Source organism: Colletotrichum siamense (assembly GCF_013390195.1).
Source record: "Colletotrichum siamense strain Cg363 chromosome Unknown KSG_Cg363_contig03, whole genome shotgun sequence".
In the NCBI taxonomy this organism is placed as follows: domain Eukaryota; kingdom Fungi; phylum Ascomycota; class Sordariomycetes; order Glomerellales; family Glomerellaceae; genus Colletotrichum; species Colletotrichum siamense.
The window spans coordinates 2,647,726-2,781,845 of NW_023501016.1; the positions used below are offsets into that span (position 1 = coordinate 2,647,726).

A 134,120-nucleotide genomic window follows, 5' to 3' on the forward strand; every position below is an offset into this window, starting at 1 on the left:
TACGGAATGCATCCATCCGTGGAAAAGGGGATGCGCCCTGCATACACCCGGGCAACTTTCTTTGAAAAAAAGTCACCAAAGTCTCGAACCAGCGCCGTCAAAATCACGGTTGCCGCGGCCCCCAAATATCCACTTGAGCCCCAAAGTTGCTCTGATTCGGTCATATCTATGAAAAACTTACAGGGTATTTTTGTTGCGCGCGATTCGGATGACTGCCCCAAAAAAATGTCTTAGCAAGGGGCTGTTGCATCCACATCGGGAGTATATCCTTGGTTCAAGCTGTTCAACAAAGACGGAATTCAACCAAATGAAATCTTCCTACGACCTGGCAGGCAGCTCTGAAGCCTTCAAGTCTTCGCCTTTGGTCTAGCAGGACCATGAACAGCCGCCCGGCCTGGTTCATTCGGGTCAGCGCGCTACACAGTCTCGGCCTTTCGGTGACGGCCACGGGTGGAACGCCTTGCCGTTCGACGCGGTCGGCAAAAATGCCTTTGCTCTCTCAGAAAGCTAACGCTAATCGGATGAACTGCCTCTGAGAGGTTGGTGGTACCACGAGGCGCCGAGGCATTCGAGTTTGGTGGCAGAGCGGGATCATTTCGCAAATTAAAACAATAATGTGGCTTGATATAGCTCTCCCGGCTCAACATCTCCTGGCAAGCAGGCAAAGCGCCGATGGCAGGCGGCTATTGATACCTTGCTCATAAAACGGCAACCCCAAAGACGGAAGCTGATCGATGGGCCATGTTGTCGGAACCACAATCAATCCCGGACCGAAGCGGGTTGACGAGGAGAACATTGGAAGCTTAACAAGTCATTTCTGAGTTGCAATCTACAAAGATTCACAGGCAACTGCGCTCAATTACCGTGCGTCAGGGGGAAAAGTTACCTACACAAATCCTCTATTTAATTCAGGTGGGATGGGGGTGTCTAGCCCAACTACACTGCCAGCTCACCATCACTTTGCTTCAGAGTAACCCTTGAAGCACTCCCACAAACACGGCCTCAGCCAGACAACCGCAGGAGGTCATTAGTATGAATTGTATGCAGCCACTCTTCAGACTGCGGTCGTAGTGCGTCAGGGATTCTAGTGCAGTGGTCGTGAGAAGGCCCAGCATTCTTGGCGATTTTGTAGCGTCTGCATAGCCAGGGCCCAGAAGGCGTCCAGATATGGGCTTCGCCCGTGGCCCTCCATCCCTACCGCCGCGGGGTGTCATCAACTGCCTCTAAGCACTCAGCTAGGACAGTTGCCCTTGAGCCGGTCTAGCTAGGTGCTAGACCCTACCGTTGTGGCTGGCACTAATCCAACGTTGGCGATTGCCCCGGACGCTCGACCATGATGGATCAACCGACTCGTCGGCAAGCTTCAGACATCCAGGACAAATTCAACCGGTTGTTGAATCTCGACACGTTTTGATAACTTGGGAACCGGATCGCGATCAACCTCGGCGTCAAGATCACATTTCTAGCGCTTAGGCCTCTATCAACCAGTGAATACCCCTCGGTAACTTTGACGATTTAGACGAAATCAGGCTAGGGGCTTTGGGACTACGAGCACATGGACTCGATTCTTCAAGTTCAGATTCAACGTCTTACGTGTGCCCTAGACTGTGGTTCACTATGCACTGCGAGCTCCTTTACCGGCAGAGCAATTGGGTTGACCAGGTTGATGCGCAAAGGCCTCTTGGAACGAATTCATCTGTTCCGTATTCAGGGGTTCCGGACAAGGGGTTTCGCGTTACCAGCATAGCCGTCATGTTCGTTCGAGACAACCCTCGGTCAGATGCAGTATCTGACCTGTCACACAGCTCAGGACCACTGACACCTTTGGTGTGTAACGCCTCATCTTCTCCTTTCCCAAGGAGGATGATCAAATTTCCAGATACGCCATTTCATGCAAATTGTCGTTCATTTCCATTATAGAGAAGCTCCGGCGGGGAGATCCTAGGAAGACACCTCTGCCCTGGCCTGGAGCTCTTTGTCCCCACGCATGCGACAACTCTAAGCACAAGCCAAGGTCAAGATACTAGTGAAAGCATTATCGACTTCATGCTAGTTGTCGCCATCTCATACTGGGCGGGGAGGTAATCAGGACAAGAAATGTCCTAATATGCGTGCTGCGCTACCGGCATGGAGTGCAATCCTGTCATACGTTCGCAGGGTCGGAATAGCCCCTCTATACTGACGATAATTCCATTAAGTTGCACATATAATACCGTTGACTAGCTTACACTTGAGCTCTACACCCACGGACCGCCGTCGTCTATCAAAAGGAGGAAGGTAGTGATAAACATAGCACAGCCGCGCTCAATGATCGTCACCTCAGTCGGCAGGTAGCAGTACCACTTCAGGCAAATATCAACAGGTATTATCGGCTCGTTCTGTCCCGAGTGGGTGAGTATTTCTGTGCCAACGTACGGCTTCTACGGGGTGCTGGCTACCCTCAATACGGCGTACTGAATGTGGAAGCCGCATGTGGGAGTTGAACCGGCCCGACGAGTCCATCCCGCTCTCCCGACGCACCGTGGTCACACATGACAATAATCAAGCGTCGCTCAACTCCCGCGGATCTTGAACTGGCGTGGCATCTCGTGGGTAGCTGCACATTATTCAGAAATGAAGCGTCCAAACGATCGCTCGAATCGCGCAAGAATACCACCCTGTAGCAACACTATATGCGAACATCCAATCGCAACGGTCGTCGACGACATCATGTTGTCTCTATGTCGTTTCAATGCTACCACTGGGTTGTCGTTCGGGGAATATATGGCAGAACCCTTTTCGATACGACCTGGGAACAGACTACGTTCGCAAGCTGGCTACGACAATGCGATCAGACTTAGTGACAATATTGCACAACAATCGAGATGGACCATAGCTCCCACCGGCGTGACGGTGCGCGGAGGAGACAACGGGCGCAGCGCGTTGGTACTGGAACTGTTCCATGTACACGCTCACACGATAGGTTGCAGTCACGTCTTCGTCGTACAACGTCGGCTGCGGCATCTCAGCTCGAAGGCGGTTGATACGATCGGTACTTGAGTCCTCCTCGTTGACAGGAACGGCCGTCTGATGAAAGCCGGGCTCCGGCTCGAGCTAAGAGGCTAGACTCTGAGCATCAACAGCAACTGTCAGGGGTCCGATTGATGGCTTCTCGACGCAAACCCATCACATCCCGGCTTGGTGCTGGATCAGCAGGACCTGGAAGAGCACTACGCAACGGGAGGTTGGCTAGACCTGCAAGGCACGAGCCAACTGGGGCCACAGGAGAGCCGGAGATTTCGCCGCTGTAGATGTAACCGTAAATCCCTCTGTCTTACGGACGTAACAGCCGATGACGGTGACGAGTTGATGTTGTCGTAGTCGCCAAGTCCACCTCGACGGGCGGCGGTTGGCAACGTGAGCCACCTTACTGACTGCACAGGCTCTCAAGGGACACGGCCCGTGGATTGAAAGTCAGCGACAATCGTTACGAAAAGCAGAATGGGGGCTGGGGAGTGGTTTGCTCCTTTCTCCTTGCTGGTTTCGAGTATACGATGACCAACAACGGTGCTCCGCCGGCAGCCGTTGCTCGCCAGCCCACACCCACGACCACGGTTCTGCAAATTGGTTTTGCGGGATTGAGACCGACGGTCCTCAACCAAGGTTTTGTTTCAAGCACGGGCCGACGGACTGTTCCTGGTCCCCCATTTGGGTCGGAGGAGACGATCCCCTGACTAAGGAAGACAGTCTGGGTCACATGCCACGACACGTGATCTAAACTTCAAACGCGCATGGTAGCGTAGGGGACTCTGGACCCTGAAAGGGATGGCGAGGAGGTCAAAGTTTCAGCCTCTGGGACCGGAGACGTGGTTGTTCGAGAAATGAGGTGAGATGATGCTTCACATCGTAACATGAAGAAATAAGCACCGGATCGACACCAAAAGAACTGCAGTCGGCTGTGGTTGTGAAAAAGTGGTGACTAAACCACAATTAAGCTCGCATTCAACCTCTTCAACTGTCTTACAAGGGAGAGACAGCGAGCGACGTCAATCGACAGGGAGAGAGAGAGAGAAGGACAGAGAGAGAGCCACCTCAAACTCTAAACAAAACATCAAAACAATCAACCTATTGCATCAACAAAAAAGCCAACAATAATTATAATGGAGGCAGCCGCAGCAGCAGCGGGCGCCAACATCTCGGCCACGGCAGCCCTGCATCAAGTTCCAACAGGTCTGGGCTTCGGCTTCTTCTTCCTCCCCTTCGCAACCGTCGTCTGCTTCCTCATCCCCGTCCTTTACCTCTTCCCGCCGATCCCGGCAACAACCAGCGACGCCCTGCGCGCAACGCACTCCAAGATTGGCATCGCCCCGCCAAAGAGCAATCTCCGCGACCAGTTCTCCGCCCAGCACCGCGAGCCTCCGGCCGGCGGCGCCGTCGCCCGGCTGCAGGCACTATGCGTGTACCCCATCAAGTCATGCCGCGGCATTGAGATGGCCAAGAGCAAGCTGCTCCCCACGGGCCTGGAGTTTGACCGGCTGTACACCTTTGCGCAGCTCAAGTCGGCCTTTCCCGTCGCCGTCGACGACTCGGAGGAGTCCAAGGACCGGCACAGCTGGGAGTTTGTCACGCAGAGGCAGTTCCCGCTGCTGGCGACGGTCAAGGTGGACGTCTTCGTGCCGGACCCGACGAAGCGCACCGTCTTCATGGAGAGCACCAGCGACGCGTGGATCGTCTTCCGCTTCCCCTGGCAGGACCGCGGCTTCGCGGGCTTCGTGCAGTGGGTGTCCGCCAAGATCCGCGACGGGTGGCGTGCCGTGCCCGAGAGGGAGGTCCTACTGCCTGTCGAATTCCCCACGGAGAAGGAGATCCAGGAGCGCGGATACACGTACGAGGACGTGCGGGTGTGGAAGGAGATGGTGCCCGCTCTCAACATGGAGAAGGAGATCCCGAAGGAGCTGAGCCAGTATCTCGGTGTGAGCAACAAGCTCGCCATCTTCAGGGTCGACCCGAGCAAGCTGAGGGAGGTGTATCGGTGTGCGCCGACGAAGGAGGAGGCTGGGTTCCAGACCATTGTTGGCTTCCAGGATGCGGTGAGTGACATTTTCTGAAGAGATTGTAAGATAAACGTTGAGCGCTGACGAGTGAGACAGTACCCCATTCACCTGATGAACCTCAGCAGTCTTCAAGAGTTCGACTCCGAGGTGCCGAAGGACGAGGAGCTCACGCAGCTTGACGTCAGGAGGTTCCGCTCCAACATCATCGGTTTGTGGCCCTTGCAATTTCACCACACAGTGTAACGTCTCTAATTGAAGCCTCAGTCGCCGGTGCGCCCGCCTACGATGAAGAGTCGTGGAAACACGTCACCTTCACCCAGGGCACCTCAAAGATCACCGCCCCAGCAAAGTTCCAAGTCTCCTGCCGAACGGTCCGGTAAGTCCCGTCTCTGACTCTCTCTCATCTAACGGCCGGAAGCTGACTTGAGGGAAAAGCTGCAAACTCCCCAACGTGGACCCAGCAACCGGCATCCGTCACAAGGTCGAGCCCGACAGGTCCCTCCGCAAGCTGCGCGAGGTCGACGAGGGCGCGCCCAAGATGGGCTGCCTCGGCATGCAGCTCTGCCCGCTCTTTGACGGCACCACCGACCGTGTCGAGTTCATGCAGGCCTGGCTCGAGGTCGGTATGGACGTGAGCGTGGAGCAGCGCGGGGAGCATGTGTACATCAAGCAGTGATGATGGCGTTTGTTTCGTAAACCACAGTCACGGGATGGTTGTAAGATTACGCAAAGAATAGAGAAGTAATAGAAGGTAGAGGGCCGGGGGCGTCATCGTTGTTCAAAATGCGGAACAGAGAATAAATCAAATCATCATTATCAACAGCACTTGAGCCTCCATAGATAGATCATACCGTTACTCCTCCCAAAGGCCTGGGTTCGTTCCCATTACATACAACGTAACCGCCCGAACGAACAAACACGCGAGTGATTTTCATTTCCGCATCCACGGCCCCATTTGCACGCGCTCCTGGTATCCAACCAAAGACCCCTTCGCCCATCATACAAAAAAGTGTGTGAAGAACCGCTTTAATGACAAGAAATTTAGGGCATCTGTGGTATTCCATTTCGTCGTCATCATCATGATATGCCGAACCCCAGCAGCGGCTGTCGAGAGACAACAGCGGCCGGGACATTCGCTCTCACTCGCCAGCCTACTTAAGGTCGGCGGGTGTGAGCGCCTGGACCATACTGGTTCCCTCGCTGAAGCGGGTGCGGAAGATGCGGTTCGCGTTCTGGAACATGCCGTCTTTGAGGGAGACGACGATGAACTGCGAGCCCTTGAAGCGGGTCTTGATCAGCCGGCCAATGTTTTGTGTGTGCGACAGATCGAGAGCGGCGTCGACCTCGTCGAGAATGTACATTGGCGCGGGCTTGAACTGCAGCAAGGCCATAATGAGGGACAGAGCGATGAGTGATCTGCAAGTTGTTAGCATGACTGTCCAAGCAGGAAAGAAAACAAAACTTCGTACCTCTGTCCACCAGAAAGCTCAGTCAAGCTCTGCTTCCACACCTTTCCGAGCGAGACCTTGACTTCGAGACCATCGCTGATGGTCTTACCCTCGGGAGGATCCAGCTTGGCAAAACTGCCTGGCAGAAGCTCGTTGAAGATCTGACCAAAGTCGCCGTTAACCTTCTGCCATGTCTCTTCAAGGGCCTTCTTCTTGTAGTCGTCGAGGCTGATGATGGTCTCCTCAATCTTCTTCTTGTCGCGGATGACCGTCTTCATCATGTGCTTGAGTGAGACTTCCTTCTTCTCAACGCTTTCAATCATGTTCATGACCTTGGGGTTGATCTTCTTCTTCATGCCCTGGAAGCGGTCCGTCAGGTTGCGGAGCGTCGCCCTGCACTCCTTGATGTTCTGGCCCTTGAAGTCATACGGCGTTCCCGTGCGGCCAAAGTTGTCCTTCTCGTCGGCAATCCACTCGTGCTCCTTTTCCAAAGCCGCCACCCTTTGCACGGATGATTCCTGCTCCTTGTGGGACTTGTCAAGCTGGTGACCCAGCTTCTGCATCTCAAGGCTCTCCTCGGCGATTCGAGCGTTTTTGGACCGGGTTGCCTCCTCCAGAGCGTGCAATTCGTCGTCGAAACCGTGAAGCTTAGCGCGCTCGTCATCCAGCTCGGCCTGGACGCCGTCGAGCGTCTCTTGCAGGCTCGCCGTTTGCTTGACAAGATCCTCAATATCTTGCTGCTGAGCCTTGATGGCGAGTTCGACTTCCTGGAGCTGCTCTTGGGCGGCTGACAGATCGCCGGCAACTTGTTCAGAGTCAAGCTGAGCACCCTGCAGGTCCTTCTGGTGCGCCTTGACCGAAGCGGTGTTCTTCGTGAGGTTTGCTCGGAGTTTGTCGAGAGACTTTTGCAACTCGACGAGCTTCGCGTCTTTGTTGTTGTCAAAGTCTTTCATATCCTTTTCGATTCGCTTGGCATCAGCAGTCGCTTCTGAGTGCTTCTTCTTGGCTTCCGCTGTGTCGGTCTTGAGCTGGGCAATCGTCTCCTTCATGTTCTCGACCTCCTGAATGATGGACGAGGACGAGTTGCCGCTGATTTGCTCCTCGGCAAGCTTGATCTCGTGGCTCTTGAGGTCAAGCTCCTGCTTAATCTTGCGGGCGTGGTCGAGCTTGGACTTTTCGCTGGCAATCGTAAGCTGGAGTTGGTGCAGAGAGCCTTCGGCTTCCTTGAGCTGACGAGTAATGTCGTTCAGCTTCTGCAGGGTGACAAGCACACCGCTAGAGTTGGGCGAGCTACCACCAGATAGCGTGCCGGAGGGATCGTAAGAATCTCCCTCGAGGGTGATACTCCTCATGCGGACGTTGGGGTCAAAAGTGACCTTCTTGGCCGTGTCTGCATCCGCGCAGATGAGAGTGTTGCCAAAGACGTACTCCATGGCAGCAGACACCTCGTTGTCGTACCCGACGAGCGTCAGGGCCAAGTCGACCTTGCCTGGCGCGATTCTCTGGGCCGTGGCGATGGCCTGGGCAGAGGCTTTGAAAGTGTTGATCTTGTTCAGGGGAATGATGGTGACACGCTTGCGAAGCTTTCCTCCTTGAAGCAGCTGAGTACCAGTGACTTCAGTGTCGACCACGACGTTGTAGAGACGCCCACCTGCACAGATCTCAAGAGCTGTGCCGGCTTGGATATTCTGCTTGTCGAGAGTGAAGAGCTGAGCAACCAGACCCTTCACCTTGGACCGGTCAAAGTTGGGAACCGGGTCGGCGTAGTTGAAGTCAATGTTGGCAACTTTGCGCCTCAGGCCGTCAGCCTCCTGTCGAAGACCGCGGATCTGCTGTTGGAGGGAAGATTGCTGCTTGTAGAGCTCTTCTTCTTGGCCGGGTTGGAAACCCAGCTTGCCAAGCTCCTTCTCCAATTTTTGGGCTTGTGCCCTCAGACCTTCGAGGTCCTTGAGGAGATCGGCGTTCTGCTCCTTTGCCTTCTTTGCGCGCGGCTCCTCCTCCTTGATGCGTTTCTCCAAGTGCGCAATCTTCATCTTCGCTTGCTCTTGCTCGGTGAGGGCAGCAGTAACGCGATTCCTGGCGTCTTGAAGCTGGCCTTGGTAACCGCTCTCCTGTCCATCCTTGGATGCAACACCGGTCTGCAGTGTCTGCAGCAGCTCCTCCTTGGATTCGACTTCTTGGCTCTGCTTCTCGAGGTCATCTTTGGCAGCGTCGTACTTCGCCTTGGTCGCCTCATATGCCTCGGTCTTGCTTTGCAAGGTCGCTTCCAGCTCGGCCACTGTCTTTTCCACGGCGGTCTTCTTTTCTTTCTCTTCAGCCATGCTGGACTTCTTCAGGTCCATGACTGTCGCCAGTCTCACAATCTCGTTGGAATGCTTCTTGACGGCGTCCTCCAGACCTTGTGCCTTTCCTCCCTTCTTGAGCTCCTTGTCACGCTGCGCTCGCACTCTCCTCACATCCTCCTCAAGATGGGAAATTTCGCTCTTCAACCGTGTCGCAGACTCCTCGAGGGCCTTTTGTCGTTGCTTCTTGCCGTCGAGATCTGATGCGAAATGCTCCAGCCTTTCTTGGTTTTGTACGTAGTCGTGCGCGACAACCACTCTTGTCAGACGCTCGAGGTCGTTTTGAGTTTGTTGGAAGTCGAGGAATGCGCGCTTCTCTGTCCGCAGCTTCTCGAGCTTGGGCTCGATTTCTTCTGTCAGCAGACCTGTGATTTCTTGTAGCTTCATCTCTTTCTTGGCCATCGTCTTCAGTGCCTTGTCCCTCCTATCTTCGAACATCCTGGTTCCCGCGGCTTCCTCAATCATGGCCAGGATCTCTACAGCCTTCATGTTGAGGACTTTGGTGATCCGACCTTGCATAATGAGGAAGTTGGGGTTGTTGATGTTCAGCTGCACAGACTGGAAGAGGTTCTGCACTGTCTGCTGTTGCGCACGATGTCCGTTAATGAGGTATTTGGACGTGCCGCCGAGGACGATCTGCCTGGTGACGCTGATTGTCGCATACTCTTCGAAACCGATTGGTGACTTCTTCTTATCCCTATTATCGAAGACAATCGTAACGCTCGCTTTCGTGACACCGGCCTGACCGCGCTTGTAGATAAGGTCCTATGGCAAATCGCATCAGCATGCAGTCAACCGGGAACGGTCATCCACTATGTCTTTCTTACCTGGAGATTTTGCGCTCGGACTGTGGTCATGTTCGTAATACCCAGAACGAAGCAGATGGCATCCAGAATGTTGGACTTGCCAGAGCCGTTGAGGCCAGTGATTGAGTTGAAACTCTCGTCCCTGTTCTGTGTAAGCCCTCATCCCCTCTCGACCCATCGGATGGAAGCAATGTTTGTTTACCATCCTGAAATCACCGTCCGCACGGCGTACGACTTAAAGCCCTGAAAAATGTCAGCGCAAGAAAGCAAATGTAGGTGGGATCGAGTCGCATACGTCTATAATAACTTCTATGACCCTCATGCTGCACTGGTTAGTCGTTGTCGGTGTTGTTGCTGAGGAGGACTTTGTCGGTGTCGAGACTTTTTGTTTACTTTCGCTCGGTCGCGTTTCCACTTCACCCTCCCTGAGTCCCCCCCTCGCATGGAACCCTCGCCCGCTTGTCCCGCCCGATAAGGCCCTTATCGGTTGCAGCAACCGCGAACTTGCCGCAAGCGCGACTTGTCATTGCCCCAGGCCAGGGAGCCCCACGACCTTCAGCCGCGCTAAGCCAAATGCGGACTCGACCAAAACATTCGGTTCGCAACGCAATTGATGAAGGCCCATCAACACCACCGCACACACATCTGTACAGCTTTGCTTCCCACTTTTGCTATCCTCTTTTTCCCCTACCAAGCTCCTTTACTAACCTCGACTCCCACTCGACCTCCATGACCAGCTAGCATTTCACCTTCTCTTCATAGCGACACTATTGCGCCTGTCGCGCCCTACCCCTCACAATGGCTACGATGCGAGGCACGCGTGTGCCCGTCGGCTCCGCGTCATGGATCTCTGAAGAACGAACGACCGCCCTCAGCATCGTCCAGGCGGAAGCCGAGGAATTTTCTTTTGCCGCGAGAAACGAGCTGGACTGGCTTAACGAACACATGGCCGGGATCTTCAACGAGAACGAAGTGCACGTACATCCTTGTCACCAGCAGGCATCAGTTACTAAGACTGTGATCAGGAACGTGGCCGAGATTTTTAAGACTCCAGGAAAGCTTCGTGGCAAGACGCCACGCACGGCGCGTAAAATCGACAATGGCGAGCCTCGAGTGGTGAGTCTTCTGTAGCCCAGGCGCGACAATCATGGCTAACAATGTGCAGCCACTATCAGACGTCTTCTCCGCAACTCCTCAAGGCGCGCCGACCGCCTTCACACAACAGCTTGCTCGGAACTCAACACCGAAGCTCAACGTGGCGAAATCAACATCATCACCCCTACTTAGCAGAACTGTCTCCCCGCATAAAGCGGCCGCATCCCCCAAACCCGCCGTCACAAAACAGCATGTCGCCCTTGCTGATTCTGGCTACTACGGCAGCCAGGACATGGACAACATTGACGACGATGAAGACGACATGGACGTCGATCTTATCGAAGACGATACCCAAATTGCCGATGTTCGATCCAGCCCTCCCAAGACCGCCGGAAAGAGCGGTCACGTCGCCTTCGAGACCAACGATGAGGAGAACGCGCCACCGAGTCCGACCGTAACGAGGACAATGCGCTCACCTGAAGTCACATTCCAGACTGCAAAGGAGGAGCAGACGACCCGAGTGATGAGGGATATCACAGTGGAAGCCTCAGAGGAAACTTCCGAGTCACCAGCTCCTGACAGTCCGGCCAAGGAAACCGAGGTCGCTACATCTCCCATCAGATCCCCCAAGCCTCGAGCTGCGAAGAGCGTCTCACCAGTCAAGACATCTCCAGTCAAGACCTCACCTGTCAAGCGCTCCCCAGCCAAGGAAGCCTCTCCTGCGCCATCCCCGGAAGCAGCGCCATCGCCCTCTCCTGCTCCTACACCAGCTGCCGAGACTCAGGAGGACGTGGACGTCCACCTGGACGAAGACATCCGATCACCGTCCGTTGATTCGAGCCCGATTCGCCCTGTTAGGAAGAGCAGTCTCAACTTCGCTTCGCTACCCGCCAGAGAGCCTTTGAAGAACAAGAGCCTCGGACCTCGAGTGTCAAGGACAAGCCATCTGGATAACCACCGCACAAGTTATTATGGTCGACACACTGGTGGAAAGAGCCTGGGCAACAACATAGACGTTCCCAGTGCTTCAGAGGATGAAGAAGACGAAGATGCTGATGATATGGACATCGATCCTGTGACGGATGCGGCAAAGGAGGAAGACAGCTACGCGTCTACCCACAACAAGGCGTACACTCAGCGTTTGCAAGACCAAATCAACATGCTGGGTAAATCTCAGCCCAATGCCACCCGGCCTTCCAAATCGATCCCGAGCTCCGCAGTTGCCCAGCAGCTTGCTCAAGCAACTGCACAGGCAGCTCCAGAGACTAGACCAGCGTCACCAAAGAAGTCTTCAGCAGCACCACCAACACCTGGCGCGTTCCCAGAAGACGACGAGGAAGACGACGATGACTGGATTGCACCTCCTGTTCCTGCGAAGGACGCCCCAGCTTCCCCTCCCCGACCGCGTCTGCCTAAGAGTCACACCGCCGATGTCATGGAGGGCATTGATGGCGCAGACACTGTCAGCGGGTCGGAGTTTGCTTTCCCCAAGCAGAAAGAAACACTTGGCCGGCCTGGTTCTCCGAAACGGGCCCCTGTCGTGCCTGATCGTACCACTAGCTCGCATGGCCATGGCAAGTCTGCTTCAGTTTCCGTCTTGCCCGATCTTTCCAAGGACAAGATGACCGAAGACTTGGTTCCTTCCCAGAAGCACATTTCCGTCTCCAACCCTCTGTCTGTCGTGCCCGAGGATGGACGGCCTGAGTCTCCCAAGTCGCCGACCAGAAGCTTCCGAGACAGCCCGCTGAAGCAAGTCAAGAACAAGCTGTCTTCCATTCTGAAGACTTCGAAGGGTCTTCTTGCTAGCAGTGCGGCCATCAGCGCCGAGGGCAAGTCCTCCATGATGTCACCCTCCACAGTACGACTCGGGTTTCATTCCGAGTCGTCTACGGAATCTATCGTTCCTCAGTCCATCTCAACGGAGCCGCTGTACCCCGACTTATCAAAACATAGGACAGTTGACTCTCAGGCGACAGCCACTACTGGAAGCCCCGAGCGCCCTGTGGCCCGGAGAACAAGGGCATCTGTCGAAAAGGAGAAGGAGGACAAGCGCAAGGAGAAGGAAGCACGGCTGTTCGCTGACCAGATGAGCAAGCTTGATAAAGCCAGGGCTGAAGAGCGAGAGAAGGCCCGGGTCTTCAGTGAGGAGCAAGAGAAGATTGCGGCGATGGAGAAGAAGATCGCCGCCCAGAAAGAAAAGGAGAAGGAGAAGGAGAGAGAGAAGGAGCGAGAGAAGGCCGTCCGGACGCCGGCACCTAAGGAAGCGCCAAAGCCTACGAGGACCAGCCCACGCAAGGCCAAGAACCAAGTCGAAAGCGATGCCTCTGCTCCTGCTCCACAGCCAGAGAAGCCAGATGTGGAGATGGCCGAGGCGCCAGCCCCTGTGCCGCCCCCTTCAGCCTCTCGATCCGCCGGCCCGGGCCAGGCGACGAGGAACAGAGAGCTCCGCCGCCCTACGAAGCCGACGAAGGAGACTGCCAGCAGGGCGAAGCAGCAACCGACCGTCATTCGTGTTAACACTACTTCTCAGCACTCTCAGTATCACCCAAGCAATAGCCAGCTGTCTTCAAACTTGGAGGGAACCCTTGGTTCATCTACCAAGCCCAAGTCACAACCCAGCTCGCATAGCAAGCAGGCGTCGGTGAACAGCTTCAAGAGTTCCGCTGGGTCAACCGGGCGACCAAAGGCCCTTGAGCTTGCTGCCAAGCGCAAGGAGCAAGAAGAACGAGATCTCCAGAAGAGAAAGGATGCCAAGCTCGAGCTCGAACGCAAGCGCGCTGCCATGCAAGAAGAGGAGCGCAAGCAGGAGATGCAACGGCGACAGGATGCCGAGAGGCAGAGAGAACAGACCGAGGCAAAGAAGAGGCAGGCTGCCATTGAGCGTGCCAAGCAGACACGAGCTCCGCCTCCTGCCGTCCGAGCTCAGCCCAACGGTCCTGTTGATTATTCCGCAAGCCAGCGGAGCGATGGACCTCCCACGCGTCCGCCCTCGCGTCTGCAATCGACTATTCCTCGATCTCAGGAGGATCGACCGGTCAATACGATTCTTTCCAACGCGTCCAAGGCCGGGTCCAAGCGACCACTCCCGCAAGACGAGGACAGCCGCAAGCCTGCCCGCAATGGGCCTTCGTACCAGGCCAAGGAAGCCAAGCGGAGGCGTACTAGTGACGACTTCGCTGATGAGCTTGACATGGACATCCAGCCCCCGAACATCAAGGGACCTCCCGTTCGGCCCCCGTCAGTTGGCTTCAAGAAGGTTTGTCCTTCTCATCATCCGACACAGATTCTAGCGTCAGCTAACAGACACAACCAGGAGATGCCCAAGCCAATGTACTCTACTGGATACAGCAACGGCCCACAGAGCGCATCGAGAGATCTGTTCAAGGGCGTTGTCACGGCCCAGCACAACAGCACGGTCAAGGCAACCAAGCAACTGGATATCAACCAGTTCGCCAAGGGAGAGATTCCGTTCAATCCCAACCCCAACCCTGCTGGCCCGGCGCACAAGACCCCGGCTCGGCCTATGGCTGCCGCAAGCACCAAGACAGCAACGATTAAGAAGTCTGCTACGCGGTCGTCGCCCCGATTCCAAGACGGCGAAAAGATTGAGTTGCCTGAAATCGACACTGATCCTGAGGATGAAGATGAGAACGACGACTTCGTGGCGCCTTGGGCTGATTCACCCGATCTGCGCCGAGCTCTCATGCGACAAGAGACTTTGGATCCTCAAGGCATCTTTGGTCCTCCTCGAGCCTTGAACATGGAAGAAGTATTTAATAACAGCAAGGAGAGATGGCACAAGTTCCGCGCCCGCACATCTAGTGCAAACTGGAGCGGATCAGACCGCTTGACGGAGGATGAGATCAGGAAAGATATTGCGGCTCGCAATAGGCTGCGCAAAGACGGCGGCTGGTCCTACGAGATGAGCAAGGATTTGAGCTAAGCCCCATGTGTGGTTTTTAGGCGTTGTTATCGTGTATCAGGGATACAGCTGTGTTGGAGACACATGCGAACGCGCTCATGAGGACATTAATCTGCGGGCAGGATCGGATGGGTGCCAGGGGAGGCCACAGGGCTATAGCATTGCGTGTGCGTATCATTCATTGCCGTAAAGGCAATACTGTGTTAAAGGACTTTATTTTTGATTGCGGGCGTTTGGAAGGCAGCATAAAGCATTGGTTTTCGAAGGCAATATTTTTCGCAGAATGAAAAGACACTATGCGTTTCTGAGCGAGACTGATTTTACTTGCTTGAACAACATACCACAGCATTGTCATATGGAAGCTGACGCCATTTGCCGAGCCAATGATGACGCTCGGGATGCATAGAGGGCTGTTCTATGACCGGGATGTCCGCTCCGTTGGCGGAGCAACCACGGCGCGTAGACACGCGTTTTGGTCTGTGAGGTCGGCGGGGGCGGGGCAGAACCGACGTCGTCCCAAGTTTCATGGTCATCTGTTTTGGCGAACCTTGACTGGCAACTCCTTGTGTTGGTTTTGCTAAGCTGGCATTGAAAACTGCTATTGCTGACATGGTCGAGGCCTATCCGCCTCGCGTTTTCGCCATGGCTATTATTCTGTTGTACCCTACCTTCTCTTGAACGTTTTAATGCGATATCGTCCTTGCTTTCTCGGACAGCGTTTCTGACCGTTCATCATCTGCTATTACTTTACTGACAGACAGGCCTGTTTTCCCGACTCAACTCTGGCTGTTTACCCTTGAAGCCTGACTCCAGAAGGACAAACGGCCGCGCAACCTGGGCTATGCCTCTGTATCCTTGTCTCTGGCTGTCGAAAAGGAAGAGGCACGGACAAAAGCTCCGTTGCGAACTACGAAGCGACACTCTTCGTCCTCATCCTGTAGTTCTTTGCTGAGTTCAAGGACTTGGTCGTCTGTTTTCAGTTTGGACCTAGATAGAATGCTCGATATCTCGGCGCTCTCGGACATCTGAGCAATCGTGTGCCAGGCGTCGTTGGGTATGCTGAAATCTGTCGTCCTGAAGAGGATGCAAACACTGGTGGAGATAACAGCGAACACAGTGATAATTGCCATGACGATCCAGTACCCTCGACGACTGACTGGCACTGTTGCAACTTCGAAGATCGTGATGGTGATGTTCTCGTTTACAGTAGGTGGGAAAAAAACTGATGAAACGATGGTACATCATCCGCGCTTTCGTGAAGTACACAGCCTGTAATGCACGTGCAAGAGATCCCGTGTCATTCATGACAGCATTCAACAAGTTGGCGTAGACTGAGTGAGCTTGTGTCATGTTCTCATGGGGCCCGCAATTCGGGCAGAACGAAAGCGGCTCGTCGAGCTAATGGTCGTAGGGCCAATTACCAGCCAATTCATCCACTTCGCCATATTCTGCTGAATTCATTCTGTTACGAGCATTAATCAGAGAAGCTTTGAGGCTAGCGGGGCTGGTGTGCATAATTCGACGGTCCTCAGGCATTGTTGAGTTCGAAGCGACTCCAAGTTGTACGCGAACATCAAGAGTTGCATCCAAATTCCAGCCAGTGTTTCGAAAGGACTTAGCTCCTTCGAATGCAGGTTTCGTGTATACTGGTCCCGTAAACACGGGCTCCGCTCTCAGTCTCGTTCTTGTGGCGACCAGCTTCAGATTCTTGGTAGAAACGCCACGCGTCATCCTAGATATAATAATGTTCTCAGTTCCTCCGTGTAAGTATCTCTAGGGCGTGTATTTGTATTGACTTACTCGTCAAACCCTTTGCAGATATTCCTTCTGATGTTGCTATAGCGATTCATGCGCCTTTGTTCTTCTTCTGAGAGGAGAAGGTCTCTGGGAGTACCATACACATTCGAGGCTTCTTCCATCACCAACTGGAACAACCTCGTGACATTGAACGTCTGCTTCATCCGGATGTTTTCCTGCTAGATAGAACAGACTGGATTGCGTTGTTGCCAGTGCCATTCACAGCTCGTACCGCCGCAGTGGGGGGGTCACTAGAGTCCTCAAGAATGTGATCAATCTTCGTCCAGTTGGCGCCGATATCCAGCGGACAAACCTGCCAAACCTGTTCTAGGTTAACAAATGGCGGAAGCAAACAGGCAAAGTTATCTGTGCCAGCCGACGAAGGCTCTGCACCAAGAAAGTTCTCCAGCGTAAGCCCGTCTCCTCAGACAGTGCCACATAAGCTGATACTCGGCGGGTTCTTTCTCAAGTGACAAAAGCTGAGGTTCGTCACTTCTAGGCGTACGCAGGTCACTCCCGATTCCACAACTCTTGCCGTGCCGCGAAATTCTTGCAATTTTCCCCTTGCTTGTGCCGAAGATAGAGGAAGAAAATACTCGAATGGTCGAGCCTGTGTCATCGATCCCTTCGTCTGTGACAGGGACTCCAGCGTACTCAGCAAACGTCTCTAATAGATAAGGTGGCTCTTGCCAGTCGTTCTTGGACCGTTCAGATTGACCAAAACGAAACGAGTAAGTCTTGTTGACGACCTTTAGGCTGCGATATGCATCAGAAGGGTGCCGCGGAAGCAGTAGATTTCTAGGTCAGAAGCCCGATTCGTGAGGTTCGGGCTGCGTACGCCCTGTGTTCACTAGATTGACCTGTTGAAAAGACTTGGCTCCGGGAAGTCATCTGTGTCGCTATCATGCAGTACTCCCAATTCCAACTTGTATGAAATGACGAACACTGAGCAGCGCCGGTACTTCAGACTAGACCAACAGAGACAGCATTTCCGGGCTCATGTTAGAGTGGACAGTGTCTTGACACGAGAGTGCCGTTCATATCTTCCGTAGACAGCTTGATCTCAGCTTGAGGGCAAGATCCGAGTGTGTGCTGATCCGTTGCTGATGATGTTCAGATTTGTCTAACTCTTGTTGCATGGGGAGGCAACGGAATCCGCCATCTATCTTGCAGGTCTCTGATGTAGTTGGGTGGCTGGCAGGTGAAGTGGCTTGACTGGTCGAGTCCCGTCGTTAGTTTGAGGCGCGGCTCATCACGCCTCCCGAGATCAGCCCGCTAGAACGGTGGCTTAGCGCACCGGTAGAGTCGCAATTCTTAGGTTCGATTTAGGCCATCGAGGTGGTAGGTATCCACATTCGGAGGTTCAGGTTGAAGCAAGGCGACCCTATCGACCACTACGAGGGCACGAGGGGCAGCTGGAATGAGCGAGCTGAGGCGTCCTTTCAGGGCTGGTGCGGATGGAGGGGCAGCCAAAGGAACAACGGCTGGGGTTTGCCGGGGAGTCCCTGAAGGGACTGCTAAATAAAAATTTGGACCCCTGCCCCATTGACCCTCTGCTGCCCGCGCAACCGAACGGACAGGAAGGACGGACGGGCCGTCAACAAGACCTTACTCTCTGTGGAAGGAAAAAGGTAAAGCAGGCCAGGTCGCAGTCAATATTTGCTTCTTCGCTTTCGCAAATCCGACCTAACCCAGCTGATGAGGCTCTCAACTCTCCTTTTTTGACGACCCGTGAACCTCTTTTCTTCTTGGACGACGTCGACACAGCGTCGTATCACGCCTTCCCCGCCATCAGCCGTCTCGTCTGCTCGCCCGTTGCCAGACCAGACAGCCCCCCTCGGCTTTGCATCTACGGCTTCTTTTTGACGTCATTCGGTGAGTTGCCCTCCCACGACAGGTCGCATGCGCGGCCACCCAATCACTTATGCATCTACCCTGAGAAACCGACGACGAAAGACGGTGAGCAGCCAACCACTGCCGGCGGCTTAGTCTACTGCCGTCCTTGCCTCCGACTGGCTGCTGCCCGCTTGGTTTACCATCGGGTGCCCTTGTCTGCATCGTCGGACCGCTACCTTTTGCTCCCCCGCGGTGCCTGGCTCCGTCATCTAGCATCGACGCCAATCCTTGTTGCTGTCTGCAGTTCTGCGAGACATAATAGACTCCTAGACTCGCGGTGTCGATTGCCCCTCCTTCCCGTTTGTGGCGTCCATTTGGAGACTGCTCGCCCGCTTATTGCACGGCTGCTTACTCGTCTGACACGTCTGATTCGCTTTGCACGCTGCGATACCTCTCACTCGCGGATACCACCACCGTTCTGTCGCAAGCTGCTCGTCTTGTGACATAACTGCTGACACACTTGCTACCATAGATCTCTACTCTCTGCACCTTCCCTCATCTTCCACGACCAGCGATCGCAGTTGACAACCATTCAACGAGGTTGCCTCTTTGACAGTTGCACCGCCTCACCTCGTCCACGCAAACTTGCAGTTGCGCTACTCCGCACTACGAGGCGAAGCCACCTGCAAGCGGCAACGTCACGCCTGCGACTTCGCCTTCCCCAACGCACACTCTGCCAATAGCTTGTCAGCCACGAGCACTCGATCGAACGAGCTGGATCCAACTTTGGGCGACTAGGAAATTTCAACAAAACTCGCTCCTCAGCACGACGTTCACATCGTTTCCATACACGACGACCGACCTTGGGATGCATCTTGCGCAAAATCACGCAGCCTTCACACCTTGCTAGCAGTTGACAACCTCTATCCACCGCCAGGATGGGAGGAGTTGACATGAGCCGCGACTACTACGCGGACCTGGAGCTTCCAGCGAACTCCGACGTGAACGAGATCAAGAAACAGTTCCGGAAACTTGGTACGGCGACGTCTTCCCCGTCCGTGCCTCCTCGTCCGGCATACTGACTTCTGCTAGCTCTCAAGTATCACCCCGATCGAAACCCGGGTAGAGAAGCCGAAGTCAACTCCAAGTTTCAGATGATTCAGTCGGCCCACGAGGTCCTGACCGATCCCGACTCGAGAGCCAAGTACGATGCTGGAAGAACACGATCGAGATACCCAACTGCTTCTGGAGTGAGGGGCAATCCATGGCAGAACGCCGGCTCCAACTTCCCGCCTCCGCCTCGTCGCAATGCCACCTCAACGGCTCGTAACCCGCCGTCGTCGGGAGCGAATAGGTACCGCAACTTTGCCTCGGGTGCGGCTCCCACGGCCAAGGCCCAGCAGCAGAGTGATCCAGAGGCGAAACGGAATGCCTGGCATGCCTTCGAGAACATGAGGGGCAAAGCGAGCCAGTCTCAACCAAAGCCCAAGAACGAACCCCCGGAGCCCCCTAAGCGACCTGTGCCACGAACACCCTCCCAAAAGCAGCGAGCAGAGGCCGCCTTTGGAGCACGCAAGGGAGGTTATGTGCCTCACTCGCCTGTTCCTGGTGACGAGCCTCCGGTCAACGCCTCCAATTACTCCACGACCAACCGTCACTCCAACATCTTCGCCGACAATGCCCGCAGACAAGGTGTCCCAGACCCTCTTGCCCAATTCCGTGAGGGCTACGCAGACAGTCGGCAGAGCACACCTTACTCCTCGCACGGAGGAGAGAAGACAAACCCGTTCGATGGGGTGCCTATTGGACGAGCCAAGAGCACTCGTGAAACTCCTCGGCAGCCCGAGGAAGGGTTCGGGCCTAACCTATCACCTGGAAGCGCTCGTCAACGTGCACAGAGTGTTCCGCGCCAGGCCAGAACTGAGCCTTCAAGTCCTCGAACGTCCTCGACGCCACAAGACGACCGACCGAACACCGCGACCGCTACGGCAGCTAACTCACCCAAGGACCCCTTCAGATCCAGAGCTAGCGCGAGATACACGCCGCCGAATGCGAACCCTGGCTTTGCTCAAGATGGCGGTCACCCCAAGCCAGCAACGGCTACTGATGGTGAGTTTATGACTGTTGGTTTCACGGAGCTCAGCTAATATAGTCCAGAACATGGAAACACCAAGTCTGCAGGAAAGCAACAGGCATCTTCAATGTACGGCACTTCTCATTATTCAACTTCTTCTTTCGCTTCATATGTCAAGCCGAACTTTACATACGGCAAGCAGCCTTCGCCCGTGATTTGGGAGGAGCCGACGAAACAGCATCAGAGCCAGAAAAGCGAAACGTCGTCCTCTGCGTCCTCTTCTCCCAGTGGAGATAGCTTGAGAAGTCACTCCCTTACACCGTTTGAGCGCAAGCAGGGCGAGCTTCTGAGTAGGCTGGTTAAGAGACAAGCTCCGGAACTAACCCCGCTTGGACGCGAGAAGCGCCAGATCACCACTTCAAAACAGAATCTCAGTCCAGTGCATCAAGCTGACAGAAGTGACTCTACTAGCTTCAACTTCTCCATCGACGATGATACCTTCACTCGTACCGAACCCGAGCAACCTTCAATCAGCCGGCGAAGCACAGACGATATTAACACCAGGTTTGTCAACAACGATGGATCTGAGGCCTACCAATTCAGTGCCGGAAGCCCTGTTCATGATGCCAAGGGCCGTTCTCAGTCTGGAAGCCGCGTAGGTCGTCGATCACCGATTAAGCGTCCGACCTTGCGACACCAGAAGGACTTTGCGGGTCAGCCTACAGGATCGCCCTCGTCCGAAGGTAAATTTGATGCTCAGGACTGGACCCAGCAGATTGGCGCCCAAAACTTTGCCCCGTCCGTGTCTACCTCCCCGACACGCACCACTCGATCCAACTCCCGCAAGGCAAAGGTGAAGCCCACGGCTGGTAGCGCCGGCTTGGTGAACGATGAATATGACAGTGATGAGGATGGTGATTGGCGAGGCCGCAAGACTACTGCAGAGCCAGTCGGCGCGAAGAGCCCGAACGCCATGGATATTGATCCCCCACAGGCCGGAGGCGCCCCGAATGCTGCTCAGTCAAACGGCGCGAGGAACATCCCAGTTGAGCCTTCTCGCCCGGAATGGAGGCCCGGTAACGTCAATGGAGTGACGGAAACCGCACCCAAGTCTACAGTGCGGAAGCCTGACTTCAACCCCAACGCCGCAGGCTCTGAGGACAGTGAAGAGTTTAGGGCCAGCTTTGCAGATCTCAAGAACGTGGCGCCGTTTGCGCAAACTGCTTCCGGACTTGGTTCCTTGGGTGACCTCAAGATGAACCTTCCCTTCGAAAGCCAGCCATCTAGCAGCATTCCTATCGAGAAAGAAAAGAAGCCGGCACTTGAATTTCCGGTGGTGCCCGTGGCACCGCGCCCTCCTCCCACCTTTGCGGTCGGTCTGAAGCCAACGGGCGGGGCTTGGCAAAAGTACATCCAAGACTTTCAAAGCTATGTTCTCAGATGGGAAATCTTCAACGCTCAGGTTATCGAGCATTTCAACGCCCGCAAGACAAACATTGCCGATCTTCGAGCCCGCAAGGGCTACGACTTCATAGCCTCTCGTGGCGACGAAGAGCTGATGGAGTACCTCGACTGGATGCAACAGGACAAGGAGGTGCGGAGAAAATGGGCTTTGGCATGCGAGGACCACGAAGCACGCATCCGAGAGTTCATGCTATATAAGAGCAAGATGAAATGAAGAATGACATGGAGAAGCCATGTCTTGAGAGGAGTGGACTGTATCCTTGTTCTCTGCCTAGGAAATGGGCTTTTTTCGACTTTGACGACAGCTTGGACTGATGGGAAACGACACGAAACGATACCCGGCATTTGGGAGGATATTATTCACGCTTCGACTTGTCTCTCACTTCTTGCGACTGAAAAGTCCGCATTGCACATACGTTCGGTCGCCGACGTGCGGCGACAATTCATTACGACATAGACGGGGGGTGTGTTGCCTGTGTACACTTCATATTTGCTTTACATCTCGCAGTCTCCTTTCTTCGCACTCGGTCCTGGGTCCCTCAATTTGATGGAGAACGGTTACGCTACCCTGGAAACTCAGATATGGCGATGATACGCCGAGCCTTGGTTGTTCTCTGCCTCGGCTAGCTTGGAATGGGTTGTGTAATACTTACTAAAAACTTGGTCGTCTTCGAAGGATGTTGGAGGCAGGATTGGTACTCGCGGGCAGCCAGATAGGAAGGAGACAAACATAGAAATTAATGCCATAGAATCAGCCCTACCTTTGCTTCTCATGTTATTTCCAGGCCGCGGCGATCTTGGCGCGTTCCCTACTCCTGGATGGACGGACGTGTCTGGCAGCAGAGCTCTGCTTACTGGGCCCGCTGCTTTCACAGGTCAGAGCCACGGAATGATCTTGCTGTAATTCTTATCTCCTAGTGATAGCGTCCAAGCATGGCAATCCTTTCAAATCCCCGGGCTCCTTCCTCATGCCCTGTCTGTCGTTCTATGAAGCTGACTCCTGACAAGATGCCAATAAGTCAGTCGTTTACTTCTTAAACCTGTCTATTAGAGACTAGAAGTTTCCCGTTCAGTCTTGGTGTTTCTTGCCTTTATCTAACACCCTCTTGACTAGGTTGCTAGAGTGCTCTTTGATGTGAAGGGGACAACTACCTCGAGTTAGGCTACAGAACCACTTCGAAAGAAAGTAAGTCACACGGCCAACCATCTCACCCAAGCAAGTGTTGCCAAAGACAGTCTCTGTGATCCAAGGAGCCTGCGTGTATCATGCCCCTTGCCTGGCAGAGGCAGGTATCAACTTTGATTAGCAGATTATTCGCGTGTAGGAGTATATTGGCCATGAAACCAGTAGCAGTTGTCCTCTACCCTTTCAACTCAGTTCTCGCCTTAAAGGCACCCAAAGTATTGCTGTCTGTCTAGATGTCTGCGTCTTTCTCTCTCGGGGAAGCTACAGTCTCAAGCCCTTCTCGCCTTGTGAACTTCTTGTCACCACGATGTCAGTCAACAACATGCACAGCGAGAGCAGCCTTGGACCATGAGACCCGCCTCCTTCCCTCTAGAAACCTGAAGCAAGCTGCTTTCGTTACTCCTCTTCTATTTAAATCTCTGCCTTCCCCCACGTCTTCTCCAAACTCTTCTCCTCGCAACATCATCATCACTCACCTTTCTCACACAACCTATCCCACCAACACTCTAGCTATCCAGGAAATAACTATAACCTACCATGGCTGACTCAAAGAACGCCAACACTGCCACTGCCGACGGTGGTGAGGGTTCCGGCGCTCGAGCTGGCGCCTGGACTGAGGCTGAGAGAGTAAGTTGGGCCTCTGTTCCTATGTCTCCGTCTCCGTTTTCATGTCTGAATCAAATACTGACAGTCGTCTTCAGAGCCAGCTCCTCTTGCGCGTCCTCGCTAGTGTGCTCCCTGAGGGAAAGGGCGTCGATTGGAAGAACGTCAACATGCCCGGCCGCACGCAGAAGGCCTTGCAACACCAGTGGACCACCGTTCTGGCTCAGATCCGGGACCTCAACATTGGCGGTGACGGCACCGTCACTACCCCGGCCAAGCCCCGTGCGGGTGGGTTTTCTCAGTCCTTCAAAAGTCCTATTGCTCACAGTCTACAGCTCGCAAGAAGACGCCCAAGAAAGCTGCCGGTGCTGCCGATGGCGAGGGCGGCGATGAGGCTAACGAGGGCGACGAGGATGGCACCCCCGTCAAGACCCCTAAGAAGCGCGGCGCTGCTAGCGCTGGTGGTAAGTCTACATCTACCTTTCATGTCAAATTCAAGCAAGCTGACTTGGCAAGCAGAGGGTTCGGCCAAGAAGCGTCGCGCCCCCAAGAAAAGCACCCGCAAGGTCGAGGATGAGGCCGAGGAGGAGGACGGCAAGGCCAAGGCCGAGGAGAACGTCGAGGAGGAGCAGTAGCCGAACATCGTCCTTTCCGGATAGGGTGCCTACGAATGGCCGGAAAGTAGGAAGCCACTGAAGCGTATCAATATGCGATCTTTGGGTTGGAAGGACCTTTTGGTGATGACTGGTCTACATGGTCCTTTTTGAATGAGCTTCATGATGCGGGAAGCGCTATCTTGCGGATGTGGAACCCAGGCCTAGGTTAGACACACTTCGTCAAAGGTTGCGCCCACGAAATCAGAAGAGGAATGAGCACACAAAACGATTGCTGACTTCGTATCTGTGAAAATGTTGATCGCCGGGGTGGGCGTTGATGGAGGCGAGAGAGGTCGCCCAGCCGTGGATGGGACTTGCGTTTGACGAATCAAATGGGCCGAGGCGGTCTCCAGATCAAGGTGTACCCCAGCTGGTCATTCGTGCAAGTAGAATGTGAGACCTGCATATTCATCGAGTCTGGATAGCTGCCCCTGATGGTGTGCAGTTGGAGAGCATGATCCATCACCGTCCCATGTTAGCTGCGGCCAGGCACACACCCGTCGACGTCCTTCTGTCAAGATTGTTAGGCGGGACATTGCCGCAGTGGCAGGCCGGCTTAGCGAAGGCTACAGGCGTGGGGAGGGGCGCTAGTGTCACATTACATCAGCAGCCGGGGCAGGGGGCAGCCAACCCACCCGGGACATGCACCCTCTGCACCCATATAAGCGGGCTCTTATGCATCTAGCCTGGTGATCTGGATTTGGGTGGTGGCCACATCCTGTTTGCTTTCCCGTTTTCTCGCATCCCGAAATTTTTCGACGGCCGACAAGACTGTGTTGGCCTGCTTTTTTTTTTTAATTGTCTCTGGATCAAGGGGATATCACATTGCATCAAAGATTGAGCCTCAGTGGATTGAGACTGTCTCCCTTCCGAGCCAGGAGTTCAATTTCCAAACGCTTCCAGTCACTCGCTGAAGGTCTCCCCCCCTCCAACGGGAACAGGAACTCGCCAGCAGCCTGTGAAAGGCTTGCCTGCCGCCGCCATCCTTCTCAACACTGGATGCGCTCCGTCTTCGTCCGCAGAGGGACTGTGACTTCCTTGAATCTTGCATCCACAACCACCGCAACCACCCCGGTCACACCTTGGACAACCTCCTCCACCCTCGCATTCAACCAGCTGCTCAGACGCCAGCACCACCAGCTCCCGCTCGCCAAACACGGCTGCTCCCGCACTACTCTGGCCCTTCTTCCCAAAACCATCTGCTATAAGACAACGCGACGAACCGTTCTTAGCCAGTTCCACCGTCCCTTCTCTACCACCTCGTCCGCTGCCGGCGCCGTCGCACCTGACCCTCCGTCGACCGCGCAGCAAAACCAACCCTCCAATCCATCAACACCTACCTACCCGATCGCAGAAATGAACGGCACCAACGCGTCTCCGCGCTCCAAGCGCAAGGCGCCCACAAGCCCCGAGGGTCTGCGACCGCACAAGCAGCATCGCGCCGTCAATGGCAAGCTGTCTGCTGGCGACAACACTCCCGAGATCGAGCTTGAACACTCGGCTTTCGTTGAAGAGGACTCTGGCATGGAGGACAGCACCATGATGGGAAGCATGTTCCCCATCTCCCAAGAGCCCGAGGTATGGCAGAAGACCATTGAGAACGTCGTGAGCAACGTCGTCTCTATTCGCTTCTGCCAGACCTGCTCTTTCGACACAGACCCGGCGTTGACCAGCGAGGCGACTGGATTCGTGGTGGACGCACAGAAGGGGTAAGACTACGTCATGACACTACCCAAGATGGATTGAGGCGGTATGCTAATTCTATGGCCCAACAGATACATCCTGACAAATCGACACGTCGTCGGATCCGGTCCCTTTTGGGGATACGTCGTTTTCGACAACCACGAAGAAGTCGATGCGTACCCAGTCTACCGTGACCCCGTCCACGATTTCGGTATCCTGCGATTCGATCCCAAGGCCGTCAAGTACATGAAATTGAACGCGCTGCAGTTGCGACCGGATCTTGCAAAGGGTAGGCAGACACCTTGATGGGCGACGCATTTTTAAAGTGGAGGCACTGACGTATTTTTAGTGGGTGTCGAGATCAGAGTCGTTGGTAACGATGCTGGAGAGAAGCTCAGTATCTTGTCTGGATTCATCAGTCGGTTGGATCGCAACGCGCCCGAGTACGGCGATGGCTACAGCGATTTCAACACGTGCTACTACCAGGCCAACGCCGCCGCGAGTGGTGGCAGTTCCGGCAGTCCGGTGGTCAACATTGATGGTTTTGCCGTTGCGCTGCAAGCTGGTGGACGTTCCGATGGCGCCTCAACAGATTACTTCCTACCCCTGGACCGCCCATTAAGAGCCCTGCAGTGTGTCCAGCAAGGCAAGCCCGTCACGAGAGGTGACATCCAATGCCAATTCCTTCTCAAGCCTTTTGACGAGTGCAGACGTCTCGGTCTTACCGCCGAATGGGAGGCTGCTGCTCGCAAGGCCTTCCCCAAGGAGAACAACATGCTTGTTGCAGAAATTGTGCTTCCAAAGGGCCAGTCCGACAGCAAGATCGAGGAGGGCGACATTCTCATCAAGGTGAACGGAGAGATGGTCACGCAGTTCATTCGTTTGGATGATCTTCTCGACTCCAACGTTGGCAAGTCTATTCGCCTCCAAATCCAACGAGGTGGAGAGGACATTGAGGTTGATATTGACGTCGGCGACCTGCACAAGATCACCCCTGATCGATTTGTTTCCGTTGCTGGCGCCAGCTTCCACAGCTTGTCCTACCAACAAGCTCGTCTCTACGGTGTTGCATGCCAAGGAGTCTTCGTTTGCGAAGCCACTGGATCTTTCAGGTTTGACAGCGCTGACAACGGCTGGTTGATTCAAAGTGTGGACCATAAGAAGACCCCTGACTTGGAGAGCTTCATCGAAGTCATGAAGACCATCCCAGACAAGTCCAGAGTTGTTGTCACATACAAGCATCTGCGTGATCTGCACACTCTCAACACGACAGTCATCTATGTCGATAGGCATTGGTCAGCCAAGATGAAGATGGCGGTCAGAAACGACGAGACAGGTCTGTGGGACTTCACTGACCTCGCCGACCCCCTTCCTCCCGTTCCGCCGGTTGCCCGCTCAGCGTCCTTCATCCAGCTCGAGAACGTGAAGCACCCTGCCATTGCTGACCTGGTACGAAGCTTCGTACACGTCAACTGCACCATGCCTGTCAAGCTTGACGGTTTCCCCAAGAACAGAAAATGGGGCATGGGTCTGGTCATCGACGCTGAGAAGGGTCTCGTCGTCATCTCCAGAGCCATTGTGCCTTACGATCTTTGCGACGTGACTATCACCATTGCTGACTCTATTATTGTCGAGGGCAGGGTGGTTTTCCTGCACCCGCTTCAAAACTACGCCATCGTCCAGTATGACCCCAAGCTGGTCGACGCCCCTGTTCAGAGCGCCAAGTTGAGCACCGAGAACATCTCGCAGGGAGCCTCGACCAACTTCATGGGATACAACAGAATCGGCAAGATTGTCCACGCGTCGACGACTGTCACCGAAGTCACGGCTGTGGCGATCCCGGCCAACTCCGGCGCGCCCAGATACCGTGCCGTCAACGTTGATGCCATTACTGTTGACACCAGCTTGAGCAACCAATGTGGTAGCGGTGTTCTCGTCGCGGACGACGGCACCGTTCAAGCCCTTTGGCTCACTTACCTGGGCGAGCGCTCGCCGTGCTCTAACCGCGACGAAGAGTACCACCTTGGACTGGCCACCCCCACTTTGCTATCTGTTGTTTCCCAGATTCAACAGGGTCTCGTCCCGAAGCTGAGAATGCTGTCGGTTGAATTCAGGGCCATTGGCATGGCTCAGGCCAGAGTCATGGGCGTCTCTGATGAGTGGATGACAAAGGTCACCGAAGCCAACAAGACACACCACCAACTATTCATGGTTAGCAAGCGGACTTTTGAGCGTGATCAACAGTCTGGTGCCCTGTTGGAAGGTGACATTTTGCTCACTCTCAACGGCAAGGTCATCACCAAGGTCTCTGAGCTCGATATCATGTATTCTCACGAGGTCTTGGACGCTGTCATTGTCCGTGACTGCCAAGAGCTTCACATCAAGGCTCACACCGTGGCTGCGGATGACGTTGAGACAGATCATGCTATTTCTTTCTGCGGAGCCATCCTGCACCGCCCTCACCATGCCGTTAGACAACAGATCAGCAAGTTGCACAGCGAGGTCTACGTCTCGGCTCGCACTCGAGGTTCGCCCTCGTACCAGTACGGCCTTGCGCCCACAAACTTCATCACCCACGTCAACGGAAAGTCTACGCCTAACATGGAATCTTTCCTTGCAACCGTCCAGAAGATTCCAGACAACACCTGTGAGTGTCCTATCAGTATGTATGTAAAGTCAAGACTAACACAGCAGCAGATTTCCGCTTGAAGGCCGTCACTTTTGACAGCGTGCCGTGGGTTATCACCATGAAGAAGAACGAGCACTACTTCCCGACCATGGAGTGGATCAAGGACCCTTCAGAGCCCTGCGGCTGGAAGAGAAAGACATACGAGGGAGATGAGGTATTTGAGGGCGAGGGTCCTGACGGGATCGTTGCCAACACCGAAGATGCAGAGATGGTCGAAGATCCCGCTCCTATCTGATATAACATTGGATGGGCCGAATAACTTTGGACAAATTACGACTTCGGAAAGACCCTCGTCAGGCTCAGCGGCGACTCTGCATGTTCTTTAGCTCTGCAACCACGATGCTGAGCACATTTAATGGTCCTTTTTATGTACGATTCGGAAGGGGGGCAAACAACATACCATGGGAAGATTCTGGACAGGGCAAGGCTGAGGGATTCAAGGGCATGGGCGCGCGCACGGCCGTGAGGACAGCATCTAGCTGGTGTCTTGTATGTACATAAGAGAAAGGGGAGTCGCCAGGTCACCTCTTGAAGGCGCGACTCCTGCGTCTGCATCTCCTTTTCTTGTTCTACTTTCTGTTCAATACCCGTTAGACTTCATTGAAAGTCTCATCTTTTCGCTTACATCTATCATACCTGTGCTCATCATCACTGACCAACATATTCCGGCGGGAACGATGGGCAAGGTACGTGTGCCCTAACAATGGGCTACGCGGTGTTATAATAGTAGTTTACAGCTACGCAACCGACTTCTCACAGATTCTTGTGTGCATAACTCCATTTTGTCGAGAATCGGAGTTCTTTCCTCAAATTTCAGTCCGCGTTGTTCTGCCACACTTCGCCACGCACGACATGTTTTAGGGCTGAAGTCAAACCGGAATTGAGCCTCAAATGAGATCTCGGCAATCCCGCTTAGCACTTCATAACGAAACAAATACCCCCACCCTAGACTGCCAGCCCATATTTCCATGATTTGGAGGTTAGGCATGTGCATGGCTGTTGCAGCTGCATCACAAAACAGTGTTTCCGGTTGTTCACGGAATTTAGACCTCAACGTTAGAGACTTCATCCTTGACCATGGCCCGTACGAGGAGGCTATTCGGAAAAATTCGTGTGCTTTGAACAAGTTTGATGCGTCAAAAGCCATAAGAGAACGCGCGTTTTGGGCCGCCACCAGCGCGAGAGATTCTGTGTCTCGTTTGCCGAAGAACGTGTACTTGTTGAAATTCTTTTTCTCCCAGAGTTGAAGTTTTTGCACCGTTCGCGGCAGCATTCTAAACAACGTTTTGATTGCCGAGATCCGGGCGATATCGTCTGCGAAATCAACTCCGCGTGATGGCTCATAAACTATCTCTTCGAGGTAGGGAAGACATCGGAATACATTCATCAGAGCGCCTGATGACAGGTTTCTCTGAAATCTGCAGTTAATCACGAATTTCTTCATCTCTCGAATTTCCGGGATCGTGGCTCAGTTGCCGACGTCAAAATCGAGCAGGTTTCCAAGTCTCCGCCGCTGAGAGCCAACATATCTCCGCTCTTGGGTGAAGTAAGCCTTATGAAAACTAGGGTCTGCCCACGAAAATTGTCCGCCAATCAACGGTCCAAAGCAGTGACTCGTATCACTTGGGGATGCGGCACTCAGCTCAAGCGTAAGATTCTGTTTGATATCCCACGTTGAGAGAATGTCGAGAAGCTGTAAAAGACGTATACTGAAGATTTTGCTGTTGGCTGCCGCTTCGGCGGCGGTGTCTTCCGTTTGACAAATAACGCAATTGTATGTCCACAACTCTACATGAAGCCAAATCGATTGTAGAAGACTTTTTCGCCTTCCAGTCATCATTCGGTCGAACCAACGTATGTCGGAAGATGACTTGAGTTTTACGTTGGTGAATATGATTTTCTCAAAGAACTCTCGCCATTGGACACAGACTGTGGATAGCTTGAGAGGTGATCCGCCATGACTGGCAGTCATCTCCTTCAGGATCATCAACCGGAGTTCCATGGGCAAGTCCATCAATCGGAACTGGTTCTTTTGAGATCCCAGCCCGCGGCGACTGGGGGCTATTCGTAGCTTACGACGTGACGCATCCCTCGTATTTGCAGATCTGCTTTTCTGGGGTACCGTTGCCTTTTTCGTGACTCTTTTGGCTGTCTCACGCGATGATCCAGAAGCATTGTTCGTCGTCGCCGATGCTTTCCTGGGACGGAGGTTCATGTTAGATTTTCTGTTCAAAACGGGAAGAGATGAGTGTGGCGGTTTGAAAGTACAGAACCGGGACGAATGGTAAAAGTGCAGAAAAGTCTGTCTCTTATAACTGGTCATATCTACCATTCAGGTGCGTCCCACAAAATGTTTGGCCAAAACATCATATTAGAGACGACTTGAAGTAACCTTGATTATCAGAAGACCCAAGAGGTAAAAAAAAAAAAAACCCCAAACAGGTAATCACGAGCTGGAGTAATCGATGAGTTCGCCGGGTAGGGGCAAGGGAGTCACACAGGACAATGCACCCGTTGGGGATGACGCCGGTCTATCAAGACACAGACTAGGTACTACTACCAAAACAACATTCATCCCGCCCAGTTTTGTGTCAAACTAGGTATGCATAATGGCTGGTCAGCCTCGGGTGTTAGTCGGTGCCGCCTCCGGCCTACGGCTTACAGCGGGACGCTTACCCAAAGAGGAATACAATGTGGTCGGAGCTGTGTAGTCCTATGTCCGGGACAATGCCGCCGATCCCATAAGACCTGCTCAAAGTCCCCAGCATCGTAATTGTCATGAAATACTTCCTTTGCATGTCCCGAATAACCTGAGACTGGGCAATGATAGTGCTCAGTGCCTTCGTTCAATTTTTACTAAACTTGTTCGGCGCGGCTACCATGTCCAATCAGTTCGCATTTGTCGTTGTCGGCGACTCTGGCAAGACTAGATCCGCCGACCGATCAGTCATTCGCAGTCGATGCATGCAGGGAAAGAACCGACAAGAAGGGTCTCGGAGATCTTTGCAGGCTGCGCGAAAGGCTTTGAAAACTACTAGCTCGTCGCAAACAGTCGAACATGAACGAGGCTCTCGGTACGTCCCATCCAACTCGTCTCGGTCTTCAACAGATAACCCTTCAAGAACGAGGAGAGCTAGGAAATATCGACAAGCCCCAACCATGGAAGATAGCTCAGAGGACGACCTGATCACCTTGAAAGACCCGACGCCTTCTCTGCCTCCCACCGACATATCCCTGGTGCGGTTCGCAGATGACTTGGAGAGGCCTTCCCAGGAGGTTCTCTTTAGACGTAAGCCACCCCAACGTGTCGAAAGGTATCCAGATCTCATTATCTTCAGTATTTTCCTCTGCCACACTAAAGGAGACTTTTTACCCCGTCGAACATATCGTCAATCTGCCCCGCTCCCCGAATTCAGAAGCGTTATCCTTCTCTTGGATTTTGCAGGATCAGATCTTTCTCCACAGCATCTTGTTCTGCTCCTCAGCGATTCAAGACCGTACAAAATACGCGCCTTCAGGAAAGCTCACGCAATTCCACTTGCGACGCACCATTTCTCTGCTCAACAAGTCCCTGTCCCAGAAGAACTCGCACGAGAACGAGGCCATCTTCCATGTCATCTTGACACTGGCAATGATCGCGAGCTTGTGGGGCGACTTTAACTCTGCCGCTGTACACTTGTCAGGGCTGCAACAGATCGTTCGTCTACGCGGGGGACTTGAATACCTTCATAGGTTTCCCAAGTTGCATTTCAAGCTTGATCGGTGAGTCTATAACGAACCGTAAGGGCACTAGAGGGCGAACCTCTGACACTGACCAGGCTTGCTCTCACGTGGGCCCTCGGGAGCGGAGGTATTCCGTCCTTCTTCACAGGCCCTGTATCGTGGAGTCCATACTTTGAAAGATCTCTCGAAACCCGCACAAACACTATCGAGGTAGGTCTGATCGAAGTGTTCGCCGATACCAGACTTGCCGTAGTCTTTCAAGACCTTAGACACCTGGTGTGTTTGGTCAACAACCACTTGGCAAACAACTCGCGGCTCGACGGCCTGCTGTTCCAAGACTGCTTGGGGTCCGTCCAGGCACGCCTCGTACACCTTCAAGGTGATCTTGAAGATGCCTCAGATGAGTGTCTTCGTCTAGGCATGCTCGCCTTCCTTTCAACGACGCTTCAGATTCCGGGCGGAAAGTTTCCGTACGCATACCTTGCTGCGAAGTTCCGCATGGCATGTAAGAACTTCATCATACGTACGCCGGTGCACGAGAAACTGCTGTTCTGGATGCTCATCGTGGGCTCCATATCCGTCTTTGAACCTGACGAGCCATGTTTACGGTCAATCTGGTTCACACTAGCATATCCAAAGTTATCATGGCATGAGGCTCGTTCCACTTTGCAGACCATCATGTGGATAGATAGTATGCACGGGACGATGGGCCAATTCGCTTTCTCGAAGGCACGGGAGCTGGGTAACGGAGCCACCGAGGCAATTCTGGAGCCTTGAGTGGCTGATATGTCGGAATAGTCTTCATAAAAGGGTTAGAACAGATATGAAATAGCATACAGCAGGGTAAGATGGTTGTGAAGCCACAGAGTAAGGGTTTCCTCCGACTTGCGGGGTGAAAGCTGCGGAAAGCAATTCATAGCTATGTCCCACCTGGTGGATCTCTCAACGCGATAGGGGACGGGCCCTTAATAGGTTAGGCCTGTGCCCGGGCGCTGCATACACAGCGCGGAGACGGCAATTACTTTTTCCGGTACCAGCCAGCGGTCCCCAACTTCCATTCACCTCTGAATCTGGGGGCGGGCCCTTGTCACCTAATCAATCCACTGTTGCAGTTGCTCACCTTAACTTCATCTCTGGCACCAAGTTGACCAGCCCGTTCCACTCTGAACACCGACGCGAATCCTTTTTCTCGGTGACATTGCATCAAAATACTCAGACCAAGTACAAATAACAGCATTCTCAAATTTTGGAAATTTGCTGTCTCGATAACGATTCAACCACCTACCAAATCCACATCGTCGAAGCTGTTCTCGAACCTTCAAGATGTCGGACTCAAAGAATGACAAGGCGTATAAATATCGCCAGGAGATTAGTCAGGTAAGCTTAGACATTATGCTGTTTGAGAACCACTCTATCGCTTTGCTGGGCATTCATTTTGCTTTGACTCTCTTGCGCACACCAACAAACATCGACGCCCCAGGCCCCAGGCTTGCTGGCCTAGCCGCGTGATAGCTCGTTCCAGTATGTCAGGCCAAGGATATCAACAGCCGTTTCGAAGAGCTCCTGGCTGCAAGTGCAGCACCGTTAAGGCGACCAGCCAGCCCGGTAAGCTGGACGAGGCTCAGATCCCGACGATGTCTCTAAGGAGACACCTGCCTTGGCTATTCGTACACACGACACCTAGCTGCTTCCTGAAGGGTTCAAACACTTTCTTCCCCTCCTGTTAGAAGCGCGCCCTCCGAAAATCCAACCCATACTCGAATTCACTCAAAACCCCATAAATCACCAACTCGGCGACATGGAACGGCTCAAAAGCTTCGAGTTTCCCTACTACCTTCCGGATGTCGGATGTCACTTGAGAGACCTTGTCAGCGGTCTTGAGATGGCAATTGGCATTTTTGAGCAGCTGACTCCCGAGGATGGCAACAGCGAGGTCGAGGGGCCTGAGGAGAAATCCAAGCCCTTGCGCCCCTCCAGAGCAGCCAAAGCAGTTTCCGAACGCGTTCAACGCGAATCCTATGAGCTGTTTCAGAGCACCTTCGACCAAGCGGTCGGCGTTATACATCCATCTGGTTCCAAATCCATCTTTGATATCCCCGTCACCAATGAAGAGCGAGCCGAGCTTCAGAAGCCCAAGCCCAGACGTCGTCGAGCTCCCAAACATCGTCCTTTGCCCCCGCTCAAGGAGGGCGAGAAGCGACTTTATGGAATTCATGAGCGAATCGCTAACGTTTTCCGAAAGATGATGTACGTCTCTGGCGAGACTGCAGAGCCGTCTGTCGAAACTACTAGTATGATCGAAGATATCGTTCGTCAGCAGGTTATTGAGCTGGTATGTTGATGCTTTTACCTACTTCCGGCGCTACCACCCTGACCCATTGCTAGCTCAGAAACTGCACAGACCTCGCTGCTCGTCGTGGTTCTCGATCAATCACTATCAATGACTTGATTTTCCAGATCCGCCACGACCAAGCCAAGGTCTCCCGCCTCCGGACCTTCCTCTCGTGGAAGGATGTTCGAAAAAATGTTAAGGATTCCGACGACAAGGGAGGTGAGGCGGATCTCGGTGCCGGCGAAGACCCTGCTGGCGGAGTGATGCCTGGTGGTCCCGTCGATGATGCTGCAAAGAAGAACAAGAAGGCCAAGGTCGGCCTTCCCTGGGAGCCGTCCTCATTCTACAGTCAAGAAGTCCCCGAGCGTGACGATGAGGAGGATGAAGAGGAGGAGGAGATGAACTTCATCACCCTTCAGCGCCTTCGAAAGGCTGATGAGCGTACCAAGGCCATGACCAAGGAGGAGTACGTCACCTGGTCCGAATACCGTCAGGCCTCCTTCACCTACCGCAAGGGCAAGCGCTTCCGCGAGTGGGCTGGTTTTGGAATTGTCACCGACAGCAAGCCTTCTGACGATATTGTGGACATTCTCGGTTTCCTGACGTTCGAGATGGTCCAGACCCTCACCGAGCACGCCCTCAAGGTTAAGGAGCAGGAGGACTTGTTCAAGGCACTCAACGGAGGCGACAATGCCGGCTCGAAGAAGCGAAAGGTCGCGACTGGTCTCTTCGATCCCCCTAGTGAGGGTAGATCCCCGATCGAACCGCGCCATGTTCAGGAGGCTTTCAGACGTCTCCAGCAGCGCCCCAAGAAGACCAGAGCTATGCTCAATGGCTCGAGACTGCCCCAGCACACGGCTCTCAACATCGTACGTTTGTCTGCAATTATCGTGACGCACTATGCTGACCTGTCGCCAGTTCTGATTTGTCTTTCTGGACAAACACGAGCAATCACAAGTACACAAACTGGCTTTTCAATTTGCAACCGTCAATTTCGCGGTTGAGCTTTCTTACGACACGATGTAAAGATACCCACGGAAGGGCTGAATGACTTTGGCGTTGGTGGATCATACTCGCATGCATTTCAGCTGGGGTTTGGGACGGACTGGCCAGGCTAGGCAGGTTTACATGGCAATTCAAGAATAAGAAAAAATCATGTCGATCCTCAAAGTGAAATCAACATGGAATTGTCAATGACACGGAAATGCGTGACATACGTAGCAGCCGGGATGAAGGACCCGAGTGGCACCTGTCAGTGGTAATTCCTGGGCATTCCCCTGGGCTGCTAGCCCCTAAGGTAAATCCTGTACGTACCCCCGTCCGCTGCAGACCACCTATCCCTGGTCCATGCCACTTGGGCACAAACGGGACCCCGCAGTGAGGCGCGAGCTCCAGCCATCCCACCTACCTGTCGCGATTAGATAAGGCAGACAGACCCCTTCCGGAGTTCCAAGGTTGTCCTCCACCCTGCTTCAATTTGTCTGCCTTGCGCTGCTTAAGGGTGGCGTCTTTCGCATTCAATCTGTACTGGTCGTCATTCTCTCTCCTCGAACTACACGGACACACGCAACACCATGGCCCCTCCTGTAAACGTCGTTGTGAGTCGTCCCCGCCCATTCCGCATTTACCCCGCCGTTCTGGCGCGATGACGACATGTCCAATGCTAATGATCCCCCTCCGATTAGACGAAGCTCAAGGTCCAGCTGAAGCTGGCAATCGCACGGCTGCGCATGGTCCAGCAGCGCGATGAGCAACTGTCCAAGACGCAACGACGCGCAATGGCGCAGCTCCTCGAGGTGGGCAAGATTGACTCCGCGCGCATCCGAGTCGAGAACATAATCCGCTCCGACATCACGACCGAGCTACACGAGATACTGGAGCTGTACTGCGAACTTCTGATAGCACGCGCAGGGCTTCTCGAAGGTTCGACGTGTGACCCTGGCTTGGAGGAGGCGGTCAAGAGCATCATCTATGCGGCGCCCAAGACGGAGATCAAGGAGCTGCAGGTCGTGCGGACGCTGCTCGCGGAGAAGTATGGCAAGGAGTTCGTAATGACAGCCATGGACAACTCGGATGGCAAGGTGTCAGATAAGGTGGTGAAGAAGCTCAGTGTCGTCCCACCCAAGGAGGAATTAGTGGTCGGGTACCTGGAGGAGATTGCCAAGGCGTACAACGTCGACTGGCCGAAACGGCCACAGGCCGCGGAGCCTCCTGATCTGCTGGACGACGATGACGACGACGACAACCCGAGCGGCGGTATTGGTGTCAAGATACCCGAGGGTCCGTTGGGAAATAGCACAAAGGTAGCCAAGGAACAGGAGGAGCTAAGCAAGGCGACGCCACCGAGGACGATTGGAGGACCTAGCAGCCCGTTGACGGTCACTCCGCCCAGGATGACAACGGACAATGTTCACCCCAAGGTCACGCTCAACTCGCTGGAGCTCAAGCCGAACAAGAAGATGGACGCTGCGGCGCAGAAAAAGCCGGGCGGCAAGGGGCCGGGGGGTAACGTGCCCGATATTACGGAGTTGGAGAGGAGGTTTGCGGCTTTGAAGAGATGACGAGTTTATTGCCTTGCAGGACGAGGAGTTGGCAGTCTGATTTGAGAGAATTATCCTTGGTAAGGGCATGCATATTTGTGTTTAGTATTCTCTAGGCATGGCGTAGAATGGACGCGTATTGCGAGCTTGCATCGTCATGCTTCCTTTTCCTCGCAGTTGGTGAGCTCTTTCCCCGATGAAGAGCCATGGTAATCATTCCATGTCGCTGCGGCTATCTTCGTTGTCCCTATATAGCCTATGCGTGACTTGTTATCCAGAAATCGTCGAAAGTGCTTCAAATACCGTCAGGGAGAGACAATCCGCGACGGTGTTGAAGATGGAGGAGCCACGGAGGACAGTAGAGTCTGGATAGCAGGACTCGGCCTAATGAAGGAAGTGCTGGCCTCGGTAGGCAGCATGATCGCACCTCGGGCTCCTTGCCGTCTGGACCTTTTTTGTCTCGGGAGTATCAAACGCTCCACTGCAGTCTTCCAGTAGTCGGGCTCCTACCTGCACTGACAAAACTTCTGGCATGAGGTCCTACTACGCGCCTTCTTCCCACCCTTCTCTCACTCACTCAACCCTCGACACCAACTTTTTGGGATCGCACTACTTCACATTTGGGGTTGTTTTCTTTCAAATCTCACAAACAACAACACATCTCTTTCTGGAGTACCCTGCCCGCGTTGAGTGCAGTTACCGCGCCGTTCCCTTAACCTAATTTCACGTTTGTCGCACCTTCAGCTTGCCTTCACTACACAGTCCTTGTGAAGCTTCACAAACTGCAATACTAATAATTTTTTTTTTTTTTTCAGAAGCGCCTTCGTGCTCTATCCTATACCCTTTTCAGCTGGTTCAAGCACTTGTATCCTCGCTATGTCCCGGGACAAACTTGCTGCTCTGGACTTGACGCCACGAGAACTCCAGGATGTGAGCCAGAGTCGCTTGGAGAGGAAGTTGCTTCGATCCTCGCGGCACGTCATTGACAAGCCCACGTTCCTCGGCATCTACACCAAATGGATGACATTGCAAATTCCAAGACTTGGTTATCACTCCGCCCTTGACTCCACAGTTATTTACAGAGAAGGTTGTGACTTTTTAGCCCGCGAAGGCTACGACAAGGGACCGGTTCTTGCTTCCTTCTCGAATCACCAGAATGAGTACCTGAAGTGTTTCCCAGATGGTAAGCGGGAGTTCAACTACGCCAGACGCGACATTGAGATCCACTTCAAGAAGCTGGTTGACCAGCCTCGTCGTGCTTCTGCCCATTCTGCTACAGCCACTTCCTCAACCTTCAATGAGCATCTCCTGCAGACCAGAGCTCCTCTATCTTCACCAGCTTCGCAACAGTCAGATTTGCAGAGCAGGCGCTCCAGCTTCGACAAGTCCAAGTACGACGGTGTCAGTAGCGAACGTTTAGAGTGGCTCTCAGCGCAGAACGAAGAAGAGGCTATCTCCGTCATGCCTCCTCCTGCAGCGGCTCCAGCCGTCCCTACCGGCGACTACCTGTGCAAGCGCTGCGAGCGACCGGGTACGGATGAAGACAAAACCATCAAGCCACTGAATAGCCAGCTGACAAAATCTCACCAGGCCATTTCGTTCAGGATTGCGAAACGAACTCCAATCCCTCATTTGACAGTCCTCCTCCCAAGAGTTACGTCTGTCACAACTGTGGTGAAGCCGGAACGCACTACAAAAATGCTTGCTCCATCAAGCCGTCATCAAAGGGACGTTCTCGCAAGAAATCAAAATCCTCGAAGGCAGAACCCGGAAGCGACTCATTTACAAGACGATCCTCTCTGTCCAAGACACTTGGAGGCCCTCAATCGCACCAAACCACTATGGATGCTCAAGAAGATCGCTTGGCTCATCAAGCTGCAGCTCCAATGGGTGGAATCTTGCATACGCAAGGAGGAGCGGTGACCAGTGCAAGAAACAGAAAACCGTCCATCCAGCAAACTTCTCGAGGCAGCGACGGCCACATTAATGAGGACAGGGCCGCTTTCATTCAAAATTGCACTGATAGATACCGCCCGAGTGCCAATGCCGGAGGAAGCACTGTCCGTTCCCGCAGCAGCAGCATTGCTCCCATCGACGGACGTAGTCGTCGCAGTCGGCGCGACTCGAACCGCCGTCTTGATTCATACCGCCCTGAGACGAAGATGAAGCTGGAGACGGCTAGAAAGGACAGCAACAAGACCGTCACAGGCACGAATACCAGTAGAGGTTCCTTGCAACACTCTCAGTCCTCTATCGTGGCCTCAGACGGTAGACTCTCTCCTTGGAGTGATATTCACACGCCACCAACAAAGCGGGTCCGTCGTGATTCTCCTCCTCCCGCAGGTTTGCCTTGGGATGATGCCGAGTCTCTATTTGAGCAGCCCAATGTCGGTCAACTCAACCAGCCGGCCACTACAACCTCTTTCCCCTCCGGTCAGCAGCATGCCACACAGTTCCAGCCGGTTAACCGAGACGCAATGGAGGAGGATTTCATTCCTCTTACTTCCGAAGAGGAGTGGGAGCAGGCTGGTATTGAGGCCGACGCTTTTCTTGAGAATTTCGGAATTGAGTTGGCTTCCTACGGCTACGTTCAGCCCTCGTCGACCCCTTCCAACCGTCCGATGCCTTTCACCAGCCCTGGTAGCAACATCACTGGACACAACAACTCCGCTAACGAGTTCGGCCCTGGTATCTCCCAGTATGCCACCTTCGCTGAAACAGAAGCCGTCATCGCGGAGGAATCGAAAGGCAACGACAACGATGATTCGGCCTGTTCGCTGATGAGCTCTCCTGTTCCGCGCGGAGCAATCTCTCCTGACACCGACGGTGATGTTTGCATGACAAACGCTGCTGAGGGCTCTGTCAAGACCCTAACCGAGGGTCAGGCTATCGTCCCGTACCAGACGGTGAAGCCTCTCCAGAGAAACCCTCCCTATGACCCTCGCGTCAAGGCACTTTTCCAAGGCCGAGAGCATGAGAACGTGTACGTCAACGTCGCTGGCCGCAACACGGCAATGGATATGTACGAAGACGAGGAGACGCGTGCCGCAAGGCGAATGTCGCGCCTGACCGTCAAAGACTCCGCCTCATCCAAGTGTGAAGACTAAGGAGATCTTCCTAACACCCGAAAAGCTGAACTGATCGTCAGTAATTAACACTTGCGTATGTTGCCAGCCATGATTGAGGCTGCATCCACCGCTGCGTGAGCATTTTTTGCTCATAGAGGAACTTTTGCCCTATTCTCTAAACGTTCTGCGACATACCGACCCGGCCGTCTCCCGCCTATGCGCATTCGATCCATCCGACTTCTGAGCTCGTGTGCGGTACAAATCGGATCCCGTATCCGGAGGACGACAGCTTAAACGTGCTTATATCCGTTTGCACAACCACAAGAGGCAGGATATCAGGGTTGGGTTCGAAGGGTTGCGCTATACACCCAGAATTGCTTCTCCTGGGTCTGAAGATAAGGGGAGGCTGGTTTTAAGGTCTGTGCCTAAATACTGCACATTTGGCATCTGGGCGATGGATACGAGGACATACCTCCTAGTTTTGCTCCCAAAAACGGGGACTGACCCCCGAGATACTCGTTCATAGCCTATAGTTTGCCCAAATTCAAAAAGTTTCCATAATTACGAGGAGAACCGACGTCGTGCATGTCGTTCTCGACTGAACTCCAGACTCCAGCATATCCGTACTCCTTTGGCGTCATGGACGAGCCGCAGCGCTGGTCCAAAAGCAGCCCATGAAAAGGTAAGCCTCCCACGTTCCCTTGACTTTCCTCTTTCCCCCGAGAACGCACGCTCATTTGTCCTCCGCGACGGCGCAGCACATTACTCCAGCTTATCCAGATGCTCCAACCGTGTCAACACAACCTGTTTGCTCGTCTCTTCAATCTCGCCCGCCAAGAAGACCTCGTCCAGGATGGCGTAGACCTTGTAGAAGTTGAACACGAGGTCGAGCTCGCAGACGTTGCCGAAAAAGGCGTCGAGGACCTCGACGAAAAAGTGGATGGCCTCGAGGTAGGCGAGCTCGTTGTCGTTGGTGTCGACGCAGGCGCAGAAAAAGAGACCGGCGTACCGGCGGTAGACGATCTTGTTGTTGCGGAACTCGACAAAGTTGGATTGGTACTTTTGGTCTCGGGGGGCGACGAGGCGGTGGACCTGGACGACAGACAGAGGACGTTAGCCTTTCTTACCGCGAAGGGACTGTGACTGAATGGGCTGCTGCCTACCTCGCCCTTGAGCTTAATCTTCTCGTCGTCGCTGTATGGTGCGTACCACTTGGCCAAACGGGTCTTGCCCCTGATCATAGCATGTCAGTCAGCAAGAACCTCTTTGGATCGCGGGAGGAGTGGACTGGGTTGCACAGAAACATACTGGCGATTCTGGATCAGGATGAAGGACAGCATCTTTACGGTTCAGATATTCGCATGTCCCTAGTGGTCTTGAATGTTCTTCCTTTCCACCCCGCGCGTCGCAGAGGTTTGAGATGTGAAGTCGGCGGACACGGAGCTCGGGGCGTGCGGGTGGTACGTACCGGCATGCCTTCCGCCGGTGCTGCTCTGCAGAGCACCTTCCAAAGTTTCTGTTTCCCCTGGGCAAGCGGTACTGGTGGGTCCTACTTTGGCCTCAACCCAGGCAGGTACGCACTAGCACAAATGCAGAAAGGAGGGAGCACCTCAGGGTCGCAATAGGTACGTACCGCGGCTGATTGGGTGCCCCACTCCAGCTGCCAGGGAACGGGTATAAAATTCTCTCGACCCCCCCGCCGTCTTTCGAAATTTCTCTTCTTTTTCTTCTCCATCCGAGTGCAAGGGCTTTACGCGTATCAGTGAGGATTCGTCCGAGATCGTGTTTTTGCTAGTTGAAAACTATAACTATGACCACTCCTAGTTGGCTTCGGCTGGCTAGGGAATTTTTGGAACCCTTTTAATCTTCTGGATGGAGAAGACGAAATTTCTTTTGCTTTCATTGCTTGCGGCACCCGCGTTGGGCCGTAGTGAAGAAGGTTGATCGGAATGCGCACACGAACCGCGGAGGCGTCGAGGAGCTTGGCGTTGGTGGTTACTGTCCTGTTTCTATAGCTGTCTTCTGAGAGTTTCAGCGTGAGGCTGTCGCGTCGTTTGCGACACAGCTGACGCGAGATTTGGCCTCACGAAGGGGAAGCTCCGATGATTGTCTGCGGTTCCGTTGCATAGTGCGTAGTAGCTGAGACAAAAGTGCGAGTTACGATGTCGTTTCTGTTCTACGCTACCTTACCCTGTCCAACGCTTCGTTCCAACACCTTGATGCCTGAAAGAACACCACGATTTAGATAGGTCCGCACATGCCGCATTCCATGCTCATTCAGTGGGCTTTCGCACTTCACCGACATGCTTTAAACCAACACTTGATGGGCTCTGACAAGATGATTAATCCACATCATCGCCAGATTTCGCCAGATTATCTGAGCCCGGGAATCGACGAACGAGGTTGATCTTGCCGCAGCCGCATATCTCACGTACCCTTGTTGATTGCCCCATTCCTGTCTCTTGGAGCAAACTGTGAAGGCATACTTCCAAGCCAAGCAGATCAGAGGACGAACGCCAGGCTCAGAGGGAGCTATGAATGGGGCGCCTGCCAGAGCTTGAAGAGCGGCGATGGAGCGGGTTGAGAAGACGCTGGGCGGTTGGCGCAAATCCTTTCACCTTGCACCCTGCGCTCACACCTGATCCCAAAGCTGGCCTCCAGGACAATTGATGGGAGCTGAAGTAGTTGAACTTATCTTCGATCAGAATGGAACATCCATCGGTGTCTATGCGGAAGGCCCAGTGACAGAGCCTCGCCAGATCAGTCGAATCTCTTCTTTGTTTTTTCTTTTTTCCCAATAGGCTGTCAAATCCTAGGCAATCTAGGTCTGCCTCTGTCAAATAGCCCTCCTGCTTGGTGTTCCCTGTGGGCATCGTCGTGTTGATTCGTTATTGGTTCCTCCAGCGCGGAGCATACGAGATAAGGCAGTCGAATTCTGCCATCTGGTCAACGTGAAGCCCACTGCTACCCCCTGTCCTCCTGCATTCGTCCACATCAGCCGAACGCAACTGGGAGAGACTATACTCTGGACCAGAGTACGCAACATATATAGTCGTCTAAGATCTAGCTTGCACCGGGAACATCGTTGCACCAAGTTTGCAACAAGCTGGCAGAACATATCAAGGTCGATTACAATAATTCTCGGACTTGGTGGTGCGTCCAGCAGATGTCGTGTCTCACGAACAAGCTGCGATTCAAAGCACCTTACCGACTCTCTGTATATTTGCCCGATTTCTTCGGTGTTGTCCAGTTTGATGTGGAATTTTCGAAATTTGAAGTTGGCTGCCGCCTTATCATACATTGTTGATGAGTTGGGTTAGGATAGCAAACCCAAGTCCGGGTGGCCATGGAGTACAGAGCGAGGATGTGAACCCTAGCAACTGTCTACCTGTGTAGTCTATCTCAGAGCAAACGCTTTTCATGGATTGTAAACCAGACCCCAACGTTGGTGCTCTTACAACCTCGGATGGTCTGCATTCGCACGGGAAGCTTCCCATGCCCGCTATCTACTAGAATTGAACAGTTCAAACCCGGATCCCCTCCATCCCCAGGCTACAACATAATGGTCGGCAAGCAGCTTCCACTCCTCCACCTCATCCAGCCCCTCCAGTCGGTCAACTCTTTCCTTCTCGTCTGACGACACCCACCGTTCCCAGATCCGCTCGACTGTTAACGCGTTGGCATGCTCGAAGCCAGTGTCGCGAAGGCGTTGTTCTTGGTCCTGCGGTAACTTGTAGCTCTCCAATGTCGGCATACGAATCCGTCGTGCCGCCAGGTTGGACGTCATCATTTTGCCAAAGGGGTCGTCGGGCCTGATGGGTTCGTAAATGATGATGCCGAGGTCGGGAATCTTCTGCTCGAACCACGAGATGAGGTCCTTCGTTGCGGATGTTTCCAGATAACACAGGCAACACTCAGATATCAAGAGAGTCGGAATGTCCGTTCGAAGTCCCTTGAGGGTTGGTGCGCCGGGCTGGACGAGCTCTCTAAGATCGCGTGCGTGGCAGTAGTAGCTATCGGAAGCTGAAGGCTGACAGCTCCACGAACCATCCTCCTCCGATGAAGGGTTACCGAGGATTTGACGCAGAGGGGGTACGCCCTGAACTATGCGGGCCTTCTTTCGCACCGTCACGGCAAAGTCCAGCTCATGATAGACTAGTCCCGGCCGGTCGGTCCTTGGGAAAAGTCTAAAGGGGCGAGTGTCGGTCCCGGCGCCGATAGAGACGATTTGCTTCTGCTTCGGCCCGTCGCCCGAACCACCGGCTTCCGATAAAAAGCTGTCGACAAGGCTGTCGAGAGCAACGGTTCTCGTGTAAGTGCCTGGGATAGAGGTCAGCCTCCATGCTCGACGGAAGCAGACCCTGGACAACACGGACCTCGGTTGATGATGGGTAGTCTCCTGGGAGGCGGTCCAGCCATGCCGTCGACGAAGAAGCGGGCGTACGGGTCCTCTAGGTATCCCACATTGACGGCGCTAAGACGTGATCCGGCGGCATCGTCGTCGGTGCCCTGGATGGTTTGGTCATGTGTCGGACCCGCGGAGGAAGGTCCGCCGCCTGGGCCGCCTCTTCCGCGCCCGCGACCGGGTCGGCCTCCCCTTGCTCCGCGGAGGGACAGCAGATTTGGGATCGCGTTGCCGGACATGGAATTCAGACGTGATTTGAGTCAGGAGTTGAAGAGATGCGAGCTGCTCCGAGGGGTCGATGCGGGTGACGTATGGTGGGAGTTGCGATGTGGGGCATTGGAGTACAAACAGAGTTGTACCTGGCAGCTCCATGTCACCAGTCTCGGCGCACAGTCCACTTAGTCGCATCAGTGGACTGCAGCTCTTCTGCACCTGGGACTCGCTGGGTGCACTGGACCCTGAATCAGTGGCTTGAATTGCCGTTTCAAGCCCCGCCAGGAAGCAGACGGCTTCAAGTCTCACCTTGAACAGAACTTTGCCTGCCAAGCCGGACATGACTGACAAACCTGATGTCCAGAATGCATCTTCAACATACCAAACGGTTTGGCGACGGCAGTTGTCAAGGAAAGCCCCCGACACGGGAACCGGCTCGGGTGGCCGGCGTGTATCGCGTAACTGCGTTGGGAAGGGAAGCGAGCCGAATCCTACCGGCTGCGTCGGCGTTTGCTGATGAACGGTACTTTTTAGTTCGCCATGCCAGGCGAATCATGGCAGATCGCGGCGCGGATGTGTACTTTTCCCCATTCCAGCTGGCAATAATAGGGCGAGCTGAACGGCGGGCATGATGAACGTCGGGTCAGGCAATGTAGGGCGTCCAATATCTCGGACGAAACAGTGTTTCCGACTTGTTTCTATCAATAATTGATCCCAACAATGCCGGACGAGGAGGGTTGGTCGAGAAGGCCTCCGAGACGGGACTTACTCGAACACAGTAAAAACTCAGAGTGCGAGGTTTCATCCAGATTTCAGACGACGTGAACAGTCCCGCCTTGCTACAAGCACCCGTATTCACGATGCTGTACGTACACAGCAAAACGCCTCCAGGCCAACTGGCCACAGAGCCTCGCCAATAAATCAACTTGAACGGCCGTCCGCGTTCTCGATGTCGCGAGTCCATTTGTCCAGCGGCTAGCTAGACTGATGCCATGGCCGCCTCCAACGCAGGAAACAGACATGGATGGGAGTCATCCCAGCAGCCCTGCCTAAGTCTGCCTAGTCAAATCGACCTGGACACGACATCGGAAGGCCGTCTGCGCGGCTTCGCTGGGCGTTTGGAGGCGAAAGGATCTGTCGGCGGGGGGCACGGCGTGGCTGTGTCAGCCTGCTGCCTGCTAAAACTGCCCGCTACGGCACTAATCGAGGTGAGGTCGTTGTAGGGGGTGAAGGGGGGAACACATACCACACCGGGCACCGACCACTCATAGACTTTCTCTCTGAAGCAGCGCAGTGGCACTGGTCCATGGATTTAATAAACCGAATCCCAGCGCCCCCAACCTGCTTCGACTTTTGACGTCGGACACCCCTCTCGCCTGCCCTGTCGTTTGTTTCTTCTCTCTTTCCTTCATCATCACAATTAGACACCATCGTCAACCCCTTTACCGCAAAACTTGGTTTATTTGATCGTCAGATAAACCGCCAAGATGATGCACCACTTCGCCAGCGCAGTGTACAAACGCGCCACCGAGGGCCAGCAGCCAAACGATCTGCCCCCGTGGTCTGTTGCAGTCTTCCTCGCTGACTTCATTGTCTTCCTTCCCGTCCTTCTCCTTGTAAGCTTCCCTTCGCGAAAAAAGCAAACAGGCTCACAGGACTAACACCTTCGCAGTTGACCTACACCCTCCAGCAGGTCTACCCCATCTTCACCATCGTCGAGGATGAGAACCCCCCGGCTTACGACCCGGTTAACCTCAACGAGGACGAAGCCGCCGATGTTCCCGGCGTCGGCCCCATCCCGTCCAAGGTCACCGGCGGCCGCCCCACCACCGTCACCTCCTCCCTCCGCTCCATCAACCGCCTCCTGATGGCCAACGGCGGCTGGCGCGCAAACTTCCGCGGCTTCTTCTGCATGGTTGCCCAGGCTCTGGCCACTGGCGCCCTCTACGGCATCTTCTCCGCCTTCCTCCCCAACATCCTCGCCTCCGTCGCGACCCTCCTCGCCGCCCTGTCGCTCGTCCAGCTCAGCACCGCTTGGGTCCACATCGTCATCACTCCCCAGTCCCCTCTGCACTTCTGGTCTCGCCTCCCTCCCTTCAAGCGCACCTTCGAAGCCACCGCCCGCCCCGTCGCCGCCTTCTGGCTCGCCTCCCTGGTCGCCACCTGGGTCCCCATCGCCGTCGGCTGGGCTCTCGGCCTCGACCTCCCCAACTTCCGCTTCGGCGCCCCCACGACCACCGTCCCCGGCACCGAGGGCAGCCCCAGCGACGCCTGGAAGAGCGTCGTCATCACGCTCATCAGCCTCGCGTTCCACGTTCTGGTCGTCATCCCCGCCGAGGTCGTCCTCGTCCGTGTCCAGGCTTCGCTGCTCCCTGAGGAGGCCGACACCGTCATCCCCTTCGACCGCTCCTTCGAGGGCAAGGTCGAGCCCCGCGTCGTCGGCGGCAAGGGCTATGCCACCATGGCCGTCGCCTGGGCCACCTACTCGCGCGCTGCCTGGAAGCGCCTTGTCATCCTCTACGTCAAGATCTTCGCCGTCTGCATCGTGACCTTCCTTGTGATGGCGGCCATCGTTGTGCCTGAGGTTATTCTCATGATGAAGGCTTCCAAGCACTAAGCTGCGGCCAGCCGGCGATTTGGTCACCCCGCGGCTCTAGGTTGTCATGACTCGACAACTTGGAACTCAAGCTGCGGATAGACTCAAACAAATTCTTGGCAACTCCGCGCCAGCATTTTCTGTGTACTTGTACTTTTGCTCAGGAAGCAGGACATTCGCACCGGGGAACAGATGGGTTACTACTGCTTGCTTATTGGCATCATCTGGATGCTTGTGCACAGGCACACCACTCCCGCAATACCCTCCCCACTCAGCTGAGTCTGGGGTAGTATTTTTCATAGCACTTCACATAGAAATTGAAATTACAATGATCAGTCAGGGTAAACCAGAGTTGAGTATCTAGTGTCATTAGCCGTCAAATTTCTTTGGGTTCGTAAGTGAGGTCCGTCGTGTCATGGCAACAACTCCCTCATAACTATGCAGCAGCGGCACACACGCCGTTTTGGCCGTCTTCTCGTTATCCATCATCCTCTGCTCATTCCCACCCAGCCTTTGTCTCTTTCTTCCTCTCCACACCCACACACCTCAAGAGCCTTTGTCGTATACTCGTGTATATCCGCTCTTGCCTTAACACCTGCGACTAAAACAAAAAAGACAAAGGCCTCCCAGAACTGCTTGTCTCGAGCAAAATCCAACTGCGTGAACCGATCCGATCCGTGGAAGAAGAACAACACCTCCCTTACTAATCATGTGGCCCATGTCTGTGAAACTTGCCGTCTAATCAACTTCTCTTCCAGTATAATGACCAAAGAAAATTGAATTTGCGAGGCAGAGCAGCAGGAAAAGAGTATGAAAGAACAGCCGCCGCCAGATCAACACAGCGGGGGTATAGCGGTCTAGTCCGCGCCGAGCTGTTGTCTAATCACATACTTTGTCGTTTCTATGGGTGCGCACACCCTTTGACGTTTCGGAAGATGGGCGTCGAGGGTTAGTGAGCTACGAGACGTTCTTAGGACTTCTGGGAGAAGAACCAGCTGCTGCGCTTGCTAGAGCCGCCCTCATTCTGCTGGATGCTGGAGATGACGGGGATGGAAGGTCCCTGGTTGTCACCACCACCACCGCGGAGGGGCTTGGCAATGCGGCTGCCTGCGCCCGAGAAGCTAAATCCTCCGATAGAGGGCGAGTTCAGGCCACGAGTGCTGCCAGCCTTGGCAGCCTCCAACCTTTCCTTGACGGCAGCGAGCTGTACTTCAAATCTACAAGACACCAGTCGTTAGAATTGAGACATGAATTAAGGATGGAAAAGGAAACGTGTGGGATTCTCCCTAGTTTGTTCACGGGAGGTTTGACTGGGGTTGGGATACTAAAAGAAGGGACAGGGGTCGCTGGGGTTTCATACTTGTGGTTGGCCGAAGCCATCTTCTCCTGGCTATCCTGTAGCAGGCTCTCGAGGCTCTGGATGCGCTCGTTGCGGGCAATCAGCTTACGCTCAGCGATGGCGACCTCCTTCTTGAGTGCCGAGTTCTGTTCGACCAGCTGGCGCTGGACCTGGGTGAGCTGCTCCAGGTTCCTCTCGAGGAAGGCCATCTTCTTCTGCTGGGCCCGGTTGTTGGATGACCGGAGCACATTGTTATATTGCTCTCTCGTCTCATCAAGCGAGATCTCAAGCTCGACAACGCGCTCGCAGCGGTTCTGAAGATCGCGCATGAGGCTCTTCTTCATGATGTCGAATTCGGCAATCTGCTGCTGAATGGACTTGCCGTTGGTCGTGGGCGCAGCAGTGCCGGCCTTGACTCTCTGCTGGAGATCCTCAATGAGAGCCTTCATCTTGGAGTTCTCAGCGGCCTTCTGGGCAATCTCGGCCTTGAGCTCGTCGACCAGCTGCATGGAGGTGGTCTGCTTGTCGGCATAGGCGCTCTCCAAGCGGGCCTTGATCTCCTCAACATCGGTATCTCCCAGGTTACGGGTGAGAAGCTCCTCATACTCCTGCTGGAGGGTCTGGAGGCGATCCTCAAGCTCGGCACGACGACGGGCGTCCGCCTCGCTCGAGGAAGCGCTGTACACGGAAAGCTCGGCTTGACGGACGATTCCTTGAATCTCGACGAATCGGGACTTGAGCGCCTTAAGCTCGTCAGGGTTGACGATCTCGCCAGTCGCGCTGACCTCATGCAGGGCGTCCAGCTGAGCGATGGCCTCCGTAATGGCCTTCTCGTTGTCGCTGAACACATCGGCGCCGAGGTCGAAGCCGGCCATCATCTTGGCCATCTTCTCAGCCTTCTTCTTCTCCTTCTCATCGAGGACCGCGCTGGTCTCCTTGGCACTCATCTTCACGTCGAGGAGCTGCTGCTTGACCTCATCGAGCTCCGTAGTCAGCTCGGCGTTCTGCTCCTTCAGAGCGTCCATGGTGATCTGTGCCTCCTTGCCCTCGAAGTGTAGACGCTCGAGCTGCATCTTCACCTCGTTGACTTCGGCGTGGAGCTTCTCGTTCTCCTTACCAGTCTTGGCATCGTGCTCCTTGAGGTAGGTAAGCTCCTCCTTGGTCTCGCGGAGAGCCTTATCGGTCGTCGTAAACTGGGACTCCTTCTCCGCAAGCTGGTCCTGGAGCTCGTTCTCGCGGCGCAGGAACTCGTCTCGCTCGTCCTTGTCGAGGGGAGGCCCTGGTGTTCCGGAGCGCTCAGAGACGGCTGGCGTCTCGGCTCTGCTGTCAGGAAGCAGGCGGGACGGTGTTGATGGACGGGCTGCCTTAGCTTCCGCCTTGGCCCCGGCAACGCCATCTGCGGAAATAGGCGGCACCCACTTGTCTTTCGGCACAGTCTCTCCAGCACGCCACAGCTGAACCTCGCCCTCCAGATTTGTAATGTAGCCCTCGAAGGTAGAAATCTGGCCGCGGGCCTTTCCGAGCAGCGCCTTGAGCTCGGCGGGACTGAGCTCTGCGTTGACCTTGGCCTTGTTCTTGATCGCCTTCGCACGAGTACCGAATCGAAGTGTGCTGAGAGTTTCGGCGTCGTTGTAACTACTGGGAGAGCAGTTGATAATGAGGGTTGTTCGACTGTTACCTCCGAGGGACTCTTGCAGGATACGGGTCAACTTGGAGTCGCGGTAAGGAACGTGAGACGATCGGCCATCGGTCAGGGCGTTGATGACCATTCCCAGAGCACTCAAACTCTTGTTGATCTTCTTGGCTTCCTCCAACGTTTGGCCACTGGCACCCGTCTTTCCGACCTTTTCGCTACCAGCCAAATCAACCAAGAACAGCTGACCGCTCTTCGCCGAGCCGGTCTCGACGTTCTTCTGGGTAATGGTGATGACGAAGATGGAGTGCGAACGGGAAGACTCCTGGTTCATGTTGGTGGCGGCGACGGCACGGGCGTTTCCACCTCTTCTCATGACCTCGAAGACCTCCTGAACACTGGAAACGTAGACCTCCAAGAGACCCTTGACGTAGACACCGCGGTTCTTCTCTTCGTGGACGGGAAGGTTGTCGTTCTGCGGAGCCAGCAAGTCGCGAATCCTCTCCATGTAAATTTCCATGTAGCTGACTCGGACGGTGTACTCGATGGTGCTGGGGCTGGACATGATGCTGGTGAAGATCTGCTCGACGATGCGGGGGATAACACCGCGGCCGTTCTCGTCCTCGATGCTGGAGCCCATCATGGTGTAGGACTTTCCGGCACCGGTCTGGCCATAGGCGAAGACGGTTCCATTGTAACCGTTGAGGATGTCGTCGACAGTAGAGCGTACGGAGAAGTCGAAAATGTCGGCTTGCTTGCAGTTCATGTCGAAGACTCGGTCGAAGGTAAAAGAGCCCTGCGCCTCCTTGGACTGCGAGACATACCGTTAGTCGGGTGCCCGCATGCATGCGCGCCACAGGAAGTCGGGCCCGGAGTGTTGATACTTACGTCGAGGGTACAAGTATCCTCGCCATTGAAGGCGACGATGGGCTGGCCGCCCGACTCCAGTTCAACCTTGTTCTGGGGACGGAATCGGGCCACCACCTTGATGCTGTTTGCGCTAGACATCGTGACGGTATTGCAGACCAAGAGGCGTCGCAGCCAAGGTCATGGATCCCGATCGGCGTGGTGTTGCGGTATAGGGGGGTTAAGGTTGCGGGTTGCGAGGCACGAGGCGGTCGCAGCACGGCAACGGGGGCGTGTGTTGAAAGGCCACACAAACAAGGCGGGGATGAAATGACGGTGTGCAGAATATGGGATAATCTGCTAGAATGACATATCGCAGGTATTTTTTTTTCTGCAAGGCGATAAGCAAAAGAAAAAGGGTATCGGCAGCACAAACCAGCAGCAATTTGCAGCCAGCCAGGCAGTCGGTCGAGGGGCAGAAGGGGAGAAGGGAAGGAGATTGGGATTGTTTGGGAGTTTTTGGGGTTGGGATGCAAATGACGGGACGCGCTAGAATTCGCGTGGAATATTTGATTGCAGCAAGACAGTCAGAGTCACAGTACTGAGAACGGGATGGGTCGCTCGCTGCAGTCCAGTGTGGTCTCACAGAGCGAGGTACGGAGCCTTCGAGGAAAGAGGAGGGGGTAACCTGGGAGAAGGTACCTGCCCGGCAAAAACAACACAAAAGGTACACATTCACAGGCTCAACTCAGCCAGCTCCCTCCTGGTGTCCCCTCTCATTAGCCCCCCACCACAGCCAGTCGCTGGGCATCGGCGCGGTCAAAGAAAAACACACTCGCACTGCAGTATTTCATCCTCACTGGTGGTTTCATCCCCACCTCACCAACGAGCACAGCCGAAGGGTCCGTCCCAGAGCGATCTAATCCCCTATTTCCCTGTCCGTCCGCTGAAAGTACAGCGCACACAACGACATCCCACTGGCCGTGAACACACCCACGGTCGTCCGCGGGATTGTTTCCCAGAATACCACCTACCTAGGTGCTCATCGCACACAACAGACGGCCTGGCGCATTGCGCACTAGGGACCAAAGCCAGGCACGCGACAGGTTCGAGATGAAAGTTGGCGCCTTTTGCACGGTTGACTCCTTGTGTGTTTGGGGTGGGTTGCTCCGCTTTCGTAGTGGTTAATCACAGCCATAATAAACAAACGTCGGGCCGCATCATGGACAATAGATTTGGTATTTCGCTACCCAAATGCGTTTCCTGCGAACTCCCCTGTAAAGCCAGCTGAGGACGAACGTCACCCAAGAGAAGCACGACCGCGAAACGCCAACCGCAACATGGGGCCGCCCCAAAAGCCATTCAGAGAGGACAGCACGAGCCGAAACGCCAAACCCCCCACTCCCACCTCATCGGATGCCCCAGCTGCTTAATGCGAGCAAAACCAAGGAATGTGTCTGGTCAGCTCCGGCCCTCGCCGTGTTAGTGCCACAACACTGTGAGGTCAGAACCTTGACGGCTGTGCTTCTGTTTGTCCTCCAGCGTCCCAGACGCAGCCCTCCTGCTATCCCTCATGGGCGTACCCTGCTCCTGCGAGGCTATGAATGTTGTTCATGACAGTCGTATGTGTTTTGTTGTGGTATCATTGCAATTTAGTCCTCCCAGCTCTTCTCAACCGTCTCCCTCACCCTCTTGGTGTACTCCTTACGGTTGTCCTTGTACAAGTTGGAGGCCTCGACGTTCGCTGGCGATCCGGTGTTTGGGTCATTAAGCAGACTGGCGATGGTTAGCCTACGCAGCTCCTGTCCGATGCAAACGCCGCCTTACCTCTGGATGCTCGTCAACACCGCTGCGACGTCATATGTAGGGCTCCATCTGTTTTGCAAGATATCCAAGCAGAGCTCCCCGGTGGCGTAGACGTTGGGATGGAACATCTGGCTGATAAACTTGACGGCGGGCGGCTTGTTGGGGTATTGCTCCTCGAACTGCATGACGAGTCTGAAGGTTCCGTCCTCGAAGGGCGTATCGGCAGGTCCGATGATAACGGCATTCCTGGAGAGCTTCTGTAAGTCACATGTGGGAAAGCCGGTCGGCCCGTAGATGGTCTGGCGCACCAAGTCATAACGTTATCGGGGACGGGAGAGGCAGAGACACCCGCGGGAGGGTCAGTTTGCATGCGCTGTCATCCATGCTGTCAGTGGTGATGTTTCATCGAAGAAAAATCCAGCGATAGAAATTACCTTGAAGTCACGCATCAAACGACGTCGGGCAGCAGTAGACATGGTGGCGGTCGGTGGCGGTCGGTGACTGATTGCCGGGACTGAGGGGTAGGAGACAAGAGCTATCGCGGAAGCTATGGTTCGGAAATGCACACAAGGCCCAAGAGCTGATGGCCTATTCCGAAATACTCTGGTGATTGTTGGAACGAAGCGATTCCGACGATTCTTGAAAGGGCCGTGGAGGTGGTAAAGGAAGGGCGTGGAACATTGAATTCACAAGTCCGAGAGGATGGCGCGGGAAGCAGTCACCACCGCCTGCCGCTTAGGCGCAATCAGTGGGTCTCTGGATTGTGGCCAATCAGTGCTGGGGAGATTAAACGCGAATCAGACGAGACCAAACCAACGCCGAGTGGACCCCGGGTCCAGGCGCAGCACACGACTCGAGCCATTGGGACACTGAAGCAGTGACACTCTGCAGGTCTCGAGACGCCTCATTTGCTCTTTGGCTTCTGATGATGCGCCCTACACAGGCGAGAGGTGACAAAGCATGGCTGACAAACGGCGTCGATAATTACAATACAGATAATCCAGGCTGATCTATTGGCAATGCGCACGTCTGATTACTGAACCCTACGCCTGCATATTTACGGAGCCGCGGTGTCGGGTTCATGGCCGGTGATTTACACTCGTACACGATGATCGCGACGATATCGGAATCGACAGGCACATGCCGCCATGTTCCGCCGTTCCGGGGAAGCAAGGAAGCTGGAGCACTTGGGATGCAGCCGCGGAACCACTGCAGAAAAAAAGTGACGGCAGCCAGCGAACTGCAAGTGCAACCTCCATATTTTCACGGTCCGGGGTGGGGGACTCGGCTTGCCGACCCTGGGGTTCACACTGAGGGGGGTGAGGTCATGAGAAGCTCGGCCCCGCCCGTGCACTTCCCCCTCCTTAAGCCGAGGAAGCCCGCAGCATACCTGGGGTAAGGCAGGCAGAGGCGGGAGGGAACAGTTCGGGTAAGCTATTGCCGCCCGCGCCTTTCCACATGTTCGCCGTCTTCCATCCCTCTGTAAAATAGCTGCAGCCATCCCATCTATTTCTGTTGCCGTTGGATCGTCTCAAAGCCCGCCGTCCTTGTCAATCCTTCTTTAGCCTGCCTGTCACCGTGTCACCATGTATTCAAGACAATCCTCCAGGCTTCCGAGCCTATTCGCAAAGCAGGCCTCTGCGACTCGCCTGTTCTCAACGAGAGCGGCATTGAGGCAAGAGATTCGCGATGCATACATTCTCAGTGGTTCGAGAACGCCAACGGCAAAGGTAGAAACCCCTGTAAGTGTACAAGTTGAGACCGTCGGCTGATGTATCGACAAGTTCAATGGATCATACACGAGCGTCTCCGCGCCGAAGCTCGGCGCTGTCGCCATTAAGTCTGCCCTCGAAAAGTCAAAGGTCCCTGTCGACAAAATCTCCGACGTATACATGGGAAACGTGCTGCAAGGATCAGTCGGACAGGCGCCGGCTCGCCAGGCTTTGATCTTTGCCGGTCTCCCGTCAAGCGTTGAGGCCATTACCATCAACAAGGTGTGCGCTTCAGGCTTGAAGGCGGTTGTCTTTGCCGCGCAGAACATCCAATTGGGTCTGGCAGAGGCCCAGATTGCCGGAGGCATGGAGAACATGACCAGAGTGCCATACTATGTCCCCCGCTCCTCGAGTTTGCCGCCTTTCGGGCACGTCAAGATGGAGGACGGTTTGATCAAGGATGGTCTTACCGACGTCTACGACCAATTCCACATGGGCAACTGCGCTGAGAACACCGCCAAGAAGTACGAGATCACCCGTGAAATTCAGGACCAGTATGCTATTGAGTCCTACAAGCGCGCCCAGGCCGCGTGGAAGGCGAACGCCTTCGCCGAAGAGATTGCGCCCGTCACCGTTCCCGGAAAGAAGGGCGATACCGTCATCGAGACGGACGAGGGATACCTCGATGTCAAGTTCGACAGGGTCCCCACTCTGAAGCCCGCCTTCGTCCGTGACGGCACAGGAACCGTCACTGCCGCCAACTCGTCCACTCTGAACGACGGTGCCAGCGCGCTGGTTCTGGGAAGCAAAGAAATTGCTCAAAAGTACGGATCAGGCTCCCGGGTTCTGGCCAAGATTTGCGGTTCGGCCGATGCTGCTGTCGACCCCGTTGATTTTCCAATTGCCCCGGCCAAGGCCGTTCCGATTGCGCTGGAGAGAGCCGGAATTACCAAGGACCAGGTGGCTGTCTGGGAATTTAACGAGGCCTTCGCCGCTGTCATCAAGGCCAATGAGAAGGTAAGCTTATTGACTTGCAAGCCACTTGATTTCCGCTGACTGTCGATTAGATCCTCGGCCTTGAGGGTGCGCGTGTGAATCCCCTTGGAGGAGCCATTTCTCTCGGCCACGCTCTCGGAAGCTCCGGGTCGAGAATTCTCGTAACACTGCTGCACCAGCTGAAGCCCGGTGAATACGGTGTGGCTGCCATCTGCAACGGAGGAGGTGCAGCCACTGCGCTGGTGGTGCAGCGTGTCGAGTCTGTGTAAATCAATGTAGATCGGACGTCGTCTTCTAGCTCCGGCTACGTGCAGCTCGGTTTCAAAAGGGAGGCTGCAGGTTTAGCTCAGTTCGTGTGATTCTTAGGTTGCGAGCCGCTCAGACGCGGCGATAAGGACAGATCTAGGCGCAAGATGTTGGGCGGCGTACACTTGTACATGAAAAGCCACATATCAAAAAGCATAAATATTTCCTATCATGAAGGCATTGGTAATCTGTGAGACAATTTGAAAGACTGCATAGAAAGTGATGAGGTGAAGATGCTCTGGATGTAGACGCGGTACCATCCTGGCGGGGCAACGCCAGTCTCTCTCACCGACCGCCACATCCCTGCTCCCGCTCACCGAAGAACCCACCTCACACCTTACCTTGACCACCGACGAGCTCTCATCGCATGCCCCAAGCTCATATTCGCTTCCTCACCGTCCAGCATCTCCCCATTCATCCCACTTCCAGCATCTCAACACGGGCGGCACCACCATGGCGCTTCTAGTACAATTCCTTACTCAGATTCGCACATTTGTGCGCGCCCAAAACAGCGACGAACTCCGCAATTGGCTCCAGGTTGAGCCGAACGCGCATCAACAGTATCACCAACTCGCGGCCGAGCTGCGCAACCAGTTTCGTTCGGGAAGCGGACTCGAAGACACGATTGAAAAATGCCTACCGGAAGAGGACGACGTGCCGGAAGGCCAGGGCTCGCCGTGGCCGGGCTTCATCACGTTCATGAAGGATTATATGCTCTTCTGGCGCGATGTCGACTACGACGATCTGCTCGGCGCTCATACCCTGCTGAGCGGGCTGGTCAAGTGAGTGTGTGTCCAGCTTGCATTGAGGGTAGTCATTGACACGTTCAACCAGCTCCTGCAGCACCGCCTTCGCCCACCCAACCTATGGCGGCATGCTCCTCAAAACGGCAATGTCACTGTGCGAGTCCCTATCGCGCCTCACCATGATGCTCAGCAAGCGTCCCGACCTAACCCGTCAAATCCGCAACGTCGACGCAGACGACCGCAAGTCCATCGCCGAGACGTCGGCTGAGATCATCCAAAAGATCTTCACCACCTGCCTGACAGACCGTTCCAGTACCCGTTACAGCAAGCCCGAGGGGAAGAAGGTTGGCGTGTACATGTTCGCCAACCTCGTGCTCAAACTCCTCTTTGCCGTAAGCCCAGCTTCTACATATCGCCGGTGACCAGATTCTAACGATATACAGTGCCGGAGAACTCACCTTGCAAAGCAAATCTTTACAAACATCTCCACAAACTCGCCCCCTCTGTCCCTCTATCCGGCAGCCCAGCGCGTCACCTTCCTCTACTACCTCGGCCGCTTCAACCTCGCAAACTGCCACTTTGTCCGCGCAGCTCTCTGCCTCGAAGAGGCCTACCTCCAAATCCCGCCCGCGTTGACATCACACCGCTGCCTGGTGCTCAGCTACCTCGTCCCCTGCAACCTCCTCCTCGGTCGCCTGCCCTCCAAGGTTCTCCTCTCACGCCCAGAGTCCGCCACCCTCGCCCCGATCTTCCATCCGCTGTCCCAGGCGATCCGCAGAGGCGACTTCGTCCTCTTCCAAAACGCGCTCGCCATCCACGAGAAGTGGCTGTTCGACAAGGGCCTGCTGCTGGTGCTCACACACCGCCTCCGTCCCCTCCTGTGGCGCTCCCTCGCGCGCAAGACCTTCCTCCTCACATACGCCCCAGGACCCGACGACACGAACCCTAACGCGGCGGCAGCACCCTCCCGCCGGGCGGCAACACTGGACCTCGCGGACCTGCACACCACGGCGACGTACCTTCAGCGCAGGCTAGAAGGCTATATCCCCTCCAAGCACCAGCGCCCCTCCAACGCCACGCCGGCGTTTATGAAGGCCGTCTCCCACGACGCGTCGTCGACTCTCGTCCCGCCGCCCGGGGGACCGAAGAAGCTGCGGCCGAACGAGGGGCTGGTGTGGGGGAACAGCCCCGTTGAAATGGACGACGTCGAGATGAATGTTGCGACTCTGATCCAGTTGGGCTTCATGCATGGGTACATTGCGCATTCGCAGGGACGGTTTGCAGTCATGGGTGCCACGAAGAAGAGTCCGACGCTGGCGGGGTGGCCGGCACCGTGGACCGCGATCAAGGAGAGACAGTACGAGGAGGAAGTTGACCTGGACGACGTTCCAGGTTGGGTCAAGGGTTAGACACAGAAACAGTGTCGAAGGCATAGGATAGCTGCAGAATAATGATACCCAGTTGATATTACCACTTTTACGGACCAATGGTGATATGACATGCCTGGGAGACAGGGAGCAGTCACGGCACCGTTTGAAGCAAGACCGGAAATAGTTGATTCTGAATCTTTCATTTGATTGCCCATCATAAGGCAGGGTCTTGCTACCGGGATCCTCCATCCGACGAAAGAGTCGAAAAAACGGACCAAGGCGGTGTAGATTCCACACACACACACGCGCGCACGCGCGCGCGTCGTCGTGTCCCATCCTCAACATCATCTCACCTCCAACGTCTGGCCCCCCAAGCCAGTCATCTTACAAAAGTCTCCCCCTGAAGAATAAGATTTTCCGGTCCCCCAACCCCGTCATGTCATGACTAATGTTTCCCATATCATATCCTCTTCCTCCACATGTCCTCAAATAATAAATAACAAAAAATAATGCGTACGTAAATGGGTATAGATGAGAAGCAAGCCGATCCAAAAGTGTAAATGCCTCCGTTCGAAGAGAGGCCAGGTGACTGAACCCGGAAGAATGCTTCGCCAGCTCGCGCCATAGACGCGATGTTGCTGAAACAATAAACACTAAACTGCCGCGAAATCATCGCGGGGGATTTGATATAATACGTCCAAAGGATGAAGGCGCCATCTGCTACCGGCGTGTATGTAAAGATTTGCCGCGTGTTCGTGAGCGACGGACGAAGCGAAGAATTGCCAGCAGCGAGAAGGGTACGTGGCAAGCGTGCTTGCCCTTGAGCGTGAAGATATATCCGACCGAGCGGGCTGTGTCCGAGACGTCGAGGTCGGTGAGTAGCAGCATAAGGACGGCGCTGCGTCATATCGGCAAGCAAAAGACTTTGAAGAGAAGAACGAGCTGCTGCTGGCTGGTGCGAAGCGAATAGATGCTACCGAAGTCAAGTGACAATCAGTACAGGAAAGTGGCTGCGACGAACGCAATGATGAGGCCGGCGATGGCCCCACCACCTTGTCTGACGCCTTCGTTCTCCTTGGAGGTGGTCGCGGGGGCCGCCTCTTCAGTCGTGGAAGCGGCGGTGGGCTCAAGGGTGGTCATCTTGGTGTCTTTGGAAGACGTAGTGGTCGTGTCCGTGTCGTTCTCGTGGAACATACCAGGGATAACAGTGGGAGTCGGGGTTGCCGAGGCAGACGACGCAGAGCTGGACTTCTTGGCGCTAGAGCTGCTCGAAGTCGGGGCAGCAGAAGAAGACGGCGTCGGTGTCGGGGTCGGGGTCGGAGTAGGAGTGGGGGTAGGAGTGGGAGTCGGCGAGGGCGTGGACTTGGCGACCTTGATCTCGACCTTGTCGTCCTTCTTGTCATCCTTCTTGTCGTCGGAGGAGGAGTCATCGCCGCCAGAACCATCAAGGGGGAATACAATGATGCGAGCCTTCTGGCCCTTGGGAACGGTGGCAACGCAGTAGTTGGCATTGCCAGCGCCGGTGCCGACCTGGTTGCTGGTAACCGTGCCAATGGCGTTGGAAGAGGGATCAATGGCGCAGGGAACGCCGTTGCAGCCACCATCGGGGCACTCAATCTTGACGCCGTAGGTAGGCTTCGTGTTCTTCAACGAGGAGCCCTCCCAGATGGGGTTGTAGCCGAGAGTAACGAAAGTACGGCCCTGGCTGTCCATGTTGGCACCGGCAACGTAAGCAGCCCAGTTACCAACTGCCTTGGACTCATCACCCCAAATGCAGCCCTCATCGGTGACACCGGGAGGGTTGATGTAGTAGCTATTAAAGTTAGTAAAGAGACTCTTTTCGCGACAATCAAAGGTCACTTACTGAGCAGCGGTACTGCACCAGTAGCTGGGGTCGGGAACAGCCAGAGTGATAGACTTGTCAATGACGCTGGGGATAAGCATGGCCTCGTTACCAGGCAGGACGGTCTGGCAGAAGGACAAGGTCTTGCCGCACTTGTTGTAGACCTCAACACTGCCGGCACCTTCAACGCAGTAAGGAGCGTCCTTGATCGGCTTGGTGGCCTTTCCATCGGAACCGCAGTAAAGACCGCCGTTCTGTGTTGGTCAGCGACTGGAACTTAGTAAGAATACCCGAGACAGTCTCACCATGGAGGAAGGGTAAGTGTAGGACGACTTCGGGTCCCATTGTGCCATGACCATGCCAGGCTTGCAAGCGATAGGGCAGTAGGATCCTTCGGTGCAGACTTGGTCGGGACTCATGGCAAAGCCATTGTTCTGAGCGCCGGGAACCTTGACCAAGCTAGAGTCGCTGGGAAGGCTGCAGATGGCCTTGCCGTCGGAGGTCCTCTTGATGACTTCCCTCTCAACAAGCTGCTCGACGTTTTCAGCAGGGCTAACGGCGGGCCGCGCCTTGTGAAGATGGCGATGGGAAGAGTCGTGGGCGATGGCCGGCTGAGCGGACAGCAACACAATGGCCGAGCCAACGGCGGCCTGAATCGTAGTGAGCTTCATCTCGGAAGCGGGGTCTCGTCGCGAGTGGTCGTGAAGTCCTCCAACAATTCAAAGAGCCAAGTCTCGGTCCAGCAGGGCGTGCGTCGCGTGAAGTTGTGAACAGCGGCGGTTTGTTGAGTAGTTGTCCGGACTCAATGCTATAACATGGAGGCAAGGCGTAGTGAGCAGCGGCGGCGCGCGCGTGTTGATTCGGTAACGAGCGTGAGTCGGAAAAAAAGCGAAAAGGTTCAAGCGAATGTCGGTGAAAAGAGCGGAACGTCTCAAAACGGAGACTGGGCAAGGCGTAAGGATGCGGTGCAAGGACAAGAGAAGGGAAGAGGAGAACTCGCGAGGGTGGAGGTGGCAGGATGGGCCGACGATGAAATGAACGAGCAACAATCATCTGGGGCGGGAATCGTGCTCGAGTGTGCCCGGGGCGATTGGTGCGGTGCAGCAGGCCGTTGACAGGCATTTGCGAAAAGCCAGTCCAAAGATCCTTGCGCGATCTGCCCCCTGTTGGCCGCAAGAGGAGAGAGGGCTGCGAGAGAGCCACTGGTTTGACCAGGGCATTGAGGGGCGCGCCCAAGGATTCCGGCTGGTCATGGCGACATTGGGCGGTGGTGATGGCCGGGGTGAGGCAGAGGCTTGCACTGGCTTGGCCGACGATGGACGAACTGGAGCGGACTAGGCCTTGCGATGTTCAAGGATGCGAGGCCCGGGGGGAAATGAAAATGACGGGGGTGCTGGAGTTTGGGTGCACTCGCCAATCAGACTCGGCCGTCATCTCGGCAAAGCTTGACTTGTTCAGCGCAGGAGCCAATGGGAGGCAGCGCGCGATTAAGACGTCTGGGGCCAAACGAAATGAGAAGCACAGGCCCAGCCCAACGGGGAGGCTGACGGTTGGTCGGTTCTTAGTGTTGACCTCCACCGTTGCTCAGTTCCTGCATAAGTGCTGCATTTCCGCACATTACCTGTGAGGTCATGCATAAATTGACGCAGGTACCGCTTCTCATTGGCCAAGCACCTCCCAATGGTGTCGCGGTTGCCCTTGCCGTTGGAAAATGGCTGAACGCGGCGCCCATTGAGTTTGACCAGCGCGCGACTGACAAGTTACAACTCCAGACCCGACAGCAGGCAAGCGCACACACACGGCCAGGGGGCAGGAGGCGCCGGCTGGTCGACCGGCGAGGGGACGTTTCCACATTGGGCAATCCTCCAGATGAGCCTCTCCGCGCCGTCCTCGATCGAGAGAGAAAGCGTGCAGACGAGTGACAAATTGGCAGTCGCCCATTCAAAGAGTTGATGAGAAGCGCCGGTCGCAATGTCACACGCGAACCTGTCATCCAATCTTATCCATCAAGCTTAATTCCACGTGCGACTTGAGCAAACAATGTCGCAGTCGACTCGGCCGACAGGCTCAGCTTTGCCGCTTTTCGACGAAATTTTCGCTCTCCCCTGAGCACCACGACCCCGACTACAGACTCCCACACTCCGTCCCGTTGTCGCTGCGACCTCCTGAATTGACCACCAAAACACACGATAGTGCGACGAATGGGTCGCCTCCCTCGCAGGGTTGCATGAATCTGGCACTCTTCTCCTGGACCGAATTTCTCGCCGTGCTGGAATGCAAAAGTGCGGAATGCGGAGCAACGCCTTCTTCAACACCGACGCCATGATCCAGCGGTCTTGCCTTCTCCTTCTGGAAGCGCAGCTCACGATATCTGGAACATGCCCCACCATGCCGAGGCCTAAACGACGCCTCCTCCCCTTCCGTGGACCGATTCTCCTATCAAGATTCAAGCCCCCAACAGCCAAAGCCAACGCCTAACTTCCTTACTCCAACGTCGAGTCGGCCCTGCACCGCTCGCCTCCAGGCTTGAACCACAGACCGAAACGCTCTTACCCTTTTCAACTTCGCCTGCGGCTTGCCTCCTTAACTATCCGGGTTCCCCCTCAAAATCCTCGGGCTTGCTTCCCTTTGCGAGAGCCTTGTCGAGCACAACTGCACATCTTCGCAAGGGCGTTCCGACCATCCTGGCAAGTGGACATGTTGCATGAGCCTCATGTCCCAGGACCCTCAACTGGTGAGAACCCACGTGCCGTTTGCCCAGGAAAGCGACCGAGCTTTCTTTCTCTCCGACGATTCTCCAGCCCCGGTCTCGTTGACTCGGGCAAGGTGAACGAGCCAACGCCGGAGCAACTGTCAGCCAGCAAGCGGATGCGATCTATCATCTTTGCTGGCCGTGCGAGAGATCCGGGGTGCCAGATGCCACCATCGCCAGAGCAGGAAATTGCGCTCCAGCGAGCTGTGCCCGAGTCGGCCTAGCCAAACCTCCACGCCAGACCCTTTAGACGCGCCCGCGATTTGAATCTCCCATGCTCGCATACTCAAATCGTGGGCATCGTCTGTGTAGCTGTCCCAGTCTCCAGATTGCGACATGCCAATGGTTGGCGTTCCAGAGTCGACGTCCTCAACGGTCTTCTGTTCGACTGGAAGGATTTTCCAATAGCCCGCACAAGGCTGACAGCGCAATTACTGATGGATGATCATTTGCAGTTTCTGATGACAATTCTTGAGGCGCTAGGTCTTCCGAAGGGCCGCGAACAGGCTAGGTCACGCCATGCCCGCCTTAATCCTCGCTCTCTTAAATGAGACTGGGGCATCGCGTCCCCGCGCCAAGCACCAACTGATCAGTCTTGATTTGACATACTTTGTGACGTAGAGAATATTTCTGAGCTTGCGGTCATCGTACGGCCAACAACGCTTGTCACCTAGATGCTGTAGTTTCGGCTCCGTGTAGATAATGGATAACTTCAGCTTCGCTAAGGGTCCGCTGGATGGAAGGAGGCTCATCTGGCTCCTGAGGCCTTCGATCAAGGTCTGCATCTAGGTGAACTTCTCCAAGCTGCCATATACTGTGGATTCATGAAAGCATCTTCACGGTAATTGTGACAAAAATCTAGGAAACGTTGCGAGGAGACTGTTGAGCATCGGGCTGCCGTCCCTGTCCGCGATATTGGCGCAGAAGACCAAGTGAATACTGCTAGCAACAGACGCCGCTAGGCCACACATTCATTTCCTGCCGCTGGAACGACCTTGGCATGCGTCATTGTGGCTTCGCTACATCCCATTCACGATGAGCGTCCACCCATGCATACACGTTCAGTACTGGCCTTCCATGGCCTTGGTGGCTTGTGTCATTCTGTCAGATTCGAGATGTAAGCAAAAATGCTGTGATGACCAAGTCAGGTTAGTGCTGTTTCCCTCGAGAGAAACCTGGAGAGACCGGGCAAAACACAATTGCACCCATTTGCGCGTGGAGAAGCCGACTATTTCAAGGGATACATAGAGAATTGTTGGGACGGCATCTCTGGCAGAAGGCAGGAACGCTACCGGAGAGATTGGACGTGTGGAGCCTGGTTGAACACAAGCTTTCTGTGTCTTGAGTTGCTAATCTCGTGTTGAGCATGTGCGATTTCTTTTCTTGAGGCTTCATCTCTATTCATCGACTATTCTTCTGGGGGCAAGTTGTGTAATAGCAACTAGGTTTGAGATCCGGGGGCCGCGATGTTTGCTTCTGCTCCATCGACGTTATCGCCCATGACCCAATGAGAGCGTCTTGTTGTTAGATCACGTTGCCTCTCGTTCATCTGGTGGCACGCGTAGACCCATTCTGGGCCAGCCGAGGAATGCGTCTGACTTACATGACGGGAACCACGAAGCTATGAAGACTTTTGGTTCCTCTTCTCCTCCTGGGCTTATCTGAAAGACATTAACTTTTCAAGAAGACCGCAGTTTTCCTTTTGCAATATCAAAGCGAAAGCACTGGTGCTCAGACTTTGATTCATGCACAGTACACAGCAATGAATTTGCCTGCTGCCTTTTGTTACCGGGGCTCCAACTTTGTAAGTCAAGTAAGCTTTAGGATATAGGTCATAAGTAGAGGCCGTCTATTTTCCCTGTGCTAAAGAAACTGTATTTTCTGTGTATCGGGTTCCTCCGACTGAGGATGGTAGGAGTAAAGCGGATAGAATTAACAATAGCGACGGACAATAATAACGGACGATAACGATAGCGACGACGACGACGACGACGACATCAATACTTGCTCTATATAGTACATATGAACCCGGAGGAAAAGTAGTCGCCCCAGCACAGGAAAATTAGGCAGTCTCTATAAGTAACACAAGGCTGGAAAGGGTGTTGGGAACAAGGACAGAGGCCGCAGTGTTAGAGGCGGCAACAGCAATCACAGAAGCCACAGCTGTGGCAGTATTCGCAAAAGAGATGGTATGTTTCTTAAAGATTTCCAAACGTCATGTATGTGATTTTTCAAAGTATTCAAACAAAGAACAGAACCAGTGAAGATGACCCAATGCCAAGAACGCCTGCCCAATGCTCACGACCCAAGCCAAATCAGATGCGCTCCCGCCTAATGCCATCATGAAGTATGCCATGCATGCCCCTCGCTATGCCCTCACAATCCCGATCCCGTTTGTAGCAAGTTATATACATCCCACGTCCCACGTCACCCCCTTAAATCTCACGCTTCTTGATGTTGCACTTCTTCAAGCACGCATCGACACCAAGGGCGATGCTGGCAGGAATAGCAGCGCGGACCATCTCGATATCCTCGCCGTCGATGCTCTGGCCAAAGGTAGCAGCGATGAGATCGTCGCTAAAGGCAAAGGTCTCGTCGGCGATCTGGCCGGTGCCAAAGTCCTCCGAGGTGAAGCTGGCGACGAAGATGGCGTCGGTGCAGTCCGGGTTGAACTGGCTGTGGACGGAGCCCTGGTAGAAGGGGGTCATCATGTAGGGGCTGAGCTCGGTGCGGATGATGCGGCGGGTCTTGCCGTCGGCCGCGAGGACGCCGTTCTCGGGCGCCATCTCGGTGATGAGACGGCCCTCGGTGACGATCTGGAGCTCGACGGATCGGGGGTGGACGTGGAGGGTGTTCATGCCGCAGGGCTTGACCCGTCCGACAGCCTTCAAGAGTCGTCAGCTTTGTTGTTGGAAGATCTGGGAGTATCGGGGGGAACTTACCATGCCGGCTCCGGTGCTGACGAGGGCGGGGAATGTCTTGCGGTTGGCAGCGACGAGCTCACCACCCTTTCCGGGGTTGGCTTGCTTCTGGTTGAAGTCAAAGACGAACTGCTTGTCATCGGGGAGGAGCTTGAAGCGGTCGGCGGCGCTGTTCTCATTAGTTTGATGCTCAGGCTTGATGTTATTGTATTGTAGGACTCACGTATCAGCGAGGAACAGCTGTTGGGTCAAGCTCAGAGCCGGGGTGGTATCGCGAGTGCTGATGGGTCCGGCGAGAGCGGAAGAGGCGAAAGCCAGAATGGCGGCGGCGGCGGTCTGAGTGTAGAGCATCTTGATTATTGCGTGTGTATTGGATGACTTGTATTAGGTTGATGTACAGCTGAGATGGCAGACTCTAGGAAACAAGGAAATAGAGCAGATAGGAAACTGTGAAGATGCGAATGCGAGATGAGATGCAAGAGAAGGTATCATGAGCACGGGATATGGCGCTTTGTTATATACTGTGATGCTCGCCTGCTTGAATCTGTATTCAGGAACAGGCTGCCATGTATTCTTGGTGGATGTACTCTATTTTGGACCCAAATCGTCCATCGTCAACAAGGTCCCGGCCTCCCAAGCATGGCTGGGGGACGGAGTTAGCAACGGCAACGAACGCACCCGACCGCCATCTCACCATACAGCGGGCAGTGAGCAAGACGTGGGAATGTGCCAACATGGCACGCGTCTTTGGCTCGCGGCGTAGCTACCCAGTTCCTCCCGGGATTGGTGTACTCCGACGGGATGGAAGCCTTGCTGGAGCCGGTCTACCAGTCAGCGCTAGGCTGGAGTCATTGGTCTTGCTCTTTACAAAAGTCGAAATCCTGCAGAAAACCATAGGGCCGGCCGGGCTGTCTCTGCGCGGATTGGTCAGTCGAGAGATGAAGTCCCGAGACTACGGGCCTTGACCACTTTGCGTATGGGGGGCTTGGGGGAGGAGGAGTAAACTTTCTTAGAACAGAAGGCGGGCTGGGGTGCGCCCGTTTTCTGATTGGCTCTTTGGTCGCCCGGAGAGCGTCAATCCGGGCATCCAGAGGCTGTGTTGGGCCTCTGCAGGGCCAATGCAAGCCCACGGCACACCACCTCCAGCGCGCTTGTTTTTCCCATTGCCGCCTAAAAATAAAACAAGCGACGGGAGAGCAGCCGTTTGTTCGTCCCAACTTTCATCCTCTTTGACAAACGAAACAAAAAAGCTTGGCATTGTCCGGTCGAGAATAATTCCATCCGCATGGGAGGATCGCCAGACCCTGGCCCGCGACCCGGCCAACATCTATTCATGATCGTCAACGCCTCGCGGATCAGTGACATTCCGGGGTCCCACGTCCACGGCCACGTGGTGGTACATGGAAATTGTTTTCTTCTATATTCTTCATCGCCAATGTCTAGGATCATGGCACAAGAGGCGTGTTCGGCGCCTATCGGGCTCGGCGGCCTCAGATGGGAATGGCAGCTTGGCATGTTGACGTAGACGATTTGTCACATTCGATGCATTTCGAAGACGCGGTCTGGTTGAACTCACCCGATTTTCTTAACACGACAACCGCGTAGTCGCAGTCTCTAGAGCGCTAGCTAAGGTCCATCGGCAAGTAGGTCATTCACCAAGGGGCGTCTTAAGTCCTTGCGAAACTGGCTACTCGTATATCCGGGGATGACGTGAGGTCAAGTCATTGTAGGACAATTTATCAACGACATTCCCCGATGCAGCATGTCCATTTCTTCCTCATTGATACTGACAAACCAGATCGCAGACTAGTCAATAAGGATCACGGCTACTGTCCAGTCCGACGGCGCTAGAATCTGACACTTCGGTGCTGGGTCTTGTTCACCATCACACCGTCACACAACCCGCCTCTCACCGGGCTGCACAAGTTCTTCCGCACAGGCATGAGTACAGGGCAAGATCACCGACTGAAGTCCCGCCTTTCACACATGCAAGCTGATGGATTATTCTGCAGCTAGCGGACTTTTATCCCACGTAACGGGGCCTACTCAAGGCAAAGCCCGGTAGCCCGGGACATAACATTGACGAGAAATTACACGATCGATCCTTCTTGTGTTCTAAGCTGGTATACCAGCAACTCTCGATGCTTCAGACTGACTCTGATTCCATCTTCAGCCACGCGTCATCACCTGTGATCTTGACTTCGATAGGTCACAAGAACCAAACGCAAACAGTCTATCACATGTAGCATCTTCCCCTACAGCTGCCTAGCTCCGCCCGCGTTTTGTTTAGTGGTCTAGCCGTGAAGATGAGATGCGAAATTCTGGCAAGAGCAACTAGCCGATCTAGCTTGGGAAAAAATGACGACGTGAGACAACCAATGACCCAGACTGGCCTCTCACTTATCACACATAGAGGCGGCCATCCTTCGGAGGGCTGGGGCAGTCGAGGACAGTGCCAAAACTGAGATGGCCTACCTCCTCCGGTTCCTGACCGTCTGTCGGGTGTTTGGACCAGTCTTTGGGCATCTTGACCTCGCCCCATTTGAGAGGGTAGTATATCATCTTTTTTTGATTGTCTGACCCATTTGCGGCTTCAACATATTCGCCTGTAAGCTCTGCAAGCTCGGTCTCTTGCATATTGTTCTCTTCATGGGAATCCGGGGGCACTTGAGCCAGCGGAGAGACGCGACAGGCAGCCGCAATCGCCATTGAGTTGGAGCCAACGACTGGCATCTGCCCTGGCAGCTTCTGTCTCGATAGAATCGTTGGGCAGATCATCATCAAGATACCAACGAGGAATAATGCAAGCGTGTGCGCTCTCGAGCTACCGAGATTTATTGCAGCATCTCTCGGAAGACTGTCAGGATCGACTATATAGTCGGAGGGGCCAAGAACATAGTAGGCTGCCATTGACATGTTAGTCCAGATTCGTATAATCAACCTTAGGGGGAGGATGTGCTCACTGCCCTGTGAAACCACCATGAAGAGCGCATTCGAAAGCAACCAATGCATTAAGACGCTGGAGACCATCAGAGGAACGCTAAGCTTATATGGCAATTGAAGGCGGTATGTAGATGTTTGTTGGCCCCTGTGGAAAGTCAGAATCTTAACTATAGGTTCAACTCAGAGACTTACTTGGGTTTCGTGACCCGCAACGGGCGATGCTTGGTTGAGAATTCACTCAACTCCCACTCCATCTCCATTTGGGTGATCAATGAGTTAATCACATAATAGTTAGACGAAAGATACAGTTGCGGGATGTTGGCCACCAAGGTAGTGAGGAAATGAATATTCGCACCCCCGATAGGAGCCATGACTATGGCATTCTCCGCGTTATTCCACTTTCTGAACATAGTCAGCAATTCTTTTCTTTGTTGAAACACTCTCACGGGAGTGCGAACTTTGAAGCGCCGATACTCACGATATGTTTATCTTGAATTGACCCACGACGATGAACAGCAACACGAGAATACTCGGAATGAATTGACAGTAGGCTTTGACCCAGGCGCTCGTGGGAACAGCTGGAGAACGATGGTGTTGTCTTTGAACCCATTTTCGAGGCCCCAGTGGTTGACAGATGGTTCCGTCTCTTGCTCTTTCCTGAAGGATAGAATGCGTCATTAAACCTGACACAAAGTCCGGGCGTGGTTGAATGGAGATAAATGATGCCACAGCATCACCCAGAGTAACGAGAGGTTCTTCGTCATCAAGAACTAACATTACAACCATACAGGTGAGAATCTTCATGAAGATTGAGATGAGGACAATGAGAAGAAGCGGCTTGGCGAGAGCGACGCTGCAGGTTGTGTTTCTTGGCTCCGCCCGGCAGTGATCTAGCTCAAAGCCATGGTAATCTGGAACCGGTTGCGAACGGTACCAGTCTTGAACAAGGATAGAGACTCGGCTTTCATCTTCTTCCCATTTTTTCCATTTGAAGAACTTTTCGCAGTTCGTGAGGCAACTGGCAAAACCGTCACCTGTAAGGGTACCACTCATAGCGCATTGTGCACTGTACCATAGGGTATTGAACTCGTCTCGAGGCAAGATCGGTTGCCACATCTCGTCATTATTCGCCGAGAGGTTCCAAGTTTCAGATCTTTTCCATCCAGAGCCCTTCAAGACTATGACGAGATTGCGAAAGTTGGTCAAGCCGGTACATGTTGATATGTTGAAGAGCCCTCCACAGTCTGCTGGCTCGAGTTTCTCCCATTCCGAACCTATAGCAGCTGCTTGCGACACATTGAGTGCATATTGTGAAACATTGTTGATGACGAGATCTTGAAAGGTTGGCAGGAGGGCCGTGTCGCCAAGATTGCCATTGGTTGTGGTGTTGCTTATGATCATGCTTGCTCCTGGGAGAAAGTAGGAGCCGCCCTCGATGAATGCGTTGGAGGCGACTGTTACATGAAAATCCCCCATCCGTTTGTCGATCTTGAACACAGAACTATTGAACATCATATGAATAGGGACTGACGTCAAAAGTAAGCAAAGACACGCAAAACGTTTGAAGCGGGAAAGATAGAAAGCGTTCCGCCAAGAAGTTACGCCTATATCAAGCCATCTACCCTGAGCGTGAGCAGTATCTGCTTCCGATCTGGTTGGTGCGTTCAGAACTTGCATGAAGAAGTTTGAGGATGCGAGCACCAGAGTCGAAAAAATGTTGATCAGCAGGTGCAGCATCGTGTTGGTAACGGTCGTCCTTCCGCAGTCCGCCGAGAAAAACCGCCAGGATTGCATAAAGTTCTTGGTTTTTGCCAACGCGACCCAATAAATGCCCAGAAGGAACAGCATCGTAACTGTCAGTGTGCCGATATTGAAAAGCGCCATTCTTCGCCACCCAGAGGGGAGCCATGTCGCATTAGTCGAAGCTTGGTTCCGTATGATCAACGATTTAATGGAAGCTTTCCAGGCGAATCTCTCTGGAAAACGAGATCGAAGAGGAACAAATTCTTGTTTGAAAGCAAAAAGACTTCCAGTTATTCTGGCGGCGCGATCGAAAAGCTTCATCTTTGTGTTACCTCAGGCTATTGGTCACCGAACACAGTCACACGAAAAAACACAGAAGCTAAGACAGCTCCTTTTATACACGTTCCCTACTCACAGCCTGATCTGATGCTGTGTCACACACGAGATGCTCAGCCAAGCCTGCTGAACACCAGCCTTGTCTTACACTAGACTGAGGAGAGCCAGCCTGATTCTACTTCCACCCAAATAGGAAGCTGTAAGGCGAGGGACACGGAAAGTCGACTGCATGTAAGCACCGTCGGCCAATCATGCATTTCTCTAATATAGTAGTTTATACGAGGTGTGCAATCTGCAAGACTGCGGCATTGCTGCTGGAAAACACTGTGTACATAGCATATTCTCAGTCACCCCTATCTTTCAGAAAGTCTAGCTATGTGACTAGAACACTCCCATATTACTGACTTGGTGTGTGATAACAAACAGGGAGATGTTGAATAGACAGCTACGACGAAAAATCATCAGCACACGAGTACAAGAAACGAGAAAGCCTCACAAAAGCTCACAATATCTAATATTGTGATTTGAATTAGGCCAAGGACTACTTTAGTATTATGCTTTTCTGTTGAGTAACGTTCGAGTTGCATTAGAGACGCTGTCGAAGAGAATTCACTTGTACGTCCGAGTCACACCTAGCCCCCACCAGGCCTACATATCTCGTGAGGCAAGAAGTTTTCCAACACAGTGCAAGCACGGTAGCTCAGGGGTAGAGCGCTGGGCTCATAACCCAGAGGTCCCTGGATCGAAACCAGGTCGTGCTACATTTGTTTTTGTTTTTTTTGGCCCAGGTTGTTGTTTTTGCTCTCTTCACTGCGTTGGAACGATATTCGGCTTCCGGAGATTCAAAGCCTCTCACAACCTGGCTTAGTCATTTTTCCGTGATTTAAGATGCCCGCTGGCCACTGTTTCCTTGTGAATATCCACATCATATGTGCAGTGTCCATTCGATTAATGAGTTGGATGTGTTTGAAAATTTCTCTTCACAATTGCCGTATATCGGCACCTCCCTTTTGGATTATATAGTACATCACGTGTCTTATCTTTACAATGCCTTCTCCCTGGAGCCCACGACGCGGTCAAAGCTGTCAAACGCCATAGTCATCGAGTGCCGTCCGCCAGTCTTGCCTCTCAAATGCTCATCAAAGTTGAGGACCTCCTTGAAGGGCACCTTAGCCACGATCTCCACCGTCCTGGCCATGGACTTCTTGCCCCTCAGGGATGCGACACTGTCGTAAGGGTCCGGGGGAGCATATATTCTGCTGACATCAATCGTTGAACTCGACTCGGCAGACTTGTCATTGATCTCCAACACATGGCCTCCCGCGCCAGAGCTGATGTCGTGCTGCACCATGCCCGCCGCGGCCTCGGGACAGCTGATGTGCACCAGCATGACAGGCTCCATAACACCAACCGCCTGGCGCGTGGTGTGGGCTTCGCGGAGGGCTTCGCGGACAGCACGGCTTGCGGCGCCTGTGAAGTGTCCTCCTGATGGGTTCTCAACCTCGGTGGCAACGACTTTAATTGTGATGTGGCAGCCCTGTACAGGTGAACCGCGGCGCGGACCACGTGCGAGTGCGGCGACTACTCCGTTGATTAGCTGTTGACGGGCTTCTTCAGGGTCAAAGCTGGGGAAATAGCCCTCTTCGGGTAAGTCGATGATGACATGGATCATATTGCCATCGCGCTCGACAGTTGGTTCAAGGGCGGCCTGCCGGTGGTGCTCTTCAAGCGGCTCAAGGGTCGCGCTGCATGACACCCTGCCAGACTTGCTCGCGACCACTCTGTCATACGTGACGTGGTGAGGTCCGATCGGGGCAGTGATGCACTCCTTGTAGTCGACCTCAATGGGGCCGAAATCGGCTTGGACCTTGGGGTTTTGCTTGAGGTTGTGGACCGCGATATCAAGGTGGAGCTTGCCCATGCCCTGGAGGATGAACTGCTCAGTCTTCTCGTCGCGCGTCCATCTGAGACTGGGGTCTTCTCGGGATGCGTTGTCTAGGGCAATCTCAAGCTCCTTGGCGGCAGTCATGCCCTGAGGATCGATGGCAAGGAATGCAACCGCTGGGGGGATCTCGGGCGGTCTTATGTGAACATGCTTCAGACTATCTGGAACTTGCTTGTTGCCGACAGATGCGAGAAGAGTGTCGCCCGTGCGAGCCTTCTTCAGCCCCTTGATGGCACCAATTTGGCCCGTTGCCAGATGCTGCACGTCTTCGGTCTTCTCCGCAGATATTTGTACCAGACCGAAAGGCTTCTCCGACTGCTGGATGTGGGTGTTCCAGGTAGACGAGTTCCGGTGAAGATCGCCGTGGTAAACGCGGACGAAGCTCAGAGTTCCTTCCTTGGGATGGTGGAAGACCTTGAAGACAGACGCTACAGCAGCAACCTGGCCGTGGCTGGCCTTCTTGTTATGCTTGTTAGTGTTATCCAGAAGCTTCTGGAGCTCTTGTTTGTTGGCTCCCACGCGAACCTCGAGCTCTGGACGTTCGTCTGGACTAGGCAGGTAGTCGACGATGGCGTCCATCAGAGGCTCGACGCCAATGTGTCGGAAACTGGCGCCCGCCAGGACGGGGATGGCATTTCCGTCGCCGCTGCGAATGACGTTGCGGACAGCCTCTTTGAGCATTTCACTGGTGATCTTGGTGGGATCGTCAACGAAGAGATCCATAATGGCCTCATCCCACTCGGCGACTCCTTCGATCAGTTTTTCGCGAGCCGTCTCGATCTCCGCAAGAAGAGGGTTGCCCGAAAGCACCTCCTGAAGTTCGGCGAATTCGTACTTTGTCTTTTGCTTTTCGGCCTTCCACCTGTATCCGACGCGGTTGATGATATCGACAACGCCGACGAATTGGTCGCCCTCCCACCATGGTATCTGACATACTAGTGGCCATCCGCCGAGACGAGAACCAATCTCAAGCACCGACTTGCGGAATGATGCGCCGTCTCGGTCCAGTTTGTTGACGAAGACGATACGCGGGATCTTGTGCTCATGCGCAGAAGCCCACACTCTCTCTGTGTGAGCCTCCACACCCTTCACAGAGTCAATGATGCACACTGCACCATCAAGAACAGGAAGACACCTGTCGACTTCGAATCTGAAGTCCTGATGACCGGGGGTATCGATGAGGTTGATAGTCTTGGGAGGCTTTCCAGGCTGGCAGTCTTCTGGTAGAGGCCAGTTGAAAGTGATGGCTGCTGACTGAATCGTGATGCCCCTTTCTCTTTCCAAGTCAAGAAAGTCCGTTACGGTGTTTCCGGCATCGACATCTGGATCCTGACATCAGCTCATGATCCTGCAGACTCTCACTGCCCATCCGCAACTCTCATCCACCAGAACGACTCCTCACAAAAGTTCTTACCTCCAACTCGACGAGTCACGCCGCTATAGTATAACATGCGCTCAGTGGTGGTCGTTTTACCCTTCAGGTCATCAGCAATCTCATCCTGCAAGCTGTGAATGGCGCACTCACAGCGTCAACATGAGCAATGATGCCAATGTTCCTAATATCCTTAATCGCAGAGTGATGCTTCGTCTGCACGGGAGGCATGTGTATCGACCTCCGGAAACTCAAGACACCGACATACAGAGCTCGCCCCGGCAGCCGGCCGAGGTGGCTCTGCCTAGGCACTGAAGCTCGGAGGGCTAACATGACGGGAACATCAAACAAAATTTGTTGTACAAATATGGGAAAAAGAAAGTTCCAGTTGATTGCGCTCACATCGTAGTAAGCGAAAGAGCCAATGAGACCAGCAATCCGTTGTCGAAAAGTCCTCAATATCAGACCATCAATCAAGTGGGAGCTGTTGAAGTGAAGCTCTCACCTTGCTTCGGCTGAGGTAATGAGCTTGCCTCTACACCAATTGACGTCGCGATTGTCGCTGAACCCCTGCTGGCCCCCAATTCAGGCAGGCGGTCGCAGAGCTTTCAAATGTCAGTGTCAAAAAATCTTCTGTGAGAGGCTGGTGGGTTAGCTTGGGTGTGGCTGGTGACATGCGCCTCCTGTTGGCACTGCTACGTGTTCGGGTTGTTTGGTGCAGCAGCACGGCAGCAGCTAACAAAGTACCGGGTACCTACCCCCGTCGCAGTATCCACAGCTGGCTGCACTCCTTGTATCTAATCTGCCAGGTTTGCCAGCTTCAGGAGCAAAGCACAACACACACTGGACACAAGTGCTGCACCTTGACTCGTCAGCCTCTTCTCCGGACGTCACACCTTTCGCACCCACCTTGCACGTTTCCCACTCACACATCCCCATCCCCAAAGACCCGCGATATCCAGTTGCCTGGCGTCTCCGTCTCCATCCACGTCAGCTTCTTCTTCCCCTTCTTCTTCCTTTACATATCCCCCTTCCGCCCATCAACTTTTCCGAAACCACCACCACCAAGCTAAATCGCCAACATGGAGCTCTCCGACGCCTTGTACGTGCCCCCCGGACACCCCATCGCATTGCCATGGACTAACATATCGCCCCCAACAGCCGCATCGTCAACCTTGTCACCGCGACCGTTATGGTCCTGGGTGGTATCGCCCAATTCTTCGACTTCTCCTTGTACGTGTCCTCGCCCTCAGCCGATCCCGTCGGACATCTCATGTGCTTGCGCATCGCTGCCGCGAAGCTATCTCGCAGCGCGCGCGCACGGCTCCGCGCATCAAAAAATTCTGTGGACAAGGGGACGCAGTCCATGTTTGTACGACCCGACTAACAACCGCCTGTAGCCAGGGAATCATTGTTGGCGCCTACGTCATTATCTTCGGTCTCTGTAAGTTTGCGCCCTGCCGAAAAACCACAGTCGGATCGGGAACCAAAGCTAACCTCTTGGACACAGGCACCGCTCTTCTTGGTACTTGACCTTGTCTCCAGCTCCCAGAAGCCCGTCTAACCCAATTGCAGAGTTCCAGATTCCTCCCCAGGTGTCCCGCTACGCCTCCTTCCTCTTCTCCTTCATCGGCCGTGGAATCTGTAAGTTCAAGCCTGGCAGCCCTCCCCGATTTGGAGAACCTGCGATCCTGACGCTCGCTTCTAGTCTACATCTTCATCGGCTCCATCCTCATCAACAACGGCATCTTCAAGATCCTCGCCGGCTCCATCATCGGCATTATCGGCGTCGCCTACGCCGCCCTCGAGTTCGTCCCCCAGATCGAGCCGCCAGCCAACATGCGCGAGGCCGACGGCGGCTGGGGAGCAGAGCAGGTGTAAGCTAGCCGCCCCCCTTTACAACATACCAAAAAGCCCATCTCGGATGCGTTTCCCTCCCAAAGCTTCTTTGGGGCGGGAGGCACGGGTCAGAGATGGCTACGATGTGAACCGGATTTGCTGAGGATTTTTCGAATTGTCAAGATACTGAAAAGAGAGGGGAACGCGACCTTCGGCCTTGCGACAAAGCATGGGGAACAGAACCGAACCGAGAAGAGAGGCAGAGGGCAGATCCGACGAAGAAGGGAAACAACTGTAAAACCCAACAGAAAACCCCCTCTGGATGTCTGGCCCGCCGGGCCCGCTGTACATTGCCTGTATTCGGAAACTTGTAAAGCGCTACTGGTATGAGTTTGCGCATGGTGTGGGACTTGCGTCAGTGGTTGGGAAGATGTTGCGTCTGCTTTGCGGTGGGCGCAATCGTATGAATTTCACTTATTTCTTAGATGGTGTAAGGAGAACAAAGGAGGCCGGTAAAAGCAGGGTATTGTTTGGGATCCGTAATGGCTAGTCTAACAGACCTGATTTCTTTGCCCTCGAAAACACACAACCAACCTTGGATGTCCCAGACCCCTTTTTCTTGAACAACTCGACGTGCAAACTTGCTCGCTTTTTTTTTACTTTTTGCGGCGGAAAACAGCAACGTACGCGGCATCTTGTCCAATGACAATTGCCATGCTTGAATTTTTCTCCATCCAGGCCGTCTGTCCCACTACCCTGGCCTAGTAGAGCCCATTACCAGTCGATGGTCCGATATCTAAACCATGGAAAAGCAGAAGAGACTATTCAAACTCCCCCCTTTTCTCTTGAAAGAAGCATTTGCCCTTCATAGCCCGTCCAAATACAAAAGGACAAAAAACAAGGGATTTTTTTGGTCGTCGTAATACGAAGAAACGCCGCCGCGTCGTGAGCCACGCCGGGACAGATAAGATGCAGTTTTGTTTTGAGCGCCAAGATGCGCAACACCACCCTCTCCCTTTTCCTGTAAAGGCCAGACCTGTCCGTTTTTGTTTTTCTCTCTCGTTTCGCCGGGGGTAAAAAAAGGAGTAAGAAGAAGAATGGAAGAAGCAAAGCAAAGCAAAATGACTCCGTTTGGACTTTCGCGCAAAAAACCACAAGATTACCGCCCACCATCTCCTTGTTTCAAAAATTCACACAAGCAACTCCAAAGCCATGATGTGCGCGCACATGATAACCCCGTGCCGATATCCCGATCCCGTTTTTCGTGTGTATCGTTTGGAAGATTCGTTCAGTCGTTCAGTTCCGCAAGTTCTCGCTCCTTCGCTGCGAGCATCTCCCTCATCCGTTCCGCCTCCCTAGTCAGAGCGGCCCTCTTCTCGGCCCTCGCCCTCTCACTCTCTTGGTTGCTGTAGCCCGGATGGCTTGTCTGGCTGCTGGGCCCCGGCGAGGGCAGGGGCGTCAGGCGAGTGTTGGAGTAGGACCCTGGACTCGGCGCCGAGCCGGCGGGAGACATTGCAGACCGGGCATAGTGCTCAGCGGCGTCCTCGCCTCCGGAATGGTAGGTAGGGCTCTCGTCCCCGTCGGTGGGGTTCAGGATCGACTTGATGGACGACAGCCGCTTCGAGGTGTCGGGGCCACCATCACCCGCCGGGTTTCCTTCAGCAGACAAGGACCGTTTGCGCGATGGCGGGAGAAACGACGCAGGTGACAGAGACGATTGACGTTCGCCAATTGCGGTCAGCGATGTGATCGGCGCAAGTCGGTTGTCGTCGTTGAGCGATCCAGTGTAGGGATGCGACGTCCGCGGCATCGATGATTGATATGCTGCCAGGTCGGTCGCCGATGGCAGAGGGGACCCTTGCCTGTTGGGGCGCATCTGAGGATCTGGTAGCATAGCCAGGGGGCCCTCCTGGCGATGCCGAAAACCCAGATTGATAGACCCGTCCTCGTTCATCGTGCCTCTTTCCGGGCTGCCCTCAGGCGCCATGCTCTGCGTTTCTGATCCGTCAAGCATCTCTTCAGTCCACTCACCGCCAAACGAAGAGGGGATCACTCGTTTCCTTCGCTTGATTGTCGACTTTTTCATGGTGACGGGCCGGTGGACTCCATGAAGTTTGTAGTAGAGACCTAATTATGTCAGCACATCGAGATCGAGATCTTCCCCAGATTTCGACGGCACATACCGCAAGCATTGCAAATCGTGTGCCCACTTTCATCACGTCGCCACAGGGGCGTGACGGTCGTGCTGCAATTTTGACAGGCGATAACGACGGTCGTGTTTGAGTTTTGTCCCTGTATTTGCAGAGCAGCAATGTCAACGGGAGCCGCGGGGTCGTCAACTGCCATGGGCTCAGGCTGCTGCTGCTGCTGCTGCTGACTCGAGGAGCTGCCACCGCCGCCGCCGCCGCAACCTTGCCCCTGAACAACATTCAAGTGAGCAGATTTCGACACGCGGTTGTTGTAGGCAGGACAGCCGCTGCAACCCTCTGCGCCGCCAGTGCCATTGCACTTTCCACCGCCTGGGCAGGTCCCTGAAGGGGCCTGCTCCTCGGTGACATACGTCGGAGCGGGAGCGCTGAGATATTTCGGGCCAGGGCCAGGCGCAGGGGCGATTTTTGGCGGAGCGGTCCTTGGTGTAGCAGCAACAAGATGCGGCGGTTTCTTCAGGTTAGTTGGCCGCGAAGCGTTTCTTGCCTTTTGGTACAGGCCACAAGCGTTGCAAATCGTCGTTCCCTGAGGCGATCTCCTCCACAGCGGTGTCCTTGTTGTACCGCAGTTGCTGCGGCTGATTAGTCTTATTGCAGAAAAGGGGGTGGTCTGGCTGTCGTCTCCTTACCTGCAGACCTGGCCGGTTTGCCCGGATGCAGAACTCGCGGTCGTCGGTGCCGGGCTGGGTCTGGCTTCCGTCCTTCTCGCCTGGGGAGAACTGTCGCTGGATACTGAGGCTGGACTCCTGGCGACCGACATTGAAGTGGCTTCGCTCGACGGACTGCGTCGCATTTCCGGGCGCAGGGTCGTCGAGTCGATGTTGTCGGCACTGGGGCCGGGGCTGGGGATTCTCGCGTGCTCTACAGCGCCATGCTGCCCTCCGTCTCGGGCTTTCGGGGACATGCGCCGTGATGGAAGGGCGGTTCGCATGGTCGAGGGGGGCTGTTTGGCCGAACCCTGAGCCGCCGACGAGATGCCATCGGCCATCGCCATTCGAAGAAGCGCGGCTCGGTCGTGGGTGCGAGGTGGATGTCTGCGGTAGGCGTCTGTGTTGTATCAAACCGCAAGACCAGTAGATCCGAGAGGCTCGTATTCAGGGGTTTGCTGTTAGAAGCCTTCACCGAGGTATCGATCACGGGGGATTTGATGACTTCGTAAGCAGTAGAGGCTCAGACCGGAGGAAGGCGACAGGCTGGCTCGGAGGCAAGAGGATACTTCAACGGGCAAAGCGGTCGACGGAGGTAGAGGAAGAGGGAAAGAAGTCAAAAGCAGGTCAAACTTAGACAACCCCACCACGGTTGCAAAGGTGGTTCGACAGTCGGCAGGCCGGAGGATGGTTCAGGGGAGGGATTGCCCCGTCCACAGTCGACGACAAGAGGTCAGGAGGGAGATGGAGAACCGGATGACGGAGCAAGAAGGCGGAATCGGCGGCCGGGGGACTGAGAAGAGACAGAGGGTCGCCACCGTTGATCCAAGGGACGAAGGGGTTCGCCGTGTTCGGGTTGCCTGTACGAACACAGTGTGGTGTGAGAGATGGAGGGGCCGAGAGCCCGGGGGGCTTGAGAAGCCGAGTTACGCTGAATAGGGGTTGGGTTGGGGAAGGAGGAGGAGAGGGTTGTGAGAAGATGACGAGCGCCTAGGAGGGATAGAGCGGTGATTTCTTCGAGTGCATGCTGGTGAGGAGGAGACAACAAGTGTTGCTGGTGATGATGACGGACATGTAAGAGCCCCTCGTGGGAGACGACTCTGACAGTGGGCAGTCAGTGGCTATCCAGGGCACCCGTACACGCTGCACCGTACCCGTACCCGGCTGGCGGTGCGCTGGGAGGCGCTTGCGAGGGTTCACCGGGCGGTGAGAGGGCTGGCTCGGTGGGTGCGAGACTCTGAGGAGGACCTGGAGGCTGTAGCCTGCTAGGCGGTAGCGAGTCTGTAGCGAACCTGACAAGTGACGGACGCTGAGCTAGTGGCGGGAAGCGTGGTAGCGATGTGCGTGGTGGCCGTGGTGTACCTCGACACACACACACAACGAGGCGACAAGGGCGAACAGGGCGATGGTGATGGGCGGACGAGAACGTGCAACTGTACGCGGCGCTGGCAGAAATCACGAGAACAGACAGCCCACGCTGGGTTCCCAATGACGAGTGACGGACGAGAATGGGGGAAAATCGGAGCCCGTCGTTGGGTGATCTGGGCTGACAGGTCACGGATTACAACATGTGGCTGCTGATTGGCCGCCCGTGGCATGTCGCTAGACACTCAAGACATGGGTGCGTGGTCCACCGAGTTTAGCAATATCCACCCGACTCGAGTCCACCTTGCTGCGTCCAGTCCAGCATCGCATCGCGGCATTGATGACACGGAGGGTCGAACTAATGCTGTTTGGGGAATATTTGAAGCATGTTTGTTTTTTTTTCGCCTTGTTCTTTTTCGATTTGTTTTGTCGCTGTCCTGCCTCCCCAAACTAACTTTGCGTTCACGACCTTGTCGTCTTTGCGCAGTCAATATTCCTTCATCTGTCCTCATCATCATGCCCCCTTTTCTTTCCCCTTACACAACCATCAATAATCACATCTAGCCGAGCAAAGGCGAGATAACGACAGCCGGGGAGCAAATGACACGACCTATCTACCCTAAATCTCCAGCCTAAACCCGAACAATACGCCGTAATTAGCCTTTCCCGGTTGGCCTGGGCCGGCTCCCCTGGACACCCTGGACTACTCCATCCGCCAGCACGCTCTGATTTGCTTGTCTCGAGAATGGATCAATCGGCACGTCTGGCGAGCAACGCTGTCTCCATGTTGTTCTGCGCCAGACCCTTGGGCCCCGGAGGAAAGAATTTGAACTCTAATGCTCTCTCAGTAAAGCCGAATGTCACGCCAACTGACTTGTGCCCTAGGACTTCACCGACACGCCATGACTTGCACCTCCAGCAAACAGATTGATCTACAGTCAGGTATCCTTGGGCACCGTCCCATCCCACCCGTCCCCCCGTCTGAGAAGACAACATCACATCAGATTAGACAACCCGATCATCTCTCACATCAGCGCGGCACACTCCCGTCGGCCAAGCGAGATACGGCAGAAAAAAGAGAGAGAGAAGGGCAATGGTCCCCTCCTCATCAAGCCCAGGTCTAGGTCACAAATCAAATCCACCCTCGCGCAGCGCTATGCCCGCCAGTTCGGTCTCCGGTCCCCTCCCCTCCAGCGCTCTGGAATCGACCAAGGTACAGGGCCCCAGAAGGTACCATACTCTGTCGTAGTAAGCCCTCCCAGGATGCAATGCAACACACCTCGCTGGGCCAGCTCGCTCTCCGAGCCCGACAAAGGCGGCGCCGCGGCAGCAGCAGCAGCAGCAGGATGATGTGTTACTGCGTGTGCTACTACACACATGTCAAGTCTTGAAATAGCAGGATTTGACTTACACCGCCGCCAGCCACCCCTAGCGCAGGGAACAGGACACAAGAATCGAGAATGGCAGCCCTCCATTGTGAAAATTCGATTCCTTCCCCGGCCGAATCAGAGCAGGATGGCTCGGCTCTTGACCTATCATCCCTCCACGCAGCACACCACCAGACGCTTCCTTGACATTCCCTTCCCTCACTGTGAGAAAAGGCCCCCAAAGTACCTGCAGCTCGTAGTGGACCGGAATCCGGCTCCGAGAACCTGGCCTGCAGGACGGGCAAGGCGATGGCCCAGTGACAGGCGACCTGAATAAGCTGACAGGGTAACGGGGCATTTTGCGGTATGGGGAATCGTGGCGGTGACGAATAAGGCAGTCGGTGTCCTATGTCGGCACCCCTCCAACGCCATTACGAAAAAAATAGGATACGTAATCCCGAGGTCGTACAGCGCCATCCTCGGTGTTAAGAGGCGAATTGATTAGAGTCGTCGACTTTTCTGCCTTGCTTCGTCACATCCTGTGTTTTCTCTTGCTTCGGCGGCCGACCTCCGATCTGCATGACTCCGAGCCAAGAGCCGAGCACCCTCATGGAGACAGGATCGGTCGCGGGACGACTTGGATCCCGTCAGGGCCGGATCCGACGAATTCGTCTCAAGGCTCGGCGCTTCAGGTCGGTGATAGGAGCCGTGAAGTCAGGATCAAGACACTTGTCGATAATGCGCACATGTCCCAAGTGAGGGGTCGTCAAGGCTTGTAACGATGCCCCAGATTGACGAGCCAATCGCCTAGTTTTGGAATGTCATCCCTGCCCAGTGAAAGTCATGCCATCTGCTCAGCTGAGCGCACAGTACGGATGATCTTTAGAGAAATAAGGATGCAGCTAATCTTATGATGCCTTGTTGGGGAACATAGTTGCCAAGGATTCTACTCTGGAAATGGGTATCTGCAGCGTTCGCCAAAACAGAAATGGGTATACGCATTCCAAAGGACTGCTTGCCGCCGTAAACAAAGAGAAAAGAAAGACCAAACGACGCTTGCTGCCGTGCCGGGGCCTCATATCATTCATACCGTCATATCAAGCGTCAGGGTCGCTCGACTCGTCCAAAACCGAAGTCTCAAAGTTCTTCCTCATTTCCACGATGGTGTCCCTGGCCAGACAGACAACGATGGCAATGGTGATCGCGTTCCACACGTCCTGGCCACGTTTGCTGAAGCCGACTTCCACCTGGTAACTCCCAGCAGCGTCCTGTTCCTTTGCCGAGTCAATAGTGAGCACCATGACCGATGTGTTGACAACGAACAGTCCGTAAATGACAGGTGGGCGCCGCGTATACTCGCCGGCCCAGAGTTCGTCCGGCTGCTCGGCGCTCTCGGAGTTTTCGCTCGGGCTGCTATGCTCGCTGATGCCATCGCCGTTGATCCCGTTTCGATGCGGGGTCGACGGAGGCAAGTCGGCCTTTTGCGGTGACGGCGTCGGGTACTTGTCCGGCACAAGAACAATCCTGTTGTCCTCGGGCTCAGCCTCCTCGGGGTCGACTTCTGACGCGTACCCATTCTCTTCCTTCTCCTCATGACCGCTTTCAGGTGCCCGTTCAGCTCTCCAGTGAGCGCGTTGACTTGCGGCGGCGATTCTTAGCCGGTTCTGCATGTGCTCCTCAATTGCCTGCGGCGTCTGAGACGTGTCGACGGCGTCGATAATGATGTTCGGCACGTAATCAAGTGTGTCGTACTCTCCATCGTGCTCAGCCCATTTGGCGTACTCCTGGAGTCTCTTCGTGATCAGCGCGCTCGCTCTGTGCCTTTGGCCTGTCTGAGCCAAGCCTCGAACCTCTCTCGTCAGGTCAATGAGGCGAGCCAAAGCTTTCGTCGCTGGAGCCGAGTTAGCACTCAATACCATCAAGTTGAAGCATCAAGCCCCACCTTTGAAATCGTTGCCGGACCGCGTGTTGATGATGGGTGGGTGTGCAACGGAGCTGGCAAATAGGATATCGGGAATTGGGATGCCTCTGAAGCTCATCTGCCAGTCACCTGGCAGCAGAGGGCTGTATTGTCTCATGAACAAAATTTTGAACAGTTTGAATTCGTCATCGGCCCAACTGTCGCTTCTAGGAAAGAGCTTCACTTCCTCCATCATCTCTTTCAGTTGCCGCTGTTCCTCCCCCTTCTCCTTCTCACTGAGAACATCTTCCTTGCGCAAAGGTGTTCTGTGAGTCGACTTTTTGACACGGCCTGACAAGACCCTGTCCGAACCAGGAGTGCCCCCTCTGCCGATGCTTGCGCTTGTTGCCGGAGTCTCCGTGAGAGGCGTCGCGCCGAGAAAGCTGTGATCCAGAAGGCGGGAGTGCTGGGGGGTTTGAAATGGCGAAATACTCCGTACGGAGCCTGATGAAGGCCGGTCCATTGGAAAGTATGAGGTTTTGTGAGATGATTCTGGAGGATAATAAGGATGAGCGGCGTGTAGGGATTTGAAGTCTGGTGGTTGTGTTTGGCAGGTCGCTGGTGCTGGGGAAGTCACGTCTTTTGATATCTCACGATCGTGCCTGCCGAGAGAAGCCGTAGAGATGCATTTCTTTGTCGAGCCGACACTTGTCGCTTCTTCATCTGTAGCAATTTTTATCTCAACCATCTGCGGCAAAACCGCGCAGCAAGGCAGGAGGCCAGGGAGATGGCGGAGCTCTGTTGTCCCTTGAACAGAAAGTTGCAAAGCAGAAAGGCGCAAAGGGCCTGTGGCATTGTTCGCGACGAAAACGGCGCGAGACAAAAGCCGTTGGAATTCCCCTTTCAATTGATGTCGACGCGGTGAGACCAAAAAATAGCCCAGGTTCCAAGAATTAAGGTAAGGTACGGCGGCTGGCGGCTGGTGCCATGCTGCCACGCTGCTAGAATGGATACCTGGCCCGTGCTCAACTGGCTTCACCGTCTGATCTTTGCTTAGTCATGTTGATGCGAACAGAAGAAGCAGGAGCCATCGGGTATCCCTTGTCACTTCTTTCCTCATGTTCAAAATTATCAGAGCAAGGTGTAAAAAAAAAATTCGTAGCTCTAGCTCTAGAAAATAAAGCAAATGTTCAAATTGCGCTCAAGCATAGAGCGGCGCGCAAAATGCCAGACTTGAGACGAAGTCAACGCTTTGAACCACGTGATTGATCTCCCGGCAGATGACGGCGCGAAAAGTTGTGGGGCCGCGCGCAGAGATGACATCCTTCCCAGACGGGATCGATCACTGTGAGGGTGGGAGGCAACCCCTGCACTAGAGCGACTTTGTCTACCTTAGCGTACCAAGTACCAGTAGCTCAGTGGAGAGGCTCTGATTTGCATGACGGGGCAATTTTTCAGGTCGCGACGACGCGCTCAACTTGGAAGCGACCCAACGACGACTTGCCTTCCCGGTTGTCCACCTTCTACTCAGCATCGCCAACCTGACACATCGCAACACGCGCAAACAACATCGGCAACGCGCAAATATCGCTTTGATCACGCGCCCAATATCACTTTTTCATTTTATCTAGCATTCGAGCTATGCGACACTCGTTGCGACGCAGCAATTATTCACGATGAAGGACTGGAGCAAGCAAACCGTCGTCCAACTCAAGGCTGAGTTGAAGCGGCGAGGGCTTGCCATAGCCGGCCTTAAGCAGGACCTCGTCTCGCGACTCACCGAAGACGATGCCAGCAATGCAGCCGCCGAGAACGAGGCGGAGGCCTCCGAACCCGAGCCTGCTGAGACTTCCGAACCTCAGGCTGTAGGAGCTGATGAGCCGTCTGCGGACTCTGCTTCTGTCGACGAGGCCCCCAAGGAATCGGCGCATGCCGAACCTGATGCTGCGCCTGTCGAACCCGAAACCGCGCCCGCGCCCGCGCCCGAGTCTGCCTCCCCAATTTCCAAGACCAACAGCGACGCCCCGGCGGTAGCCCCCGAGAGTGATGACAAACAAGATGCCCCGGCTGCACTCCAAGAAGGCTTGCCTTCGGCCGAAATAACCCCTCCTGCGCCTGCCGAGATAGCCCAGGATGCTCAAAAGCGAAAGCGCCGTTCAGAGAGCCCTGCCGAGCCCCTAGAGGACGCCTCCCGCAAACGCCTCAAGGCGCAAGAGGACGACGAGGTGCAATCTTCAGAGCCTTCTGGGGTGACTGGGGTCATCAGCAACATCAAGGACGAGTTGATGGAGAATACCAGTCTTGCCGAAGATATCGCCAATGATGCAAAGGCCGTTTCCGAGAATGTACCCCAGCCTGAAGACGAGCCCATGGAACAGGACGAACCCGAGACTAAGGGAGATGTTGAAGACGTCGCAATGACATCAAACGATGAGGCGCAGAATGAACCCGCGGCTACGGTTGCCGATGATTCTGCCCCGGCTCCCGAATCAGCAGACATCGCAGACCAAACCAAGGACGCGAATGATACACAGTCCCCTATCGGGCAGGGAGCAGGCGATGTTATGGAGTATGAGCGCGACGTGCAGCCATCCGTCCACCCCGCAACCAGAGCTCTTTACATCAAGAACTTCATGAGGCCTCTTCGCGAGAACGTGGTTCAGGCTCATCTGCTTCAGCTTGCGACCCCGGCCGGCACCGATGCCGACGAAGGCGATATCGAAGAGTTCTTCGTCGACCAAATTAGGACTCATGCTTTTGCGGTCTTCAAAACCACATCTCAGGCTTCTCGCGTCCGCAACGCCTTACATGACGTCATCTGGCCCGATGAGCGTGAGCGCAAGCCACTTTGGGTGGACTTTGTCCCTCCCGAGAAGGTTCGGGAGTGGATCGACGAGGAAGAAACCCAGGGACACAGCCGGAGAGGAGCTCGCTGGGAGGTCATTTTCGATCGTGAGGACGATGGGTTCGTCGTTGCCCGCCTGGATTCGGGCACCGCGCCTCCGCCCGCGCTAGCCGCCCCGGAGCCTACCAGACCTATCCCTTCCGGGCCCGCTGTCAAGGACGTGAACGCGATTCCTTTGGGACCTCGGGCCAGAGGCACAGAGGGAGCGCCCCTTGGACCCAGAGGAGACCGGGACCCGCCCCGCGGCCCTGGAGGCAGAGGCTCTCGTCAGATCCAAAATTTCCCAGGTGGCCCTGTCCAAACGACGCGCAAGAACCCCCCGATCACGTTCCAGCCCGTCTCCGACGATCTCGCCAGCAGACGAATCCGCAACATGCGTTCATTCTACACCCAAGACCTTAAGCGCGACATGGGTCCCGAGACCGAGATCAACCGCTACACTTTCGAGCAAGGCGATAGTTTCGTCGACCGCGGCCAAGAAGTCTTTGTCGGCATTCGCCCACCGCACAGAGAGAGAGATGCGCAACGCAGACGGGGCTTCGACAGCGGACCCCACCGCGGATCAGGCCCTCGCCGCAATCGAAGAAACGGCGGCGGCGGCGGTGGCGGCGGCGGCGGCAATGGTCGTCGCAACCCTCGTCCCCTGAGCGATAGGTATCTCCCGGGTATCAATGAGGGCGGCCCTTACAGGCAAGGCGACCGTGGAACCTTCGGCTCGCGCAGCGACGATCGTGAGAGACGATACTAAACAATCGTCTCATGGGCGACAGATATACCCCAGGTATCAATGAAGGTGGCTTTTACAGCAAAAGCAACCGTGGATACGGTCGTCCCAGACGACACTAAGGGTAGCCCTCAAAGTGGTTTGGTCCTTGTCGGCGCTCATCGACTCAGGTCCCCTAAGGTCTCCGGAGTAGCTCAGCGGGCTGCGAACCTCGAGACGCACTGAGTATTCTTAGCAGCGCAACAATATCAAAGAGACGGGCGAAGGGTTTTGGATCAGGACTTGGCGCGCAAGTCGAATCCTATCCAGCATGTATATGAAGTGTAGGAAAACTTGGGGACAAAAAGATGCAAAACGTCAGCGACGCATGCGGCAGGATACAAACACGACGTCGCCAAGCATCGCTTTCGAAGCACGGGGCAAGGGTGGGACGGGGAAAACTGGAAAGGAGGTGGGCAGGATGGCTATTTGAATTTCTCTCTAATGCCCAGCGTCGGGTGCCTCCATGGCATGCGCGAAGCTGTAGATTGCTTTTCCCAACAAGACCCTTTTTTTGACACCATAGAGAGAGACGCTGCGATACCACTGCCCGCCTTACCCGCGGGCTTCACCATACAGGAGGATTTTGATTTCATTCTCCCCAAAGTAGAACATTCAAGAAGACATTAAACTGAACCTTTGAAACTTTCTGTGATGTCATGCTGGGCATAATCTCCTTCTCTGCCGAGGAGGAGTGGGGGAGGGGGGGGGCACACAAATCGAATGGTGGATGAGACGTTGATTGAACATCTTCAACGCTTTCGCATATCGCTCTCAAATTCAACTCATATAGCTTGGCAGGCGTCCATCGACTAGCCAGAGAAAGGCCTGCCTGAAGATCCATCCTCCATCGACACATGAGCCTAGATAGCTGGCTGATGATTTGAGTGCGATCCAGAGAGACGTCAACTAACAGGCATGTGGGTACGTATGTGTTTCCCTGTACTCGTCCGTAAGTAATCATCGGATTGTGAACTCGCACCAACCTCTCTTGGGTTGCGCCCGTTCGTTAAGATGTTGAGATATCAAGAAAAAAGGATTTCATAGCAACGAGGGAAAACACAGGCAGTTTTGGTGGGGGACAATCATCACTGTGCACTTGTATCATATTTACTCGACGAAAAGACGTCTTATTTCCAAATGAAGTGCTTTTTTTGCATCAATTTAGGAATGAATAGCTACTTTTGGGCTATGTTATCAACTGTAAATAAAAAAGAGGAACCATCACTAGCTTCCCAAGACGAAAACCCATTTGTACCTGCTACGACACCGCAAATCCCATGAAAGTCAAGAACGAGCTAAATCCACAGCGGAACAAACTTAGGCAGCCGCAGCCAGGGTGGTGGGCTCGACACCGACACGCTCCCTGCTGAGAATGTCCAGCATGAGGGGCGTGGGGCGGTTGTCCTTGTAGATCTTCTCGCTCTCCTTGAAGAGCTGGACGTTCTCGAGGTACTTGTCAAAGAGGTAGGAGCTGTCCATCGGGCCACCCTTGGCCTCGGGGTGGAACTGGGTGGAGAAGATGGGCCGGGTCTTGTGCATCATGCCCTCGTTGCTGCCGTCGTTCAGGTTGACAAAGTACTCCTTGAACTCGCTGGGCAGGGTGGAGGCGTCCACGGCGTAACCGTGGTTCTGGCTGGTGATGTGGCACTGACCAGTGGTCAAGTCGAGAGCGGGGATGTTGTGGGCACGGTTTCCGTACTTGAGCTTGATGGTGCGGGCACCGACGGCAAGAGCAAGAAGCTGGTGGCCGAGGCAGATACCCATGATGGGAACGGGGGAGGTCTCCATCAGGCGGCCCAGGTTGTAGATGGTGTCCTGGCAATGAGTCGGGTCACCAGGTCCGTTGGAGATGAAGACACCGTCAAAGTTGGAGGCGACCTTCTGGATGGGGTAGTTGTAGGGGAAGACGGTGACGGAGGCACCACGGCTGACGAGGCTGCGGAGGATGTTCTCCTTAACACCGCAGTCAATCAGGGCGACGTGGTACTTGGCACCGGGGGACTCGACAACGAAGGGAGCCTTGGTGCTAACGCGCTTGACCAGGTTGATCTGGCCAGGGTCGATGAAGCTCTCGTCCTCGTCGGCATCGTACTCGTCACCAATGGTGATCCTGGCGAGGGAAGAACCCTGCTCACGGAGGAAGGTGACGATGGCACGGGTGTCGACACCAGAGATGGCGGGGACACCCTCACGAGCGCACCAGTTACCCAAGCTCTCGACGGCAGTCCAGTGGCTGTACTGCTCAGCGACGTCGGCGACGACGACACCGGCGCACTGGATGTGGGGAGACTCAAAGTACTTGAGGAGCTTGTACTCGTCAAGCTGGTTGGAGGGGACACCGTAGTTGCCGATGAGGGGCTGGGTGAAGACCAGAATCTGGCCGCGATAGGAGGGGTCGGTCATGGACTCGGGGTATCCCACGAGAGAGGTGGTGAAGACAGCCTCGCCGGAGATGTTGGAGTTTGCTCCGAAGGCTCGGCCCGAGAAGACTGGACCATCCTGTTGTGCATGGTTAGCCCACCATTGATTCACAGTGACGTTTCGGTGGATCGTCGGAGGTTACATACCCGGATGGTGAAGGTAGCGTCGAGGTTTGCGACGGGGGCAGTGGCGCGGGTCTGGTTGAAGGGCATCTTGCGTCCCTTGCTGCCAGTGGCCTGCTTGGAGAGGAATCGGGTCTGAGCACGGAAACCGGTGCTCAACCCGGCGGCACTCTTGACCGCGGGCTTAGAGAATTGGGTGGCCAATCGAGAGAACATGGTGGTTTATCGGTTGGTAGGTCTGGTACGAGGTAGCTTTTCTGGTTGTGTCAAGAGACCTTTAGGCCCTGGAAGCCTTCCACAAGTGGTCTGTTTGGCCATGGTTAGTCTTTGGTTGACAGAGGGCGGTGAGTCAACCGCGGAGAGGGCATCGAGCGAACCTGAAAGGTAATCCTGTTGATAGCGAGTCAGCAACTGGTATTCGGCGGCATTGTGGACGAATTGAAGAATGCAGAAGGTGCAAGTAGACGCCGGTTGAATCAATTGGGCTATGACCACGAGCACGAGACAGAGTTTTGACCGGCGGGGTTGAGTATCACGAAGGCCGTGACCTCAAAACCCCCCGGCCGCAGGAGGGGAAAATGATGAGAGACAAAAAAAACGGCTGCATATTATCGACAGCAGCAGCAACTTACCTGAGAGGTGAAGACTGACGGGCGCCCGTTCATAAGGGCAGCTTTGCAAATGTGCAATCAGAAGAGGGGTATTTTATTTTTCTCTGAACGAGATGTTGGAGGCGGAGGGGTTATGGCCGGAGATATTGTGTGACGGGGATGTTGCAAGATGGTGCAGGATTTTTTTTGTTGGTGAGAGAGGAGGGAAAAAAGTGAGAGAGTGAAGGGGAGGTAGATATCGGCTAGAAAAATAAGAGAGAGAGAGGAGCACGAGCACCGGCGCGGAGGAGTCACACACACACACACACACTGGACAGGGACAGAACACAGCTCCAGTATCCCCGGGCAAGGTCATGGTCAAGGTCAAGGTCACTCGCAGCGTACATTTGCAGGCGTGCAGCCAGTACACGGTACATTGAGGCTGCTTAAGAAAATAAATGGAAAGCTTGTCATTGGACCCTTTGTGCAAATTTGCTGGCTCTAGTGGGGTTCCAACGCTGTGATACGCCCGCCACGGGGAAGACGGGGAAGCCATGGGGACCGGCGCTGCAAAGAGTCGCAGTCGCTGCAGGGGAAACTCTCACCAGACAGCGCGCCCAAGGGCCCCAAGGACGGCAGAAGATGAGGGACATGTCGCCGCCCCGCAGTCAGGGCGCGCACGCCGATGTCGTCGTTATCGCGGGGCTTTGACGTGAGGCAATGTGCTAAGACAATCCGCCCAGAAATCACGCCTTACATAATTCCTCTCTCCCTGGCTGGCCACGCACGTTAAGCTATCTGATACCCGAGGACCTCACGGATAAGGTAAAGCACCTTAAGGTACCTAGGCACCTAGGGTGGTATTTATCCCCCCAGCTCTTATCAGCCCTGTTTGATTGACCGACATTACATCACCGCCGTGAACGCGAGGGAGCCATTGAGCTGGTATTTGGTGCGTGGGAAAATAACCCAAACCCTAAGATCGACTCTGCTGTATTCGGAAGTGTAATTTGCGTCTTTTGGAGTCCTGAAATTGACGCAACGTCCAGACCGGTGGGCTCGGTGGCCAAACCAAACGGCTGTCTCTGATGAACCGGCCGTATTCGGAGTCGAGTCCCACCATCCAAAACTCCAAAGCAAAACGTCCAACTGTCTGCGACCTTGACAATGCATAGTCCACTAACTGCCGTAACTGCATGTGGCCTAGAACTCTGACCGGCCTAAACGGGGCGGACGGACGGGGACGCCCTCCGCTTCCGGCCTATCGGGCTCTCCCTTGCCAACCAGAAACGAAGCAAACAAGTTGAATCCTTTCACAACCTCTACTCACCGACTCGAGTCGCGCTGCTGTCCTTGTCTCGAAATAGGACCCCCGCCAGCGCCAACCTCTCGGAAACCCCGGTTGCGCCCTCCACCGCCCGTCTGTCCTTCTCCTCCTCGCTCAATCTAACAAGCTTCAGCACGCAACCAACTCTATGATGGAGAAATGGTTACCTCTGCCATGTTTGCTTTGTTTCTGGCTTTCGCAGAGTTCAAAGAGACTCTACACAAATGTCACCCTGGCTGCGCTTCTGTGCCATAGAATGGCATCACGTGGGCACTTGTCGTGTCGGGCAGGCCCAGCCGAGACGCTTGGCCGCATGCCAAGATGGCAGACAGCAACAGGACTTGCATCGCTACACGACCTGCGTCAACCTAATACTGACTCAACCAACCATATCCCACATGGATATGCGTTGCATGCCCAACAAGATGAGGAGTTGAATGCTTTTATTGTCGGACATTCGAGTCCCACTAATCCTCTTGGGGCTCTGCTTGATCGATAAACGAACTCCTGAGTCTTCTAGTGAAGCAGTCATTTACTCTTTCAAATTCCTGTATTGGACCGAAAAGTGGTTGACATGACCCTTCACAGCCAAAGTACTTGAGAAAGGCTCAATCGGAGACGCTGAGCGGGTGGTTCTCGTAGGTCGTTTTGGATTTTTCACATGAGCGCCATCAACTCCTCCAACCTGGAAAAGCCGTAACCTTCAAAGAGTGATAACCTGATCCCCGTTGCGCATGCTACAATTCAAGACTGGACGCCTTGCTCTGTCTTCCAGACAAAGTCATTCATCCCATCGTTTCCCACATCTCATAAACGCCAGACCCAAAACAAAACTCCATCACAACATATACAACCTCACTCTCCTGCCCGTCCCCTCCGCCTCCCCGACTATCTTCCCATTCTCCCTACTCAACGCGAGCCTCATCACAAACACCATGCCCACCGTAAGACATGAGAACATGAGCATCAGACAAAACGCCAGCAAGTAGCGCGGACTATCCTGCGGCCTGAAGAAGTATGGCCCCCAGATTCCCCCCAGCTGCGCCAGCAGACACACGAGCGCCGTCGCCGCGGCCCTCTTCTCGGGGGTGGCGCTCAGCGTGCTCGCGGCCCAGCTGAAGATCAAGCCCGTCGGCGCGAATGCCCCCGGCACGAAGAGGAAGCTGGCAAAGTACCGCACGGGACTGTTGACCGTCGAGGCCGTGATGATGTACCCGATCATGGCGACGCACAAGGGGGCCACGATGTGAAGGCCGCGCTCGCCCCGCCTGTCGCTGGACATGGCGACCCCGATGCTGACGACGGCGGCTAGAAGGTAGGGCGGCGCCGTGAGCACGAGCGCGATCGTGTTCGAGCCCAGCTTGAACCCCTGGACGATCGTAGGGAAGAAGCTCGTCAGCCCGTGACAAGAGAGGAAAAAGACATTCAAGCAGACCTGCGCGACAGGATCAGCAACGACATCACCTAACGGTGGTTCCTCAGCACTCACAAACCCCCATGTCTTGATGTCCGTAACAGCAAGCCTTAGTCCATGCCATACAGTCCCCTTCTCCTCCGGCACCGTCACCCGGTCGGCGTCCATCCTCATCTTCGCAACCCTCAGTTCCTCCTCGCTCATCAGCCACGAGCAGACCCCGGTCTTGCTCCCGATGTAATCCGGCAGAAACGCAAGCGCGGTGAAGGCCGACGCAAAGCTGCCCGCCCCCTCGATGATGAAGAGCCACTGCCACCCCTCCAGCCCGCGGACGCCGTCTAGATGCGCGAACACGGCGGCGGCGATGAGCCCTGCGAAGGCGGTGGCCACGAGCATGCCAGAGTAAAGGATCGCGGTACGGAAGGCGAGCTCCTTCTGGGTGTACCAGCATGACAGGATGTAGATGACCTAGAGCGTGTCTTAGTACGCAAGAGTCTAAGGGGGTTGGGTAGGTGGGCTGGCAAACCCCCGGGAAGAAAGGCGCTTCAACCACGCCCAAGAAGACTCGGATGACCGCCAAACTCGAAAAGTCCTTAGCCGCTGCCGTTGAAGCGGATACGCATGACCACAGAATCACGCAGCAGGGGATATATATGCTCGGCCGGACCCGTGTTATGAGCATGTTGGACGGCAGCTGTGCGGTCATATACCTGCACTCCGTGTCAGCACCCATACACAATAAGCGTCAAACGGGACGTTTCGCGCGTGCGTACCCGACGTTGAATACCGACACAGCAGTGTTGAACTGGTTCCCCACAAGGCCCAGGTGCTTCTCGAAACCGTTCAATTTCGCCTGTCTAGCCTTTTGTTAGTTCCTTTCCACCCTGTCACTGACGGCGGCGCGAGACCTACGCCAGGTTGTTCCGGTCGAGAAAGTTGAACATGTACAATGTCCAGACCACTGGTAGCAACGACATGTCCAACTTCCTCACGAGGCTCTTCTCAGTGGCCCTCCATTCTGGCTGCTCCATGGCAATTTCCTCCGGCGGCCTGGTTGGCGAAAGTGGTGAATCCGGGACCACTGTGCCCTTCTCGACCGTCTCGACAGAGACATCTTTGCTGGCGAAACTTATCCTGCCCATGCCGTCCAAGTCGTCTCCGTACCGTCGTATGTGTCGTCTCTCCCAGCTTTGAAGGACAAGTAGTGGACGATAAGATGAAGAAAAGGTCAAGTTGATGGAATGTACTGTATTGGAGTACACAGTCCTGAACCCGCACATCGAGTCAAGGAGCATACGCAGGCCACCCTCCCCAAAGCCAAACGGTAGTGTTCGTCCCGGTATTATATCCAACCTTCCCACAAATCCAAATCCTCAAGACCACATGGGATTCTTGTGCTCATCTGCCCAAAACAAGCAACGAAAAGCCGAGAAAAAGCAAAGAGCCGATAACGAAGCTTGGCCCTCTCGGACGCACCGGGCTCCAGACTCCCCCATCGTTGTGCGTTGTTCCATTTGTATTGGAGGGGGAGGAAGCAAAAGTGTTGCAGGCTCAAAGTCTATATAATCGCATTTCTCACCCTCTTTCTAAACCTTGAATGTTTTGCGGCTGTGACCGCGGGAGTGTTGGATGGGAAGGGAAGTCAAAAAGGGAACTTCGACCAAAGAGATGTTAGTCCTGGGTCAAAATGAGTTAAGATCACCGGGGGCAATGATCGGACGGAAAGCCCACATAAACTCGGCCGATGGCGGTCCGCGGACGCGGGCATGCGGGATGGAACCCTCTTCACTTGGTAAAGCAAACAGCACGGGAATAACGAGGGCGTTCCACGCATCGTCAATTCTCCAACTTTTGATGAGGCTCACAAGTGGCTCAAAGGTGGAAACAGACAGAAAATTCTCCGTCGCGCCTCTCCGATATTCCCGAAAGGCGAGAAGGGAAAAAGGGGGGAAGCCCACCTGGTGGGTATGATGGACTAACACGTCATGGAGGTTATAAATCAGTATAATAGGAGGGTCGATCACGAGCGGCGACCGCGGCCCTCGTTCCGTCTGATATTGCGCGGACAACGGACGTCGAGAAACACCGCGCCTTTCGAGAGTTCGTCACATTGCGAAACACCACACACACCCAACCCGGTTCACGTCACAATGCCATCGGACAACGTATCCGCCGCGACACGGCTCCGCAACCGTCTCAAGACGACAGACGACCTCATCCTTTTGCCTGGAGTGTACGATGGCTTCAGCGCGAGGATCGCACTCGGGGTCGGCTTCGACGGCCTCTACATGGTAAGAAACAACCTACCTGCCTCGTCCACAGTCTCAGCAGCTAAACATCCACAGACCGGCGCAGGCACTTCTGCCTCACGCCTGGGTCTTCCAGACCTCGGCTTTGCCACCCTCAATGACATGCGCTCGCACGCCGAGATGCTCGCCTCCCTGGACCCCTCCGTTCCCCTCGTCGCGGACGCGGACACCGGCTACGGCGGCCCGAACCAGGTCGCCCGTACGGTGACGCAGTACGCGCAGTCGGGGGTCGCTGGTCTGCACATTGAGGACCAGGTGCAGACGAAGCGTTGCGGCCATCTGACGGGCAAGGAAGTCGTCGATGTCGAGGTGTTCGCGGCGCGCATCAAGGCTGCGAAGCTCGCCCGCGAGAAGATTGGTTCCGATATTGTCGTGATCGCCCGCACGGATGCGCTGCAGACGCACGGGTTCGACGAGGCGCTGAACAGACTGAGAGCGGCCATCGCTGCCGGTGCTGACGTCGCCTTCCTCGAGGGTGTGAGGACCGAAGAGCAGGCCAGGGATGCGTGCAAGGCGCTTGCACCGACGCCGGTCTTGTTGAACATGGTGGAGCATGCATCGACGCCCTCGTGGACTGCCGCGCAAGCGAAGGACATCGGCTTCAGGATGATGATTGTGCCGTTTGCGTCGATTGCCCCGGCGTATGAGGCTATGCGAGACTCGTTGACCAGGTTGAAGGAGACGGGCGTGGTTGGGACGCAGCCGGACTTTACGCCGCGCAAGTTGTTTTCCATCGTTGGATTGGACCAGGCGATGGAGTTTGACGCTGCTGCGGGAGGGACTTCGTACAGTCAGGTAAAGGATGCGACCAACTAGGGCTTGGGTTATGCGGGAGTGGTGAGGAAGCGGCTCTGTCATGTTTTCTATATGCGAATGGAACATCGTGAGGTCGACCTCGGTCGAACGCAGCAGAACCAAGCCGTTGGAGGGACATAAACACGCAAAAGAAATAATAAAGAAAGTAATAATAAAAGACAAAACGGAACGGAAGACTTACTACTGCCAGGCCCCCCTCTCGCGTGACGAGAGACGACTCGAACTGGGCGCCCCTCCAGGATCACCAGATATCCTATTGGCGGTATTTGTTTGAACGTGTGCTTTTACCAACTGGGTCACGCCGTTTTCGTTGAACCGGTTGAAAGGCCTGGTGGTGAAGTTCGAATAAGTACCATAGGTGAGGCAGGAGGCAGTGTGGGTCCCGGCACGGCGGTCGTGTGGATTTTCGGAAGGCGCGCCGGCTCTGTGATGCTCCTGCCGTAGATGACAACTTCCACACAGATGCATGACACGCGCCCAATGTGGTCGCCGAGTCGCTCCCGAGCAGCTTTCCAAAGACGGCACCAGCGAGCCCCTTACGCTGCATCAACCAACGTCCAATCCGGGGCCTGTTGCACTTCTGGCTGACCGGTGACAGCCGAACCCAACATTAGAGTTGATTACTATTGACAGAGTTTACAAGCTTTGAAGTAATCCGATAACCTGTTCATGCGGCTCTGTCAGTGGATACTTCCGAGGACGACTCTACTAGGCCAGATCGGCGCATCCATCAGTTTACTTTCTGTCCAATCTAGAACGCCTGTCAGCGCATGTTGCCACAAGTCTTGGAAAATTCATGAGAGAATGAAGTTCTCCGTGCTCCCCTCGTCAACATCATCCCTCAAGATGTCCGAATCACAACGACATAAGTTGAGCATTCGTGTAACAGCCGAACTGCCTTGACTTGTAGATGAGCATGCTTACACATGATATCCCAAAGAGACATATTCAAGATAGCTCAGACATGGATGGAACATATGATCAAACCAGTCTATTGCAAAATGCTCTTTAATATTGGTACAGGCTAATAAGCCACGCCCCTTACAAGGCACCAAGCTCCTTGAGCTTCGCAACAAGCCCGGTGACGTCCTCGACCTTGCCGCCGCCCTGCCTCTGGGCAGGCTCTGTACACAATTATTAGCACAACCACCTAAACGTGCCCGTACAGCCAAAATCAACAACTCACCAGTAACCTTCAAAACCTTCAACCTCTTCTCAACACCAATGCCGTAGTCCGCCAGCTTCTTCTTCTCGAGCGGCTTCTTCTTCGCCTTCATGATATTCGGCAAGCTGGCGTACCGCGGCTCATTCAACCTCAGGTCTGTCGTGATGACGAGCGGCAGCTTCGCCTTGACGGTCTCGACGCCACCGTCAACCTCGCGCGTGACGCTGACCGTATCGCCCTCCCCAAACTTGACCTCGCTCGCCTGCGTCGCCTGCGACCAGCCCAAGAGACCCGCCAGCATCTGGCCCGTCTGGTTCGCGTCGTCGTCGATGCTCTGCTTGCCGAGGATGACCAGGTTCGACTTGTGCTCCTCGGCGGCCTTGTGCAGCAGCTTCGCCACCGACAGCGGCTCGAGGTCGTCACCCTCCTTGGTCTCGACGTGGATCGCGCGGTCCGCGCCCATGGCCATGGCCGTCCGCAGCACGTCGACGGCCTTGGGGGGTCCCGCGGAGATGACGGTGATGTCCTCGACGCCGCCGGGCGCGCGCTTCTTCTCGCGGATGCGCACCGACTCCTCGACCGAGAGCTCGTCAAAGGGGTTCATCGAGTGCTTGACTCCGGCCGTCTCGACGCCCGTCTGGGCCTTGTTGACTCGGGGCTTGACCTGTGTTTTTTCGGATTCCGGGTGTCAGCTCGGTCGTCGGATCACAAGCCAAATCTCTGCGGCCCATTGCGGCTCGTGGGGTAGTCGAAACTTACAGCGTAGTCAATAACCCGCTTGACGGGGACGAGGATTCTGAGGGCGGACATTTTGGGACTCTCTGTTGGCTTGTACAATGGCCTCGGAGAGTTGATGGTGTTGCTGTCGTCGGGGGTGGGGTGGGATTGAAGACGGGAATTGGAGGTGGGAGCTCAGATTCAGAGTCCCCCGTGGCCGTGTCGTCACTGGGGAAAATGGGACCTCCGTGCAGCGATACCGGCTAACCTCGGGTCACCGCTCCACTTAACCCTTTTCGGTGATTCAGAGCAAAGACGCCGACTTGACCTGCGGTAACAGAATCCCGAAGGTGCGTCGTTTTTCCTTGAAGATTCGGCTTTCAGATATATGCGTTGCTTTTGATGAATCCGCTGTGAGGGAGACATTCTCCGCCGCAAAATGAGCAAAATGATACGCCGAGCCTCCAATCCTGTCCAAGGCAAAAAGGAATTTCCTGTTTCCAAACAATTTGATATTGCAGCAAAATGATATTCTACGTTATGCAGGCCTGCCAAAGCACGATAACCGCTTACTCAACTCCCCTATTCACTTCTTCAGCATCACTCACCAGTCATCCCAGCCATCGTTGTCCTTCTTCGTTGCGGGCGCCGCAGCTCCGCCGGTCTTCTTGCCCATAGCCGATGTGCCGATGGAGCTGCCGCTGTTTGTCTGCCTCTGGTCCGCAAGGTTCGAGAAGCTGTCCCAAAAGTCCTTCTTGCTCTCGTCCAAGGGCGCCTGTCTTGATCCCTGGCCGCCTTGGGTATTAGGACCGCCCTCGACAAATCGGTTGAAGCCATCATGGGCGTTGCGGGCACCCTGCTGCGCTGCGCGGCCGACGTTGCCGGCGGCGACCTGAGCTTGTCTCGCAAAGTCGGATTCAGCCAGCTGGGGGGCGACGTATTAGTCCTGACGTCTTCGTCCGGGCCGGCGCCGGAGGACACGGAATTCCAGAAGTAGAAGAATCACCCACCTGTTTCGCTGTGGGCTGAATGTAGCCATCGTTGACCGTCTTGGCCGTCTTGGAGACGGTGCTCGTAAACCAGCCGAAGCCCTTGCTCAGCGCGGCCATGGGGTCTTTCTGCAGGTCGTCGACCGTCGGCATGCCAGCTTCGTTCTTCTCGGGCATCGGCGAACTGCCAAACCCCGCGTACTTGCCGCCCTGGCTCGGCGGCAGGTTGTCGGGTCTTGAGGCGTTTTCGGCACCGAGCTTGGAGAAGTACTTGTCGTCGACCTTAACCTTCCTGCCGGGACTGGCCGAGCGGCTGTTGGTGCCGCTCAGCGGCGTGCCGGTCCTGCTGACCGGTTTGGCGGCAGCCGGAGCGGGCGCGGCCTTCTTCTCCCCGGGAACGTACTCCTTGCCCTCAACCTTGGCCGTGAGCCTGTCCTTCCACTCCTCACCCACCTCTCCGCTGTATCGCTCGGCAATAGTCGCGTCGTCCCATGAGACGCCCCTCATCTTGGTATCCTCGTGCTGCTCAAAGAAGTTGCGCCAGTTTTCATTGCCACCGAGGCGCATCCGCTCGATCTCGACCTGCTTAAAGGCGTCCATGGAAATACTGCGCACGAACGAAATGTGCACACCGAGGCCTCTGTGAACACCGGCGCATGACAGGCAGATAAACACGCCAAACTTTGGGGAGGCCCATTGCGGAGACGGGGCGTTACAGTCGCAGCAGACGTTGTTCTTGGCCTCCTTTTGAATCGCGGCCAGCTACGAGGACAGAAGGGTCAGCGAGGAGCCGCACAATCGCAAGACGGCAAACGGTGTCGAAAAAGGACTCACCTTGGCTCGCGTCTCGGGGTCGACCTCCCACATGGCCTTGGAAGCCATCGTGGAAGGATTTCAAGCGGCGCGGGGGAGGAATGCAGGCAATTTGACGGACGGCTAGGCCGCGCGGGTTGAGGTATGTTCGAGGTTGTCGCAGCGAGAATTGTGGAGGGGCTCGTAGGTGTTGGATGCCGATAAGGGGTCGTGGTTTCTGCAGACCAGGGGGACGGGAGTCTGGGCGGACGTAGACAGCTGGCCCTGCTGTTAATTTAGGTCGGGTGGTAGTGCAATTGACCTCTTTGGACCAGGGGGGGGCCACACGCGAGCTGAGCCTCAACTTTCAAGTCACTGTGGCACCCAACACGAGGGTTTCTTTCGCTGTCTTCTCTCCTACTGGTGGCGTCTTGTCTTGGATGAATGGCAACAATTAACGTATGCAGACTCGCCGCGTACGGCCACAAGACCAGACAGGGGGTTTATTTCATGGGGACTGCCGAAGGCTGGAGCATCGGGGGGACTCTCGACAGGTCCAGACTGCCTCTGGGACACTTGGCTTTTGGGCCCCTTTGCCGCCACCAATGACAGCCCTCGAAACACAGACAAGCGCCACTGAAACCGACACCGATTCCACCCATGGTAGCCCAACCCAGGAACACCAGGTCAGGTATCCGCAGAACCCATCATGCGGAGACGGCACTCTGTCCGACGTTCAGACGGACGCGAACTCCGGATACGCTTTACAACCTTATTTCACCGAATTCGCAAACAGGCACGGCATGGCACAATCACTTGCATTTGGTTGGCACCATTTCCATTAACTGCAAAAAGCTACCCGATTTTATTCGTTTTGCGCCGAACTTTTCCTCTTCCTTCCAGACCGCCTCGCGCGAAAGCTAATGTACAACCCAGCAAAGGGTGACGGAGAAAACGGGAGGTAGGTAACAGATGCAGAGAGAGGTCGTCGGTGAGATCGTGTGTATTAATTTAGTGATGATGGCAGCGCTGCACATCCGGTCTGGCCTATCTACCGAGAACGAGTCTGGAGAAAGCAAGACGTAGATGCAATGGCCACCTTTTTCAGGGGCACTTCCAAAAAGGGGGAAATCGTCGTAACAGATACCGCATCATGAAGCTCGTAAAGGCGACATCTCTGAAAGCTGGCTCAGAGATGCCATGCCGGGGCTGGGTGGTTTTTTTTTTTGTTTCGCCTATATCTAGGCGGTGGTGGTAGCGGGAGCCGCAGCAGCAGCAGGGGCAGCCGCGGCGGGGGTAGCGGCAGCATCGGCGGCGGGAGCAGCCTCCGAGGTGCCGTTGGCCTTGGTCTCCTCCTTGGGAGCGTTGGCCTCCTCATCGGTCTTGTCAGGGCTGTCAATAGCGACCTTGACAGCGATCTCGCGACCCTCAATCTCCTTGCCGTTCATCTCGTTGACGGCCTTCTGCTGAAGCTCCTCGGTGGCGAGGGTGACGAAGCCGAAGCCACGGCCCTTGCGGGGCTCGCCGCGGGCCTGGAGCTTCTTGATCATGAAGCGGGGGATGGGGCGCAGAGCGATCTTGGCAGAAGAAGGCTCGTAGGCGGCGAAGAGCTCCTTCAGCTATGGGATTGTTAGCCAGATGCAATGCAAGTTGCTACGAATAGATGACTGACCTTCTCCTCGGTCAGGTCGTAGGGAAGGTTAGCGACCATGACCTTGGTCTTGGAGGCGATGCCGTCGGCCGGGGGGCCACGCTCACGGCGCTCACGGGGAGCACGAGCCTGAGCAGGCTTCTCGGTCTTGGCGGCGTCAGTAGTGTTCTTGTTGGTGGCGTCGGTCAAAGGCAGAACCTCAGAGGTAGGCGGGACTTCGGCGGCAGCATCAACAGGGGCGGCAGCACCCTCAGCACCCTCCTCCTGATCAGATGTTAGTAAAGATATCATGGGGTATGATGTTCCTCGGGGGTGACTCACGCGGCCACCACGGGCGCCACGACCACCGCGGCCACGGCCACGTCCACGGCCACGGCCAGATGGTCTGCGGCGGTTACCCTCACCAGCGCCCTCTCCGTTAGCACCCTCGGTCTTCTCTCCAGCAGGCTCAGGCTTGCGGGCAAGCTGAACGGAGACCTTGCGCTCCAGGATCTCCTTGCCGCTAAGCTCAGAGATGGCGCGCTCGGCCTCGGTGGGGGTAGAGAGGTCGACGAAGGCGTAGCCAACAGGTCGGTCGGTGCGAGGGTTCTTGGGAATGGAGACGGACTCGCTGTGAAAAAAGGCGGGTCAGTATGAGCTGGCACGCGTGACGCAAGTGGGTGGAATTTTGCGGGGCTGGTCAGGGAGGAGAGGCCACGGGGCAACATCGTGACATTGAAGAGAGGCGGTCTGCAAGGCAAGGCGACAGCCCATGGGGCCATGCAGACTCCAGACGGGTGCAGCATGATGACTCTCCCGGTCCGCAGACAGGCAGCGACGTGAAAGCCGCGCCGTGGTTCGGAGGATATGTCGTGGCTGGTGCTTGGGGTAGGCAGGTGCGACTGACCGCCCGAAGCTCGAGTGGGCTCCCGGTGGCATGACGACACCTGGGTTCGGAAAACACGAAGGAAAAAAAGGCGACTTACACAAGGTAACCCTTGAAGAACTCCTTCAACTCCCCCTCAGTTGTCGCGTAGGCCAGGTTGCCGATGTACAGACGGCGTCCCTCAGCAGCGCTGGCGAGGACGGCATCGTTGTTGGCGGCAGGCTTATCGGCGGCCTTGTCGGTGATAGAGGCATTGCTCAGAGCGTTGGTAACGTCATTGACGGCTTCGGAAACCTTTTCGACGGCAGCAGACATCTTGGCGGTGTTTAGGCTGGGATGAAGAAGAGGCTTGAGGTTGATTGTAGGCTGCGTGCAGGATGAGGTGCGTGATAACAGATGACGTGCGGACGAACTTGGGACCTGTTGACAGGAACGACGGTTCGGTTGCTTGGGTGGATTGGAAGTTCGGTGAAGTTGAACTCTGAAACAATGGAGGGGGGAATTTTAGGGTAGCTTGGTGCCCTAGAAAGCTTGAGAGAGGTTGACAGACGACTTTGCGTTGCGCGGTGACACAGGATCTTGAAGTTGTGATGTGGAGGAAAGGGGAGAGAGGAAGGGAGGCCGAGCCGCGACCTGAAATATGTACAAATATTTTTTTTCTGGTGAGCAGGGGGGAACGAGGGACGAGGGTAAGCGAGGCGCAAACCCACCGAACAGCAGGTGCGGCCCACAGCCTGGGAGGCCGCGGTCAGTGTCTAGCGGTAGGTAGCGGCAGGTACCTTCCTTAGCTACCTTTACGGGAGTGTCGAATGGGCAGGTGTGGCGGTGCGGCCGGTGGGTACTTGCCTGTTGCGTGTCTGCAGAAGCATGAGGCAGGCAGGGGTTTGGGGAAGGAGAGACGCCCAGGGTGGTTGAGAGGGGACCGCCAGGTAGCTTCCTCACCGAATGACGGAATGGTAGGACTGATGTGTCGTGATTACCATATATTTTAACAACCGTAATGACCAAACGATGGCTCTCACTTGATTGCTCTACGTACGTTGGAGTTGTTGTTTTTTTTTTTTTTTTTTTTTTCAAGCTGTTGCTTTTTCTCTGTCTGTCTGTCTGTCTCTCTTAAACACTACGGAGTGCATGAGGTACACTAGCATCGCACCAACTTGAGATGAATGGAGGTTGACAGCTGGGCTGTTCCTGCCGCTAGCAGACAGTTGCTGATAAACTCCACGCTCCCCGATGCTCCAGCAAGAAGGGGCAGCCGGCCACTTTGGGACGAAAGACGAAAGGCGGTCGGTGAGGCCCTGTCGCCAGGCATTGAGCTGGGCGAGGCACGTACCAAGAGGAGGTGAAGATGAAATGTCATCCAGAGGAAGGATCCACGCGATAGTGTTAGACATGGCAGGTACATTGATGGGCAGCCACAGGGCACGGGCTTCCACCGACGGGGGTGACTGACAACACCCCTGCACAGAACGCCGTGTTGCAGCTTCTGTGCATTTTCTTTTCCCATCCCCCATCTCATGTCGATATCATCGCAATATGGCCTTATCAAACACAATCGCCCAGATGCCTGGCCATGACTGGCTGGCCAGCCACAAGCACCTGCTGCACACGCACAAAACATGACAACGATCAACACACAAAAACATGCACTTGCTTCGCGACCGGAATCCTGTGTGATCTGCCCAGGCGGTGACCACAACACCGGCCTATCAGGGAAATGAAATGACTCTTCCCCCGCAAAATGCCTGCGATGGGATCCCAGCCAAGGCAGCATTGATCCAGTGTCCACCCGCTGATGTGCGTGTTCGTGGAGCCACTGGGAGCCGAAATGCGACAAAGATCTCGGCACCTACGGCCACTCTACACGGAGCCTCCGGATGCTGGTCCAAATCAGATGGCCTGGATATCAAAAGATCCCATGCCAAATTCGTCTCGCCGCGATCAAGCAGGTCACTTGCCGATGCAGTTTGCTCAATGTGCGGGCGAGTTCGCTTGCTGTAGCCACAACTTCCCCGATTGGATGCTTCAACAACGACATCGGCAGTACTTGCAGCAATTGCCCCAGGGCCCGCATGTTGTGGAGAGCTATGCTGTGATTCAATTCTTTTGCCTTCTCTGTCCTTCGGCCAAGCCATTGCAACTAGAGGTATGATTTGGAGAGCAGCCAGGAGAGCGGCGACCTGTTCTGGTGCTCAGCCAACCTCGTCGAAGCCTACCGCAGAAGCAAGCTTATCCTTCAAGCTGACAGGTGTTTTCGGCAAAACTTCCCCAGCCAGGCCCCCAAATGCCATCATTAAGAAGCAGCCAGGAATCTTCTCAACCTTCCGCGATATGTCCAATCTGAGGTCATAGTCGTAGTTCGGACCACCAGGGTCCCCTTCAGCGACAAGCATCTGATTGCTTTGTACAAGCTTACCGGTATTCGGTTCAACTCTCACCCCAAACCAGCAGGTTCTCGTCCGCTGTTCCTGTTGGTCCAAGAGAAACATGCGCCGGAGATTTAAATCCAAGGGTCCACCGCAACCGACTGGTACGCCGATTGAGTTGCCTTGCTCTTTGTCCAACCCTACCTTGACTACCCTCAGCTACACCAAGGTAGGACAGGTGCCGGCAGAAGTCCGTCTACTTGGTCGCCTTGCAGTAGCCTTGCGGACTGACGCCGTCCATTTTGCTGCAGCAAGACTAAAGCGAGCAGGGCAAGCTCGACTGTCGCAACAACGTTGAAAGCACTCGTTCAGCAGCACGGGCAACGTGAAGTGAAGCTCGATGCGCAATTGACCGCTGATCCGATCCGAAGATGGAAGTGGCTCGGCGGATGCCCATTCGGGACCCGTCTTCCGTCCCCGGTTGACGCCGCACTCCCGTATCTATGGGACCGCGGAGAGGTGCTTTTGCGCCCGAAATTGGACCAGAATGAACAAATTTCCCATGGCCCACTGGATTTCGCGGAGCGCATGAAGGCTTTGGGGAGGGTCCCCGGCATCCTACGCTAAGGCGCCAGGGGTCTGGACGGTGCCACACAGGGTAAATCGGCGCGAGAAATAGGGACGAGGGCCAGAATCCGAGATCCTGCATCTCTCATGTCCGATGTTCAATATCTGGAAGCAATAAGGCCAATACGAATCAATAGGAGGCGGTCTGCCAGAGTCTTGGTCCACAGGCAATCTCGCATCCGCTCAATTTGGTGGTTTGCTCTTCAATTGTCGCCTCACGTCCCAAGGTCTGTCAGAGGCCGTGTTGACTGATGTTAGGGCGAGGCGATGACAATTGGCAGGCAAGTCAGAGGGTGAGGCGAGGCGATAGCCTGAGTCGGGAAGCTTTCCGCTGAAGGTCGTCGCTCGCCTTACCGTCGAGCTGGCCTTTCATCGGGTCCCTCCCACCTTGCCTTAGGTTTCCCCACAGGAGCTTCTTCAGAATGGGGCGCCCATCGCTCGTCCAGCCCAAGGGGGTGACAGTGACACTGGCGCCGCCGTCCCGTGTCCGCGGTGGCCCGCCCAGCCGTTACCTCACATGCAAGGCCCAGAGCTGCCGTATCTTTGGGGGGCACCATCCACCCATCCATTACCGCCCTAAACCCAAGAAGATTAGCGACCAAGTCCCGGCACTTAGGCCCTGTGTGTCTCTGCTTTGTTGTTCCTCCAGAGGGCCACGAGAGACCTGTGGCGCAAACTCGTCTGACCCGGATCTCGGGAATTATCCATGCTCTGTGGCTGATCAGCATGACACACGAATCATCTGCGGCACCTTGGGACAAGGGCCGTCGTATTCTCAGTATCGAATTGTCCGCTTCGGACAGTCTTCATTCACTCTCGTAGATTTGCGTTCTGGCCGCCACTCATCGCTCCTCGACCTCAGTCCGGCTTCATCTCACCTGCAATGCGCAGTAGCACGTGATCTCCGTACCGCATTGTGCCGTAGCTAGCCAGCCTGGATGGCGCCCACCTCCGATGCCGCTGGAGGGGCAAAGAAAAACATCTCTGGTGTCTGCGCACTAACGAATCAATGAGCCGCATTTACTAAGAGTCACGACTCTCACGACTAAGGCTTTCATTTGGGATTGCGGCCAAGTGATTCTATTAAGATTTGGCGGAATTGTCAACTCTGGAATTTTGTTTTCAAACTCCTCCAATTGTGAGAGGGAGAGAAAACAGAAAGAAAAAAAGAAGCCAGCCAAATACATGAACATGACGGCCTCAGATAACGGCCTCGAGCCGGCGCATGTAGCCAGTATCCCCGGTCGGTCCATGCTGATCCTCTACGGCTCAGAGACGGGCAACAGCCAGGACATTGCCGAGGAGCTGGGCCGGAACGCCCAGCGCCTGCATTTCAACACCAAAGTAGACGAGATGAACGGGGCTCAACTGGTTCGTCATCCATGGCCTTTCAACTCAATAAGGCGCGATGTTGTTAACTCCCAATTACAGAGCTTGCTGCTTCAGTACACTCTTGTTGTCTTCGTCATTTCAACAACAGGCCAGGGAGACATGCCACGCAACTCGACCGTCTTCTGGAAGAGTCTTCTGAGAAAAAAGCTGCCGCCTGGCTGTCTGGGTAACGTCAAGTTTACGACCTTTGGGCTCGGCGATAGCATGTATATCAAGTATGTGTTTGCCAGTCTTCTTCGGCACAGGCGAGGGTCTAATGGAGATTTCAACAGGTTCAACTGGGCAGCCAGAAAGCTTCACAAACGGCTGGAGCAGTTGGGAGCGCAAGAGTTCTACCCTCGAGGCGAAGCTGACGAGCAAGACTCAGATGGGTGAGTGACTTTGAGTTGTATTCTGCCGGTCTTGTGGCGACCCTCTATTTTCTTCCCGTTTGATCGCAAACCCCTACGACACATTCCACTGACAATGCCGCAGCGCGGATGAGAGATACATGCCATGGGCCGCTGATCTCCGCAAGAAGCTGCTCGACCTATACCCCCTCCCGGCGGGTGTTTCTCCTATCCCAGATGATGCTCTGCTGCCTCCACGGTACAGCATATCGTTGTCGAACCTAGATGCGAAGAGCACCAATGGCCACGAGCCAGACCCTGAGAAAGCCATTGACGAACTCTCTCAGGAGACAAACTCACTCAAGATCGCCGATACACCCCCTTCCACCCTCCTACACATTCCCTCAAGTCAACCTGCAACACTCATGCACAACACCCGCGTAACCCCCTCCACACACTTCCAAGACGTCCGCCAAATAACCCTCACCCTCCCCTCCCAACCGGCAATATCACCCTTTGACAGCCTGACGATATACCCAAAGAACTTCCCTCAAGATGTTCAGAAGCTGATCGACCTCATGGACTGGGGCCCCGTGGCGGACCTCCCTCTCTCCCTGCCGTCGGACCTCCCCCGCGGGCTCTTCGTCGATCCCGCCACCAGCACCACCCTCCGCCATCTGCTCATCCACAACCTCGACATCACGAGCATCCCCCGCCGCTCCTTTCTCAAAGAAATGTTCTACTTCACCACGGACGAGTACCACAGGGAACGCCTCCTCGAGTTCACGATGCGTGAGTACACGGACGAGTTCTACGACTACACCACCCGCCCGCGCCGCACCATCCTCGAGGTCCTCGAGGAGTTCACCTCCGTACGCATACCCCTCGGCCGCGTGCTGGACATGTTCCCAATCATGCGGGGGCGCGACTTTAGCATCGCCAGCGTCAGGCAGCAGCAGGACCAAACGACAGAGGTGGAACTGCTGGTGGCGCTGGTCAAGTACAAGACCATCCTCCGCAAGATCCGCCAGGGCCTGTGCTCGCGGTACCTCGAGTCGCTGCCGACGGGCACGCCGCTAAGGATAACGCTCAACCGCAGCTCCGCGTCGCTCCACGGCTCAGCTCATGCCCGCAGACCTCTGGTGGCCGTCGCCACGGGCACCGGCGTCGCGCCGCTCCGTCTCTTCATCGAGGAGCGCCTCTCGCATGGGGGTGATGTAGGCAGCACGGCCATCTTCTTTGGCAACCGCAGCCGCCACGCCGACTTCCACTTCAAGGATGTGTGGGAGGATCTCAAGAGCCGGCAGGAGAAAGGCGGGTTTGCGGTGCACACTGCCTTTTCGCGCGACAAGGACACGCCGCGCGAGTACGTCCAGGACGTGATTCGCAAACGACCGGCCGAGATCAGGTCCATGGTCGCCGGCAACGCAATATTCGTCGTCTGCGGCGGCAGTCTGAAGATGTCCAGGGCTGTCAAGGAAGCTGTCAAGAGTTGTTTGGCCGAGGATAAGGAGGCATACCCCGACGAAGAGGCAGTGGAGGCGGCTTTCGGAAAGTTGACCTGGTGGGAAGAGATTTGGTAGACACTTGAGTCTTGTAATGCATGGAAGAGGTTTCTGGCGGTAGAAGGGGTTTCGCAAAGTCTCATTCATAAGCATAGGCGTATGAATCAACCTTGCCGACAACATATACTAGAATTCACATGCAGTGTAAGCCTAAAATTGTCTTTAACGAATTTGTCTTGAGGCCCGAAAGCCTTTGGTCTTTGACTATGAATGTCGACGGTACAAATACGCAGCAAGGCACGCTGTCTCGTAGCCACTTGCTGATATCGGCCCTTTTGGCCTCTAACCACTACCCATGCCCTTCTATGAATTCATTATTCCTATATCGAGGCTCCCATCAGAGAGACATCCTTCGAAATCCGGAAAATCTTCATGGGTTTGCGGCCCTCTTTTGTAGACATGCCCAAACGCCAAGGTCCTATTTTGGACTGAGGTATCTAAAACTCCGTCGCGTATTGCGATGATCCGTATAATAAAGAAATAAAACGAAGGTGAGAATGAAGAGAAAATATGCCGCCTGCAAAGATGCGGTTGAGCATTATAAGTCGTAATGCGTAATGCAAAATGTGCAAAGATTTCGTGAGAGGCTTCGTCGCTAGTCTTCCCAGCTGTATCGGCGCTCGGCCGGCTGGGGTACGTGGATCCATTCGGTGCCGTCCAGTCGGCCCATCGACAGGTCCGGTTCCGCGCTATGGCTCCGTTGTTGGGTTTCGGGCACGCTTGCCTGCCTGGTCAGCTCTTGCTGCGCCATGAGCTCCTCCTCAAACTCGGTGAAGTTGCTTCCCAGCGTATCGGTTGAGAAGCGGCGATCTGTTATGAGGTCGGGAACCGAGAGGAGGGTGCGGCCCTGGGGACACAGCGGGAGCGGGGCAATAGGATGAGGGTCCGATAGAGAAACGTTCTCTGGTAAAGGCCCAACGCAAATCACGTTCGAGGGATCGATGGGTGTTCTTTGATAGATGGCGCCTGGTGGGGAGACGGGTAGAAGAGGAACGGCAGAGTTTGGGGGAGAGTTGGCAGAGTTGGAACGGCTGGGGACAAATAGGTCGCTGTTGAGGGAGACAGGACGGTTTATGGAGACAGAGCGGGCTATTGTGTGCCCGTAGTTGCTGACCGTGAAGGTTGGCGACGGATATGTGTGTCCGTCAGTCAAGGGTGATGGGAGATCGGACATACGGTTCGTCCAGTTGCCTTGCGGGCTGCTCATGGGAGACGGCAGGGACCCTTGATTGGACGAATAGTTGTCGCCCATCGTAGGGGACATGGGCGAGGTCGGGGATGTGGGAGATGAGGGAGATGACGCAGAGGCTGACGAGTGCATGTCGACCGGCCTGTAGGTTGCAACTGGCTCCAGGTCCGGCATCGACTTTTCTGGGGGAGGGAAGTCTGCTGGGTTCTCTGGAGGACTGTAAGCAGGCACGGGGCCCTGTAGCTGAATCTCCATGTTCCTCCTAGCCGCCTCGTATGTGCCCGCGGTTTGCGTTTGCATTGTTCCAAATCCTGTGGGCTCGTGCAAGGACTTGCCGTCATCTCCGTCAAGCTCGATGGGGGCGATCGGTGCTGGCAGTTCGTACACGGCGTGATTGGCATCAGCCGCCACCTCAATGGGCTGAGAAGTGCTACCCATGACTTCTTGCGGCGAGCCTCGCTTTGCCTTCTTCTTGCCCAGCATCTTGGAGAACATCTTTGCCACAGGACTCCTAGGCGGCTCCATCATGATGGTTGAAGCCGTGTCCTTGCCCTCTTCCATCGCCCGCGCCGCCGCACAAGCTGCCCTCTTCCTTCGGCGGAGGCAGTACCACGCGACCAACAAGACAATACAAGCAGCAACCACTCCAGCGGCGATCCCTCCCATCTGAGCTGTTGAGAGACCGTGAATGGTTGCCTGCGCGGGGGGACCGGGGTAAGGGCTGTTGTCAGGCTGCTTGATCTGAGAAATGTTGAGATGTGTCTGGGCGTCCTCGGGGAAAACCGCTTGGTGGAGAGAGAAAACGCCACTGTCGTACTTTGTGATCAGGTACGCCTCTTGAAGGAAGGATCTGCCGATGATGAGTGTGTTGGTGAAGTTGGAGGCGCGACGGAGTGGGAAGTAAGGCACGGCCGGATCGCCGTACTTGATTGCCTCGTCCATGAAAGGATAGCGCAGGACCTGCGCGAAAGCCGCAGCTGTGATGGTGATGTTGACTACGCCTGGGACTGTGAGAGGGTGTCCAAAGTCGTCCGTGTTGTCATGGCTGCTAAAGGAGAACGTGAACGAGTACGATGACGACTTCAAGGCAGCATACTGCTCGTTAGTGACTGTGTAGAGGTTGAAAGTGTTGTTGTACGTCAAGTTGAAGGCAGCGGCAAATTGATCGCAAATGGCATCCGGGAGCCAGAGATAGGGAGTGGAGCTATCAATCATGGCTGAGAATGAAGTCGTCATGTTGGATAGAATCTGAGTCCGGGAACCCCAGCCTCCTGGAACCGCCTTGCCTTCGCCCACGGTCACCTCAATCCCCCGAACCAGCGCATGAGGAAGTCCATCACTCGGGTCCAGGGAAAACTCGGTGTTGTGCGGCACAAACCGGCTGGAGTCGTATCCTCCCAAAGTTACGGAGCACGGCGTGCCAGAAGTGCCCTCTGCCGAAGGTTAGGACGTGGTGTGGCTGGGGAGGGGACGGCTTGACCTACTGTAGTCAGCACCGGCGGTGTAGCCGTAGCTGTAACTAGGGATCCAGCCGTAAGTCTTGACGGCCTGCGTGAGAGGCGACTCAGCGATTTCATTGCCAAAACTGCCCTTGGTGATGCCGAGACCAAGAAATCCGAGGTAATAGTCGGTGCTGTTGATCGAAGCTGTGATGATATTGTCCATGCTAATCGCATCCCCCGCGAGCGTTGTTGTCGAGAGGGTGTCCAGGCCATAGTCGCCGTTGCCGCCGTAACCGAGATAGTCCAGACCAAGTTGCCATCCTCCCAAAGGATCCCAAGATTTCGAGTCTGTGACGGTGAAAACATTACCTCGGGCGGAGTTGCATAGAGGCTCCTCTACATCGCGTGTCAAAGCATGCCCCACGAATAACAAGACGGGTCAGTTTTACTCACTTGCAAGGCACCCTCCAGCACCGACAACCCAAAACTCCGACAGCGAGGTGCTCACAAGAACATTAACAGACTGCCTAGGCGTGCCGACCTGGAATTTGACCGTTGACCAGTTGCCGTCGACGCCGTACCAGTCGTTCGAGGGAGTGAGAGCCACGGCGGAAGGGCTTTGTGCGCAGACGATGCCAACAAGCACCGTTGCGACGAGAACAGTTGACAGCATGCCGCCGATGTGAGGTGGAACCCGGCTTGTGGTTCGTTCGAGGTGCGCGCAGTCACCAAGATGTCGTTGTGATCTGCATGGGCGTTCCAAGGGAAGAGCGGGCCGCTGAGAGAGTTGTGTCCATCAACTGAAGCTATTGCCGAGCCGTCCACGCGATGCGCTTGGCGAGAGCTGCGGTCATGACTTGTCCCGCAAAACCAATCTGCAGGATGTTGTCGAAATAGTGGTGTGTGTGTGTCTTGAAGAACGGAAGACGGGAAGAGGAGGGGGGAAGGCAGGGCAATTGAATGATGAGCGGAAATTCTAAGTTTCTGCCATTGAATTGAGTGGGTGGCACCCAGCTACTGCGGTAGAAAGCGTCCATGGCTATCCAAGCAAGGAAGAGCCAGGCCCTACCGACCTGGACAAGGGCTGTGCCGCAACAAGCAAGGGAAAGCCGGATGGCTCAATGGCACGTCGGGGTGTGAGACAAGGACCAGGGCCCCGTCCAGCACCGGTCTGGTGGTCCCGTCGTTCTTGGGAAAGCTGGGGACCGGGGTACAAAGCATGCATCCTTGCCCTCTTATCGACTTATCGACACACAGTGCTTTTGCCTGCTTCAGGACAAGTGCGGCGGAGCGTGACAAGCCTCCCTAAGCAGCATGGCTGTTGTCGTGCCCTCGAGAGGCTCCAGAAGCCAGCAAGAGCCATGTGTGCGCCCCGCAGGAGATCGAGACACAGCAAGACTGGAACCCAGCGGGGGGCTGTAGTGTCGCCGCCGCCGTCCCCGTCGTGGACGATGTCGACATGCTAACGTCCTAGTGTATGGCACCGTTGAGATCGATACATGGGTGAGAAGACGACGAGTGTGGTCATCCGTGGGTTGGAGGATTGGGATCATTAGACGCGGCAGGCGAGGAGTAGGCGGGGAGTGAGCTGTGACTGCGACTGCGACTGCGACCATGACGACGGCGAGAGCGAGCGTGTTGTCTGCGAGTCTCACGCATGTTTGCGAACAGAGACGCCTTGGCGACACGAGGTAGCGAAGGCTTATGGTGCCTCTCCTTTGAGTTTTGGCCGTTTCTGTAGCGGGAAGCTCAGCTGGCAAGTTGCACAAGTTGGCAATGGGTTTAGAGGTTGCCATGGCTGTCAACAGATGTTAACCGCAAGCAAGTCGAGGAGCCATGAACCCGCTAACCGGGTCGCGCTTGGACTATCGAGCATCTGGGCCGCCTTTGTCTGTGGTCTCGTTGCCCCTCGAGATGAGATGCGGCGGCGATGGTGGGATAAAGACGGGACGGCCGAGGACTTGCAGGTAACGCAGAGCTTGGAGACGGAGAAACGGCGACTTGGATGACAAGGCCGGAGAATATGAAGCAGTGGAGTGGTGTCAGCAACGCGCTTGGGGCAGGTAGGCTTTCGTAGAAGTGTCCGGCCTGCATGGCTGGTTGGCAACGACGCAATCGACAAGACACGAGGGTGAACAATGCGTCGATGGCGCGGTTTGTACAGCAACCGCCAAGGGTCGAATAACGCTGAGTAGAGTGGCCAAGAGGCTGCGGAAGAAGGCTTCTGCCGATTCAGACAGTCTGGCATCCTGCCATTTCCTGGATAAGTTTGTCTCTTGGGGGCTGGCTGGTGCGGTTGGTCATGGGATGCCTCTGCAGGTTGTACCTTGTCTGGGCCATCTCGCTAAGCCGTCAGAGTTGAGGCAATCAACCTGGCGCAATCACATTGTTCTGGCAACTGCTGCAGGCAGCCACTGGCAGGGCGAGATAGAGTGAGAGTGAGGACGTGTGAATATTGTTGTTGTCGCCAGAAGGGGTCCGACGCCACGAGGAAGGGTATTCGTAAGGGTCCGTGACTAAAGGCTGTAGAAGGGGATGCGGCGCAGGACCATTGGAGGGCGTTGGATTGACGTAGTTTAGCGGCCGGGACAACGGCAGCAGCTCCAGCTCGTGATGATTTGCTGAGGCGAATTGACGGTTGTCGGGCAAGCAGTGCCTGTCTGTCTGTCTGTCTGTCTGTACCTTACGTACTTGGAAGTAGATACCTTAGGCAGGGGCAGGGGAGACTGAGAAATCAAAAGAAGAAGGCACGGCAGGACACTTGCACCCGCCCGGCTACTTTCTCAGATGGAAAGAGCACCGCACTGCACCTCAGCAATTACCAATTACGTGCGCAAGAGCAAGGAAAGAGGCACGACGGGATGTCTTTCCGTGTCAGGAACCCTGACCCAAGCACCTCAGCTTGCGGACCTGAGTTGGAGACTGCCAGTCTGGGCTGCCCAGTGCCAGAGTTTCTGTCATTCGACTCGTCCCATCACTTCCCGTTGTCCACCACCTACGTACTTCAGTCATACCTACAGCCAGGGCAGCAACCTCACCACCCACACCCACCGGAGTCTCCGTCCCGCCTCCGGCCTTGTGCGTGCTGAACGTGGACTTGGACGTGAGGTCCATTTTCAGTCAGCAGCCAATGGCTCGCCAGCTGAGGTGGAGAACGCAGAGGGATGCAACTGAATCTTGTCTCCCGTTGTCTCCCGTTGTCGGCCCTGCAGACCGGCCCTGCGCGGTAGCAGCAATGCACATCACGGTTCCGCAACGACGGATGCCTTTCGATCCAATGCAACCGTGGACCGCAGCTTCTCCATCTCTCCCCTTTCAGCGCCAGCCATCCTCCCCACAAGCTGGACCCCAACCCGGCTCTTAGCACGACAGATATACACCCGCCTTCAGGGACCGCCTCTATTCTGGGTTCAGTTGTTTTGCAGTCCAAGAGCCCGCTGCCGCCGTCGAGATTCCTTGGCGGCCTTATGCTGCGTGCGAATAGCTGCCCCTTTCAGACCCGTGGGGTTGTGTTGCTCGCTTCTGCGTGGAAACACCAACAACATGCGACGCGACGGTGCGACAGCCCAGGACCACGCCCGCTGTCGCTATTGATTCACGGCCACGGAATAACAACTTGCGTACCTTACCTTGAGCTGTAACCTACCGGAACCGTGCCGGAATCCGCGACGTGCTCAGAGACCCAATCAGTCCCATCATCCCTCACGGGCCACAACTCGTCGAGGCCTGCGGCACCGGCTTCTTCGGGACTGGACTGGAAATAATTTCATCAATTCATCTATAATCGCAATCATAATTGTCAACCCGAACAAGACAGAAGAAAGCACCACGAAACAAACTTTTCCTGCTCCGCGGCCCAGACTCGTCTACCTGACACCTCTTCAGCCCGGCCAGGCACGCCGCTAGCAGAAGAACCAAGCAGAACCCAGCAGCATCTTTGCCACTAGCAAGAGCCACGAGAAACCAAAGACAAGTCCAAGGGAAGAGTGCTCCTGTTCCGCTGCTGGTAGCCAGCACCGCACTCGCTTGTTGATCCTTCTGATTGGGTCCCGCTGGTCATGATGCCGACCTCTTCATTGCGCGGGCGAGAACCGCAACTGGCGGGAGACGACACGACCAGAAAGACTCTTCGTCGCGTTTCTAGACAGCCTGGGCCGGTTGACGGCCTCACTGCACCGACAGTGGGTCTTGGTCAGGAACAGGTCCAACGATCACTCACTCAAAGTCATCACTTGTGGCCCTGGAGAGTGAACCGGGCCAAGACTGACTCGCATCCCGGGAACCGTTGAAAAGACGCCCGCATCACTGAGGCTATCTATCGGCAGTCAACATGTTCCATGCCAGGCTGCTTGTAGGCCTGTTGCAACGCCATGGCTCGGCAGGTATCTGCAGCGCCTTGGCTGACTGTGCCTATGCCGTGGTGAACTGCAGTCCCCTCCCTACGCAGTGGTTACAGTACGCTATGTCTGATAGCCGGTCATCATGGAGCCGTGGTGTGATGTCGGTCATCACCGCAGCCATCGTGCAGATGTCGGAAATGGCGAAGAACTTCATGAGCCCCTTGAAGCCGCAGAACCCCCACGCGTGCCGACGCGCTGGGCACTGAAGGCGGACTCCAACTGCTCACCTCCCGAGCTTCGGACAGCAATTACTCGTCCAATCTCTGAACAAATGCCGAGCGGAGAAAATGCGCTAGGCCCGTCCGTCAGACCTGGGTTGACCCTGTTTCAACCCGTCTTACTACACCGACCTCTGAATCCCCTCTCTGCCCATCGGCTGATAGAGACTCCATGCGCTCTAGGCAGTGTGAAGTGGCTAGCTGGTCAGCACAACGGCATCCCTTTTGGTCAGCCTTGCGTGCCGCAGAAATGCAGCGTCAATGTTTGACCGACCTTTGGCAGAGAATGGTGGCTTGCTCGTTTTACACATCCCAAGGGCCATGGGGTGCTCCGGGAAATCGTCACTTCAGATTGGACGACGACAGCAGCCACTGGCTACTTTCTCTCCGTTCGTCCTCCTCTAAGCACCGAGCATCGGCGCCGTCTGTATGTTCTAGACAGCCACACTTGTCTTGGTACGGACGACGGATGTCTCCCGCGCGCACGGTCGCCGCACCCGAGCTTCACAGAGTTGGCGGAGGTGGACCGCAAGAGATTGTCTCAGTGAACTTTCCGTGATGGCCTGCACCCATCCGAGTTTTGGAGAAGGGTTGAAATGAGGCCAAGAAGGAATAGCGACGCGTTCGCGCAAGCCCCGACCGTCACTCTACCCGCCGACTAGGCCGCAAACGCATTTAGACTCTGCTTGCTCGGTCTGTCTGGGGGATCGTCGCCAGGGCAGTCAATGACAGGCCGATCAGTGCTCGATTCCGGTGACGTTGCAAGATTGAGCTCGTCTTACAGGCGGGCGGCCAAGTGTCTATCGGAATGTAGAGTGCTTACTGGGTGTGTCGCCGGCCATCCCATAACTGTGTTTTCCGACGACAGACCTATTCTGCCTTACCTGAGTCTCCCTTGAGCGCGAGGTCAGTAGGCTGAGACATACGTCGGTCGTGAGTGGTCACAAGCACATCAGAGACACGAGATGGAAGCAAAGACGCACTCATTCACCTTTCCGGGCTCGAATCGCGGCCAATGTTCGTCATCGACCTGCCTCGGTGGACCGTTCGGAAGTTTTTCTCCCTCGTACAAGGTCTTACTTCGCAGCATCCTTCCTAGAGCTGCTGGATCTCACTGGCTGACATGCTGGACCAAGCATGCAGAGGTGTCAGTGATCATCCTTTTCTGCAACTTTACGAAGTCGGAGGCTGCAGCAACTTGGCTGGTGGCAGTTGGGGCAACTCCATCTCATCGATCCCATGTCCTGGAAAGGCAGTCCCTGGTGCCTGCGCGGTGCGACGCTAGAGGCCCAGCCGCGGCGGTCTTTTAGTTGACGGCGGGCCAGTTCTAATGAGTCGGTTCATGTGTGTTAGTGGCAACCAAGGAAGTGCTGATTACCTACGCTAGGGATGTTGGGGCACCTGGGTCGTTTCCCGGTTTCCTTTACTCGAGTTGACCAGGCACGCGTAGAAGCTGTCACCCGCGCCACCATCCCGAACCAGCAGCCGATATCGAATATGAACCCCTTCGCGCCCTAGTCACGGGCGGCGTCCCGGCTGGCTGTCCGTTTACCTGCTCCCGCTTCTTGTCTCTCCGTTTTCGTCTCGTGCCTCGATCAGTAATGAAATGTGATGAGTTTGAGGTGCACTTCTTAATCGGCCTGACAGCAATAACCCTTTCTCTGGTGCTGTCCCGCCGACACGACAGCATCGCGTCTGGACCCCAATGGCGACGCGGACAGGGATACGTGGGACAGACGGGGACGGGGATCGCGGCTCGGGAAGACGCAGCAACGTGAAACTTGTCGATATTGTACTGTTCTCTCTCGCAACCTTCTCGAGTACAGTTCATGCAGTGGGCGGCAATGGTGCGTTACACCAGTCAACATCGCTTGGCACGATTGCGGTAAACTGACAAACGCACAGCACAGCGCGTTGCGCATTTCCCAAGACAAGCTGTGGGTTTCAACCGCACAACGTCAACCAGCTTAATAAGTCCGTCGTCGCAGGACGCGTTTCCATCTACTCAAGTCGAAACGGCCTCAACCATTCAATCGGCAAGCGGGAGTCTTCTGTCTGCAACAAATGGACAGCCGTCAGCATCTCGGTTTCCAGGAGGAACCCTCTCGGTGACAGGAGAGCCAGGAACAGGCCGCACACCGCCCCCAACATCAGACGAAAGCAGTTCGCCGATCTCGAGGAGTTCGATCTCATCGAACGTGGCCAATGGGACGTCCCAGGCCCCAGGCGTCGTCAGCACGTCAGAGGTGTCAAACTCGACGTTTACCAGAAACCCTTCAAGTACAGGGTCATCCGCTCTTTCAGACGCCTCCTCCCGCAGCCTGAGTACTTTACCCATAGCGAACACATCAACGACAAGTCCAAGTAGAAGCGCAGTTTCGGCTTCCATAACAACGTCGATATCGGGTCTCGAACCATCGTTTCCCATCAGCAATGCCACAATATCCGCCTCGCCAAGCGGCAACTCCAGCAGACCCGTAACGAATCTTACCGACACGGTCGAAGGAAATTCAGTTGTGGTCTTGACGGTTCCCACGGGTTACGAACCAGATGTGTCATGCATATCGACCAGCGACGGTGCCGTACCGACAACCTGGTCCATCGTCTACACATCTACGACGACTTTCTATGGGGATCCGGCAGACTACACGCCCCCTCAGCCCGAAATAACTGTCCCAATCACATGTTCTCCTTTGGGTATAGGAGAAGGAAAATCGAAGTCGCGCATAGCGTCTGGGTTCGCGACATGCACGGATACGAGTGGATGCACCGCCGCCGCTCTGCCATCCATGGTGCTCACCATGTCCACGCCAAAAATAGGACCTATTACGACCTATACGTTCGTCACGACGGCCAAGAACCCGTCAGTCGTTTATTCTCCCATCAGCACACCACGGTACGGCCATGATCCTGAGACGAAGGCCCCGCAAGATAAGCACACAGCTGTGAAACCTGCCGACAAGCCCACCGACAATCCCCGGCAGCCGGCCCCCAACGACCAGAAGCCACCCGACTCGCCGACAAACCAGCCTCAGCCGGCCCCAGACAACCAGAAGCCACCCGACTCGCCGACGAGCCAGCCTCAGTCGCCCCCAAACGACCAGAGGCCACCCGCATCAACGGTTCCGCCACGTGAGAGTGTAAAGGAACCACCAAAAGCCACTTACACAATCACCGTCGAGCCCACCAAGGTCATCGTCAACGACCAGACGTTTACAGTTACGAACCCCTCCGAGACACGTCAAGTCAGCGTGAGCGGTGCGGAGTTCACAATCAACCCAAGCGAGGTAGTTGGCGGAGGTACCATTGTTGACCGGCCGGGCAATGTTGGCCGAAGCACCGTGGCGCCTTCGAGCACCGTCGTGGGAGATGTACCAGTCGTCGTTGCACCAGATAGTTTACAAAATGTTGTAGTGGTCGGAGGGACGACGTTCGAGCTGCAAGCTACACCAGTCGTGGCCGTGGTCCAGGGGCAGACCATTACGATTCAGTCTTCCGGTATCGTGTTCCCGAAACAAACGGTGTCGATCAATCGATCTTCCCCGACACAGACGGAGATTGTTGTTGCGGGCGGCGAGATGGTGACCGCTATTGGTCCCAGTGTTGTGATCGTTCACTCGACGACGTTCACGTATGGTCTGGCGTCGTCCACCATCACAGAGATTGTCGACGATGATACCATTCTGATAGGGCCATCAGGGGTCATTGTGCGCAACGTGACCATGGGCGGCCCAAACGCGAAGGCCTCGGACACGGCCTTTGAGATCGTGGGTGGTGCGACGATCACACAGGTAGGGGCTTCGGTGGTGGTCGTAGAAGGCAAGACGTTCACGGTCGGTCCAGGGAGAGGAACTACGACGACCGTCATTGGTGGTGAGACCATCACAATTGGCCCATCCGGGGTAGCTGTGTCAACCCTCAGCTTGCGCTACCCCTTTGGGCCGACTGTTGTTACCACAATCAGCGCGCCGACAGCCACAGCGCCGTCGGCGCCGGCACCTTCGGAGACGAAAACGAATGGCGGCCCAGGTGTGAGGCACGCGAAGAGGACAGCAGGTCCCCGACTTGAGTTTTGCATAGCGATCGGCGTCTGGGTTCTGGGTCGGTTGGTTTGAGACACAAGGTTCATGACAGATGTACCAAGGCGTTTACGGTTCTTCTCTCTTGGTGAAGCAAGGCCTGGTGTAGCAAGGCTGGAAGGAGAAAGGCCACGGATTTGGGAAAATGGGGCTCTGCGCAGATGCGGGAAGGGCTGAAGTGTTGCCATCGACGGGCTCATGATGGCACGACGCCCAGGGACGGCTAAGGCGGGACGTGGGTGGGGGAGGGGGGATGCCTTCAATGCGACCTCACCGACGTCCTTCGAACTGTATTATTATACACCTCTAATCATAGTTAATGCTGCTGCCAATGGGCCTCGAGCGGGGACGAGGTCGCAGCAGCAAGGCACAGCCTCTCACGGCCGCACGTCGTCATCGGCCTTGCGGCTGTCAAAGGCCATATCATGAAGGGTGCCGAACGATAAATATGACGCGCATCATATCATCTGAATTCCAGCGACGTGGGAGAGAACCATTCTAGAAAAAGGGGCACCGCCATCATGATTGGGTTGCGCAGTTTGGGGCTGATCTGGAAGAGTTCAGATGATACAGGTGCACGAGTCGGCGGCCATGTTGGATACTGTGCGAAACTCACAAGCGAGGTGTAGGCCCCATGGTCGATTTGCACATGGCTATACGTCACGGATAATCCCTGTCTCGGCGACAACGACGATTGAGTTCCCCTGACGGCTCGCTCCAACCATGCCCTGGCTTCGGCAACGACATCTTTGCCGCAGCACACCAAAACCTCTCAGCCTTGGGAGGAGCCGTGGAGCCGACGGGGGCCGGCTGGGGGGAGAGAAAGCGTGACGGACGGGATAGGCGATGTTCGATGTTCGATGTTGGACCGGGGGCCATACACATACCACCCGCGCGCGCGCCTCTCTTCGTTTTGAAAAAGCCGTCCCGCAGTCCGTCAAGGTCCGAAACCAACCCACAGCCAGCCCGCCCAGAGCTGTCAAGCTAGCGATGGGCTGAAAACAACATGATGCCTTTTCTCAATCTATCCACTACCTGGTTTAAACGCCAAGAGGTCGGGGAAAAGGGACGAATGGGGTCTCCCGGCAGATAGATTGGCTTCTTCACTTCAGCCCTTCCTGCTACGGTAACAGACCTGGAGGCGACGTTGAGGCGTGGTTTCTATTTTGCGATTCTTGTTCCCTGTTTTCTCTCCCGCTTTGCAGGGGGGGGGGAGGGGGGGGAGGGGGGAAGTTCTAGAATATCTTGGACGTCTCATGGATGCAAAGCTGGTTGATAGAGGCAGAGTTGAATATTCCAAAGGGACCATTTGCGAGACCGATCACGCGTAGGTCAAAAAAGGTCGGGATGAGACGGAATGGAATGGGACTATGCCGGCGGTTCTGGTTAACTCTAATACTAAGAACCGCTAGCTTCCGTAGTGGAAGCGTTAAGACAATGTCTTGTGCCAGACAGGAGGGTGCGGGACTGGATGGACGCTACGCAGACTAGACCGGGATGACATATTGGTGAGATATTGTGCCCCCTTCGGAGTCGGGTACCGGCTCCGCGAGGGCTGGGCTCCGGAGGATGGCTACTCCGATCCAGCTGGTGTGAGGCTTTGGTGAGTGGTCGCTGTTCGAATCGCTCGTTCGATGATGGACCAGAGTATGTGAATCGTCAAGACATCAACTTCAAGGTCGCCTATCAGCCCTACGTGAAAGACAGACGTCACGGGTCTCACCGGCTGGAATTTGGGTAATCCCGAACTCGGAGGGTTTGTAAGACGGAGGAATGTGATGGACATGTGTGTTGTCTCGGGAGCTTATCTGACGGTTGCTCTGCAAGACACTGTGGCCATGCAAGATGTGACGGAGACGACAAAGTCCCAGATTCATGACGAGGAGTAAGAGAGACGTTGAGCACTCTTGTTGGGATTGTTTTGTGATGACGGTGGACTTAGTCTGACGGGCTGGGGAAGTAGTCGAATGCGTACGCCGAGAGTGCCCAGACGGAACGGCCCCCGGCGCGGGATGCTTGCGGTCATGAGCTGGGTCCGGCGCTGATCCGGGCGGCATCTGCAGAATTCCCTATTTGGACTGTTGCGTGGGGAGTTTTGGCGGCCGTACAGGAGCTGTGATATCAGCTTTGGAGACTACTTTGTTATCCTGAACCACTCCGCAAGTCACTAAACACGTATCAGAAGCTATCGCACTCTATATGGCATTGCTAGAACTCTGGCGTACATGGTAGTTAAACTACAGGCTGTAGGGTTAGCAGAAGGACACATAGAAGGGGTTTAATGTTGTTCAAGACGTCTTCGGCTTCCATAGGCACTGCCTGAAAGTCGGTACTCGGCACCGCGAGCTCAATCTATCACGTCGAGTTCAACTTTTACAACTTTTACAAACTCACAACAATTGCGAGCAAATAGTCTGTGAGTTCATATTCATTACGGGAAATGATGGGTCTTCTTTGGAAGCAATATCAAAAGTCTCGGATGCCTCATCCGAGCCTTCATTGCCATGGTTCATAACCCGACAATATCTGAACCTCCTTGGCAAGAACTGGTATCCCACTGATTGCAGTGACAGTTCCTCATACAGAATTGGGGTCTAGTTTCATAACAAGTACTCTTTTTGATGACCAGATATATTCAGTTGTTCATATGCCCCATCACGATTCCCCGAATACCCGTTGCAACCAGGGGCCGCATGAATCCATATACGAGCGTAGGACAACACCCAACTTACACATACACCTTTGCATCCCTTGGATTGACCTCCTCCTTACTCTAATGTTTAATTACTCCCACTCCTTCATCAAAGTGTTGCTCTCAATCTCCCTATCAAAACCCACAATATGCGTCGAGTGGCACCATGGCTTGATCTCCTCCTCCTTCCGAATCGTCCCTGCAAAGAACGAACACCACCCCAGTCTCGGGTGAGCCTCGTTGATCTCCCTCCTCGTCTTGTCGTGAACCATCTTGTCGAAGTCCTTCACGTTGGGATGCCTGCCAACGTTGTCGTACAGCGTGGCCAGCTGGATCAGCTGCCCCAGATACGTAATCGTCCCGTCGACGCCCATGTCCTGGTGGCGGATGATGGCTTCGCAGACGGCCTCGGCCTGGTCTGTGGTGGCGCCATGGTCCTTGAGGGCTTTGAGGGCTATGATGCCGCCGTATATGTCGAAGGACATGCGGGTCGCGGTCAGGTTTTCCTCCGCCGTGCCGATGTCGTGGAGGAGGCAGGTCAGGGCCCAGGTCACGGGGGAGAAGGAAGAGGCCTTTTGTGGGAATTGTTGTCTGGTGATTGCCATGCCTGTCAAGGGTTGTCAGCACGTGGCTCTATGCATGTCAGAGAACGTACCATAGTAGAAGACCCTCATGGAGTGGTTGAAGGTTTGAGCGTGGAGGTGGTCTTTGGCATAAGTCAGAGTCTTCGCGATAATCGGGTCATCGGATGGGAATTGGATGTCTTGGACTGAGATGGGTGCCGGTTCGTGGAGGAATGGTTTGTCGCCAAAGATCTTTCCAGCATCGACTGGCACGGCAGTCCACCCGTTGGCCTCGATGTCGTGTTGACACATGTTGTTTATAATGATGGTTGAACGACCCACGAGCTGAGGCGAGTCTTCGGAATGTATCAGTGCCAGAATGGCGTTTTGTTTAACCTGGAAAAACCTCTTACTTATGTACTCGGTGCTGGCATGACACAAACGTGTACCAAACCACACATGAGCGCATAATGACAAAGACCGGCTGCCCGCTCATAGCTCGGGTGAGAACATAACCTCCTCCGCTCACCCGGGGCCGAAGGGCGCGCCGGCGGCCGACTTGGTCTCGGAGCTTCTTGCCTGGTCCCCCCCCTTATTACGGAGTTGACCCGCCTGAAGGGCGCGATCGACATAGACTGTCAACATCCATTCGCAGAAGCTCGTGGCTTCAACTTATGGTTTTGAAGACATTACGTTAGAGAAACCTGACGTTAGTCAGCCCGGAATTCGGGTCGAATGGGCATGCCGAATGATTTCAAGTTGAGTATGACGTCCCTGTCATTGACATAATGATATAGAATATGACGGGTCAAGACCACTTCATCTGGAGTCTTCTCGATTCCAGCGGTCGGTTAGACTGCATGGCACCAAGCTTCGGTGACCATATTGCAGGTCCAATATCATCGTCTGATTTACTGCGATTACCATATCTACTCAGAAAGCCAAAGTAAATTAGTTGAGGTCTATCCCAAGCGTACCTCAGCATTCTCTGTCTCTGCCGCATTTCAATTCTGAGAAGGTATTCGTTCTGTATGATGCATTGGGAGTCGCGCGTTCTTGTCTCCCCTCGTCAAATATCCCCTTTCTGCTGTGGCAAAATTGAGACCAATTTGCATGCGTGATATTGTCAACCGCTTTACAAACTTCGAGTAGGTAAAAAGGTACGAGACACTGAGTTGTTTCTGGCCTAGTCAATATATAGTCCTCTCAGACCACCACTACAGTAATGATCCATAGCGGCAGAAATTTTCAAGCTGTATAAGCTTTCACCCCAGTACAACTCCAGTCTGATTGTAGTCAAATACGGCCAACTGTCCAATAACTGTCAGCCAGGGAACCTCCAGAAAGCCAGGATCAAGACAAGATTTGCCTGTTCAATGATTATACCAGTTCGATGATGCTCGACCGTGAACAAGACGGTTGCCTCCTGAGACCTGGGTCGTTATTAACAGCCGCGCCTCGTCATCGTCACTTTCCTCCGCCCTGCTCGCTTGCTCGCTAGTCTGGTACACGTAAGTGGTTGTCCGCCTGCTCCTCTATCCTATATTTCAATGTCTGCAACAGCACCGCAAGGTATCCGGACGCCTAAATAAAGACACATCACCATCAATGACGTCGTTCTACATTGGTCCACTAACCTCATAGTGTCGGCGAGGACGGGCTGAGCTCAACATACAAGTCAAACTGCACACCTTTCCTGCATGGCGCTTACTCGCATGATCTGTACAACAACCCAACGGGAACAGACCTGTGTACGGGCTAAAAGTATCTATTCTCTAGGGTTCTCATGAACAATGCTCTATAAGCAAGAACCCGGTTGGTATGGGTATGAGCAGACGAATCTTACTCGTCAAGAAGTAGAGTAACGGCATTATCTGCGACGATGCAGAAGAAAAGGACCAATTGCTTCACACAAACACGAAAATCAGACAAGCGCAACTCAAACCAGCAGACCATCCTCACATCCTCCCTTTCCCCTTGCCCCTGGTCTCCAGCACGGGAAACTCCTCCTGCTGGAACTGATCTTGCTCAATCCCTAGACCCGAGTGGCCGCTGCCGGTAGCTTCCTGGAGGCTGAGCCTCAAAGCCAACTCGAGGTCGTCTTCCTGCGGCGGGGGTCTGCTGGAACCAGCGTCACCGGCGCTCAGGGCCAGAGCAAGCTCCAGGTCGTCGTCCCTGGGTGTGGCTCTACTGGAGGACCCTACTGCGTTGTACCCGGCGTTGGGTGTGTAGCTTGCTGACGGAGATGTAGAGGGTGACCGCTTCGTCTTCTTACTCGCCTTGGGCTTATACTTGACTGCAAACTCGTAATCGCCTGAGCTGTTGCCTCGCGGCGACGGTCCAGTATCGTTGACAGCCTCCATGAGCGAGAGCCTAAGCGCCTGTTGAATTTGCACTTCGTATTCACCCTCCTCGGGCACCGGAGGGGGCGGTGTGAAGCCGGTCACACTTGGCTCCGGCGTGATCGTATCGACTGTGCTCTCGCTGAACGAAGACGCCGTGTCCAAGCCGCCGTCAGCTGCCGAGCCAGTGTCGCTGGCGCTAGTACGCCGCTGCTCCTCCAACAACAAGGTCTCCTGGGAGATCATCTCAGCGTACTGGATGGCCTCCTCTTCGGTTAAGTCGCCGAACGCACCAACGCCGAAGCGATTGCGCAGCCAAGCATCTTCACGAGCCTTCTGCTCCTGCTCTCGGCGGAGTTCCGCGGTTTCGGCGGCGATATAACCAGACACGTTGCCACCCTGGCGACGCGTCGCAAGGCGGCCGTGAATATCAGAGTGACGAAGACGGCGCTTGCGGCCGGGAGGTTGAGTGGTGGCGCTGTAAGCCCAATAGCGCAAGAAGGCGCCAAAGGAGGTGATGCCGCGCAGGACTGTCGGGTCAGGGTCGAGGTAGATGGCCCGCGCAGCCGGATACGTGTCGCCACTGAGTGAAGGGTTCATCGTCAACATGTGACGAGGGACGCGACCCGCGGAGCGGGCATTGAGGGTGCGAAGGGGCTCCAGAGTTGAAGCAAGAGGGTCCCATGCCTGGACCAGGCCGTCGGTTCCTCCGTGGACGAGGTAGAGAGCCGTTAAGGCCAGGCAGGAGATTTCAGGAGAGTCTGTTTGGATCACTCGAAGGGGCTTGACCTCCGTGTTTTGTTGGTCGCGCATGTTCCAAAGCACCACGCTGCCTGTCTTGGTTCCGACGGCAATCATGCGGGTCCTTCGGCCTGGGATCTCTGCGACACTCTCCGCGGTTTGCGGTGACATGGTGGGAGTGGCAGCCGACTTGTGCCCGAAGTGGAGGGGGTCCTCGTAGAGAGTCACAAGAGCGTGAGAGGAGAGATCTACGGCAGATGCTGTGATCTCTGACACCTTGTGGCTTCCCAGTGCCAGATTGGAAACAGACCATTCGTCCAGCGAGCTGAGCGTGGCCGGGGGAGTCAGCAAACCCGAAGAAGCCGGCGTCACATCGCCCTTGCTCGGTTGCTGTGCCACCATAGGCTTGACATCGACGATGCCATCTCCGAACAAAGACGTCAAGACCGGTATTGACTCTTCCAAGGGAGTGGAAGCATTTTCGGCACTAGGCCGGGGCGTTTGGGCGACAGATCTAACAAAACGTGTGACTTCGGGCTCCGATTCGTCAAGGCCACAACGGATGGACACGATGATTTCTCCTGCGCCGCCGCCATCGTCGTTGGCAAAATCGACTTCGAGTCTTCTGCGCATGTCCCAGCCGTCGCAGACTCTTCGGAAATGGTTAGGCTTGTATCGCATGAACTTGTCAATCTCGCGAGCCTCTGCGACGAGCTGCTCCCTGCTCAACTTCATCGCGTCCGCAGGAGATCGAGGAGAGTAAGCGCCCTTGAGCGCATGCTTGTCCAGATCATCGGCCTGTGCCTGGCGGCGGGTCTGGTCGATGAGCTGCCAGTAGACCGATCTGCCAGCGTACCAAGCGTTCTTGGTAATGTCCTCGCCCTTGGCTCGCTCGACGGGTGACTTAGGAACATCGACGAGGTAGTAAACCTCGCCCAGGGCGTTGAGAGCGACAGCCCAGACTCGCTGAGCGGTCTTGCGCTTTTGAGTATACTGCTCGTCGACCTTGAGAGACACAATGGGGACGCCTGGGCTGAGAACCCAACGTGCCGTCATCTCGCCGTTGGCGTGTCGGGGACCGCTACCGTCTCCTCCGAGGGCATAGCATGTAACAACTCCTAGCGTTGAACCTGTCATGATACCGACGACCGAGTGCGTCATGTTGGGCACCGCTGTAGACCTGGCGATCCAGACACTCGAGAGTGCCTCTGACAGTTCCGGGATCTTGGGAATGTCAGGATACGTGTCGATCACGCCGGTGTCAGTGCCGAGATATCGACCACGCAGCTCGTTTGCGGGACGGAAATAGGCGCGTCCGCCGGGAAAGCCTTCGCCAGAGATAAGCCCATAAGGCTGGCTGACGTCCATGACATTGGGGCATGCAGCAGGTCCGTCTCCAACGCCGTATGGCTCCAATTGTGGCATAACCTCATCCAGCTGAAGCGTCGAAAACGGGTCGTTGAAGCCCCATTTCTCGACTCTCCCGTTGGTAGGATCGCTAATTGTCCCAACACCCAGGTCTGCCGCTCCGTGGATCGCCTGAGGAGGCTTCTTTGCGGCGGCGGTAGAGAACACGGCGTGTACGTGCGTAACAACCCAAGGCAGCTTCGAGTTGTAGGTCAGAACGGCACTTGATTTTTTGCTGCTGCGAGTGGAAGACCCAATGCCGGAGCCCGGCTTGCCCCTCACAAGGCCCCGAAGCAGACGTGTGCGCAGCAAGTACTCGCTCCTCCATGTGGCCAACGGCGTCAGGCGCGCGAAATAGCGCGCCTCAGATCGCACAAATTCGGAGGCATCTTCTTCAAGGGGGCCCGAGCGAGGCTTCCCGGAGTTATCATCCAGCATGACATGGCCCGGGAAGAATCGCAAAAAGGCCATTCGCCACGCATGGGGGGTGGTGACGAGGGCGTAGAAGCGCTTCGAGACGAGCGCCACCGCCGAGTGGGAATCGGGATGCAAGTGGGATAGGACATGGGTCAAGATCTCTGCGCAGTCTATTAGCCCTCATGTGTACAAATTTCCGAGGGCGAGCACGGCATACCGTTAGGAAAGTCTGTAAGCTGAACGCCATCAGGTCGTGGATCGGATCGCTTAATGACTTTGAAGCCCAATGGCTGTCGGGGCGAGGGCGTGAGGGCATTCTCGTAATCAATCACTCGTTGACCGGCGATGGAGGGATAGGCCTCGGAAGTAAAGCTGGCCCTGTCGAAGCTCAGCCCGCGAAGCTTCTCGTCGAGCTGGGCAGCGCTGATGGCGTCGAGTGAGTCACGGCGGCCACCTTCCGGGACAGAGCGCGGGGATGCGCCGCCGGAGTCGGCGCGACGGAGCTGATCGACGCCGGTCGGCTGTTGGCGGTGACGAAAGCCATGCTGACTTGAGGTGGAGGGGTTCGAAGGGTTGTCTTGTTGGTTGCGCGTTTCCGAAGACTCAGTTGGCCAGTGTTGCATAAAGCTGTGGTGGGGGTGTTTGTGGGCAGGTGGCGGGCGACTGTGCAAAGGCAATGTGCACAGTCTTGGGATAGAGAGGGTATATTGGGAGGCAAATAAGCGCGGGCGGCGTGTTGGAATGCGATGCGGATGCTACTGGAGCGTGGGCGTGTCGTCGTCGTGTACTGGAGTTTAAGTGAAGCTTTGCGAAGTCGCGTTTCGTGACGAAATGTCCCGGGAGATTGCGGGCGTGGATTATCTCCGGGCCGGGTCCTTATCGGCAGAGCTTTGACGGTCCCGCCTATCGCTCATTCAGAGCATCACCAGCAGCATCACTAGGCAAGATGCAGACCACAATTTGAATACGACTGTCTCATTCTATTTTGGAAGGAGGCACCCATTCTCAACAAGTTTGTTGGAAATTTATTGAGTTGCACGCGAAAATGGGGAAGTCATCGGCCCAGGTATCGCAGACAGCGGCCTCAGTGACGAAGGACGCATCCAAACCGACGTCGACATATTAGGCACAGAGCATTCGTCTTTTGGAGACATGTGAGCATACCCTCTTATATTTTCCACAAATCAAGACTCGAGCTGATCGATAGAGAAAGAACAAAAAAAAAAGAGAATAAGCCAATAATGGCAAAAGATGAAGATGCGGCCAGTGTGGATTGAACACACGACCTTCAGATTAAGTGATTGAAGTTGACTTCAGTCTGACGCTCTCCCAACTGAGCTATGTCCGCCACATTCTTCGAATTGCGATGTCAGTCCGGTGCCAACAGCAGTCTAGGAAGCCACACGCTAAGCGGTGGAGCTCTGCGAACCAGTCATGCTAACCCCCCCCCCCAGTGGAGACGACCAGCGGCAGGCCGTATCCTGAGCAATCAACGGTCTTGTCTCACCTCGATGCCTTTGGGAATAACCTCGGAGCCGATACCAAACACAGCTTCAGTGAGCATTTCCCTCATTGGGAAAGTCAGCAGCGAGACACGATGTCATGAAAGGGGGCAACTGCGACTGTGTGGGGATCTGACACTGTTCTTGTCAGCTCTGCAGCAGCTGTGGCACCTCAAATCCTTCCAAAGTCCCTTTTCACTCAAATATTGCCCGAGACGTCGGACTCCCCAGCACCGTGATTCACGCACCTGACGTTTGACAGGCTTGACACATGCAGAACCAAGGAGGCACGGCTGACAAGAACCTGACAGAGGCACCGCCAACAACCAACACGACCACGACTCGGATCCATATCGCAGGGCATTCTTGGGAACTTAATATCCGTCATCCTGCTGTCGTTCGTTTGATCCACACAGTATTCGGCCTCAATTCCTTCGAAACAGAGTCCATTTCGCTAGAACCTGTCTCTATCCGTACCCAACGCGGAACCGATCCTTCGTGCCCCAATTCTGCAGAAGAACACGGATGCCAGACTGTTGGGACCGCCGTGTCCTGGGACCAACATTCCACGGTTCGCTTCGATGGCGGCCGACGACCGGCCTGAATGGTGATAGCCACCGTTCTCAGCCGGCCGATGTGGTCTCACAAACACCCTGGGACTCCAGATTTAGATGCCCGGACCCCGGCGGACTGGTTCGGCATCGCACCACGTCGAAGCGGCCACCGCACACCTGAAGTTTCGACTCACGAACGTCGGATATCTTGCCTTTGACAACTGCACTCAGGAACCGCAGAAACGGCCCTCAACCGTGGGCGTTCATCTCGTCAAAAGCACGGACACCGGCAACCCTACCAGCAGTTCCTGCAACGATTCATTGTTCCGCCGTATTCCCGCCCAACATGAGTCGCGCAGCCAGGGCAGAGAGATGCCAGCCTGCTACGGTGCTACCAACAGACAGGACCCTGGGCTGGGCCACGTAACGGTGCCCATGAGCGCACCCCCCTCCCATTTCCCTCTCGCTGTGATCGACCCCCGGCTCGAACCCCCAATCTCCATCTTCGGTGAAGCCCTATGAAGAATGAGACAAGGGAACGGCCCCCGTCTTGCCTCCCGACGCCCAGGGTCTTATTCCTCTGTTCCGCGATGATTGCCTCCCGGCTGCCACAGCGCTCCGCAACAGTTGTTCACGCGCTGTGGTTCCGTCTTCCGCACCTGGACATCCCGTTCTTTGAATATCAAACTCTGGGCCGCGAACTGCGGCACAGCACGACGTGACGTGCTCAGCCCGGAAGGCACACTACCAGCCATCCAGGCCATCATTGACACGATCGTCGCGGTTGTGACTTGAGCACGCGATCACGGCCGCTCAACTCTCACAACCCCAGGGAATCGGATCAGCCCCTTCGTATCTTGCATCCCAAGATTCTTCGAGGATCAATCACTTTTCATAAAGACCGTGCCCGCGACGCACTGACAGAGCATATGGGAATAACGACTCAGGAACCCCGACATCCGGCCCGGATCCGACTTTAAACAAGAGCATGGGCCTTTGGATCAATCACATATCCACCCAGAAAAACAACAAACCCACCTTGTTCACAAAAAGAGAGACCGAGTCAATTTCGAGAGAAACGAGCTCCATCTGCCCAGAGTGACGTAGGTACCCGCACAGTCACCCATTCCCTTGGGCCGCGCTCTGACATTTGCCAGAGTCCGAAGAGTCAGTACCCCATCACCGCGTAAATGAGGAACAAGACGCCCCCAATTGCCCCCATCGGCAAGCCATCTCGGCTACAGCGCTGCTCTCCGCGCCTGATCTTCAAGACGAGAACATCAAAACAAGTCTCGAATATTGCAACGGGCAGAATATTCAACAGAAGAACTGGGGGTATCTAGCACATTCGGGCAAGTCGGCACAAGGACAAGACCCAGACAGAGAGACGTTGAGGCTCCAATTTTGGCCGTTTCCCGTTTCGAACCCCTTTACCGTTCTGGGCGTAGCGTGCTGTCAAACGGCTGTCATCAAAGAAACTTTCCGAGCATCCAGAGTCAACTCATGCCTGACGCGAGTCTATCAAGGATTCAGGGTTCCCCCTTCTTGTTCGTCCCTGAAAATCACTCAACGAGAGAAAACTAAAGCCCGGGGGCCTCTGAACTCTCCGCCAAGAAAGGAATAACACATCATGAAATGGGCAATTGCTGAATACCACCTTTGGAGCACGCGAACCCTGAACAATATGTCAACCTCCTTTCCGACCCCCTCGTGCCCTCGCGTCCAGAACATCAGATCATCCCACTAGGGGAGCCGATCAGGGGAAAAGGCTTTCCCGTACCGCACCGTCCTTCGTCCTTTCCCCTTTGCGGTCCATGTCTGCCGTCGCTGGCTGCATTCCGTTCCCCGCGGTTCCAGCGTCGCGTCGAGTCCAGAACGAGTCTCTGTTCCCGTCCGGCGAACCATGCCTAGGCTCGGGAGTTGGAGAGAAGAGTTGCGAAATCAAAGACGGACAATCACCAAGGGAAAACGTCGACGAGCGGCACGAAATCGAAACAAGGACAGCCTTTGCGATTCGAGGATGCCCGACTGAGTCGTCCGACCCAACCCCCTGGACCGTCTCCCGCGGGCCTTCCCGCTCGCCTGTGATGCCATTCGAGTCAAACGGAACCTCCTTGAACCCCGTCAAAGAACCCACCATTTCTTCATGACAGCGAGCCAATGATGCCCAAAATGCAAAAATCGCACCCCAGCAAGAAGCAGCGGTTGAGCGGGAACCTCATCACCCGAGATGGAAAGGAAAAACAGGAATCTCTTCTCAACCCGCCGGGCCGCTGCGCAGCGCTGCCCTTGATCGCTGCCCATTGCCAGGTTGCATTACAGCGTACAGCAACGCGGTGCATCGCCTCGCCATCACACCTCGCTACAGCACACACAACATGCTGCTCTCGGAGCTACTTCTCCTGCAAACCCTTGACCATCGTCCCACATCCAACGACTTCAACCACGGCCCATGCCTTTTTTTATTATTACTTTTCTATTTTCTGCCCTATCTGGCATACACGTGTACCTGCTTCGCCCAACGGACCGCCACGCCGCCTGCCCTGCCCTGTCACCGTCCGCTCACCATTCGTTCACGGCCACCGCGTCCCAAAACGGGCTGATCCGTTCATTCTCGCCCCCACAAGCCACCAGTGTACATAGTAATTCTTCGACCGCGGCCCCGGAGCAACTCCCGATATTGCACGTCACGAACGGACTGACTGTCCGTCCCACTCCCCGCCCGTCTTGTTGTGTGTTTCCCTTGCCTGCCGGCCCCCTCCCTCCCCTGGGGACCCGGCGCAACATCCAGCGAGGCTATGAAACGGTCATCTTGCTGACCATGCCCTTGAGCCTCGGGAGAGTTGCCGTATGTATCTCCCCCAGTCCTGGTCGCCATGTCTGCCCAGCGTATCCGTGTGTATCTACCTCCCTCTCCTGTCTTGTTGGCCCACGCCTAACTGGCCGTATCGTAAAATGTGTGGCCCCTTGGGCTCTCTCTCTCTCTGACCTCCTGACACGTAAAGCGCTGCACATCATTCGGATATACTTCGCAGATTGGCGGATGCACCTGGGAATGCCGGCCTGGGCAACTGCTGTTTCTGGCCGGAGTATGCACATCGTATCCCAAGAAAGAAAAAGGCAAAAGAAAATCCTGCAGCTTCTTCAGTTTGTCAACGGGAAACTCCGTCCCTTTTTTTTCGACACTGACAAACCAACCCGGTCGTTCAGTATGGATACCCATCACACTGTGATGGACTTTAGAACGGGCATGAAGAACACGCCCCACACTCCGTTGATAGACATCAACCCAGCAGCAGCAGCAGCAGCAACACCAGCAAGGGTTGCCTTGAGCCTGCCACCTCAGCCTGCTGCTCACTGCTGCCGTTGTCATCTGCCATCGCACAAAGCGTTCGCCGGGCTGCTTCCCCGGGTGGCCCGTGGTCCCCTCCCCGTGCACCACAAGATGCTCATCGTCATACGTAGTGTACAAAGCCCACACAGACAGCCCTGTTGATTGTCAGAGTGGCCGACTGAATCAAGTAAGCCATGCGTGTGTTTGCTTGCGCTTTCGACGGATGATTCCGTCTCGCCGATAACCTCACCGAAGACACAGGCACGCAGGCCGGGGTGGATGAAAGAGAAAGGCAACTCGGGACGGCATAATACGGGGCTCTTGCGAGCGGTTACTCCGAGAAGAAGAGAGGCAGGCGATCGCTCGCACAGCCTTGCCGATGGCAGTGTAGCAATCCTGCGAGAAGCGCGTTGTCAGGATAATGGTCACCGAGAAAGAAGATGTTACGTACTGTTTGAAGCTGTCAGGATTTGGGAGGCGGCCTGGCAGTCAAACCAGGGAGACTAGACTCGGGACTGATGCCGCGTGCCGGGAATCACCCAGGCAAGGGTTTGTCGATATTGATAGCACGAGGCCCAAAGAGACGACAACTCTCATGTCGCGGGTCGCCAGACCACCACCAAAACAAGCGCATCGACACAACTTGGGGGCCCGCGATATGTCTCTG

General features: G+C 55.2%; 39 protein-coding genes across 39 annotated transcripts; 20 read left to right on the plus strand and 19 right to left on the minus strand.

The window, feature by feature from the left end:
* Positions 1–4,139: 4,139 nt before the first annotated feature.
* Marc2 (Mitochondrial amidoxime reducing component 2) lies at positions 4,140–5,709 on the plus strand (the record flags this gene model as incomplete). Its single annotated transcript, XM_036636549.1, has 4 exons — positions 4,140–5,069; positions 5,130–5,241; positions 5,298–5,409; positions 5,469–5,709. 4 exons carry the CDS (start codon positions 4,140–4,142, stop codon positions 5,707–5,709), a joined length of 1,395 nt encoding a protein of 464 aa, XP_036498328.1.
* A 475-nt stretch (positions 5,710–6,184) lies between these two features.
* Positions 6,185–9,951, minus strand: cut14 (Structural maintenance of chromosomes protein 2; the record flags this gene model as incomplete). Its single annotated transcript, XM_036636550.1, has 5 exons — positions 6,185–6,449; positions 6,503–9,588; positions 9,651–9,771; positions 9,832–9,872; positions 9,925–9,951. 5 exons carry the CDS (start codon positions 9,949–9,951, stop codon positions 6,185–6,187), a joined length of 3,540 nt encoding a protein of 1,179 aa, XP_036498327.1.
* Positions 9,952–10,427: 476 nt separating this feature from the next.
* Positions 10,428–14,667, plus strand: pic1 (Inner centromere protein-related protein pic1; the record flags this gene model as incomplete). The annotated part of the gene is made up of 3 exons (XM_036636551.1): positions 10,428–10,745; positions 10,795–13,980; positions 14,038–14,667. 3 exons carry the CDS (start codon positions 10,428–10,430, stop codon positions 14,665–14,667), a joined length of 4,134 nt encoding a protein of 1,377 aa, XP_036497724.1.
* A 3,233-nt stretch (positions 14,668–17,900) lies between these two features.
* CGCS363_v004703 (uncharacterized protein) lies at positions 17,901–19,022 on the plus strand (the record flags this gene model as incomplete). Its single annotated transcript, XM_036636552.1, has 2 exons — positions 17,901–18,318; positions 18,811–19,022. The coding sequence occupies 2 exons, from the start codon at positions 17,901–17,903 to the stop codon at positions 19,020–19,022; spliced, it is 630 nt and encodes a 209-aa protein (XP_036497413.1).
* A 195-nt stretch (positions 19,023–19,217) lies between these two features.
* On the plus strand, positions 19,218–22,031 carry rsp1 (DnaJ-related protein rsp1; the record flags this gene model as incomplete). The annotated part of the gene is made up of 3 exons (XM_036636553.1): positions 19,218–19,314; positions 19,372–20,388; positions 20,437–22,031. 3 exons carry the CDS (start codon positions 19,218–19,220, stop codon positions 22,029–22,031), a joined length of 2,709 nt encoding a protein of 902 aa, XP_036498653.1.
* Positions 22,032–23,540: 1,509 nt separating this feature from the next.
* Positions 23,541–24,241, plus strand: CGCS363_v004705 (uncharacterized protein; the record flags this gene model as incomplete). The annotated part of the gene is made up of 4 exons (XM_036636554.1): positions 23,541–23,630; positions 23,705–23,894; positions 23,942–24,070; positions 24,126–24,241. 4 exons carry the CDS (start codon positions 23,541–23,543, stop codon positions 24,239–24,241), a joined length of 525 nt encoding a protein of 174 aa, XP_036497405.1.
* Positions 24,242–25,618: 1,377 nt separating this feature from the next.
* On the plus strand, positions 25,619–28,869 carry NMA111 (Pro-apoptotic serine protease NMA111; the record flags this gene model as incomplete). The annotated part of the gene is made up of 4 exons (XM_036636555.1): positions 25,619–25,971; positions 26,038–26,234; positions 26,295–28,592; positions 28,643–28,869. The coding sequence occupies 4 exons, from the start codon at positions 25,619–25,621 to the stop codon at positions 28,867–28,869; spliced, it is 3,075 nt and encodes a 1,024-aa protein (XP_036497411.1).
* A 2,924-nt stretch (positions 28,870–31,793) lies between these two features.
* On the plus strand, positions 31,794–33,134 carry CGCS363_v004707 (uncharacterized protein; the record flags this gene model as incomplete). Its single annotated transcript, XM_036636556.1, has 3 exons — positions 31,794–31,923; positions 31,973–32,396; positions 32,453–33,134. 3 exons carry the CDS (start codon positions 31,794–31,796, stop codon positions 33,132–33,134), a joined length of 1,236 nt encoding a protein of 411 aa, XP_036497409.1.
* Positions 33,135–34,155: 1,021 nt separating this feature from the next.
* On the plus strand, positions 34,156–35,613 carry spt3-1 (SAGA complex subunit spt3; the record flags this gene model as incomplete). The annotated part of the gene is made up of 3 exons (XM_036636557.1): positions 34,156–34,689; positions 34,743–35,558; positions 35,608–35,613. The coding sequence occupies 3 exons, from the start codon at positions 34,156–34,158 to the stop codon at positions 35,611–35,613; spliced, it is 1,356 nt and encodes a 451-aa protein (XP_036497426.1).
* Positions 35,614–36,263: 650 nt separating this feature from the next.
* On the plus strand, positions 36,264–37,250 carry CGCS363_v004709 (IST1-like protein; the record flags this gene model as incomplete). Its single annotated transcript, XM_036636558.1, has 2 exons — positions 36,264–36,287; positions 36,375–37,250. The coding sequence occupies 2 exons, from the start codon at positions 36,264–36,266 to the stop codon at positions 37,248–37,250; spliced, it is 900 nt and encodes a 299-aa protein (XP_036498331.1).
* An 855-nt stretch (positions 37,251–38,105) lies between these two features.
* CGCS363_v004710 (uncharacterized protein) lies at positions 38,106–40,336 on the plus strand (the record flags this gene model as incomplete). The annotated part of the gene is made up of 2 exons (XM_036636559.1): positions 38,106–38,760; positions 38,820–40,336. 2 exons carry the CDS (start codon positions 38,106–38,108, stop codon positions 40,334–40,336), a joined length of 2,172 nt encoding a protein of 723 aa, XP_036497416.1.
* Positions 40,337–41,059: 723 nt separating this feature from the next.
* On the minus strand, positions 41,060–41,637 carry APS2 (AP-2 complex subunit sigma; the record flags this gene model as incomplete). Its single annotated transcript, XM_036636560.1, has 3 exons — positions 41,060–41,389; positions 41,461–41,530; positions 41,606–41,637. The coding sequence occupies 3 exons, from the start codon at positions 41,635–41,637 to the stop codon at positions 41,060–41,062; spliced, it is 432 nt and encodes a 143-aa protein (XP_036497651.1).
* A 2,162-nt stretch (positions 41,638–43,799) lies between these two features.
* PPM1 (Leucine carboxyl methyltransferase 1) lies at positions 43,800–44,941 on the minus strand (the record flags this gene model as incomplete). The annotated part of the gene is made up of 2 exons (XM_036636561.1): positions 43,800–44,617; positions 44,674–44,941. 2 exons carry the CDS (start codon positions 44,939–44,941, stop codon positions 43,800–43,802), a joined length of 1,086 nt encoding a protein of 361 aa, XP_036497414.1.
* A 1,461-nt stretch (positions 44,942–46,402) lies between these two features.
* On the plus strand, positions 46,403–47,532 carry CGCS363_v004713 (uncharacterized protein; the record flags this gene model as incomplete). Its single annotated transcript, XM_036636562.1, has 2 exons — positions 46,403–46,531; positions 46,588–47,532. The coding sequence occupies 2 exons, from the start codon at positions 46,403–46,405 to the stop codon at positions 47,530–47,532; spliced, it is 1,074 nt and encodes a 357-aa protein (XP_036497415.1).
* A 949-nt stretch (positions 47,533–48,481) lies between these two features.
* KLP1 (Kinesin heavy chain) lies at positions 48,482–51,491 on the minus strand (the record flags this gene model as incomplete). Its single annotated transcript, XM_036636563.1, has 3 exons — positions 48,482–48,728; positions 48,872–51,294; positions 51,372–51,491. 3 exons carry the CDS (start codon positions 51,489–51,491, stop codon positions 48,482–48,484), a joined length of 2,790 nt encoding a protein of 929 aa, XP_036497420.1.
* A 1,490-nt stretch (positions 51,492–52,981) lies between these two features.
* Positions 52,982–53,611, minus strand: CGCS363_v004715 (Ubiquitin-conjugating enzyme E2 2; the record flags this gene model as incomplete). The annotated part of the gene is made up of 4 exons (XM_036636564.1): positions 52,982–53,105; positions 53,157–53,381; positions 53,444–53,508; positions 53,570–53,611. 4 exons carry the CDS (start codon positions 53,609–53,611, stop codon positions 52,982–52,984), a joined length of 456 nt encoding a protein of 151 aa, XP_036497421.1.
* Positions 53,612–54,721: 1,110 nt separating this feature from the next.
* On the plus strand, positions 54,722–56,112 carry CGCS363_v004716 (Acetyl-CoA acetyltransferase; the record flags this gene model as incomplete). The annotated part of the gene is made up of 3 exons (XM_036636565.1): positions 54,722–54,877; positions 54,920–55,864; positions 55,915–56,112. The coding sequence occupies 3 exons, from the start codon at positions 54,722–54,724 to the stop codon at positions 56,110–56,112; spliced, it is 1,299 nt and encodes a 432-aa protein (XP_036497418.1).
* Positions 56,113–56,602: 490 nt separating this feature from the next.
* Positions 56,603–58,304, plus strand: CGCS363_v004717 (PCI domain-containing protein; the record flags this gene model as incomplete). Its single annotated transcript, XM_036636566.1, has 3 exons — positions 56,603–56,931; positions 56,984–57,287; positions 57,339–58,304. 3 exons carry the CDS (start codon positions 56,603–56,605, stop codon positions 58,302–58,304), a joined length of 1,599 nt encoding a protein of 532 aa, XP_036497419.1.
* A 954-nt stretch (positions 58,305–59,258) lies between these two features.
* Positions 59,259–60,779, minus strand: adg3 (putative secreted beta-glucosidase adg3; the record flags this gene model as incomplete). Its single annotated transcript, XM_036636567.1, has 3 exons — positions 59,259–60,078; positions 60,130–60,362; positions 60,414–60,779. The coding sequence occupies 3 exons, from the start codon at positions 60,777–60,779 to the stop codon at positions 59,259–59,261; spliced, it is 1,419 nt and encodes a 472-aa protein (XP_036497422.1).
* A 4,516-nt stretch (positions 60,780–65,295) lies between these two features.
* On the minus strand, positions 65,296–66,132 carry SR1A-1 (Spherulin-1A; the record flags this gene model as incomplete). The annotated part of the gene is made up of 3 exons (XM_036636568.1): positions 65,296–65,745; positions 65,803–65,950; positions 66,005–66,132. 3 exons carry the CDS (start codon positions 66,130–66,132, stop codon positions 65,296–65,298), a joined length of 726 nt encoding a protein of 241 aa, XP_036497423.1.
* Positions 66,133–68,184: 2,052 nt separating this feature from the next.
* On the minus strand, positions 68,185–70,608 carry CGCS363_v004720 (uncharacterized protein; the record flags this gene model as incomplete). Its single annotated transcript, XM_036636569.1, has 5 exons — positions 68,185–68,684; positions 68,745–68,869; positions 68,917–69,126; positions 69,500–70,250; positions 70,347–70,608. 5 exons carry the CDS (start codon positions 70,606–70,608, stop codon positions 68,185–68,187), a joined length of 1,848 nt encoding a protein of 615 aa, XP_036498264.1.
* A 1,237-nt stretch (positions 70,609–71,845) lies between these two features.
* Positions 71,846–74,453, minus strand: CGCS363_v004721 (Ribosome-releasing factor 2; the record flags this gene model as incomplete). The annotated part of the gene is made up of 3 exons (XM_036636570.1): positions 71,846–74,070; positions 74,163–74,223; positions 74,274–74,453. The coding sequence occupies 3 exons, from the start codon at positions 74,451–74,453 to the stop codon at positions 71,846–71,848; spliced, it is 2,466 nt and encodes an 821-aa protein (XP_036498263.1).
* Positions 74,454–75,202: 749 nt separating this feature from the next.
* Positions 75,203–76,001, plus strand: tvp15 (Golgi apparatus membrane protein tvp15; the record flags this gene model as incomplete). Its single annotated transcript, XM_036636571.1, has 6 exons — positions 75,203–75,222; positions 75,282–75,353; positions 75,521–75,564; positions 75,631–75,645; positions 75,696–75,764; positions 75,829–76,001. 6 exons carry the CDS (start codon positions 75,203–75,205, stop codon positions 75,999–76,001), a joined length of 393 nt encoding a protein of 130 aa, XP_036498262.1.
* A 1,246-nt stretch (positions 76,002–77,247) lies between these two features.
* sre (GATA-type transcription factor sre) lies at positions 77,248–79,097 on the minus strand (the record flags this gene model as incomplete). Its single annotated transcript, XM_036636572.1, has 5 exons — positions 77,248–78,086; positions 78,143–78,620; positions 78,664–78,738; positions 78,796–78,875; positions 78,950–79,097. The coding sequence occupies 5 exons, from the start codon at positions 79,095–79,097 to the stop codon at positions 77,248–77,250; spliced, it is 1,620 nt and encodes a 539-aa protein (XP_036498261.1).
* Positions 79,098–82,642: 3,545 nt separating this feature from the next.
* On the minus strand, positions 82,643–83,968 carry CGCS363_v004724 (uncharacterized protein; the record flags this gene model as incomplete). Its single annotated transcript, XM_036636573.1, has 2 exons — positions 82,643–83,436; positions 83,488–83,968. The coding sequence occupies 2 exons, from the start codon at positions 83,966–83,968 to the stop codon at positions 82,643–82,645; spliced, it is 1,275 nt and encodes a 424-aa protein (XP_036498268.1).
* Positions 83,969–85,121: 1,153 nt separating this feature from the next.
* THO1 lies at positions 85,122–87,098 on the plus strand (the record flags this gene model as incomplete). The annotated part of the gene is made up of 1 exon (XM_036636574.1): positions 85,122–87,098. The coding sequence occupies one exon, from the start codon at positions 85,122–85,124 to the stop codon at positions 87,096–87,098; it is 1,977 nt and encodes a 658-aa protein (XP_036498267.1).
* Positions 87,099–88,433: 1,335 nt separating this feature from the next.
* On the minus strand, positions 88,434–89,875 carry CPA1 (Carbamoyl-phosphate synthase arginine-specific small chain; the record flags this gene model as incomplete). Its single annotated transcript, XM_036636575.1, has 2 exons — positions 88,434–89,615; positions 89,684–89,875. 2 exons carry the CDS (start codon positions 89,873–89,875, stop codon positions 88,434–88,436), a joined length of 1,374 nt encoding a protein of 457 aa, XP_036498266.1.
* A 2,556-nt stretch (positions 89,876–92,431) lies between these two features.
* Positions 92,432–94,132, minus strand: CGCS363_v004727 (putative transporter; the record flags this gene model as incomplete). Its single annotated transcript, XM_036636576.1, has 6 exons — positions 92,432–92,436; positions 92,486–93,011; positions 93,066–93,458; positions 93,517–93,700; positions 93,764–93,847; positions 93,903–94,132. The coding sequence occupies 6 exons, from the start codon at positions 94,130–94,132 to the stop codon at positions 92,432–92,434; spliced, it is 1,422 nt and encodes a 473-aa protein (XP_036498265.1).
* A 1,008-nt stretch (positions 94,133–95,140) lies between these two features.
* Dml (2,3-dimethylmalate lyase) lies at positions 95,141–96,115 on the plus strand (the record flags this gene model as incomplete). Its single annotated transcript, XM_036636577.1, has 2 exons — positions 95,141–95,281; positions 95,336–96,115. 2 exons carry the CDS (start codon positions 95,141–95,143, stop codon positions 96,113–96,115), a joined length of 921 nt encoding a protein of 306 aa, XP_036498259.1.
* Positions 96,116–97,156: 1,041 nt separating this feature from the next.
* Positions 97,157–98,090, minus strand: etfB (Electron transfer flavoprotein subunit beta; the record flags this gene model as incomplete). Its single annotated transcript, XM_036636578.1, has 3 exons — positions 97,157–97,239; positions 97,302–97,944; positions 98,040–98,090. The coding sequence occupies 3 exons, from the start codon at positions 98,088–98,090 to the stop codon at positions 97,157–97,159; spliced, it is 777 nt and encodes a 258-aa protein (XP_036498258.1).
* Positions 98,091–98,579: 489 nt separating this feature from the next.
* On the minus strand, positions 98,580–99,868 carry GCS1-0 (ADP-ribosylation factor GTPase-activating protein GCS1; the record flags this gene model as incomplete). Its single annotated transcript, XM_036636579.1, is given in 4 exon segments — positions 98,580–98,586; positions 98,606–98,922; positions 99,008–99,748; positions 99,821–99,868. The coding sequence occupies 4 exon segments, from the start codon at positions 99,866–99,868 to the stop codon at positions 98,580–98,582; spliced, it is 1,113 nt and encodes a 370-aa protein (XP_036497318.1).
* Positions 99,869–101,019: 1,151 nt separating this feature from the next.
* On the minus strand, positions 101,020–102,609 carry tcg1 (Single-stranded TG1-3 DNA-binding protein; the record flags this gene model as incomplete). Its single annotated transcript, XM_036636580.1, has 4 exons — positions 101,020–101,397; positions 101,451–101,693; positions 101,751–102,039; positions 102,395–102,609. The coding sequence occupies 4 exons, from the start codon at positions 102,607–102,609 to the stop codon at positions 101,020–101,022; spliced, it is 1,125 nt and encodes a 374-aa protein (XP_036497319.1).
* A 3,869-nt stretch (positions 102,610–106,478) lies between these two features.
* Positions 106,479–108,591, plus strand: TAH18 (NADPH-dependent diflavin oxidoreductase 1; the record flags this gene model as incomplete). The annotated part of the gene is made up of 4 exons (XM_036636581.1): positions 106,479–106,658; positions 106,719–106,894; positions 106,952–107,050; positions 107,154–108,591. The coding sequence occupies 4 exons, from the start codon at positions 106,479–106,481 to the stop codon at positions 108,589–108,591; spliced, it is 1,893 nt and encodes a 630-aa protein (XP_036497320.1).
* Positions 108,592–109,168: 577 nt separating this feature from the next.
* On the minus strand, positions 109,169–111,877 carry CGCS363_v004733 (uncharacterized protein; the record flags this gene model as incomplete). The annotated part of the gene is made up of 3 exons (XM_036636582.1): positions 109,169–111,195; positions 111,247–111,600; positions 111,658–111,877. 3 exons carry the CDS (start codon positions 111,875–111,877, stop codon positions 109,169–109,171), a joined length of 2,601 nt encoding a protein of 866 aa, XP_036497321.1.
* Positions 111,878–117,666: 5,789 nt separating this feature from the next.
* CGCS363_v004734 (uncharacterized protein) lies at positions 117,667–118,190 on the plus strand (the record flags this gene model as incomplete). The annotated part of the gene is made up of 2 exons (XM_036636583.1): positions 117,667–117,673; positions 117,733–118,190. 2 exons carry the CDS (start codon positions 117,667–117,669, stop codon positions 118,188–118,190), a joined length of 465 nt encoding a protein of 154 aa, XP_036497322.1.
* A 433-nt stretch (positions 118,191–118,623) lies between these two features.
* CGCS363_v004735 (uncharacterized protein) lies at positions 118,624–119,937 on the plus strand (the record flags this gene model as incomplete). Its single annotated transcript, XM_036636584.1, has 1 exon — positions 118,624–119,937. One exon carries the CDS (start codon positions 118,624–118,626, stop codon positions 119,935–119,937), a length of 1,314 nt encoding a protein of 437 aa, XP_036497323.1.
* Positions 119,938–122,685: 2,748 nt separating this feature from the next.
* On the minus strand, positions 122,686–123,468 carry CAH (Cyanamide hydratase; the record flags this gene model as incomplete). The annotated part of the gene is made up of 2 exons (XM_036636585.1): positions 122,686–123,200; positions 123,249–123,468. 2 exons carry the CDS (start codon positions 123,466–123,468, stop codon positions 122,686–122,688), a joined length of 735 nt encoding a protein of 244 aa, XP_036497324.1.
* Positions 123,469–125,114: 1,646 nt separating this feature from the next.
* On the minus strand, positions 125,115–128,686 carry pof10 (F-box/WD repeat-containing protein pof10; the record flags this gene model as incomplete). The annotated part of the gene is made up of 2 exons (XM_036636586.1): positions 125,115–128,224; positions 128,281–128,686. 2 exons carry the CDS (start codon positions 128,684–128,686, stop codon positions 125,115–125,117), a joined length of 3,516 nt encoding a protein of 1,171 aa, XP_036497325.1.
* A 1,550-nt stretch (positions 128,687–130,236) lies between these two features.
* CGCS363_v004738 (uncharacterized protein) lies at positions 130,237–130,641 on the plus strand (the record flags this gene model as incomplete). Its single annotated transcript, XM_036636587.1, has 1 exon — positions 130,237–130,641. The coding sequence occupies one exon, from the start codon at positions 130,237–130,239 to the stop codon at positions 130,639–130,641; it is 405 nt and encodes a 134-aa protein (XP_036497316.1).
* Positions 130,642–134,120: the final 3,479 nt, after the last annotated feature.